This window comes from Podarcis melisellensis (genome assembly GCF_964234715.1).
Source record: "Podarcis melisellensis genome assembly, chromosome: 6".
NCBI classification, from domain to species: domain Eukaryota; kingdom Metazoa; phylum Chordata; class Lepidosauria; order Squamata; family Lacertidae; genus Podarcis; species Podarcis melisellensis.
The window spans coordinates 29,035,237-29,163,982 of record NC_138538.1 but is presented as its reverse complement, the minus strand read 5'-3'; the positions used below and the strand labels follow the sequence as shown (position 1 = coordinate 29,163,982).

Here is a 128,746-nt window from a genome sequence, read left to right as displayed (position 1 = left end):
AGGGATTGATGCCAATTTCCCTAGATCAAAGACATAATATATTTTCATGCTGTCCCATGGACAGGACAGAAGACATTTGCCCTGCGGCCCTGAAAACTACTTTTTCACAAGAATTACTGTTGACTTCAACTAAAAAGCAAAATCACGAGGGCGAAGGAGCTCTCCTATAGTGCTTTGACCATTTGTTTTATCAATTACAAATCACCATCAGTGGAGCTGCTTCCAAGTAATTGGCTTTGTTTCAAGGCTGCTGCTATAAATTGAGGAAGATGAAGATGAAACTGGGTAATTGCGCCACCACCTCCTGACACAAGAAACTGACTTATATTGAATGAAAGTACTGGTTTGTCTAGCATAGTATTGTCTACTGCAGGGATGCAGGAATCTGTGATCCTATAGAAGTTGTGGGACTCCAACAGCCACAGGCCAGCAAGCATATGGTCAATGGTCAGGGTAGATGTAGTTATTCTCCCAACAACATCTGGAGGGCCACAGGTTCCTTAGCCTTGTTCTATTGTGAGGAGCAACCTTCAGGGTGTCAGGCAAATTTGTACCTTAGATTATTTGAGCGTACATACCTAAAGATGTTTCATGGGGATAAAATTAGTGGTACTCAACTAAATTTTACTAAGAGGAATTAATTGACACAACTTAGTCATGTTCATTGATTTCTGTGGGTCTCCTTTGGAGTAAAACTTAATGGACTGACACCTAATCTATTTATTCATTCTCTCTCTGGTTTTTATATTGTTGGAATCCGCTGTGATATATTTTTTATGATGCAGCAGTGGATAAATGTTTTTATAAATAAATAAATATCTAGTCCAGCAGGCTGTTCTCACAGTGGCCAACCAGATGCCTGCGGGAAGCCCCAAAGCAGGGCATGAATGCAGCAATGGTTTCCTGCTCATGATTTGAAGTAACAGGTACTCAGAAGCACAACACTTCTGCTGCTGGTAGTAATATGGAGATAGCCTTTGTGACTAATAATCACTGGAGGCCTTCTCCTCACTTATGGCCATTTCAGACATCATGCACACCTGAGGTGGCTTTAGATGAACTCATGAAAGCAGGTGGCATGTATTTGGAGGGTTGCGTTTCATCTACATTGGCTGCAGCTCCTCTACCAAATCTATATTCAGTGGCGAAGTCATCGTTGAATAAGGTGTGAGTGACTGGCCCTTGTTTTGCCCAGACAGAAAGGACCTGTGCTCCTGTCACCTTTGAGGAAGAAGATGCAAGAGATGGCTGTCATGTTGCTCAGCACATTATTAGAAGGTACTGTTTGTCACCATAATGATAGGCGGGATGGGAAAGATGCATAATTACTAAATCCTCTTTCAGCTGCACATAGAAGCAGCTTTTATTTTTCTTTCTCTGATAGTTAAAAAGCTGGGCGAGAAAGAGGGGGAACTGGCTATGCTCGTGAAGCACATCTTGCTAACAGAAAGGCTCCCTTCTGCATCCTCGCTTCTGCTGTGTATCTTATATATCAAGCTAAAATATTGTTCAGGCACTTCAGCAGTGACATTTCATTAAGCTCCATTTCTCCATATTAACTCAGAGCTCTTTTGCCCTCTGATGCGATTGCGGTGACTCTGCTGAAGTGTTTGTCATAAGTTATTCGTATTATCCGCCCAACTCCCCTATCATGAAATTGCTCTGCCACGCTAATCCAGTGAAATGGATGCATATCTTTTTTAGGATGGGAGAGCATTTAAATGCCAAAGCTGGCTGACAGATTAGCGGAAAGCAAACATGGCAAAGAGTCTTGAGAATCTTACAGAGTAACAATATCTACTGAGGCATAAGACTTCATGGGCTAAAGACCACAGCATATCCCTCTTCCCTCCCATTCCCTCTTTCTTCATGAGTCATGTCTTTTCAGATAGTGAGCCTGAGGGTAGGGACCATCTCAGAAATGGTAAGCAGCTCTGAGAGTCTTTTTGGCCACAGGGTGGAATATAAATGCTGCAGATAGATGATAGATAGATGATAGATAGATGATAGATAGATGATAGATAGATAGATAGATAGATAGATAGATAGATAGATAGATAGATAGATAGATAGATAGATAGAGATGATAGATAGATAGATAGATAGATAGATAGATAGATAGATAGATAGATAGATAGATAGATGATAGAGATAGATGATAGATAGATTATCTGCAATGCATAGAACAAGTTACTTCTGTGGTTAAGCACAACTTAAAGAAGGAAAGAGGCTAGATCTATATTTGACATCTACAAGACCACCACTGTCAAGTTCAAGATTATTCCATGGGCTCTGTTCCCCACCTGCCAATGTTTTTTTGCTTGGAGCAAAACATCTTCTTTCAGGCTAGACTAGAGGTGACTAATCAGCAGCTCATAGCCCAGATCTGATCCTCAAACCACCTTTGGTTTTGGGTTTTATTGTATATTCTGAGAAGCCAAAGGATCACTACACATTGCCTCTTCTTGATGTACCCCTGCAATCATTCCTAGCCCCCACAAATTAATAACCTCTCAACATCTGAACATCTGCACTCCCTGCCTGAGTGTACTTTGCTTCTAGCTGACTGCCAACTTCATTACACAAACCTTGGTGCTCTGTGAGAGGGTTGGATTGTTTAGCCCCATAAACCAGTGGTGCCGTCAGAACAGGGCTTTAGGACAAAGGTCCAGGGCCCCGCTCAGCAGGGTGAGGTGGAGGGGTCCCCCAGTGCAACAGGGCTGGCTTCCCACATTTTGAAGCAAAAGCATTACAATCAAAAGATTGTTAGACCATTATGCTCAGAGTATAATGTTACCCAAGGGACGCGGGTGGCGCTGTGGTCTAAACTGCAGAGCCTAGGGCTTGCCGATCAGAAGGTCGGCGATTTGAATCCCCGTGGTGTGGTGAGCTCCTGTTGTTTGGTCCCAGCTTCTGCCAACCTAGCAGTTTGAAAGCACGGCAAAGTGCAAGTAGATAAATAGGTACTTCTCCGTCGGGAAGGTAAACAGAGTTTCCGTCCACTGCTCTGGTTCGCCAGAAGCGGCTTAGTCATGCTGGCCACATGACCCGGAAGCTGTCTAGGGACAAATGGCATCTCCCTTGGCCTATAGAGCGAGATGAGCGCGAACCCTAGAGTCGTCCGTGACTGGACCTAACGGTCAGGGGTAACTTTATCTTTACCTTATAATGTTACCCAACTGCAGAGTTGCCCCAAACTGGTGTCTGGAGCACTGTGTGGAACTATTGGAAAGTAGGCCACTAGGAAGATAGATGCGAGTCACTTTTGGGCTAGACTAATTAGAATCATAGAACTGTAGAATTGGAAGGGACCCCAAGAGTCATCTAGTCTAACCCTCTACAATGCAGGAATCTCAGCTAAAGCAACCATGACAGATGGCCATCCAACTTCTGCTTAAAAACCTCCAAGGAAGGAGAGTCCACAGCCTCCTGAGGGAGACTGTTCCACTTGAACAGCTCTTATTATCAGAAAGTGTTTCCTGATGTTTAGTTGGAATCTCCATTCTTGTAACTTGAAGCCATTTGTTCGAGTTGCACCCTCCAGAGCAAGAGAAAGCAAGCTTGCCCCATCTTCCATGTTATAGCCCTTGATATGTTTGAAGATGGCAATAATCTTTTGCTAACTTAGGAATGGGGGCCCTGGGGGGCTCCAGGTGTTGCTGGACTACAGTTCCCATCATTCCTGATCACTGGCTTGATGGGAGTCCAACAACAGCTGAAGGTTCATAAGCTCCCCAACACTGCACTAAGACCTCTTCCATCTAATACTCTCAGATTATACTCCACCCATGCAGGGGTGGAGGAAGGGAGGGTGTGGTGGGTGCTGCCTGCCCCAGGTGTCACCACTGGGGGGGGGTGACAAAATGCCGGGCAGCACTCACCACGGGACCTGCAGTTCACCCAAGACATGCATCTCTCCTGAGAGAGACACAGTGGCTTAGACACATACAGGTTCTGTGCTGCCCAAATGGTCCACCCACTGCCTCCCCCCAGCTGTAGGGTGGCTGAGTGGGAGGAGGCAGGCAGATTCCAGAGGCCCCGTGGTGCACCCTAACCCTATGGGCGGCTCACCCCGCCCCCAGCACCCAAGCGGCTTCCTCTGCCACTGGCTACATGTTGCTGCTCTGCTAGCAACTCTGCATTTATAATGCCTACATCATTTGTGCATGGTGTTCTCCCCAGTCATAAGTGGTTTCTGGCCATAATCTACTATCCCCATTTTTGATGGGAGAAAAGAACTGGTGTCCAGTTTCCTTTTGTTGTGTCTCCCAGCAGAACACTGTAATAATTCAGGAATTTCTTCTTGAGGCAAAACATTCCTAAGGCACCTGATGCAGCAATTTCCCTTATCCTATGTGGGGCTGTATTCAGATGTGGCACTTTATTCTGCCTTTCTGATGTTTCTTTGCCTGTTAATTTCCACGTTTTATGTGATCTTTCACATGATATCAAAGCAACTTCTGGAATTTAGCAGAAGTTTAGTGCTAATTTCCATGTTAATTGTTTACGGGGGAATCCATTTTCAGCCCCATTAAGATAGATAAACAGCAGCTTTGCCTTGTAATGTGACGTGACACAATTTGAGGCAGTATCTAGCATGTGGTTCTTTCCTGTTGTTCATCATTTAGTCCGACGTGGTGGTACGTATATTGATCACAAAGCCACAGTTCCAGTAGTAAACAGATACTGTGATGTAAAAGGAACATAAGATATTGAGACAGGGATACTAGCATTACATCCAGTAAAACTAACACAATACATTCCACTTCTGAATGCAGCCTGTGTTTGGCTATGGTCAGTTGCTGTGGTTGGATGGCACTGGGCTGCCTTAGAACCCTACAAACACCGCCTGGAGCTCCCTAGAGCAAGCACAATGCATAAAATGATAATCTTTAACTGCAGCCGTTAAGGCTGTGATACAGGTTTACAGAGCATTAGGCTATTTCCAAGTGAGTTAGGCCCACTGGAAATAATGGACCTAAGTTACTCATATCCGCTGATGTTGGAAGGTCTAGTCTGAAGATGATTAATGCTGCATACAACCCACGTCTTTCCTGGTTTATTTCTGCTCCAAGCATGTGCCTCTTAACAGCATCCACACAGGCCAATAAGAAATAAGGTCATATCAAAGACAGGCTTCACCTTCTGGCTAATTGTAGTACTTGTTACAAAGGCTGCAAGATTGCGGGGGGTTCCAGGCACACACCTGTCAGGGATTGGATTCAAGAGGGCGAGAGAGAGGAGGAATGGTGGAGATGACCCCCCCCCCTTTTCCTGATGCCGCTGGAGAAGGGGAATGCAGCATTGATTTACAGCAGGGGTTTGAGGGAAGTCACAGCTCAGAGATAGGCGAGGAGAAGAGTTGGGAAGTGTTAGAAGAAGGAGGGGTGGAAACTCTGGCAGAGCAGCCAGCTGACACGTTGTCACTGGAGAGTATTTCTGATCCCCCTTCTCCCGGAACTCTACGTTCGTTAAGAGTGCAGGAACAAAGGAATCAGAGACATTTGGCCATGAGGGGCCACCGTAAAGGGAGATGTTGTTGCTAGGAAGGAGGGAGGAGGAGCTCAGTTTGGAGCAACGCCATGATTAGGGTAGATGGGAGTTCTTTTGTCTCTTGCTGTTATGAATGAATAAACTCATTAAAAGGGCCTTTATCTTGTTTCTCTGCTTCTTGCTGCCAACAGGAAGGAGTGGAATTCCTGAAGCCCTGACAACACCCAGGGTTGTGTTTCCGTTGGGAAGTCAAGGCACAGTGGAGACCAAGGCTTTAAGAAATATTGTTGCACACGTGTTTACACCTGGGTCTTCTTTGGAGAGAGTTCAGAGCATCACATCTCAGGAGGGTTTTGTTCCCCACAGCAGGGCAGCATTGGAGTTCAAGGCATCCTGCACGCCAACTCTGTGCCTCTGTCCCACCCAGCCAGGATCGTGGTTCTGCCTCATGTGGCCTCTGTCCTGGCTCTACCCCTTCTTCCCAGAAACACTTGCTAGGAAAAAACCAAGCCTTGTGTAATGCAACCCTTTTTTTCCCTGTGGGCTCAGCCTGCCCCCTCCCCTGTTTTCCTAGACTTTGGAGCTGAAATCCTAAACCTTTCTCCTTCCACAGTAACCATGGGAACTCGCCCCTCTGTCCACAGCGAGAGAATTTCTTGCCCTCATCATAGTTTTCATTGATGTGTCAATGACTTGCTTCCAACACCTTTTGTCACTGTTAATGACAGGTAAGGCTCTGGCCAGACATTTTCCCTTCAAAACTCCAAATCTTATCTAAATTCTACCCTGCATTAATTTCTAACATTCACTAACGCTAGCAGTTATGAATGCCCTTGCACCCCTAAACTCTGCTACTCCCAGATCTGTTATAGCACCTTGCTTCTTTGCAAGACTCCAGGCATAGAGAAGGAGCTGTGTTCAAGACCTCATGTGTATTTATAGGAAAAGGGCTAGACATTTCCCCCTAGTAACATTAATTAAATTAACTGCTACTGACATGAAATGAAGAGCTTGTGATCAGAGAGTGGAAAAATGTTCCCACTGAGAAGAAATTCTCAAAAGTCACAAAACTTTCAAGGGAGTTTTGTGCATTCAGAGACCAAATATTCTTCCAGAGGTCAGGGGGTGGGGATTGCATTACTGTATTCTTATGCATCAGTAGTGATGTATGGAAGTGAGAGCTGGACCATAAAGAAGGCTGATCGCCGAAGAATTGATGCTTTTGAATTATGGTGCTGGAGGAGACTCTTGAGAGTCCCATGGACTGCAAGAAGATCAAACCGATCCATTCTGAAGGAAATCAGCCCTGAGTGCTCACTGGAAGGACAGATCCTGAAACTGAGGCGCCAATACTTTGGCCACCTCATGAGAAGAGAAGACTCCCTGGAAAAGACCCTGATGTTGGGAAGATGGAGGGCACAAGGAGAAGGGGACGACAGAGGACGAGATGGTTGGACAGTGTTATCGAAGCTACAAACATGAGTTTGACCAAACTGTGGGAGGCAGTGGAAGACAGGAGTGCCTGGCGTGCTCTGGTCCATGGGGTCACGAAGAGTCGGACACAACTAAACGACTAAACAACAACATTTTTATGCCTGGAGGGGTTGTCAATTCACATGATTATTTGTGTATAGCAACATCAGTTGCCATTATTTCTTGTGAATGCTCCAATGTGTGTCAAGATCATTAGCATAAGAAGATAAGAACATAAAAGGGCCTGCTGGATCAGGCTGTCGGGCAATGTAGCCCAGAATCCTGTTCTCACAATGGCCAACCAGTTACTTATGGGAAGCCTGCAAGCAGTATCTGGGTGCAGCAGCATGCTACCTCCGACAGGTGAGGGCAAACATGTGCCACCTCATCTCAAAGTCTGGATGTTTTCGCATTACTAGTGAGCAGTGATCTCAATGTATTTCCAGATGTACTGTATGTTGAAGTATTCACTGGGTCAGTATCTGAACCAAAACATGGCCACTTGTGCTGGTTTCAGATTCACAGTATCACCATTGGGAATATCCAAATTAGCTGTTAGCCAACATGCTTTTTCGATATCTGTGAGCTGAACATGATAGTAAAGCAAACTGATATTAATCAATGGACAGACGACTGGGACGGACACACAAAATTTGAGCAACGAAAACATTGTGTGAATTTCCTACTGGCACCCAGCTAGGCAGTTCTCATGACATTTTGTGTGATGAACCACTGATGATGATTTTATTATTTATACCCTGCCTATCTGGCTGGTTCTGTCTGGCTGGGTTACCCTGATGGCACCTGTAATAAGTGTGGGAGCATTTTTAAAGGGTATTGACATCATCTATAGAAAGACCATTGTTATCCAGATGCTTTATAAAGAGTGTCTGTGTATCAGGTGGAATGTCTCCATGCTCTGTTCTGGACAAAATATGTTCAGGATGATGTTCAGGTTTGGAAGCATTCAATAACCCATAAAGTTTCGCTGTAGCCTTTAGGCTCCCCCTGCTGGTCAAAAACACAATGTTTAACAGAGAAAGATAGGCTTGAGAAGAATGATTGATTACCCAGTATGATTTGGATATGATTCTTTCCCTATGTTGTTCATCATAATTGATACCGGTGGAAATCTGGGCAATTATAAAATATATACATCACATGCCTAATAGTTTAATAATCCATTGGGGTTTGTGCAGAACATCATGTTGTTTTCTTTGTAGGGACATGAAAACCCATTCCAAGTGTGTATTTAGTATTTTAAATAAAAGCCAGTGTGATTCAGTGGACAGAGTGATGGGGTTGAAACAAGGAGAACTAAGTTCAAATGTCACTCCATTACAAAGCTTATTGGGTGATTGTTCTGTTAGTATGTCCTGCCTAGCCTACCTCACAGGGTTGTAGTGGAAATAAAATGGGATTGTTTCATGTAAACCTCCTTAACGTCTTGGAGGAAGGGTATGATATATAAAAAAAACAGGCGGCATTTGTTACAAATAAAGAACCCAGACTAAAATTGAATTGTCCAAGAAACTTTGTGGCAGATGTGAAGTTTGCGTGGTTTCCCCTCATTGGCATTGTTTGTGCTGTGCTGCTGGGGAAGGAATGGCCACTCATCCAATAGGATGTAGGAAAGCAGTAGAACCAAACTAAATATTTGCAAATATTTGAAATCCCCTCTTATGCACAACCATTAAAGCACTGAGTCACAAAATGCATGCCAGAGCACAGAAGGGGGTGAGATATGATAAGTTTGTCCGGGATAATAATAATAATAATAATAATAATAATAATAATAATAATATATTATTTGTACCCCACCCATCTGGCTGGGTTTCCCCAGCCACTCTGGGCGGCTTCCATAGAAACCAAAAATACACTAAAATATCACAGATTAAAAACTTCCCTGAACAGGGCTGCCTTAAGATGTCTTCTGAATGCCATACTTTTGGCATGGGGAAGTCTTTTGCTCCATCACCTGCCAAAATATCAGGTATGAGCAGAGACATCTTCCCAAGAAACCAACTAATCCCATGGTGCAGCCTTAGTGTGGCTCCAAACCAGAATTCCCATGCCTGGCCTTGTGATTAACAGCCATGTGTGAGGAAGGGTGGGGCTGTACTATCACTGTTGCCCTGTCTTCTTCCATCCCCAACACTGCTATCCACACACTGGGTGAACTTCTGAAGAGAGGACTATGATTGTGTAGGGCAAGCTGTGTCAGTCTGGGAAGGACAGATTAGTTCTCAAAACTGCAAACAGAATCACATTTTTCCCCTTGTGTCTAGTTTGGTCCAGATAAATATCTCTCTCTCTCTCTCTCTCTCTCTCTCTCTCTCTGTAGGGTGAAGTATGTTTCCAATTTTAATCTTGGAGGGGAAAACCTTTAGGAATCATTTAGGGAATACTGTACAACACACACACACACACACACACACTTTGAGTTAACACACACAAAGAATAAGAAAAACTTCACAGTTGTTGGATTTCATAGGATAAAGAAGCAGGGCCTGTTGTTGACTTAACTCTGCATTGGATTGTGGCCTTTGCAAATGTTTCAGACATTTACACCAGAGTCTAATGGCCCAGTGACTTGGTAACTTTCTTTTTAGATTTATTTACACAGCTAATCATGCGTGTGTAACTGGCACTTCCTCTCTTCTTGTCTAGAGATGGCTGTTGGGCATAATTACCCTTTCGAGCTACCAGTCAGAATGCGAGGGATGTCATAACCCCTTGTGGGATAGGATTAATTTGACATTATCTAGATTATTAAATTAGAAGGCCTTCATCCCATTACTGGCATAAATACTGAGTGGGATCCATTTGCTGGTGTTCAGAATCAGTACCAGCTAATCCCTTCAGGGATCTCTAATGCTTCCTATGTTGAGGAAATAATCTTTTAACCACGTTTACCGTAAGAAAAAAATGGGAGTCCTTTCCATGTGTGTGTAAGAGAATAAAAGCAGGGAGGGAGACATTTAAAATTACGATTTTATGCCCTGACTTTTTCCATCATGGAAGTTAAGATGGCACACCTGGTGTTTGGAGAGCGAATCCTATCCAGATACTCACTAAAGCTAGACCTGCTTAGTTTCAAGAATATGCTTTCAGGCTATGGTCTGTGAATACGTAGAGTTATATACTATTGATGCTGCTACTACCTGTCATTTTTTTTGCACTCAAATTTTAATGAAATCGGTGGATAACTTCATTCTGCCTTTTTTCCTGCATGTTGTATTACATTTGATTTTTATTCTATTGTAATCAGGGCTTTTTTCAGGGGGAGCTCACAGTTTCAGCACCTCTCAAATGGGCACTATTGCCATTGTAAGAGAACAAGGGAGGTGTTCATGACAAGTTCCAGCACCTCTTTTTCTAGAAAATAGCACTAATAGTACTGATTGTATTGTTTTTATATTTTATTGATATAAAGCAGGCATCCTCAAACTCAGCCATCCGGATGTTTTTGGGACTACAATTCCCATCATCCCTGACCACTGGTCCTGTTAGCTAGGGATGATGGGAGTTGTAGTCCCAAAACATCTGGAGGGCTGAGTTTGGGGGTGCTTGATATAAAGCATGCGGGGACAGTATACGAAAAGGACATCAGGGGTCTAAGGTTGAATGAAAGTTCTAAAGATTTCTCAACAACTGGTCATGCCCCTCCTGCCAGCTTTTAAAGACAAGATAGGCACACTATGACTGGTGCTTTTCGTGGCATGGACTTCTGAGGAGTCCACAGCCAAGAGCAGAGGCAGACCCAGTTATTGGTGATGAAACAGGAGTCAGCTCCTCAGGGTCCTTCTCCAGCTTCCCATCCTCGCCTCCTAGCTGGTTGATGCCCTCACCCCATTGCTAGGGAATCTGTCTACTCTGTGGCTCTCTAAAGGTAAGGGGAGGAGGTGCTGTCCCCTCTCTTGGGCTGCTCCCCACCTATGTACTTCACACTTCCCTTCCCTTCTTTCTCATATGAGAGCAATTGCCACCCCTGCCCTGAGTCAGTCAGAATCCCAGGGCTCGCAGCAGCAAGCTAGAGAATTAAAGGGTGCTCTCACCAACCCTACATTAATGCTGTAGAATTTATTGGCAAGACTTATACATACTGTAATATGTCTTTGTGTGTGTGTACCTGCATGTGTTGCCTTGAAAGCAGAACTTTGAAGCAAAAGGGGATCGCTCTTAGAATTCAAACAACCGAATTACAATCCTGGGATGTTGCCAGATTTTGAATTTGTGTGAAATTTAATTTTGTCTCCAGTAATAACTGAGATTGTAGGACTCTTGGTATCTTGGGCTGTAAGTGATCCCTGGAGTGGTGGTGGTGGTAGTACCAGGTATTTGGAGAACATGAAGCGGTGTAAGAGGTTGTCTGCAGCCTACCCCTTTGCTGTGTTAAGATCCCAGAGAAAGAGCCCAGATAGGGCCAGGAAATCCCGTGGGCCTGGCTAGTGATGGCAGAGTAAGAGAGCTGAATTCTGCTGCATCTTCCCTTCCCTGGTTTGTTTATTTATTAATTTTCTATAGGTAAAGGTAAAGGGACCCCTGACCATTAGGTCCAGTCGTGACCGACTCTGGGGTTGCAGCGCTCATCTTAGGCCGAGGGAGCTGGTGTTTGTCCGCAGACAGCTTCCAGGTCATGTGGCCAGCATGACTAAGCCACTTCTGGCTAACCAGAGCAGCGCACGGAAACACCGTTTACCTTCCCGCCGGAGTGGTACCTATTTATCTACTTGCACTTTGATGTGCTTTCGAACTGCTAGGTTGGCAGGAGCAGGGACCGAGCAACGGGAGCTCACCCCGTTGCGGGGATTCGAACCGCCGACCTTCTGATCAGCAAATCCTAGGCTCTGTGGTTTAACCCACCCGCGTCCCTGATTTTTTCTTTCTATGCCACCCTTCATTTGAGGATCACAGGGCTGTTTGCAATATTAAAAGCAGGAAAACGTGCCACATAAGGACAAATGAAAACAATATCGTCCCCTGTGTCCCAGTTTAAAAGGCCATAGATCGTTCAATTAGCCAAAGGCCTGGGAGAAGAGGAATGTTTTTAGGAATGGCACCTAAAAACATGGAATGAAGGTACCAGCCGAGCATCCCTGGGGAGGGCATCCCACAAACAGGGAGCCACCGCAGAAAAGGCGCATCCTCTGTTGCCACACCCCAGGAGAAGACACACACAAAAGGGCCTCAGATGATGATCAAGGAATCATAGGATTGTAGAGCTGGGAGGGATCCTGAGGGTCATCTAGTCCAACCCCCTGCAATGCAGGATCACAGGGTCCTGGTTGAAATACATGGGGAGGTTAAGGAGACTAGAGGGACAATGATCTAAAACCTATGGGTGGTGCATAGGTATGGTTGGGTGCAGTAGAGTGGGATCGTACCATGGAACCAACCCATGTAAGATGCTTGCCAAAATGCATCGGTACAGTGAGAGGGAGGGAGGCAGGAAGAGAGAGATCGAGCGCACCATTTAAGGCTGCCAGCAGAGGTCGGCCAAGAGCTATTCTGTGAGTCAAGAGGGGAAAGCCTATGTGTTAGATTGGAGCCTATTCCTCTGGGAATAGTGATGTTTGTCATTGCTGGGCACTCTACTACAGAACAATGTGGGAAGAGTTCTCTGAGTGCACAACTCCTGAAGAGAGAGTACAGATTTAGAACAGACCTCCAAATAATCCAGAGGCTTTTTTTTAGCAAGGATGGGGAACATTAGCCTTCCAGATGTTGTGTTGGACTACACCGCCTCCCGCATCAGCCTTGACTATTGGCCATGAGGGTGGGAGGTGCAGTTCAACATCTGGAGGACCAAAGACCCCCACTCTCGTTTAACCACTTTAAGAACAATAGCTGACCTGTGCAATGATCAGCCCTGCAGCTTCTCAGGAAAGACCCGACTCCACCCAGAATGGCCATTGGCTCCTCCTGGGCTGGAAGGAATATAAGAGGTTTCTTGGCTCAGGTGCTTTGCTTGAGCAACAAGCTCTACCTGCACTCTAGGTGTCTCTAGCCTTGCTCTGATCCTGATTGCTCTTCAGTTCTTATGCTTGGCTTGTTCTGCTGGTTTGCCCTCTTTGGTTCCAACTCTTGATCCACTCCAGCCTGCTGTCATGGGACCAGGCCCTGAGAGACAAATACTACATTTATTGCTGGGGGAGAGAATTTATATCAAAATTATAGAGAAAAGGCTCAGCAGACTTCAGATGCTGAAACACCTGAGACTGAATGTTAATTACTGAACGTAAACTGATTACAACTTCTCAGGGTTCTTGAAAAGTGCTATTACCAAATGTGAAGGCACCTAGTAGCTGAAAACCCAAGTTTTTAAAAATATCTATCTATCTTATTGATTTTTGTTATATAGTTATATAAATGGAGAACAATAACTGAGAGAGAATAGTTCATCAAGCAGGCATAGGCAAACTCGGCCCTCCAGATGTTTTGGGACTACAGAACCCATCATCCCTGACCACTGGTCCTGTTAGCTAGGGATGATAGGTGTTGTAGTCCCAAAACATCTGGAGGGACAAGGTTGCTTATGCCTGCATTACAGCTTAGTACATAATCAGGTTCACAGATGCGGAAAAACCAAGTGACTCTTCTGAGGTTCTGCCTGAGTCTCACAGCTTCTAAGACTGACAACAAAGTTAAACCACTCAGATTGGCGTTGGTTCCAATCAAGTTATTTGGAAGCCCTTCAGATTTAGAGATGAGTGACTGATTACCTGAGCTACAGATGTTTCAACAGTGATGATTTATTTACCTGTTTTAAGCAAAAGATATTGGGTGGGTGTTGTCATTATATAGCTTAGTTATTAGGCTGCACTAGACTTAATTATATTGGAGTCAAATGTTTACTCCTGTCGTTCAGTTCTCGTTAGAAGGAGATAGTAATTAGGCCACTTGCACACTTTACACTTAAAGCATTATACCACTTTAGCAGCCATGGGGCCCCAAAGAATCCTAGGAATGGCAGTTCCCACAAATCGCATGGAAATATCACTGGTCCTTCCCCCCCCCCCAAATAAATTTTATTGAGGTTTGAAAGAAATTATACAAAGGTTAATATCAAATACCCAACTTATCTAAATAAAAACACAAACTGAAAGGAGGAAAAGAAAAACGAAAGAAAAAGAAAGAAGAAAGACAGAAGGGGATTAAAAAAGGGGGAAAAAGAGAACTTCCAATTCTTCACCTGTCAACTATATACATGCAGTGACCATTTTGGCGCATCCAAATGATGCATGATTGCTGATGCGCAGGTCCTTTTGGACCTGGAAGAAGGGAGAACAGGGCGTAATGGGGCGAGGCCTGCTTATACCTGGCCTGCTGAAGCGCATGGGGGCTGGGGATGGAACCCTCATGCAAAATGGTCACCGCCTGTGTAGAACATTATTCGAAACGTCCACTTCCAAGATAATGCCCAACAATTCCAGTTTCTATAGACCAAGGAAACACCAATAATCTTGAGGATCTCATTTACACGGGAGCATTTTAGTACATAAGAGGGTTGGTTGTTAAACTACTCCCAAAGTGTATTTCTGTGAGGGGAACAGAGGTTTCCAAACAACCCTTAACAAACTATAGTTCTGAGTATTCTTGGGGGGAATCTAGGACTGTAAGAGAGGCATCACAGTGCTTTAAATGGTTCTCCTCTAGCTTCCTAACTGGTGTGTCCTCCAAGCCCTGTCTGATGCATCCCTGCATTGTCCTTGACATGTCCTGTTTCTGTAGAGGAGCCTATGCAACAAGGCAGTGCAGTTGTCACAGCTCCAAAGAGATCTCCTAATGAGCAACTTGCTGCCCAGACATCTGGGATCTGGCTGGAGTCTTTTATGCCTTGACATCCAAATGCCCCTCTCAGCTTCTCTATGCCTTGAAAAGTGGAAGGCATGAAAGGTCTAGGCCTCTGGCCTAGCACTCTGTCTGTCATTACTCTGTCAGTCTCTCCTACCCTGGCTCCCTTCATATATATATATATTGGGACTACAACTCCCATCATGCCTCACCATTGGCTATGGTGGCAGGAGCTGATGGTATGGGAGTTGTAGGCTGAAACGCCTGAAGAGACCAAGGTTGGGAACAGTTACCTTATAAGGTTATGCTGCATGCACTGCCTGCTTTGGATCCTGCACCTGTGCTCCCAAACTCCCTCTCAAAGGTGTCTCTGACACCTCAGTTCAGGGTGGTGTCTGTCTTTTGGGGCTTAGGGGTGCCTAGTTCACTGGTGGCCCTTGGGCCTGTGGTGACTTCTGCATTAACACCACTCAGCCTCGGTGTCCAGGTCACTGCTGAACTCTGAGGTAATGACAGTCAGTTCCAGTCAGGTACTGAAGTACAAAAGGTTCAGCACCATTCCCCCTTCTTCAGCATGTGCCACTCTCCACAGAGATAATATCAGAGAGGTTGAATGTGTTATTCCTTTTAAAAAGGAAGAATGGAATTTGGGTGGGGTGGGGGAGCGAAAAGTCCCTCTTAAAATATTCTTTTGTTCCTTTGAAAACAGATGTTTTCATTTGCTGCTCGCTAGATTTCATCCAGAGCAATTCCCTAGTAATTTCTTCAAATCACAGTAATTACCTCATTACTTCGATATTAATAGAATTCATATGGCACAGAGCAGCTAATTGAAATTAGCCCACTGCTGTCTTTGCTAAGGAGAGATTTGCAGGCGCTGAAAATCAAGGCTTAGTCCAGATAATGAGGTGCTGTCTGCAAGCCTGCAGTCGACTCCTATTCACACAGCAAGGACTTGGAAAGGTTATGCCTGGGACTTGGAAGGTGATGTGTCTCCTGCTTCGTGAGGAGGAATTATTTTTAAAATGCTTTCTTCTTCAGGGAAAGCAAAGGGGTGGGCATGTGGGATTAGCACAGTTCGAGCCACCATTCTCAAAATAACGAGGCTGGCTTAAATAATGATATATATGAAAATAAAATATGTTTACTTTTGTTTAAGGGTGCCTTTTGAGTTTTCAACAATAACAGTTTTCCAGGCTAGGTTTAGTAGCGGGAGGTATAAAAGAATAAAGGCTGCAGTATGCACAATCAGCTAACATTGGAGAGTTTTTAAACTTTAATGTCTGTGTATTAAACAAGTAGAACAGAAACAGAACAGTGCTCTAATCCCCATTGCTGTTACCCACCCCATCCCATTTTCTATCAAGTGATTTACCATCTAAACATATTTTGGCCCTCCAGATGTTGCTGAACTATATTTCCCATCAGCCCTAACCAGCATGGCCAATAGTCAAGGCTGGTGGGAGTTCTAGTCCAACAACATATAGAGGGCCAAAGTTTCCCCATCCTAGGCATAGGTCTGTTTACACAAACAGACCCAAAATGGGATGGGAGGTTTAAGGTAATCCAATTACATGAAGATGAGGAACTTCTAGCCTAGCCCTAGAGTCCAAATGTGACCCTCGCCCAAGATTCTCTTTCTGGGTCCCCTCCCCAGGCCACAGTTAGCAATTATCACTTTGCTTTCTCCTTGAGTGTTTTTGCCTGGTTGTGTGGTGTCCTTGAACTTTGATTAAGCCTGTTGCTTGCTTCAATTGAGAATAGAGAGGGTTGTGTGAACCTGTGTAGCCAACTTTACAAAGGTAAGATTTACATTCGTTGCTGCTCCCAGTTTGCCTCTGCCCCCACCCTCTATTAGATTGTGGATGTGGTCCGTGAAAGGTTGCACAGAAGGGAATGCACTCCTTGAGCTGAAATGACCTTCCCATTTCAAGGTTACTATAATACTGAAGCAACAGAGTATTGCTCTAGGCTGGAATTTAAGAAGTATAAGAGAACTCAAAGGGTATACATCAGCCTTTCTCAACCTATGAGGTCCCCAGATGTTGCTGAACTACAACTCCCATCAGCAAGGCCAGAGCTCAGGGATGATGGGAGTTGTAGTCTAACAACATCTGGGGACCCACAGGTTGAGAACCACTGTTATAAATGAAGGCTTATGAGAAATTGTCCAGGCAAGGACAAAGAGAGAGGAGGAGAATCCCTGATATTTCTCTTTTCTTTTTCACTCAGTCCACAGCCAACTTAATCTAGGAGATGCTTCTAGAGAAGGCACAAACAGAAGGAACCCAAGGATGCTCAGTTTGGGATATCTCCAGACTAGGTGCAGGGCAGGGTGGTGTAGGGCTTGATTGCCCATTGCTTCAAGTTACCATAAGATGGACCAACCACCCCAGAAGGAGCATAATATGTTCCCCTAACACACCATAGATGACAACTCCATTATTGACCCTTGGCCATGCTGGCTAGGACTGATGGAATCCAACAACGTTTAGAGGCCTACAGGTTCTCCTTCCATGACTTGGGGCAATAGCTGTATTTTACACAGCTTGAAGCCTTCTCGGTTCAAGAACTGCCTGGGTTTGAGTGCCCACGGTAGTGCAGAGATCAATGGATGGCAGCAAGAAGGTGCCTACTTTCTCCCAATCCTCTCCTTCCCTAGCCATGGCATTTACTTGTATAAGTGACACTTGCATGTTAAGAGTGTCAAGGAGCATGCTTCATTTACTGGATTCAGGATCTTTTTGTCATTTGAGGAAGAGAGGTGCAAGATTCAGTTGCCCAAACATTCTCAAGCCTGTAGGGCAAGGGCAGGGAATTTTTAAACCTCCAGACTTTTTGGTATGCAGCTCCCACCAGCCTCAGGCAGCATAACTAATGTTCACAGGCTGTGAAAGTCACAGGTTCCACACCCTTGTTATAAGTTCTCAGCACCCAAGGCCTGCCACCCCACTACAGCCTGCAAATAGCCTCTTTGGTCACTTGCATCTGGGTGATGTGATTGCTATTAACATAAAGCTTCTCACACTGGGTTAACCGCAGAATAAAATAGCTATAGGGTAGAGCCCCAGTTAATCAGAGAGATTTCTCCTGCGGCTCAGACTATGGGCACCCAAGACAGATGTTTTAGACTTTCTGAATTTAATGCTACACGGATAATTAATAGTTATTTTCCAAGATGAAAGGGAAATAGAATTACAGTGTGGTGAGTGAGTGTAGTCAGATATACATAGGTACTATTATCATGCATCGTGTTATTTTTGTGGCTTTAAAACATCCATAGTAAAATGCTGACATGTTAATGAGATCCTAAACACTGGCAATGTTTCCACGTGCTTCCTTGCAAAGTTATAAACTAGCTCTCACTGTAACATCTCTAGAGGAAAGTCTTGTTTCCTTAAAAAACAACAACCCCAAAACCACCACCCTTTTTATTTCAGCCGTTGCAGCCAAAGATCTGCTTTATCTGGCATTGGCTGACATCTTTTATTTATTATCAGCTTGAAGAAGAGCACTGGCGCCTCATCGGAATAAAGAGTGTCCTCCTTCTCTCTCTCCTTACGGGCAGCTAAGTGAGAGCTCCATTCTTCACAGAAAAAGATTCATCTGGTGGTTATTGATTGCAATTGTGTGCGCTGCTTTTCCGCCCTCTGCCAGGGGCCCTGGGTTGATAAGAGCGCTCATGGCATTGCGAGCTGGATCAGGAAGAGGACACTGAGTGTGCATAATTGGGAGGATCCGGCTCCTTAACTCAAATTTATTCATTATCAGCCTGGGCAACAAAGGCAGCACATTCACCGAACATGATTGTCCAGACGTCCCCACCTCCCCGGAGACTGTCTGCTCCCCACCCCTTTACTTCCAGAGCCCTTGATTGAATCCTGCATTTCCCAAATCCCTGCCAAGCTCCAGCAGCTTCTAGGTATCTTCTGGAGTTAAAGAGGATCATGCTTGGAATAGGTTTCTCCCCACCTGCTCCTCTAGTCAGATGGCTAATGACCCTGGAGACAAAGGGTCTGGTCAGTCTGCCACCCTGCTTCCTCGGTGCTTTGCCCCAACACATGTCTCTTTAACCTCTTTCTCGGGGCCAGCTGCTAGGAAGGCACCCTCCTTTGTTGTGATTAATAGGGGCCTGAATCACATGATTAAACAGACACATCTCCCCATCTGGTCAATGGCCCCTTGTTTGTTTGAGACCCTGTGCCCTCTATGAAAATGATATTAACCCCCAGCAGTATAATGCAACCTCCCACCCCTCCTTCAATCTGCCTTGCTATTGAAGACTGCTTTCGGGAGCAGGAGACCCAAACAGCCGCCATTCAGATATCGACTCTGCCAAAGTTCATGGCTAACTTCACCCTGTCTAGCACTAGGCAGAGAGAGAGATTTATCATTGCCACTTGACACGGTCTCATTAGGTCGTCTTGAAAGCCTTGCATTCCCTTAGCTTGACTATCTGCGTGGTTACCCTCTGCGTTATTCACATTGCCTTGCAACTGGTTTCATCGGTTTTGTTCTGTGTGTCTGGAGTACCTGACAGGGGAGACCCAGGTTTGAATCCCTACTCAGCCATGAAGTTCGCTTGGTGGCTTTGGACCAGCCACTGTCTCTCAGGCCAACTTCGCAGGATTGTTGGGAGAATAAAATGGGTGTTGTTGTTATTGAGGGCGGGTATTGCTGCTTGGAAGAAAGCCGGGATATTGATGTAATAATGTAAATTGTTTTAACAAGTATCTGTACACATGTAAAACTGATACTTTCCTCCTAAATAGTTGTGATACTGTGTTAGTGAACTACTAAAGCCAGCTGTTCCCAACCTGGTGCCCACTAGATGCTTTTGGTGACAATTCCCAATGTGCCTGACCATTGGCCCTGCACCTGGCCCTGTTGGGAGTTGTTGGGGAAAGCTGAGAAAGACATTAACAAGAGATGTCACTGACCTATACATATTATCTTCAGGTGTTTGGAAATATGACACCAAATCAACAAATAAACGGGCATGTGAAAGGGTAGTAGCTTGTTTCAGTTAAGACAAACCTTCAGCTTTTAGAAGTCCACGAAAAAATATGATGACAAATATGAAGAAATAAACAGATAGTGATCATTTAGAAAAGGAGACTACCGTATTTTTTGCTCTATAGGACTCACTTTTTCCCTGCTAAAAAGTAAGGGGAAATGTGTGTGCGTCTTATGGGGTGAAGGCAGGCTGCGCAGCTATCCCAGAACACAGAACAGCAAGAGGGATTGCTGCTTTCACTGCACAGTGATCCCTCTTGCTGTTCTGGCTTCTGAGATTCAGAATATTTTTTTTCTTGTTTTCCTCCTCCAAAAACTAGGTGCGTCTTGTAGTCTGGTGCATCTTATAGAACGAAAAATACGGTAATTAAATTTCGTGTAGTGTTCCTTGAGTTTTGTTCCCCCTCGCCTCTTTTTCTCAGCCCTTTTTTAGTTTTTATTGTTACAAATTCAATTTGTAATTATTCTAGGAATAAACTGTACTTTTAGTATACCAGACATGACATTTCTATGGTATACTAAGTTATACATAATACATCTTATGTTTGTAAAATAGCTGAGTGACTGTCAATATGCACAAATACCAAAAAAAGAGAGTATTGCACCCACCCACCCAATATTTCCAACCCTCCACAAAAGCCCCATAGCTTCAAAATGTCCAGACATTTCCTGAAGGAACAAAGGGGCTTTGGATGCCATGGATACAAGACCACCTCTGGACCACCCCTGGAATGTTCTGTTTCATGGTGAAATACTGGCAAAGACTCCACTGGCAGTAGTTCTATTTCTGAGGAGGTTTTCATGGCCACATCAGGGTGCTCTCCATCTTCCACTTGATCCTCAGATTGGGATTGCATTCTTAGCCTATAAGTATGAATAACTAAAGTTGTATTCTTCCATTGTTTACCCTATCTCCATATCTCTTCCTAACCTTAGTCTACTGTAGACTGTAAGCTTCTCTCTCTCTCTTTTTGTAAAATGCTATAGTTATTGTTATTGTTGTGAAATTTATTATTATTATTATTATTATTATTATTATTATTATTATTATTATTACTACTACTACTACTCCTGCTACTAGTACACTGTGGTGATCTGGGACATTTGTTATTCATGAAAGCAAAGCCAAAGCGATCCCCCACAGTCTTCCGGAATCATCCGTCTCCAAGCTGCCAAGGCAGTCACATGGGAGACGTGTGAGTGTCCCATTGTCAGTCTGCAGAAGGGAGCCTGTCACTGAGGCCTGCTTTGTTTGGGCCTGGTGCAATGGCTCAGGAAGCAGAAGGACGGGAAGCTGCAGTGGGGTGAGCTCACAGTGAGAGCTTGAAGTGAAGTGGCGATGGATGGAGGTGGCAGCAGCTGCCATACCAGCAGATCTGCTCTTCCTAGCCAGGCACTTAAAAGGGAGCCTGCAGAGAATGGAAACATTTCCAGCAGGGGCAGCACCTGTAAAGACGACATCCTGAATACTGAGGGGAAGGGGAAACTAAGGCTCACACAATGAAGTCTGTCCCATGGACCTCATTGGGGTTAACTCCCTCATAAGAGTGTTTAGGACTGTAATCCAAGTTCATGAGGAAAGTTTCTAAAAGCTGGAGAACCTAACTGATTTAAGCTGATCAAGTCTGAAAGACAAGGAGAGTATCTTGACATCTAAGCTGCATACACACCTTTCAAGCACATATTTTTCCCCTCAAATAATTCCAGGCACTGCAGTTTGCTCCTCACAGAGTTATAATTCCCAGTACTCTCAAAGGAGAGTGCCTGGAATTCTTTGAGGGGAGAAATGTGCTTTGAATGTGCTTTAAATCTCTCTTGTTTTACAACCATTCTTAAACAGCCATCACGGAAGAGAGCTGCTCACAACAGCTAATCCTTCCTTGGTAATGGGATCCCTAAACTGGTATTTGTTCTTTGTGACTCGGAAACTTAAGAATGAGAATGGTTTCCTCACTATGATCGTAAATGGAGACATGCATTTTAACTCCCTGCCCTCCGCTCCACCCAACACACACACACACACACACACACACACACACACATGCCAAGCTTCATCCCTTCCACTATTCCATATTACCAAAGGCTCTACCTGCTGTATGCTATAGTAGCCATGTGTCAACTTGACTTGATTTAAAAGTCAAGAAGTGTTTTTGCTGATGGCACCCTAAGACCCATAATTGTCCTGCAATAAGTGATCAGCTCCTGCAAGTATGTGAAGTGGTAGTCTGTGTGCTGCATGGTGCTGTAGTGTTCATGTGCATCTATTTCCTTACATGTGCACTAGAGGAAGATACGTCTATCCATCTACTCCAGAGTTGGGCAATCTGTCGACCTACCAGATATTACTTGACTAAAGGTAAGGCAAGTGGCCCCTGGACTGTTAAGTCCAGTCAAAGGTGACTATGGGGTGCAACGCTCATCTTGCTTCAGGCTGAAGGAGCAGGCATTTGTCCACAGACAGCTTTCTGGGTCATGTGGCCAGCATGAGTAAACTGCTACCAGTGCCTGGAGGACCAGGACAAGTACCAGAGTGCATGGAAACACTATTTGGTCATGTAGTATGGATGCCTGATTATTGTCTTCCAAAACAACTATTCCGTTCCTAACTTTAAAATGGAAAGTGTAATACTGGTGGTCAACAAAAGTGGTTGAGAGACTCTCTCAAGGCAAATCTTTAAAAATGTAGTATAAACACTGACAATTGGGAAACACTGGCCTGCGAGTGCTCCAATTGGAGAACAGCCTTTATCATAGGTGTCATGGACTTTGAAGATGCTCAAACTCAGGACTAAAGGGAGAAACAAGAGGAAGGCACACTTGGCAAACCTCACCATGATCAACTCCCTCTAGGAAACCTATATCCCCACTGTGGAAGGACGTGTGGATTCAGAATTGGCCTCCACAGTCACTTACGGACTCAGTGTTAAGATCATGTTCATGAAAGACAATCTTACTTGATTATGAGTGATAGGAAAAGAAGAAGAGATAACCTGACTACAACCTCCATCATCTTTGGCTGAATCCAGCAACATTAGGAGGGGCAGAAATTGAACTTCTAGACATGAACACTGAATAATGACAATTCTAGTAAATTCACATTAACAAAACAAGGCACCCACAAAGGCAGCAATAGGGGCAAAATAGGGTCACTGATCATCTACCAAAGACATGGACCAGGGAATAGGGATCATCCCTGGAAATCAACTGCACCATGTGGAAATCCCTTGAAGATGTAGAAATCTTCCTGGAGACAGGCAGTCAGGTCATGTATCCTCAGCAGTGACGAGCGGAGGAATGACCACTGGAAGGAGCACAGAGAGAATAAATGCCATGGTACATCTGCAGCAGCACAACCAGACACCTTCATCTGCCCAAACTGCAACAAAACATGTCTCCTTATCAGCCTCTACAGCCACAGCAAGTGCTGTAACTCTGGCGGTTTGACGTCACCCCAAAAGGCACATTCCTTCATTGTCTCCTGAGACAGATGGGTGACAACAACTGGAGTCTATGCCTCTGTGAATTCTATTTCAAGAGATAATACCTGTAGCCTAATTGAATTGTATACATTACAATGATGCAAAGGTTGATGTGTTACTGATGAAAATGGAAGCTGGTTTATTTGGGTCAGTGGGGCATTGCCCAACCAATGTCCTTCTGCTCTTAACCAGGCCCCAACTCTCACACAAGGAGTCCAAGGGATGGCTCTGCCTGACAGCTTCCTCCTCCTTAAGCAGGGAGAAGGGTGAGGGTGAAACTAGAATTAGCTGACTCCGTCTTTCATTTACTGTAGCTCCACCTACCATCAGTGAATTCTGCCCTACCAGTCCCAAGGGCACCACCCACCACCGACTGATTATTTATTTTCATAGATTTGTTATCCCTACTGCCCTAATAGTTCACTGTTTGCCTATGAGTTCTGAATACTTTGGACATTATTTCATAACAATTCAGTTCCACAGCTGATAATGGAAAGATGTTCTCTTTTTTTTTCACCTGCTCTCCCACCCCCCAGGGCTAATGAACACCACCGAACTTCATTTGGACGCAGACTCCCTAGATCAAAAGTTGCCTTCATTTTTTCAAAAATACCCTTCATTTTTGACATTTTAATCATGCAACCCTGGTTCGGGAATAACAGCAGAAGAGAACGTTGTGCAAACATAGGCACATCTCTCTGGAAGAATTTCTTTGCTTTGTGGATTTCACCCTGCACACGTGCTTTTTAAGGAGAAAACAATCTAGGCTAGTGGCAGATTTAAGTGACAGCAGGGTCAGCTGGACCAATCTGTTCCCAACCTCCATCTTCCATCTGTCACAGGGCTCCAAACGCTCTCCAAATGCAGAGCAATCCTATACGTACTCCCGTTACGCTGTAGAGGGCTTTGCTGGAAGAGTGGATGCCGTAGCCAATGTGTGTACTGCTCAGGAGGGAAAAACACAATGCAGAAAATGCAGAAATGGCATAAAAATGATGCCCAGGGCTGCAATGCCCATAAAAATTCTGTGGCGCACCAATCAGGGCGTGTGCTGGTAACAACACACACATGTGACCACACATGAGCAAGCACAGCTGCACTTGCTGCAATGCCATTTTCTGTGCATCTCTGGTGCATACAAGAGGAGCCCTGCCCTCCTTTTGCTTCTGTCCACTTTAGCATCTTGCAAAATAAGTCTCTACAAGATGCATTATAGCCAGATGAGTCTCCCACCTTGCCGTGAAGACATCATAATTGCTTGCCTGGGGAAGTAATAGATTTAACTCTCCATTCATGCAAAGGCTTGTCCACTTTAAAGTAGGCAAGGAGTGGAGTCTGTGTTACTAGAATGACCTTCCTGGAGAGATCTGTCAGGCTCACTCTTTTTGGAATCTCTAAGTTGCTGTAATGAGAGGAATGACTTCTGATCCTACAACAGAAATTCCTCTACCTGTGTCAACCCCCTTCCCCTCGAAAACTGCTCTGAAGGGTCAGGAAAACCCCAGAGCAGATTTGGGAGGAGGGGTAAAGGGAGGGGACTTAGTTGGATACAACCCCTCCCGCTACATCTTTATAATTTTATAAATCTGTCATGGTCCTCCTTAGCCATATTTTCCATATATATATATATATATATATATATATATATATATATATATATATATGCAACTTTTAAAGTTTTTTTATTCATAAGAAAGGTGCTCCCTCAGATAATTTGAGTTGCTCTTTTCTACACTTCCTCCAGTGAATCCTTCCAAGAATAAAGTTGTGTCTTAACTGTTTGATGGCTGGCCTCCAAAAAAACATTCCTGACACAGGTTCTGAGGACCGTTACAGCCCAAATGCATCTGAAATCTACACAGTACTTGTGAATTACTCACATTTGCAGCCAGATTGATAGCAAAGGCATTTTTGCTAGACTATGGTGTGTGTGTGTCTTGAACTTCTGTTGCTTAGACAGAAGAGTCAACAGGGAAGTGTACAGAGGCCTATGGAATGTATAAACTGAACATTTTAGGCTCGTTTCAAAACTGTGGTTTGCCCACATTTGGGAGGAGACATTTTGAATGTGGGCAAGTTTCTAGGGGGTTGATTTGTTTCTCTAATTTTTATTATTGCCAGTGTCCTTTGTATGACATACATCATTCACCCTGTTTCTAAAGGCTTTATCTGATCTCACTTTCATCCAGGTTGGATAGCTAATCCATTGTGTGTGCCAACTTAATCATGCCTATAGCAGAAAACTGATGTCGCAGGCAAGGGACTGTGATTTCAGAAAAAGAAGTGTGATAGATGCCTGGGAAACCAAGAGACTGCTGCTGTTTTGTTTTGTTTTAAATTATTTTTAATAAAGATTTTCTTGGTTTACAAAAGTACATGCATTGTCTCTTTTTTCAGGTTGTAAAGTTTTTTCTTCTATATGCCAGTTAGATATGATGAGAGACATTAGTGTTGTATGCAGAATAAGGTTGGAGAAGGAGAAAAAGGAGGTGGGAGAAGTGTGTATGTGGGGGTTTTATGTCAGCGTCATTTGGGTAGGTTCTCTTTCTGTTTATTATATTTCCTTGGTAGTGAGAGAGGTTGAATTGGGGGTCCAGGGTGTGGTTGATTGTGTTTAGTTGGCTGCAGTGAGATTTTTGTGTGTGAGGAGGGGAGGAATTGTTTGGTCAAGTTAGCCAGACTGATTCGTGTGCTGTCGGTGGGTTCTTCTTGTTCTCTTGTTGGGCTGTATATGTGATAAAGGGGAGCCATACTGGGGTGAAGACATCCTCTTCTATTTGTTCCCATGTCATTTTCAGTCTGTTGGTTAGTTTGGTACCAGTTGTCCATGTTCACTCCTGTCAGGTCTCTCCAGTGTCTGGCTATGAGGCTTCTGGCTGCTGAGAGTAGGTGAGTCTTTATAATGTGAGTGGTCATTATGATCTTGGAAAATGTTCAGTAGGGCCAGTTCTGGGGTGAGTTCTAATACCTCTTTAGTTACTTTGCATATTTCTTGTAGGACTCCTGTCCAGAAGGGGTGGATTTGGGGGCATTCCCACCACACATGGAGGTATGTGCCTGTGGAGCTGCAGCCTCTCCAACATTTTGCTGAGGTTCCTGGGCGTATCATCGCCAGTTTCTGTGGAGTTAAGTACCATCTGTAGGTAAGTTTCAAAGTGAGTTCCCTTCTTTTGGCTGAGATGGATTTAAACAGAGGTTTAGACCACATTTTGGTCCATTGGGAAGGGTTTATTTCATAGCCTATGCCGTCTTCCCATTGCTTTTTGACTGTGTCAAGATGGTTTGTGGGATTCTGGAGCAGTATTTTGTATATTGGGGATACCACCCCTTTGCTGTGTCCCTCTGCTGTCAGGAGAAGATTTTTGAAGATGGTCAAGGGTCTAGGGGCTGCTGATTTTACTCCTGGTTTGTTTAAGGCGACATATACTTGGTGGTGTGCTAGCCAGGGTATTTGGGTGTCCCCTAGTTTGTCTTGTATTTCTTGTGTTGGTATGGGTTTGTTGTTTTTGTAAAAATCTTTTAGATTTAAACCTTTGGCTTGCCAGGTTTTTATTTGGAGGTTTTGTGCTGCGTGTTGGAATAGTGGGTGATAAGCCAGGGCCTTATTTTTCCTTCCATGCTTTAAGCATGGACTGTGTGAACCTGTTTAGTATTGTGGGGATTTTCTTTAGTTTGTTTTGGAGAAATGGATATGCTGTTGTAGGGGCGAGACTGCTGCTGTTACAAATGTTCTTGTGTATGATGAATGCAGAAACCAAGAATGTAGAACAAGCCCGATAAGGAAACAACCTGAGTTTGATATACAGTGCTTTTTGAACTTGCTTTGTGGCTGCACTTTGTCATGTACCACACAATTAGGAGAAGTGAATGTTTGAAAGCCTTGTTCATAGTAATCATAATCTTGCTTTTCGGCTAACAAAATAAGCATGACCCATGTGCCCCTGCATGCATATGTAAAACCTGACGAATGAACACACACAAGCTATGAGATAATTTAAACCCAGTTTAGAAAAATCAATAGCTGCACAGACACTACTCTTCTTCTCATGTATGGCCAGATATGGTAATGAATTGTACAAAGCAATCTTTTTTTTAAAAAAAAATAAAAATGTTTGTACATGGTAACAGCCAGCTGTGCATGCAAATACCCAGACTTCTTAAACCATACACTCCAAAGCCATATTAATATCATCTGTAAAGGTACACACAGGGACGCGGGTGGTGCTGTGGGTTAAACCACAGAGCCTAGGACTTGCCGATCAGAAGGTTGGTGGTTTGAATCACAGCAACGGAGTGAGCTCCCGTTGCTCGGTCCCTGCTCCTGCCAACCTAGCAGTTCGAAAGCACATCAAAAGTGCAAGTAGATAAATAGTTACTGCTCTGGCGGGAGGGTAAACGGCGTTTCCATGTGCTGCTCTGGTTCGCCAGAAGCGGCTTAGTCATGCTGGCAACATGACCCAGAAGCCGTACGCTGGCTCCCTCTGTCAATAAAGCGAGATGAGCGCTGCAGCCTCAGAGTCGGTCACCCAGCAGAACGCAGCCCTAGGAAAAACCGTTTTGTGAACCATTTGCTCATATATCTTTTATAGAACCCAACTTTGCAAATAGAGTGATCCCAAGTGAATGATCATATATCCACATATTAAGCTGAGCTTTACACAAGCCTTTTGATCCTGATTGGGTCCCTTCTAATTAACCATGGTTTCCCATTCTATCTGAGCCTGGTAGCCATGGTTACCAGCTCTGGAACAAGCCACAATATCTACCCAACTTCACACTATGGTTTACCCATGTCTGAAGCGGGTAACCATGATTTCCCAGTTGAGATGCAACAGGAAACTAATTACAGACTTCCAGGTTTAATTGCAACTCACAGCAAAGGCAATAGGCTTGTTCTTGTCATAGCTCGACAAATCAGTATATAATTGTCTGAAAATGGCCACTGACTCTACACGCAGTAGCAGGGGGTGGGGATCTCTTTCATCTTGTCTGATAGAACAATCTCCCTTCTCCTCCTCCTGCATGTTTTTTTTTTGGGGGGGGGTTATTCCACCCACCTTCCTGAGGCAATTTGTGGGTCCATGGAGAGAAAAGAGGAGAGGAGCCTTATTGTGCTAGTGGAAGTCACAAGCATTTGCTAGCAGGACGGGCCAAAGCTCTAGATACCTCAGTCATTTCAAATAGTATTTATCCAAAGTCTTCACAGGAATCTTAACAATCTCTGGAGAAAATAATAAAGCCTGTACCTGTACAAATGGCCATTGCTGCCATAGTTTTCCAGAGTGGTAAGGAACAACTTCTTACCAGAAGAACACTCTGCGAATAAATAAATTCAGCTTGAAGGCATCCTCCAAAGCCTGCTGTGCCTGCAGCTGGTATTTCTTCAACATCTCATTCTGAAACCTGTGCACCTGGCTCACCTTTTGATCTTTAGCAGGCCTGGGCTCATTAGCACCTGTTCAATTGTGAGTGCTTTCATTATCCCCCTGGCTTCCCCGCTTACACTCATAATTCTCACAAGGTTAGGCATGAAGACTCAGTTCCAAACACAGTTCCAGAATTCTGGCTGCTGATAGCCTAGACTCTGGGATTTCTTAGGCTCTGGACAAGAACCTTGTCTCCTTAGCCTTCCTCCCTCAAGCTTCAAACATTTTGCCTCCTATGCACACTGACCCAGCCCCACTTTTATCCATCCAGCTCAGCCCCAGCCCATTGGTTGTGCTGTTTCTGCTTGTCACAGCAGTTTTGCAACCAGGACAAATGGGCATTTTAAAGAGATTGGTTCAGGTGTAATGTCATAAGCAAGATTAGGCAAACAGGGGACAGAGGTTCTGCTTTGCTTCAGCAGGTCCCCAGGTAAGCTGCTGGCATTCCCAGACAAAGTAGGGATCCAAATGATGGGAAAGGTTGTTGCCCAAGTCTCTGGGGAGCTGCTGCCCACCTGTGTGGACCATGCTAGACTAGATGAACAAATAGGTTGACCTTGTAGGCAGCTTCCCATGATCCTATGCATGTTTCACATCTTAAGTCAGGCATCCCCAAACTTGGCCCTCCAGAGGTTTTGGGACTACAACTCCCATCATCCCTAGCTAACAGGACCAGTGGTCAGGGATGATGGGAGTTGTAGTCCCAAGACATCTGGAGGGCCGACTCTGCCTGTGCCTGTCTTAAGTAATGAAATGTGTACTAGCTAAAACAATGATTCAGGATGTCCCCTGTTCAAGTCTCACCCATGCCACCAGGTAGCCTTGGCAGGGGCAGATTTAAAGCTGTGTGAGCAGTGCTCATGCACTGGGGGCGCCTTCTCAGAGCCTGATAAATGAAGTGCTGGGTTTTTGGGAAGAAGGTGTGGGGCTCTGACAGGGTCCTAGAGTCCTCCTACATTCCTCCCAAAGCCTAGTTAGTACTTCACAGGGAATCAAATGTAGGCATCAGGCGTACCAAGTTGAATAAAATACAGTATTGGGGGACCCAAGATAAGCCCTGCCCTGCATAATTGATCACAAGATGCGGCACATGCACACCATTTGAATGGCAATGCTCATCAACTTGGGGGGGGGCTGCCCCCCCAAGTTTCTGCATGAGGGAATTCCACCTTGTGGAAGTCCGTTCTCTCTCTTTCTCTTTCTCTCAGTCCCCCATGTGCAATATGAGGGATAATAATAATAGCTTACCTTACAGCATTGTTTTACAACTAGGTGACATCAGACAATAGCAGAATGAGCTGCTGTCCGCCTGGTCCCAGTTTTTCTCACTAGGGTCAGGTGCACTGTTTTTCTATTTAAATTCTAGCAATTATTACTAAATTGGCATCTTTACATATAAATTACCATCTTCACATTTTATGTGAATTGGTATCCTCATTCATCCTCTTTTTTATTTATTAAAGAGATACATTTCCTCATTATTTTGGCGATCAGTAAGTGGTTAACTTAGCCCTAGCAAAAGAGTTTGGATTTGATACCCCGCTTTATCACTACCCGAAGGAGTCTCAAAGCGGCTAACATTCTCCTTTCCCTTCCTCCCCCACAACAAACACTCTGTGAGGTGAGTGGGGCTGAGACACTTCAGAGAAGTGTGACTAGCCCAAGGTCACCCAGCAGCTGCATGTGGAGGAGCAGAGACGCGAACCCGGTTCCCCAGATTACAAGTCTATCACTCTTAAGCACTACACCACACTGGCTGTGTTTTGTAGCTGCTGCAATTCCCAGGAAGGGAGCTTAGAAGATGGAGACCTGTTGCTGTTGTGCTACTTAGGTGAGAGCTGTGATTGATGATTTAACTGCCTTCGGTCATCAAGATGGGCATGGGGTCCAGATGGCAGGACAGACGACCAGACTTTTCCTAAAGCCCTTCCAGCTTCATATATGCTGCATTCCACCACAGGGATACCAGCTGTGCATCTCAAGGAAAAGAGAGAAAAAAGATGTGCTGCTCAGACATCTGGCAGCTGCATCCCACATGAAGCAAAGCTAAGGACTGGGCTAAACAGGATGCGTTGAACTTTGAGCTCCCACCCCCACAGGAAAGTGACATGAGCTGAAGTGACATTGCCCCATATGTGGGCACATCAGCAAGCGCCCTCTGCATCTGCAGATTTCCTGAGACCAGAACACAAGAGAGCTTCTTGGAGCAACGTGGATCTGCATCATCAAAAAACACAGCACCTGGAGTTGAAATGTTTTCAACATTGTAATGTTGTCTACAGCAATCCTACCCCTGCAGAAATGTCTTGCCTGGTGGGGCAGAGCCACCAAGCTCACTTCCCTGAAGGAGTGTCACTGGTGCTTACTAGAAGGGAGAGGGCGAAGCGTTAAGGAGGTTGCAGTGCTGCTCCTGCCAATGCACCTATTAACTTATTTTAAATTAATGTTGTTGTAGTTTTAGTGTTCCTTTTAGCTTCCTTGGTGCTAATACACTGAATGGAAATAAATAAAGTGTTCATTATTTTATCTAGAATAAAAAAATAATATATATTTTTTTAGAAAAGCAGAGTATACATTTAATATTAAAAGAAGGGGGAGGAAGCAGGTGTTCTCCATTTTTATCACTGCTAGTCCATATGAAGGGAAGCGGGTGGTGCTGTGGGTTAAACCACAGAGCCTAGGACTTGCCGATCAGAAGATTGGCGCTTCGAATCCCCGCAATGGGGTGAGCTATCGTTGCTTGGTCCCTGCTCCTGCCATCCTAGCAGTTCGAAAGCACACCAAAAGTGCAAGTAGATAAATAGGTACCGCTCCGGTAGGAAGGTAAACGGCATTTCTGTGCACTGCTCTGGTTCGCCAGAAGTGGCTTAGTCATGCTGGCCACATGACCTGGAAGCTGTACGCCTGCTCCCTCTGCCAATAAAGCGAGATGAGCGCCGCAACCCCAGAGTCGGTCACGACTGGACCTAATGGTCAAGGGGTCCCTTTACCTTTACTAGTCCATATGAACCAGCAGAATTGGGAAGGAACATCTATTGCACTTAAATGGCACCAGTAGCTCACCTTTCCTCTACCCTAGAACCTTTATCATTAGATAATTTCTGGGGGTTGCGGGGGGCCTTTCTTCCTAGCCCTGACTTTGGGAAGCACCCTAATAACAGATCTTTCAGCAGCATAGGAAGAACTTCTTTTAGCATCCATTTTAGAACTGGACATACATAAATTCTCCAAGTCAAGAAGCCTCTTCAGCTGTAGTTGCAGCCTCACAATAAGCTAGAAACTTCCCTCTGCCATTTTTAGACAGTTGATCTACAGCTGTAGAATAACCATCAGGTTGTGTGTGTGTGAGAGAGTGAGTGTGTGTGAATGAGTGAGTGAGTGAGAGAGAGAGCACTCAAACCAAATTTTCAGCTTGCATGAAAATAGGGTTTCCAAATTATATATTACAAAATCCCCAGAAGGAAATTGATTCAGAAATGTATAAAGCTGAGTGACAACCCAGCTCAGGAAACTCTCGTACCATATGGCAGCCCTGAATGGTTATTGCAGTGTTGAGATGGAGCTGACCAGCTGGGGAGTTAGTGGTTGTTTGCAATGGTAATAATGGATATCAGATGGTTGGTGTGGAGGAGTTTGTATATGAGAATAGACAATAAGCCACACTGTTTGTCAGGAAATCATTTTTGACTTGGTTGTTGCTGAATAAAAATAATTTTTTTTAAAAAAACCCTGCTCTCTTCATCTTTATTCACCCTCAATCTGTTGCTGTATTTCATACAGTAGGAAGCATGTTGCAATTAAAAGAGCTAAATGTTTTCAGTAAATCTGGTAAAATTGAACAGTGGAACAACTGTTAAGGATCATTTTTGTATAAAAGAATATCAAGAGACACTCAAAGCAGACTTGAGCCAAATTACCAGATTGGTATATGCATGAGCTTTATAGGATTAGGAATTAAACCAATTTGGGGCAGGGAATTTGTGGGTGAGGAGGGGAGAAAGGCTGAGTTGTTATTGTATCCCAGAGACTCTCTAGCTTCGTGTTGAAGGAAGGATGTTTAACCATTTCTCAGAATAGCAAGTAAATGTCAGATGCTTCTCTAAACCGTAAGCTTCTGCTGAGAATCTGGAGGCTCTCAAAACGCCAACTCTTAAAAAGTGAGGGATTTTTAGTAGTAGTAGCAGTAGTGGTAGTATTTGTAATCCACTGTGCAGCCGGAAGATCCCAGGGCAGTAAACAAGCAATTAGTGAAAATACAACACAGCAGTATTGCGTAAAACCCATAAAACCAACATCATAAAACAGCACTCCAAGCATGGCACATGGCAAATGCTTTAGACCGAATAAAGATGTGAATCATACAAGACTACTATCTGAATGGATACTGCTGCACCTTTTACACCTAAAGCCATATTTAGCCCATGGTCTCAAGTAGTACTACTCTGTGCCTTCTGCATAAAGCTACCAAATGCCTCTTATTTTAAGGGAACCTTTTATTGATGCTATTATTATTTCTCCTTTCCATGATACAGTGGTACCTCGGGTTACAGACGCTTCAGGTTAGAGATGCTTCAGGTTACAGACTCCGCTAACCCAGAAATAGTACCTCGGGTTAAGAACTTTGCTTCAGGATGAAAACAGAAATCGTGTGGCGGTGGCATAGCAGCAGCAGGAGGCCCCATTAGCTAAAGTGGTACCTCAGGTTAAGAACAGTTTCAGGTTAAGAACAGACCTCCAGAACAAATTAAGTTCTTAACCCAAGGTACCACTGTACCTCTCTGTGTGTAAACTCAGGGGCATACCTAGCTGCTCTGGCACTCAGAGCAGCGGGGGCGAGGCGATCCACCCACAGGGGTGGCGCAGCAATCCGTGCATGGGAGTGGCGATCCACCCAGGAGTGTGGCTCTTCAAGCTGCCCACAGAGTCCGCCTGGCAGACGCAAGCCCCATGCTGCAGTTTTGGGCAGCGCGGGGCCTGAGCCACCGCTTCACTCCCAGGAGAGATGTATAGTTCGGGCGCACCGCAGACCAGGCCCACGATAAGTGCCGCCCCCTGTGGTGTGCCATTTTGTCACACACCCCCTCTCAAGGATGACACCCGTGGCGGACCGCACCGCCTGCACCCCCTTTCCTACGCCCCTGTGTAAACTGCTTCACGGTAATAATCTTGGTCATAATTAGAGGAAATAGCCCTTATTTGAGGTCATATTCCCACAGGTCCTAAAGGATGTTCCTTATTTCGAAACTCTTCATCTCAGGTTCCCACTAATAACAGACTCCGAGCAGCCTATGTGCCAATTTGCAAAGTTAATACCAACGTTGTCTTTTAGGCCAGCCCTACTATTTGGCACACAGAGATAGGCAACTGATTTGGAGTGTCACGGAAGGGCAAATTGCTTGCCAGACAGAATGATCTCCCCCTCCTTGTGTACTATTCTGGGTGTTCTCTTGACCCTCCCAAGCACATTTGGGGAAGGTAGAGGAGCACATGGGGGAACAAGAGGTGGCAAAGTCCCACCTCTTGTGCGAGACAGACTCATTGTGCTGGCTTAGTTGTCTCAGACCCTATGATCTTACTTTTACTCCCAGGAAAGAGTCCTTGTGGGATTGTCTGGCTTGAGTGTGAAAATAACATGGCTGGCCTTGGGTACCTACAGATCCTGAACTAGGAGCAGTGCCATTTGCTGTTCTTCCTCCGACTTCAAAATGACTTGGGCTGATCCAAGTTCTTACTATGGAATCAGTTGAATGAGGTCTCAGATTAGAGCCCATATCACACAGATCTGCAGGGACATGGTGCAGTTTATTGCCTCCCCCAGAAACCAGCTGCAGAGAAAGTATGAGTGACTCACACCTGCTTTCCAAGGTACCAGGTAACCCCCTTCTTCAACCTTCCTACTTGAGGTCCTCTCCAGCTAGAGAAGGTTTCAACCTGGGACTTTCACTCTTCGTTTGGGCGTGAATCAAAAGGAGCATGCAGTGTTGGACAGCAATTTTATCAGATACATCAGTCTCCAAATACAAACCTAGTGTTTAATTGGTAGCGAATGATCTGAAGTGTTCTGCTGTCACACCTCGACTGCCCTAGTGTCCTCCATAAACATGAAATGGATCATTCTCCTATTGCTCTTGGTCCTGGCTCCTACATTTTCCAAACTGCTCTAATTCAGACTGCCATGCAGAGGGTGCTGTCAGCAGGAGAGCCGGTGAACTCTGCCGTCAGCCTGTCAGAAGCCAGATGGTACGTGAAGTAGTCATTTATCTCATTTGCTTGACTGCAGCCTGAAACACAGTTTGGAAGATGGTTAGATCACCAAGGTAATCAAGACTGTGTAGAAAAACAACACTCTTCAGGGCTTATTAAAAAAACTAGAAGGAAAATTTCTTTCTTTCTTTCTTTCTTTCTTTCTTTCTTTCTTTCTTTCTTTCTTTCTTTCTTGGGGTTGTAGCTGCCCCTTTCCAATAAAAGAGGATAATTTGAGGTTCAGTGATTAGAGTGCAGGGTTGGAATGTCTTCAGGCAGCCATAAAGTTCACTAGGTGGCCTTTGGAGAAGTAGCAGAGCATATAGGGCTGGAAAAATTACCGTAAATATCATTTTGTGGCTAAAATTATGTTGACCTGTTGGTATTCCTCAGAATCCTTGTGAAAGAGCAGGGAATAGATTTTTGAGCTTTACTTATCTCTGATAAATGATTCCAAATCTCATCTCTAATGAGAAATAATATTTTAGGGGTTAAACGAGAAACAAAGATTTGCATTTCAAGAATGTTTTCAAGTGAGTTGCCAAGGATTAAAATGGACCAGAAGTAGGAGTGTGTGGTAACAGACACTACCCAGTGAAACATCACCACACATGTAAAAAGAAAACTCTCTCACACAATGCACTTCAGCACATCCACAGTTAGATAACATGTGATTTTATATTGGACTTTCGTTTCCTTTGGGATTCTCAATGGATTGGGGACATCTGAATTTAGTGGTGTGCAGGGGCTGTCTGTCACCAGAAGAGGCTATTGTGTGGACTCTGCAAAATAAATAAATAGAGAAACAAGCAGATTCAAACCCCCATTAAGCTCCAGTGTGGATGGGCCCTCACTTTCTGTAAGTGAAAAGCAGTCATGAGGAGACCCAAATCAAATCAAAAGCTGCAGCACTGGGCTATGGGAGGGATGGTTTGTGTAACTCTTTTCCCGGTGCCAGATTCCCCAGCCTAAATTGCCCTCACCCCATGGAAGTTCTAAGAAATGAATAAAATTCAACTAAAGCCCAAGGTAAGAAAGGTAAAAGGTAAAGGACCCCTGGATGGTTAAGTCCAGTCCAGTCAAAGGCGACTATGGGGTTGCAGCACATCTCACTTTCAGACCGAGGGAGCCGGCGTTTGTCCACAGACAGCTTTCCATGTCATGTGGCCAGCATGACTAAACCACTTTTGGCTCGACGAAACACTGTGACAGAAACCAGAGCGCACGGAAACACTGTTTACCTTCCTAACGCAGTGGTACCTATTTATCTACTTGCACTGGCATGTTTTCTATTCTGCTAGGTTGGCAGGAGCTGGGACCGAGCAACGGGAGCTCACCCCATCGCGGGGATTCAAAACGCTGACCTTCTGATCAGCAAGCCCAAGAGGCTCAGTGGTTTAGACCACAGCCAGATTAACAGCATAGGGCCAGCCAATATGACAATTACAACGTGGCAGGATACTTAGATATGATCATCTCTTTGCTCCCAAATATTAATAATATTAGCTCACTTTGGGGGGCAAGTGACTGTCCAAAGTGACTTACAATCAGAATGATAAACTATCACTCAACGATGCTCCAGTTAACAATACATAGTTGTAAAAACATAATTTAGTGTGATCAACAGCATTTATGGAGAAGTTTTAGTTCGGGACAGCTGCCATACAGTGGAAGCTTCAAATGGCCAATTTATCACTTGGAACTTGCAGTCATCACACAAACGCACATAACAGCAGCCGTATGATTCCAACTCAATGTGTATTTTCAAGGAGGGGGCCTGCTACTAGAGTGAGTAGGTATATGTTTTATAGGTAGCATGCCTCACTGAAACAGGACAGGATATTTGTCTATAGGGTTAGCCCCCTTCCCCTTTAACTTAATTGAATTTGGACTAATTCCAACACACTATTCTCATCTGTGACTCCTTGAAGCACTGTTTGCATACAGGCACCACACCCCGGCACATATACTAACCAGCTGTTTTGCCCTGTTTGGTCTTTTCTTTCTGAGCGGCCAGAGGGGGTCCTAATGAGCGCTGTGTACACAGCAATGATGTCAAGAGATAGCCGGGTGCAGGAGCAACAATGGGTTTATTTTACAGCTCTGCATGATACGTTTTCCAGAAGGTTTTGTATTTCTTGGAATTACCTTGACCAAAAGCCATGTGCTTAGCCCTGTGTCTCAGGGCAACAATCCTCCACAGGAAATCAGAAAATGTGTGCAACTTCTGGGCAATTAAAAAGTGCTGAGAAACCCTGAATGTAAGTATTTGGAATGTATGTATGCATCTGTCACTGATCAGCTGTGTTGTTCCATAGTTATATTTCTTTCTTTCTTTTCAGCCCAGCTGATTTTCCATTTCCAAAATAGCATCATTTTTTGAATCTGAAGAAAGAAAACAATACATTTTTTGGCATTTATAATATTTCCCATTTAAAATGCAATGTAAAAGAGTTGGTGGTCTAAGGCTGCAGTTCTGTACTCACATCTGAGTAGATGTGTGTATAACATTACACTGCCATGCTACAGTGTGAAGCATACTGGTCAAGATCCAAAGACTCTGCAGATTGACAGAGGGGCTGGCATCCTTACCAGCCATCTGCAGCTCCTTCTGCCCATTGGAACCTGGACAGTCTCATCAACTGCCAGAGGGCAGGACTCTGCTAATCAGCAGAAGGGCTGCTGCTGTGTGCTGACATCTTCACTGTTGTGGAAGGCTTAAAAGACACACCATCAGGAAGTGAAACAAGAACTTTATTGTCTCTGTTCAACAAGAATTGAACAGGGACAGGAAACTGACCAGTGGCACCTAGTGGCTAAACCTTATAATGACAGTATCCACACATCTCTCCCTCCCCTTTATTCAGAGAAACAATTACAGAACAGCAACAGCAAACTGCTTACTCCACCCATGTACAACTAAAACAAATGCCATCCTGCGACCAAACAATTGAGATTTGCATCCACTTTGCACTACGCTTGAATACTGAACTGAAGCAGGATGATTTGGAGGTATTTTGACATCATTTAAAGCAAATAAATGGTCCAAGTTGAAGTAGAGTGGTCCAGAAACTTCAGACATGCTTCAGAGCAGCTCCCCAAAATAGAGAAATATAGACTGAAAATGGCTGGAAGGAGGGATTTTACCCCCACCAAGGACCTTACTGCCCCATGAATCCTTGACAAGAAGCTCCCCCACCCCAGCCATTTTGGGGGATGTCACCTTCATTTCCCCCCATGCAAGTCTATGAAGACGACATTGTCTGAAGTCCCTAGGTGAGGCAACTGTTAGGGTTTTAGACACAAAATTGTGGGCAATGTGCTGAGGTTTCCATGTGTGTCATGAGTCCAGGCTTTTTTTATATCTACAAAGTGCTCCCTGTTGTGTAAAGTGCTCATTCTCTATGGTTTCCCCTTGCACACAGTGTGTATGCAATGAAGATGCCAAGATATTGCCCCGTGTCATGTGCCCTGTCATCTGACTTGTGGTCTTCATATATGGGGTTTATATACTGTTGGCGATGTGCTGTGATCGGATGTTGAATCACACCATGTCCTATAGTATGTCCTGGCAATATGGGTGAGGTGGAAGACAGCGACAATGACTATTTTTTATTTCCCCTTCACATTGAAACCAAGAAGGAAATTCATTATACCATATCCAAGGGTGGTGCAAAGGCCTGCTCTCAATGTAGTCTGGAATATACAATATTTGGCTTGAGTGTGCTCTTCCTCCATGCTACCCATATTCTGCCCATGTCTCTACCCAGTTTTCGCTATTCCACTAGTGTAAGGAACAGCTCTGTCCATGGAGCTTGTTAGGGGATGACATGTTAGGGGAGTTTGGATGGAGTAATTATTTCCAGTTTTGCCTGCGCAGCAGGCATCTGCCACATTCCAGGACTCCCCAAACTGGTGGGTCTTTAGTACAGGATTGCACCCTTAAAATCTAAATCAGGAAAGATGGATTAGCCTAACAATAATGTACTGAAATATTCCTGGGAAAACTATTTGAAGGCTTAGAGGAAAGCTGTCAAAATATGCACATTATCTAATTCTATCCAATCTCATATGGAAAAAGCTTTTCAGGCATCTGAGTTATGAAGTAGCAACTGAAGAGATGAAAGGAAGAACTAATGTAATTATCCAACCATCAGAAACTAGCTCCACATGGGCTGATGATGCCCCCAGGAAGAGCGGGCTGGAAAATATTCCGAGGCTCCCAAGTTGTTAAAACAGTATTGATTTAACAAGGCTGCTTCTTGTTACACCATCTATTTGTGCTGATGCCTCTGACACCAGCTAATGTACTGCTTTGCGGTTTCAGTGTGATTTATGCCACCTTTTGAGCACCCAACAGCAAAGGAAATTGGATGCTTAACATCGCACCTTCCCACTACCAGCCTTTGTTACCTCTGAGTAACTGGGCAGCCTGATCAGATAGATCACTGCTACATTTTGTTTGCACCAGAATAACCTAGTCACACCAATGAAGCAGAATAAATGCTTTGCTGCTGCCTCCGCAAATGTATATGCAAGTTTTTTCAGACATTGCAGAAAACATAGTCTGTGTTCCTTCCGTGAAACACAAATTGTATTGAAGCAAGCTGTCTAAAAACAGCATGGTGAAGAAAGCATAGATCTGGTTGCCACTATGATTATCAATAATGAGATCCCAACCCAGTTTCTGCTCAGCAGACTACTGGCTAAAAGCAAAAGTAAATAAGCTTATAAGGATAAGATGTCCATTCTGAGTCAGACTGTTGGTGCATTTGCACCAGTATCATCTATTCAGATGACAAACAGCTCTCCTGGGACTTGGGTCAGTGGTCTCTTCAGGCCGCTAATGATCCTTTATTTGGAGATATCGGTGACTGAAAATGAAAAAATTCTACATACAAAGCAAGTGATATACCATAATGGAGATACAGCAACTCACACTTGGATTCCTGAACATTATTTGCATAGTACATTACAGGTGTCTTCCCACTAAGGTGCGACCACGTATATGCACTGTGGCGGAAATTAAATAAAATGATTTAAATTGCAAAAAGGCATGAAAATGGCAGCAGCAAGTGAATCTGATGGTGAGGGTCACATGACTCCTCAAGACCAGATGCTGCAATCAGAAAGCAAGGTATAAAAGGGAAGCAGAGTTGAGGTGCTGTGTCTGCTCAACTGCCCATGTTGGTGGACCTTGGCTTGGATGCTGCTGGACCTCCATGGGACTTTAGATGCATGTACTTTGACATACTGACTTGCCATCAGGTATGCCAGGGGTTCAGGACAGTCTCAGCCAAGGACCCAAACCAGCACTCCTTAGGAGCTCAATCAGCAACCAACCCTTATCAGAACCAATTGTCTCTTCTCTTGGATCTGTCCAGAGTACTGAACTATTTATCTCAGGCCATTCTTGTTTTCGGACTGTTGACGTTAAAGGGGATGCAACCACTGACAGGAACATGGTTGGAGTCTATAAGATTTGGCCTAATCTGCTCTTCCCCATCTCCCAACTTGAGAGAAAGGCGGGATAGAGTTTGCAATCACCATAATTTCCATCCTGCTTGGGTTGTTGCTGCATATTGCAGCAGTTGTATCAGTGCTACCAATATACTGGCATAGTGGTGTGCCAGCACATCCATGCAGTTGAATCAGTTTATTTTCAGTGTGTAGGCATAATTCAAGTTCTGCCAGTGGAGTGGGGCTTCTGCCACACCCAGAAATGGGGAATCTGTGGCCCTTCAGATGTTGCTGGACTCCAGCTCCCATCAGTCCAGGTCACCATGGGCAGTAGTCAGGGATGATGGGAGATGCAGTCCAGCAACATTCTGAGTACGTACAGGATTGTGTCTTATGTAAAACAGTCAGAATGACAGATGATGTGCAAGTATTACTCCCTCTGGCTTCTTAACTAATTGCTTATGTTGTAGTGATTCTGATAAATTATTCATTTTTCAGGCAGGCCTATCCTATTCAAAGCTTAACCTATTTTAGGAGATGTGCTAGCTGCCTACCTTTGAGGCTAGGAACCTAGTAAATTTTGGAAGGAGGATTTGCCAGCTAGAGTCTACCCATTTTGCAACAAGAACCAATTTGCAGTTCCAAGAGCTAAGTTTAGACCAGATCTTTAGCACAATCAATCTACCTCTTCCTCTGACAAGAGAGCAGAGGAGCTTAGTGCATTGCAAGGGAATTCCATTCCATTTCCAGTTGAAACAAGTCCCCTCATTTGTCTGGAATCCAAGGCAGCTTTTACATCATTTGGCTTGTTGGGCAAGAATGCATTCCGCACCACTGCCTTCCCTAGCGCCTTGTTGAGGCTTTCGCCATTAAAGTGCTTAAGGCAAGGAGCTGCACAAAGGATAGCTATTGTACCACATGCGAAGTTATCAGCAATTCATAATTCATATGGACTGCTCATAGTTCGAGAGCTTGAACATAGAGAAAGCTTTTTACTGATAGCAGCCTCTTAGTACTTGGGGAGAAAGCAGAATAATGAGTTTGAACAAACTTCAATAGCTTGTGCCTCCAGCTTTTTTATTATTTTAGTGACTTACTGGGAAAGGGGTTTGTTTGTTTGTTTATTATTACATTTATATCACACTTTTCCTTCAAGGAGCTCAAAGTGGTGTACGTAGTTTTCCCTCTCCTCATTTCATCCTTGCATTATCATCCCCCATGAAGTAGGTCAAGCCGAGAGACAGTGACTGACCCAAGGTCATCCAGTGAGCTCCATGGCTGACTGGGGACTTGAACCCTGGTCTCCCAGATTCTAGTTCAACTCTCTAACTACCTCACCACACCCACAGTTATGAAAAAACAGTAGTAAGTATGCTTTAAAAAGCAACTGTGTAGAACACAAATAAGTGCAAGAAGTTGCGCAGAAGTATAATGCATGGTGTCACTGTGTTGTTTGCCATCCCTGCTGGGAAGCCTGAAATAGCTGCATGGAATAATAAGTGGCTATTGTGGCTATTGGGGACGTGGGTGGCACTGTGGGTTAAACCACAGAGCCTAGGACTCGCTGATCAGAAGGTCAGCGGTTCGAATCCCCGCGATGGGGTGAGCTCCCGTTGCTCGGTCCCTGCTCCTGCCAAGCTAGCAGTTTGAAAGCACGTCAAAGTGCAAGTAGATAAATAGGTACCGCTCCGGCGGGAAGGTAAACGCCATTTCCATGCGCTGCTCGGTTCGCCAGAAGCGGCTTAGTCATGCTGGCTACATGTACGCCGGCTCCCTTGGCCAGTAAAGCAAGATGAGTGCCGCAACCCCAGAGTCGGCCACGACTGGACCTAATGCCCAGGGGTCCCTTTACCTTTACCTATCGTGGCTATTAAGCATTCGTTATCAGTTTTCCTGCTCTATATTTCACAATTAAAATAAATCAATGTTACTAAATGCACCCATGCTTGCATTTGGTTGCAATTAGGGTGTTTCTTCAATTTAAATGTCAACAAGAACCCATAAATTTGGGGGCAAAGCTCAGAGCAGGATTAGGGTGGAGCTGGGATGGGCCCCAGCAGGCTGGAACTCAGTGTGCACCCGTCTCTATTCATTTAGATGTATCACCCTCCAGGTCTGAAAGGGGGGTGGAGAAACCGGCCTTGTGCCCCATGCATTGTTGGCAATTGACCTGGAAGTGGGGGAAATAGCCAGGAAGCTTTATATCTCCTAGGCTGCTGGCGAGGCTCACTGCATTAACAGTGCCATCCTAACCCTAACCAAATCTAGTCATTTGCAAGTCCTATTAAATTCAATTGGGCTTACTCCCAAGTAACTGGGTTAGGATGGTAGCCTGAGTCTCTTGGTATCATACTTCACCTGCCCCACTGTTATGATGAATAGCTACACTGTTCATATGCGTAGCTTTCAGGAACATAGGAAGACTGCCAGTAGAGCTACCTAGTTCAAGAGTCCTTCCACATGGAACCCATGGGCTGCACACTGCCTTGTCTCGTCAGGGGTGGAGAGCGAGGACAAAATATTCTGCCCCCCCCCCCAGCCCTCATGCTGCTTTCCCAAAGCCAACTAAGCAAGGTGCTGGGTTTGGGGAAGGAGGCTCTGTTAGGACTCTGTCAGGGTCCTAGAGCCCTCCTACCTTCTTTTCAAAGATGGCAAAGTGCTAACTAGACTTTGGGAAGGCGTCCTCATGCCTCCTTCCCAAAGCCAGGCAGCTTGAGGGCTTGTGGGGGTGCCAAACGTTGGTGAGGGCCACCAAAACAGGTCTTGAGGGCCACATGTGGGGTTGGACTACCCTGCTCTAGGGTCTATGCTGTTTATGCCGACTGGTAGGAGTTTTCCAGGGTTCTGGGCAGGGTGTATTCTCAGTTCCACCCAGAGACCTGCCTTCACTTCAACAGGAACAGCCCCTCATTCCAAACAAAACTCTACCCATCCTCTTTTGAGTTAAACAGGGAGACATGCAGTTTAGTCCTATTTTCTTACGGATTTGTCTCTTTACTTTGTAGGCCTAGATAAACCACTTCCGGGTCCAGTGTTTATTTTATTTTATTACAGCTGGGCTAGCAAAATTGCCCACTTCTCGAAGGCTTGTATTTCCTCTCAGACTCCCAGCTGACACACTGTCCCAGGTTAATAGGTTTACTTTGTCATGCCTAGTAGGTAATGGTCTCTGCAAGTGGGTGTTAATTTGTTATTCTAAACCAGCAGCTGTGGGGTGGGATAGAGAGAGCAGGTGGCAGCCCAGCAGCCAAGGGCAAGGCACTGGAGGGGAGGCAGGACTAAGAGAGGAGGAGGAGGTTACTCATGAGTTCACTGTGTCCTGTATTGACGGATTAAACATCATGTGACACCAGACCTTGGATTCATGCCAAGTCTGTTTATTCTATTTAAGAGGCATGTTTTTCCAAGGAATTCCAGTAACTAATTTTTGCACCTAGTAAGTTGTTTAATGCTTAACTTGTTATTGAATCTTTTTGCTCCAGGTTTTGCTTTGCGCTCTCTCTCTCTCTCTTTTAAAAGAACAAGTGTTTGGGACTTCATTGAAGAATTGGAATTTGACAATTACATTCTGGAACCCCTACGTAAATCTTATAGTCGAAAGCCAACATCAGAAGGCTCCGACTGGCCAAAAAAAAAATGAGCCAAGGGTGAGAAGAGACAAAGAAGAAGAAGAAATGAGATTCACACAGAAGTCATGAATCAAATAACTACAGAACAAATGACAAAACTGCACAGACAGAAGTTTTCTGTTACTGGCTCAGTTTTTTACTCTTAAACAGGTCTAAATAAGCCTTTATACTCTCAGGCTGTCAGTCTTTTCCCCTTAACCTTTCCCATTGCTGGGCTGAGCAATAATGAAAATGAAAGCATTGACAGAGGTGCCAACTTTCTTGGATTATAAACTACAGTGAAATCCAGATTAGAGCAGGCCTAGAAAACCTGGAATAGTTTAGGCCAGTGGTTCCCAACTGGTGTTCCACAGACCCCAGGGGGTTTGTGTAACCCACTGAGGGGGTCCATGGCACCATTCACATAGCAAAAACTACCATAATCAAAATTTTCAAATAAGGGGGTTCATGACTTTGCAAAACAGGGGGTCTGCAGAATTTAGCTAATTGGGAACCACTGGCTTAGGCCGTGCACCAATTCCTAGAAGATAAAGAGATTTTAAAGGGAAAAATAAAGCCAACAATGGCATATTGGTGCTTTCATTTTTAATATTCTGACACTGATGAACAGATTCTTGACCTGCATATGGAATATACTCCACTTGTAAGAACAAAGCAAGTACAAATGATAATTACACCCATGGCCAGTCCTAAAAACATTGGTAACAAAGTAAAAACAAATAAACTCCCCCCCCCCAAAAAAACTAGCTGGATTGGCAGTTAAATATTATTTCAACATTGCTGATAAGATATATATGAATATTATTGTTCCTCTGCAACATCATGACCTGTGACATTGTGCCACCACTGCAAGTTGACAGAGGATGTTGGTGCCAGTGATAGCAGATCGGGATGGGATGGCCACGTTACAAAAGATAGCCTTCAGTACCCAGAATTCAAGGGTAGGGCACAACATAAAGTAGCGCAGAAATGGGGAAAGATGAGCCAGGGCAGGAGAAGGACAGTTGAACAATGACAGATCACAGGTTTGCCATGCGGGTCTCTGTTTAAATCTCTGATATCTCCACGTAGGGCTTTGAGAGGCCTCTGTAGGGAGAGCTGCTGTTAGTCAATTAATAGTATAGAACTAGATGAACCATTTGTCTGACTCAGTATATTCCTATTTTCTTGGATCATTCATTTATGGGCCATCCCAAATGGATTGGGACACTGCAAACTTAGCAACGATATGCAATATCTGGTAGTGACTTCTTTTAAAGGACCGTCACAACTATGCGGACCTTTAGGATTTGAGTGACAAGCAAGTGATTATAGCACCCACCTCTTGTAATGAGTGTGGGTGGTGAAGATACATTTATCTACCAATGTGTTGGCATAAATAAGTAGTCGCATTTCCATAATTTTTGGCTGGGTTAGAGTTTATCCCCTTTCACCATCAAGCAAGGAAAAACATTGCTGGGAAATAAAGAAATATACGTAAAATATAATGACCAGTGATCACCAAAAATAGAGAATACACTTGTGAATCAGGTTTATTGACTATAACCTTGCTCACTGAATTGCTGGCTTTTACTATTTTAACCTTTGCTCACTGGTTATTTAGCTTCACTGCCCATCACCCTTTGGAAGTCTCAGCCGGCAGGCAAAGAGGGCGAGGATATAAACTGATCAGCTGATTAATGAAACAAACTGTCTCTGGGCCCCAATCTGGAGAGCAGAGGGACTTCAGTTCCCCTCGGGTCATCAAGCAAATTTCCCCCCAGGAAAGAACTGTTGTTTCTACCATCTGCTAGGCAGAACACTCAGAATGTCTATTTACTTTTCAAAAAGCAAATACTAATTTCAGGATGCTGTTTATGTAACAAAGCCCATATAGCTTTAAGCCATTGCCTTCTTTTCTGGGTGTCACATGGCATTGCTGTGTATTTAACATTTAACTGTATGTTGTTTTGCTGCTGGCAGATGGCAAGCAGTCTGCTAGGCTAGGCACTGAGATAGGTTGCTGCCATTCTGAAAATGAGAGACTGGGATGCAGCCTGCTTTTGAACAAAACCGATAAACCTGTCTGTTTGCAAATGTGAAGATGGGTACCTGAAGGCTGCTGATTGTGGTAATGGAAGCCAAAGGCAGTTATCTTCGTGGTGCAGGGATGACCTCCAAGTCCAGGCAATTACTAAAAATCAGCAGGCTGTGCTAATAGGCTGGTTCAGGGACTCAGCAAGTGTCCAAAGCAAAACCACATGTCTGGTCTGAAGGGAGTCATCTTTCTAACAGTCCCTTAGCACCAATTAGGGTGGGCACGTGTGTTAAATAAAAAGTGGAAGTGCCTCACCAGAAAATGCATAAAATTGGCCTATACTCATTTATACATAGGGACACAGGTGGAGCTGTGGGTTAAACCACAGAGTCTAGGGCTTGCCGATCAGAAGGTTGGCAGTTCGAATCCCTGTGATGGGGTGAGCTCCCGTTGCTCGGTCCCTGCTCCTGCCAATCTAGCAGTTTAAAAGCACGTCAAAGTGCAAGTAGATAAATAGGTACTGCTCTGGCGGGAAGGTAAACGGTGTTTCCATGCACTGCTCTGGTTCGCCAGAAGCGGCTTAGTCATGCTGGCCACATGACTTGGAAGCTGTACGCCGGCTCCCTCGGCCAATAAAGCGAGATGATCGCTGCAACTCCAAAGTCGGCCACAACTGGACCTAATGGTCAAGGGTCCCTTTACCTTTAATTTATACATATTGATGCATATTTAGAGATAATTAATGTAATTCAAAATATAAATTATCTCACCGTAGTAAGGAAGACCTGGAAGGCTGTGTGTCTGCTCATGAACATCAGAACATAATGAGAGCCTGCTGGATCATGCTAGTGGCCCATCAAATCCAGCCTCTTGTTCTCACAGTGGCCAACCAGACACCAATGGGAAGCCCACAAGCAGGACCTGGGTAAAACATTGCTCTTCCCTCCTGTGGATTCCAGCAACTGGTATTCAGAAGCATACTGCCTCTTGGAATATTGATATATGCCGCCCTATCTCCAAGTGGTGTGAGATTCCAGGGATTGCAGGAGCTTATCCAGAGTTCATGTTTCCTTCAGAAATTAGGCACAGCAGAGACTGTGGTGTCTTTATGATCTATGGTTTTATTTGCACGTATATACAACCTGCACCTAGAAGGAGGGATTGCAGAGCATTCAGATCCTATGCAGGTCTGGCTTCCCCCTTAAGGGCAGCATTGGATTCAAAGGACACCAAAAAAACATCTCCTGTGTGTCTTAGTTCTAGCCTGTAATCCCCAGCTCCCACGAAGTTCTGCCCCTCCTTCGGTTTCTCACTGTTAACCGACTCCAAGGATGTCCCCCCCCCTCCCAGTCTCAATCATTCAGTGCTGAAACCCTAAACTTGGCCTTTGCCTCTGCCCACTAGCACCCAGGAAAAAAGGGGCCCCACTCCCCCTTGATGTCACATTGCATGCGTGCCGCTGGGCACCCATGGGCTGGGGCCCAATCGGCACCTTTGTCATCAGCTATATCAGAGATCCTGTTATATCATCTCAAGACATAATTTCATGCTCCAAGCTGTCTTGCCAAATGCAAGGTAGTTCTTTTAAAATGAGATTCAGAACCAATACAAAACACAGGTGAGTGAGAAGATTAAATATTTTAATGCCCTATTGGCCTGAATATGAGACGCACCTGCAAATAAGCCGTACCTTTAAAATGAAAGGCTTCTTTGCGGGTGCGGCCCACCTTCCGGCACTACGGCACTCCCTCCCCAAGCTGACACGGGGGGGGGGGCTTGGGAGAGCTGGGCGGACTGCGTGCCATTGCCCCACACTCCCGGGCTACTTCGGGGGTGGGGGGAGCCACGCCACTTTTTCGGCGGCCTCCCCCTTCCTTATGGCAGCTTGCATGCCACTGTCCCTCGCTCCCAGGCTGCTGGGGAGGGGGAGCTGCATTGCTTTGCTGGCAGCCTCCCCCCTACCTTAGGCTGCTGGGGGAGGCTTGGGAGCGGCAGGCAGGTGGGGTGCCGCTGCCCCGCACTCCTGGAATGCTTCCGGGGGGGGGGGGAGTCAAGCAGTAAGGTCATGATTATAAGCTATACTTTAACTTTCCATGGCCCGAATTTAGAGGAAAAAAGTGCGGCTTATATTCGGGGCAATACAGTACATACCAAGCAAGCACTTCAATCTGCCACTTGGAAGACCTCAAGAAGTGGCGAAGCAACTCCCCCAGGTAGCCTCAGTTTGCACGGCCCTGCGACCAATCAGTCCGTGCATGAGCTTCAAAGAAACTCTGCCCAAACCAGCCGATTTTATAGATAGCCTATGTGGCTTGCTAGGCTGGCTACGTGCGGATCATCCATTAGCCACCCCCTCCCAATGCCTCCCTTTCTCAAAGCAATGTCCAACATCAAAGAAGGTAGCCGGCACTATCCACAACTGATTAAGGCAGCTGTGTGTGGGGTTTCACCTTCTCCCAAGGTTCTCAGGACATTAAAGACTCTTCTCACACCATCAAAGAACTTAACAAGAGTGAGGGAGGGGGAAGGAACAGAGGCAGGAAGGGTGACTGTGTCAGATCACTAACTTCGCAATACATTTTTGTCTTCCAGGTACATTTCCCATACACAAGCTAATCACAGATATGGGCTTCTTCTGTTCAGCTAGTCTCTTGGAAGCCACCTCCTTGAATTCAGGAGGAATTCTAATCTCCACTCACTCAGATCATTGATTGAAGCCTTCTTATAAGTGCTCCTTTGGCAGAAATAAATCAAGCAAATCAAGATATCGTGCATAAGTAACATTTCGTAGTCATGCTTTATGTTGGCTGAGTGACATTTGTGCAGAACCTGGAACATTTAGAGAGCGCAGCGCAGCTTGAGGGAGAAGCATCTCAGTGGGTTATCCAGAAGGTGGGTCAGATAGGAAAACACATGAATAGAGATCATGTATAGGATCTAGAATCTAGACTGCATATTTCCTCCGTAAGATAATGACTCAGAAAGAGACACATATTTAGGATGCTTAGAATAAATTGTCAAAAATGCTTCTATTCAACCACGAGAGTAAGAAAGTTACAGTAATATATATACCACATCACCATGAAAATATTGGAGTCTACTCCACAGTGACTGTTCTCTTTGCTTCACATTGTTATTTTGATTATGTAGATTATTGACCAACTGAATATGGGTAAGATGCATCCAACCAAGCTGTGAAAAGCTGAATGTTATATTCTGGCTGCAGTCAGTGTTAAAAAAAAGTTAATAATATAGAGCACATGTGAGAGGGGTTTTTGTTTTTTTTGGTTTGTATTTTAAAGAGAGAGTTGGAAATGTTTCTATTCGGTTTTATTTTTATCCTCAATCTACCTTGCCTCCTCCTGGGTAATTCTGAACAGATGCACGCTTACAGAAATAAAAGAAGCCCCACTGTGGGTCTCCCACTCTCGGCAGGAACCTTCAGAACCTTTTCACCCCTATACTTAAGGGACATTAGTCTCAACAGAGATCGGCTCCTCCTCTTTGGTCGCTTGGCCTCATTTCGCTCCCTGGAGAGCAATCTTTGCCAAGATTAGCCTACTTACCTTCCCTGTTAAGATTATGAGTTATGAATTTTCACAAGCCCTATAATGAACCAGGTGTGCAGTTTCCAGAGCCAAGGCTGTAGTTGTGAAGTACTGCGGCTTGCGAATGTGCCATTACTGTTTTAGCAAACAGCAGTCACCCGAACTATTACTGATATTTTGGTGGTTGTGTTTTTTTTTTAAGTACCCTCATCCTATAGCTAGCACGATTGCTCACTAGCCAGAGAGAGAGCATCCAAGTCAGGGGTCAGCAACCTTTCTCAGCCGTGGGCCGGTCCACCCTCCCTCAGACCATGTGGTGGGGCGGACTATACAGTGGTACCTCGGGTTACATACGCTTCAGGTTACAGACTCCGCTAACCCAGAAATAGTACCTCGGGTTAAGAACTTTGCTTCAGGATGAGAACAGAAATCGTGCTATGGCGGCAGTGGGAGGCTCCATTAGCTAAAGTGGTGATTCAGGTTAAAAACAGTTTCAGGTTAAGAATGGACCTCCAGAACGAATTAAGTACTTAACCCGAGGTACCACTGTATTTTGGAAAAAAATAATGAACGAATTCCTATGCCCCACAAATAACCCAGAGATGCATTTTAAATAAAAGGACACATTCTACTCATGTAAAAACGTGCCGATTCCCGGACTGGATTGAGAAGGCGACTGGGCCGCATCCGGCCCCCAGGCCTTAGGTTGCCTACCCCTCATTCAAGTGGATGTCCTTAGACACGCTCTGCTCTCAATTTGCCTATGAAAGTAAAATACGGCATTGAAATGAGACACGCAACAAAAAAGTTGCAGCGTCAAGCGGTTCTGTTCATGGAACTCTCTTGCAGGATACACAATCAGCAAGATTCAGCATCCCATGCTCACCGCAAAAGCGGATTTAGGGGAGCACAATTGATTTGGTTACACTGAGCAGCAAGCCTTTGGAGTGCTGCAGGGGACGCCGCAATTATGATTTAGAATGGAGCAGGAGAAGCGGAGAGGGCACTCAATTTTGGTGTCCTAAGGGGGCTGCTGAAATTTGGGACTCACTCACTGAGCATGGGATCTGTCTGTCCCCTCTCCTGCCAATGGTTCCACCCTGAAGATTTGTCATAATTCTGCAAATTGTAGTTTGCCCTGAAGCCTGCTGATGTCTGGATGGTGCTTTTTTTGTCTACTGGAATTGAGATTTTCGGAAGCCTTTCACACAGATTATCTCAGTAATCTTTAGGACAACAATCTCGAGAGATAGCTAAGTATTATTAGCTCTATACTCCAGATAGGAGATAAGGACTTGCCCAAGGCCATCCTATAAGTTCGTCATGTGATGTTTGAAGCAGGTATTTCCTGGTTCACAGCTCTTAGACACCACAGTGCCCAACTCTTTAACCAAGCCTAATGAAAACTGTTTTACTCACTGCACTTCAGTCTGTGCCTCTACCTGAAACATGCAACTGCCATGACAAACGATTTGCATTAATATATTATTGGATTTCATCCCCAGCGGAGAGCATTACTTTCTGTCCAGTTTAATGCAGAGTTACAGTCACTGAAATAAATGGTTTTAGCAGCTGCAGGTACAAACAGGCTTATGACTCTCTTAAAGAAAACAAGGCTGCGATCCTATACCCACTTACCCAGGTGTAATGCCAGGGCTTAATTTTGAGTAGACACATACAGGAATTGCACTGTAAAACAGCCCAGTATTTACTGCTGATTGGTTACTGTGTTATGATAATTTCAAACAAACTTTGAGTGGAGGGAGATATCTCAGCTGGTTAGAGCGTGGTGCCAATAGCGCCAAGGTTGCAGGTTTGATTTCCGTATGGGACAGCTGCATATTCCTGCATTGAAGTGGGTTGGACTAAGTGATCCTCAGGGGCCCTTCCAATTCTCTGATTCTAAACCCCAATCAGAGACTATGCTTGAATAGCTGGCCAGAACTAAATATAATTATGGATCGGGCTAAATAAAAAGGTCAGTGCTTCTAGATGGGAGTTTGCTTTGGGATTGGTACTCCACCCCTCATGCTATTAAGAGTGTCCAGAAGAAATATGCAAATTACAGGCTGGTCTTCACTGGCCCTAATTCAATTCATTGACGCTATCCCTTGGATGTGTTTATTTATTTTAAAAATGCTATAAAACTATATTTTTATATAAAATATGGTAATGAAAATAAAAATATCCCTCAAGCTTTCTGTGGGTCAGCATTTCCTTGTTTAAACAGGCAAACATAGTTTCATTATCAAGCAAAGGAGCACAATTTAATGTGGCTGTTTCAATACAGCAAAATATCAGTTTAATAGCCAGCAGAAAATGTTTAGCTCTGTCCTATTATTATTATTTGTTTAAACATGTATACCTTGCTTACAATCTCATACTGAAATGACACTTTCTTTCTTCAAAATGCAATAAAACAGATGGTGAATATAATGTTACTTTTACTTCCAGCAACTGGCCAAATCGCCCCCTGCCCCCACCCAATAGTATCCTTTAAAGTGGTTTTATTTATTTATTTAAATTCCGTGTTTGTACTAGCAGAAAACTAGTGTTCTATTATATTTCTGAGAGCAGGGCTATCAGGTGTGGCTTGCCTGAGAGGACACTTGGCCAGTATCTAGGACTTGACAAAAGAGAGTTAACAGCACATCATATTCAATTGATATGTCTCTACAGAAGCTAATACAGTTGAAAGAGAGGAGGCCGACACCTTGACCCCATTCACCTGGTTAGAAGGGAAGGGGGGAAAGGTGTGGCCAAGCTTTCTGATAGTGAAAAAAAATAGGGATTGTTAAAGGTCACAGCCACACCATCTGTTTAAAGCACTATTTACTCCTTTAATAGTCATGGAGAATCTGAGGAATATAGCTTGTTGTTACTAATAATTATTAATTCCCCTCCCTGCGCTCTAAGATCTCAGGGCAGGTTAAAACAATTTAAACTCAATGTTAAAAACAGTTTAAAACAACCTACAATCAATATATATATTGATACACACACACACACATATATATATAATTTCAAGTGTCAAAAGCCACGGTAATGAGGTGACTTCAGCATTCTTAGAAAGCTGTATAAGGCCAGACACAACTCTCTGGTGAGGGCAACTCAGAGGTTGCCGCAGAGGATTCCCTCTCCTGGGTCAGACCCCACCCCAAAGCTTCTGAGGGCAGTGGAACAAGCCCAAAATCTACTTGGATAGACATCTTCACTGAGCTAGCCACTACAATGCTGTGACATTCTTCCTGGTCAGTCACTGCTGGTTCAGATCCCACAAGTATATATGTGATATTCCCCCCCCCCCAACATTCATGACTTTTCATTTGTTTAAACGGAATTGCATTTGCCATCTTACCACCCATTCACTCAGTTTGGGGGAGCTCCTTTTGGAGCAAACATTTCTGAGCAAACAGGCAAACGATTGTGCTATAAGACTGTAATCCTATGCGCAATCGCTTTCAGGTAAGCAAGATAAGGTTGGACTGCAAGGATGCCAGCTGTTTGCCTTAAGGAGTTAAATGTTACTCGCACATCAAACCTGGTGACCATAACAGCGACTTCTCCAGAACACACTTTTTACAAAGAAAATGAGCCCTGTGGCAGGCTTGGAGGGGGAAAGAGACAGGAATAACAAAAAAAGGAGTTAATGGTTATGACCAGTGCCGGATTTACATATAAGCTAAACAAGCTATAGCTTAGGGCCCTGCTCTCTTGGCCTCCCCCCAAATATACTTCTTCTTAATTGTATTTCAGTTTAACAATTACTTTGATAAAATACATATTTTGTTATGTCCAAATGGCTTTAGATACCTATTAGGTCCATAAATTACCATATAGCATATATTCAACACAAAAAATAGCAACAATTTGTTGTTGACAAAGGACAGCTGGAAATATAAAGGGCTCCATTACCTTCAGTAGCTTAGGGCCTCGTCAAACCTAAATCCGCCCCTGGTTAAGACTGCACATTTAAATAGAGTGGATGACACTGAACCTAAGAAGTGTTCTGCTGGAACAGACCATATACCCATGTAAACCACCATTCTGTCCTCGGCTTCACTACAGTGGCCAATGGGCTGCTTAGGGGAAGCCCCAAGCAGGACATGAGTGAATTAGCCCTCTCCTGCCATTTACCCTCTGCCCCAGCAGCTGGTGTTCAGCAGCATATGGCCTCTGATACTGGCGACAATATATATTCTTTACGACTAGTAGGTGTGGATAGCCTTATCTTTCTAATTCCCCTTTCAAGTTGTCAAAGCTGGTGGCTATCGCTACATATTGTGGTAGGAAGTTTCATAGTTTAACAAAGCGCCACATAACTAAGAAGTTTCACTTCGAGTTTCACTTCCTCCTCCTTCCCAATCATTTTTCCTTTTGTGTCACGTAACTCTTTGTATAAAGATATAGCGGTCTGAACAGACAAATGGTTTCCTTCCCCTGTAAAGATGTTAACTAACTCAGCCCTGCCATTTGTATTTTATCACTTAACACGGCTTCTGTGCTTATTTTCAATACATTGAAAATAATTGAATTGTCAATTCAATTGAATTGTCACTGTCCTCCCTGCATTTAATTTTCCTCTGATCCCAGTTGCTTACAATCCCCCTCCTTACAACCTTGTGTGCATGTGTGCATGAATGCTGGAAGAATCAAGACAGATAAAAGAAAGTACATTGCTGAAACTTGGCTACCAGGCATGATATGTTCTGCCTCCACAGTTGGGAGGCTGCGGTGCTTCTGAATACCAGGTTGCTGAAAAACTCAGGAGGGTAAGAGTGCTCTTCTGCGAGTCTTTCCTGAGGTGATGGTTCCCCACCAGCATCTGGTTGGCCTCTTTTGATGCTAGACTACATGTCACTGGCTTGATCCAAGAGGCTCTTACATTCTTCTGTACATACACAGATAACACTTGACGAAGTGGGCTTATGCTATAAGAAAACGTTAGGTCTTTAAGGTGCCACACAAGGCTCTTGGTAATTTTACCTGGACTAACAGGGCTGCTACCCACCACACATTAATATTATTTATCAATTATTATTATTTTCATCTGAGGATCACAGGGTGTTTTACAATGTAAAAACAAAAAAATACAGTCATACCTCAGGTTACAGACGCTTCAGTTTGCGTTTTTGGGGGATACGGACTGCCGAAACCTGGAAGTACCGGAATGGGTTACTTCCGGGTTTCGGCTGTTGCACATGTGCAAAGCACTAAATTGCTCTTTGCAAAAGCGCCAAAGCGCAACCTGAGTGCGCGCAGACACACCACTGCGGGTTGCGAACATGCATCCTGCACGGATCACATTCACAACCTGAGTGTCCACCGTACATACCATAGGAACAAACAAAACAACATTCTCCCTACAGTTTAATAGGCCATGGATTTAGCCAAAGTCCATGGAATTAGCCAAAGGCCTGGGACAAGAGGAACGCTTTTGCCTAGCGCCTAAATATATGCAAGGAAGGAGCTAGGTGAGCTTTCCTGGGGAGAGCCTTCCACAAGCGGTGAGCCAACGCAGAAAAGACCCCGTTCTCATGTTGCCCCCCTCTGGACCTCTCATGGAGCGGGCACAAGAAGAAGGGCCTCAGATGATGAAATGGTTTCTTTTATTTGGGATGCTTTTACTTAGCGATTGCCAACAGCAGCAGCACCGGCCGATTTCGTCTACGCAGCGGTACAACAAGTGGGGCTTACTTGCGAATAAGCATGCCTCGGATCGCGCTGTAAAACTCGGGCTGTTACTTGAGTGTATGCCCCAGTGAAAACTCCCCTAAAGAAGGGAAGGGTGGTGCCGACGCGGCGTCTGGCGCGCACATGGCCCGCCGTCTCAGGCCGCCCCCCCGCTCCTCCCTCCTCCAAGGCAGCCCTCCTCCCCTTCGGTTCCTACGGAGGGAGGAGCCGCGTGACGTCACGGCAGGGGCGGGGCCGAAGTGGAAGGGCCTAGCGCGGCGCTGGCCGCCCTCGCCGCCTCCCCGGCTGCGCTCCCGTCGTGGCCGCGCCGCCTTCGTCGCCCCGAGTATCGCGGAACAAAGGGAAGGAGCCGCTCCGCCTGCGCGATGGTGGGCATCCCGGGAACCTCCCAGTGTAAGGCGCGCCTCTTCTTCCCCATTCCGGGGGTTGGCGGGCCCCTCGGGCGAGCGAACGCCGTCCCGCCCGGGAGAGCTGCCCCCGGGGCCCCGGGCGGGGAGGGAAGGAGGACTTCGAGGGATGGGGCGCTTTCCTATTACAGTTCCGTTGTGTCTTTCCCCTTTCTGCTTCTCCCACACTGCCTTCTTGCAAGCGCTTCTTCTGCCTTCTCCCGTTCCCAAGTCAGATCCTCCTCGCCTTCCCCTTCTTTATCACGCTTTTCCAGGAGGCTTCTTGGCTTCCCATCTGTGGTTCCTCCTCCTCCCCATTTCTTACACTGTGGGCTTCTTATCTCCTGCAAGGTCTCGGGATGCTTTTTTTCTCCACCACTCCCGTTGTATTTAACCTGGGGCCTCTTACGCTTCTCTTATTCGCATTTCGCTTATTCTTCTTAATTTCATGTACGGTACTGATCATTTCATTGGGATTTAGAAGTGGCGCCTTCTGGAGGAGACCTTTAATTTCTTTCCATCTCCCTCTCTCTCTGTGTGTGCAGCTTTGTGTGTGTGTGGTATCCGTTCGTTCCATAATAGGGGTGGTGGTAAGGTTTGTCTTAAAATAAAAGTTATGTTTTTGAGAAATCTTAACCATTCCCCACGCCCCTGACTCTTAAAGACTAGTAAAGCTGCCCCTTAGTACTTTGTCTGCAATTTAAAGGATTGTTGCTTTGTTGTGATAAATAGCAGACATAATAAAAGATGAATTTTTCTTTTTTACTATGAGTGCATCCTAGAATTAGAAAACTGGCTTGTAGTGGTGTTCTATATAACTCTGTATTCAGTGGAACAATGTGTGCAGACCCAACCGATGCTAAGTAGTTAACTAAAGTTATCATGGTAGCATAATTGGGTAGAATCTGCATGTTTTTGCAAATGTATCCTTCGTGTACAGAAATTGCGTATGTGCTTTGGGGAAAGAAAAAGTATATCCATGACTGTACTGCCTGTCTTAATATAGACTGTAGAATGGCTTTGCAACAGAAGTCATTAGAAAAAAGTAAAGTGTTAGATGTTGGATGTGGGACACACACAAGAAATGTGTTCTGCTTACACTGCAATTTACACTGTAAACCTCACTATCTCATGTTATGGGTTAGGCCAAGGCTCTGATTTTTAAAGTTTGAATGTCAGGGATAGGGAACCTCTGGTCCTCCATCAGTTGATGGACTCCCAGTCCCATCAGCCCTAGCCAACTTGACCAATGGTCAGGGATGATGGGAGTTGTGTCTATGGGATGTCAGGGGTGCAGCTGACCCCCCTAGATAAAGTAAAACAGTAGAAATACTTAATTGACCAATTCACATCTGTTTTGCCCCCTCCAACAAAAATCCTGGCTACGCCCATAGTTGTGTCCCTTCAGGTGGTGATGGGCTACAGCTTCCCCATTGCTGATGTATATGGTTACATTAAATAGTTTTTAGTGGCTGTCTGTGTATATTGAGTGTGTATGTGTGAGTTTGCGCTACTGAGGAACTGAAGAAGGTCAGTGAATGTGCAGTTGTGAAGAACAGGCAGGTAGGAAGAATACTCCTTGGTTTGGAAGGAATACGCATGTTGTTCAATGTTTTAAGGCCCATGTGTAGAATTGGAGGATATACATCAATATGTTTTGGTCCTTCCTCTTGATCCTTCATCTTTGTCCCCTGCAGGAAATTGCTGAACTAGAATTTATCAGTAAACATGAAGCTATTTGCTTAGGTTTCAAGTCAAATTAGTGCTTTTATTTCTCCCACTACAGGTGCTAATAAGCATAACAAATCTAGGAAGATCACCTGTTATGACTTTGAAATAGTAGCTGTGCATATCTTGTATGCCAGGGTTAGAGTCCAGGCCAGACTTTCAGGATCTACTTTGGCTTATTTTTTTTTACCAGAACTGTAAGATCCACCAGGTAGACCAGCTGCAAAATAGTGGTTTGGGCAGGCAAACATGCTCATAGGAATGAAGGAATAGGGCAACTCTGAACACAAGCTCAGCCTGTGAATTCACTCCTGGTTTTCCTCAAGTGTTTTCTCTTTCAGCAATTTTTAAAATTTTTAAAAAAAGTTTTAGTTTGTTAGTTTTTGTTAGACCATTGGAGTCAGAAATCCTTGCCTGTCTACTGTAAATTGCCCAGAGATTTGCCAGTACATCGACCCCAGCTCTCCACGCACTCCTCTTGTATACATTTAAAGTTGCATAAAATTGTCATAAACCCTCATGCACACACACTATCTGACAGTTGATGGTAACACTTCACACATCTGAGGAATGAGCTCTAGTCCATGCAAGTTTATGCCACAGTAAATCTGTTTGCCTTTAAGGGTACTGCTAGACTCTTTTGTTTTTGCTACAGTAGACTTAACACAGCTACCCCTCTGGAACTTCTTAGACACATTCCTAAGCACTGCTTTCTGCAATGCATTTTCAGTTCAGTCAAGTCACATCTGTTTCTCACTACCTTGCCTGTTCTGTCCCAACATCCACAAAAACATTCCCATTTCTGTTGTGGCTTGCTTCACCATAGTGTTTTTCTTTGTCCAGTATTCTGATCCATATGGTTTAAAATAGTCCGCCCCCCCCCCCGCCCCCGTGCTATGCAGGAGAAATGTGTGCAAAGAGAATTCAGAGAATGGTAGGAAAAGATGAAGTGTGAGAGATCCAGCCATCTCTTTTTATCACCAAATTTTCTTTTCAGGTTTGTGGGTGCTCCTATTATCATCAGTATTATCAGTACTTTGATGTTACTCTGTAACTCTCTTGTCACTCTTTTTGCACCACGGCTGCGTTTTCTGTATTTGTGTGCTTTCCACATGAATTCTAACAGTTTTATTTCTTGTTAAAAAACGGTTCTCTCCCCTTTCATGAGTGAGTGGCTTGACGCTCTCAGAGGTCTGATTATGCGCCAGTTTCTCTGTGGCATAGAGGTCTGGCTATTCTCTGTTGTTTTGTTTCTGTTGGAAGCAAGATAGTGAACTTAAACTGTGGGTTTGATCCAGCCCTTCCTGTTGACTAGCAGATGGCTCCAAGTCTTCTTCGATAACCCCAGAAATATCTTCTACAAGGACCATAGTCTAGTTTACTTTCTTAACCATCATATTAAAAAGTGTATCTGCAAATGGTTCTAAGATGTTGGTGGTGGTGATGATTATAATAATGTTTAAAAATGCCGCAACCCCCTGAGTTGTTGCCAGTGTGGAGCTCTATTTCTCTGTGTCATCTGTGTTGGGTGAGGCTGTGCACATCCCGGATTAGTGCTTGGAAACATTGGTAGGCTGGATGAGGCCAATAAACCAATTCTGACAAGTCAGTGGTCCTGTGGTCAAGGGCTTCCTAAACCTGGCTAAAGGTTTTCAACCTTTTTGGGGTCCATGGCTCCCTTGACCCAACTACATTCTTTCTGCGGCACCCCTGTGGGACTCAGGAGCCCAATTATGTCACCCCTTGCCTGCAGAGCTGGCAACCTCTCACCCTTTTTCAAACACCCTTCCCTCAGCCTCCCCTCTTCTTGGGAGTCCTCTGGGCAGCCACAGCTGTCGTCCCTGGTCTCTGAGCTGCCTCCCCTGCCCCAAAGAGAGGTGCCTCCTGACACTGCCCCACAGGGGCCTGGGAAGCACCCCGTAGCCAGCCCATGAGGCACCATTCGCCTGGGGTGCAACAAACAGCTATGCAAGCCTTTGGGAGGCAGAGATGCGAGAGGGCATCAGAGGAGGGAGGGAAGGAAAGAGGGGCAGAGCACACTGGTTGAAAACCACTGACATAGGCTGTTCTAGATGAGGTTGCACTTCCTCTGAATTGGCAGGTACATAGTTTGGGAGTGTTCCTAGATTGAGCAGTATTACTGGAGGTTGAAGTGACCTCTGTGGCTAGAAATATCTTTTGGGATAACAGTTTTGCTAACCATGATCAGTAAAGGTACCCCTGACCATTAGGTCCAGTCGCAGACGACTCTGGGGTTGTGACGCTCAACTTGCTCTGTAGGCTGAGGGAGCTGGTGTTTGTCCGCAGACAGCTTCTGGGTCAAGTGGCCAACATGACTGAGCCGCTTCTTGCGAACCAGAGCAGCGCACAGAAACACCATTTACCTTCCTGCTGGAGCGGTACCTATTTATCTACTTGCACTTTGACATGCTTTCGAACTGCTAGGTGGGCAGGAGCTGGGACTGAACAACAGGAGCTCACCCCATTGCGGGGATTCGAACCACCGACCTTCTGATCGGTGTTGCCGTAGGCTCTGTGGTTTAGACCAGTGTTTCCCAACCGGTGTTCCGCGGCACACTAGTGTGCCGCGAGACGTTGCCTGGTGTGCCGTGGGAGGGAGGCGGGCGAGTCGGGCGGCGAGAGGCGAGAGGATCGGGCGCGGCAGAGGCCAGCCCCACGCTTGGAGAGGACGCAGCAGCCGTCGCCAAACCCGATCCTCCTCCTCCTGCTCCGCCGCCGTCCTCTGGCTCTCGGCCGGGAGGAGCCTGCGGCGACGGGGCGGGCGCCGAAGTTGGCAGAAGTTGGCGCGCCTCCTCGGCAGCGCCTTCGTCCTCCTCCTCCTGCCTCTGCTCTCCTCCGGCGGCGGGGGCGCGCCGCCGCCGGATCCGCGCGCAGCCTCTCGCCTCTGCCCCTCGCTGCGCCGGCCCAGCCAGTCAGCCAGCCGAGGGCGGGCGCGCTCTCGCTCCTCGCTCGCTCTATCCGTGGCCGCGCCCGGCGCCAGCCCCGCAGGACGACGCTGCGACGGGCGGCCCTGTGTCGCGAGGGGCGGAGCCCAGGGGAAAGGACCGCCCAGCAGGCGCGGCTGAGGCGCGCATGCGTGGCTGGGGGGGTGCGCGCCCTCTGCTCTCTGCCTCTCTCCCCCTCCCCCCTCTGGACCCCGCGCGCGAGGCTCTCCGGGGGTGGGAAAAGGGTTTCCCTCAGGCGGAAGGCCCCGTGGGAGCCGGGAGGGGGGCAGCCGCTGCTCTGGCTCCCCCCCGCCCCGAACCGGCTCTTCCTTTCGGTTCTGGCGGGGAGCGCGCTCTCCCCCCCCCTTGCGCTCCGCTTTCCCCTCAGAAGAGCCCCCTGCTCCCCGTAATCGAGGGTGATCCAGATCCCCCTCCGGCTGTCTCTTAGTCCCCACACGATCCCAGGAGCGTGATGTGGAAGTGTGTGGACACCCGCAAAGGTCAGGGATGCTTCTCAAACCGCCAAGAGGCAAAGCCAACGTCCCTCTCACCTGGCCCAGGAGTCCCAGATGCGCCAGTTCTCAACAACAAATGCATAGAACAGGGTGTGTAACCCAAGTGAATCACTATTTTAAGCCATTCCGGGGGGCGGGGAGATGCAACCCATTCTTAAATCTTTCCTACTGAAAATGACCTAAAAGTGTTACATTTGGACGGATCGCCCCCATAACTAATGTTGCATCATCTCACTATTTGCAGCAAGCATATACATTCTTTTCCACGGTTAACTTTTGTATACCTCAGAGCACCAAAGTTTATTTCCTAATTGCTTACTGATCTGCTGGTGAAGCAAGTTTTCTCTTGACTCCCCTTTGAACCATCAACATATCCTTTAACATCCTTTTGACACTAATCAATAAGTTACATTTTTTTATCTTTTTTATTTAGCTATAAATGCCAGGCCATCTCTTTTCTCTGCCTGGAGAGGAACAGATTGCTCTTGCCAGAGGTCAGATGTGATGGACTTGAGAGGATTCCCTGCTTTCCACCATTCTGTCTGTCTTGACTGCCCCCCCCGTTTCTTTTTCAACTTTCTCTCCAGACTTCCCCTATCAGCATAAAATTAGGCAGAAGAAGCTTGGTTCCCTACCCCTGATCCAGTGCAGTGGGGGGGGACGACAAGCAGTTGTAGACAACCTTATTTTAAAAGTTCTCTTCATGTAACTTTAGTACAATTACATCCTCTGTATATCATTTATATCAGAAGTGGGGAGATGATAAATTATGCTGTACCATGCAGCACTAGGGACGCGGGTGGCGCTGTGGGTAAAACCTCAGCACCTAGGGGTTGCCGATCGCATGGTTGGCGGTTCGAATCCCCGCGGCGGGGCAAGCTCCAGTCGTTCAGTCCCAGCTTCTGCCAACCTAGCAGTTCGAAAGCACCCTTATGTGCAAGTACATAAATAGGGACCGTTTCCGTGTGCTGCGCTGCTGCTGGCTCACCAGAGCAGCTTCGTCACGCTGGCCACGTGACTCGGCCGGGAGGAGCCTGCGGCGACGGGGCGGGCGCCGAAGTTGGCAGAAGTTGGCGCGCCTCCTCGGCAGCGCCTTCGTCCTCCTCCTCCTGCCTCTGCTCTCCTCCGGCGGTGGGGGCGCGCCGCCCTCCCCGGCCGGGGGGCTCGGCGGGGCCCGTGGGGAAGGAGGCCATGTTCGCGGCGCGTGGGATCGCGGCCCCCCTCGCCCGCCTCCGGCCCGCTCCCCTCCCCCTGCGCGCTGCCCTAGCCATGCGGGTCTCCTCCCCCTGCGCCGCCGTCCCCTTTCCACATCCTAGGAGCCGTGGTCCGCCTACCGCCCCCGGGCCGCGGCGCGGCTCCCAGCCCGGGCTGGCCTCCGCCTCCTGGGACGCGCGCCCACCCCCGCGGCCCCCCAAACTTCGGAGCAACTCTCCAGACGCTTCTCCCCCGCCTCGGTCTCCCTCCTTTCCACTTCTCTTCCCCCCTTCCTTCCCTCTTTCTTTCTCTTTCTCTCCCACCCGCCTTTCCTTCTATTAACTTTCCTTTCCCCTCCCTTCGTCCTTCCTACTTTTACTCCTGGGCTCCTCCCCCCTTTGCGCAGCCACAAATCAATCTCTCTCTCTTTTTCCCCCTCTCTCTCTTCTTTGCTCAGACGCAAAAAAGCGCCGCTTTTTGGAAATCCGGACTGCTGTCCCCGCTGAAACGATACTTTAAAAAAGGAAGAACCCACTGGCTCTTATTTCTGTTTAAAGCAGTAGATCCCAAACTCTTTTGGCCCACTGCCCCCTTGGTTCCACATCCCCCAGTGTCCCCTATGCTTACTCTATAGAAAGCATTACAGGGGTTAACGCGGCTCGCTAAGGAAGATATTAATAGAATTCTGCATTTGGGTGGAGACCCTAACAGTCATCTACCATTACCTTCTATGCTGTTACTATTTTTATTTTTTTTTACATAAGTAAAAAGTGACCTTTCCCCATCTGGCATGGTGGTGTGCCTCGAGATTTTTTTCATGAAACAAGTGTGCCTTTGCCCAAAAAAGGTTGGGAAACACTGGTTTAGACCACAGCGCCACCCGCTCCCCTTGATCAGTAAGGTACTGACATTGTATCTGTGCGGTGTCTTCCTGCCCCTTCCTCCTCCTCTTCAAATGGGCTGTGCTGCTTTGAGGAATGGGAAGTAGAAAAACCAGTGAATCTTACTGGACTGTAATGCAGCAAAGGACATCTTTTTTGTATTGTGTTTTCCTACTGAGGAAAAGGAAGCAATGTGTTATTTATTTATTTACATTTATATACCACCTTTATCTTCCAAGGATTCAAGGTGGTATACATGATTCTTCTCCCCATTTCATCCTCACAATAACCCTGTGAGGTAGGTTAGGCTAAGAGACTGTGACTGGCCTAAGGTCTCCCAGGTCAAAGTCCAGTACTCTAACCATTATGGCACACTGAAGCCTGAACTGAACAGAAGTTGGGAGGTAGGTTAAGCTAAGAGACAGTAAACTTACCCAAAGCTATCTAATGGGCTTCAAAGCAGTGTGGGAATTGGAAATTCGGTTTCCTATATCGAAACTCAACATTCTATCCTCTTCATCAGTCTGGCTTATTTATGAGCCTTTTTCTGATGAATTATTACATTGTATTTTGGAAGAGATATGGAAAAGTATTGTCCTCCCTTAAGAATGTGGGAGTAAGTTTGGAAGAACAAAGTAAATGACATTCTCTTAGGAGATCTACTTCTTGATTACAAGGAATCCTTATGCACTTGAAAAGATAATGCCTCTGGGCTCAGAATCCTGTCCTTTGTAAAATATTCAGAGGAATATAAAGGAAGTTGAAATGTGTCTCACTTTGTGATGGTTGTGCTGATTGTAGAAACAGAATCATAGACTTAAAGAGATGGAAGGGACTCTGAGGGTCATCTAGGTCAGACTCAACCCCCTACAATGCAGGAATCTCAAGGAACCTGTCTATCCCTTGAATAACAATTTGTGGTTTAGATGCAGGACCATCATTAGGATCTAACTGTGTTCTTTATTGAAGGAGATGGGCTACTTAAGCACAATAACTTTTTAAAAAGGTGTTGCAAGTTCCTTAAGTGGCATGCTGAGTTCAGGATTATACCTTTCTTGGGCGGGATGGAGTGGGGAGGGGGTGATGACTGTCTCCAGGGTTGGGAAACTGTGATGCTAATTGCGAAAAGCCCCTGGATTTCAGTGGGTCTACTCTGAGTAAACCTTAGTTGGATAGAATCCATATTGTTGAATTATTTATAAGAAAAGCCATTTGATTTATTCTGCTTTTTGGATGTCTTCTTTCAATCTGCACTCCAAAAACTGTGAAGGCTGTCAACTCTTTATAACAGAAGGTTTAAGTCCTATGAGTAACAAAGAGCTTTACCAAAAAATGTAACTTTTTCTGGAAGGACCTTTATTCCAAACTGCGATCATTTTGGTCAGTGCAATCTCCTTTTAAGTATATATAAGGTTTAGCCAAAGTTATAATTCTTAACTCCAGAAATGCAGTGAGTATACATTATAAGTAGGGATGTTACTTCAACTTTTAAGATCTAATAGAGTCAATACATTGAGTTCATGCAGTTCAGCTGCTTGACCTGCTGATATTGGTTCTGCACTAAGATAAACCTATTGACTTTAACATTTTGTTGGTATTGATGGGGGGGTGGAGAAGACTATTAAACCTGCTTACAGGTTCAAAGAGCCAAAATATCAATTTTGTACAAAGGTCTTGTCTTCTGTAGAAAGGAGCAACAATCTGTACTAGATTAATATTCTTTAGATCCAGGAATATTCTTCTTCTTGAAAGAACAGGATTCCCTGATCTAGCTATGATTCCCCAGTTATGACCACTCCTGGACAGAGAAGATCTGGCCACAAGTTAGTCATCCTCTTGTAACATCCCATCTGCATAGCTGGCAATGTTTCCCTTTTTTTAAGGGAAATTCCCTTATTCCGAATAGGATTCCTCACAAGAAAAGGGAAAAGTTGACTGCTATGCCCATCTGGGTTATTGCAATGTGTTATATATAAGGCTGCCTCTCAAAATGGGTTGGAAGCTTCAGTTAGTGCAGAATGCAGCCACCCAAGTTTTGACTGGCACTACATGCTTGGCTCACATCTTGCCTGTTTTCAAAGAATTTCACTGACTGCCCATTTGTTCCTGGTCCCAGTTCAAAGTCTGGTGCTTAACTATAAAGGCCTAAATGGCTTGGGACCGTAGTACAGTGGTACCTCAGGTTACAAATGCTTCAGGTTACAGACTCTGTAACCCAGAAATAGTACCTCGGGTTAAGAACTTTGCTTCAGGATGAGAACAGAAATTGTGCTCCGGCGGTGCAGCAGCAGCAGCAGTGGGAGGCCCCATTAGCCAAAGTCGTATCTCAGGTTAAGAACAGTTTCCTCTGTTCTGGAATGAATTAAGTTCTTAACCCGAGGTAATATTTCTGGGTTAGCGGAGTCTGTAACCTGAAGCATCTGTAACCTGAGGTACCACTGTACTTGAAGGAGCAATTCCTTCCGTACCAACCTGTCTGCATACTAAGGTCGTTACCAATAACTTTGGCCCCATCTGTACTATACATTTAAAGCAGGAACATACTAATTTCAACAGTTCTGGCTTCCTCGAAAGTATCATGGGAACTGTGCAGTTTGTTAAGGGTGCTGAGAGTTGTTAAGAGACCCCTCTTCCCCTCGCAGACCTAAAGTTTCCTGAAAAGAGGGATTGATTGATAAACCACTCTGGGAATTGTAGCTCTGTAAAGGAAATAAGAGTTTCCTACCAGCTGTCAACACCCTTAATAAACTACAGTTCCCAGGATTCTTGGGGGAGGGGAAGACATAACTGTTTTAAGTGATATGAATACTGATTTAAATGTATAGTATAGATGGGGCCTTTCTCTAGATAAACATCTCTGCTGGAGATGAGGCTTGCATAAAAAGGGGCTGTTTTGGTAGTGGTGTGTCCTCCATGGAATTAAGTATGTGCTATCTTTTAGGTGTTGGGTACCCACTTTTTATTATTCATGCAAACATTTAAAAACATTTCCACTATTTTATTTAATACTTTTGTAATAACCTCCCCCCTGCTACTTCTGGCAAACTGTCTTGAAATATGTAGCATTTCTTTTTATTTAGATTTATATACTGCCCTTTCTCTGGTAACATTTTCTTGTTCATTGCAATAACCCTGGTCGGTTGCCAGTATTCTCCTTGGAAATTGCAAACTGCATTGGGCAGGTTTGGGTTTTACAGTACTTCTAAAATACTTAATTGATTTCAAGCAGTATGAAATCATAGCAGATGCAAGGTGGTGGTGGTGGGAGATTATTTGCCTAGGCTTCCTACTAAAAGTTGATTCAGGGAGGTACAGAAAGGAGCAAGTGAATCTAGTCCAACCCCCTGCAATGCAGGAATCTCAACTAAGGCATCCATGATGATGAACAGTTGCTCTGACTTTGGATCTTGGCCCTCCACCTACTGCCATCATAATATTATCTTACTGGGTGTTGGATCTGAAATCTAACTGGCAGATTAAAATGTTAGTATTTTCCATTTCTCCGCTGATCCTTTAAGAAGTAGCTAGCTTGAGTAAATGTTTAGCATGCTTTACTAAGCCTAAATGTTTCATCTGAAAGACAGTGGAGAAATCCTCCTGGCACTCTAAATGCCAAGATACAATCTCAGCAGAGCCGTCTTAATGGACAATTGGACAATATATGTTCACTCGAACTGATCAGTGTGTTCTTCTGCTCCTTGCTTACTTCGTTTCTCTTTATGGTCTCTTAGGAGGAGGAGGCCTCCTCCTTCATTGCCCTGTGGATCACAGGAGCTCAATACACTTCACAGGAAACACTGACTTGGTTCACATGCCGTGCTAAGCTAAACTATGGCTTGCTGCAAACCTGAATGAATAGGCTCCCAGAGAGGAGGTGATGGGCACTTTGCTCCTCCCTGGTGATCCTGCTGCCCTGGACTAAGCCTTTTGGAACAAGCAGAACATGAGCTTAATCATCTTCTCCCAGTTTCAGCCCCCAGCAACTGGTATGCTGAGATGCAATGCTTAACAACCATGATACTGGAGGTAATATATAGCCACAAATGACAAGTGGCTATTGATAGACAAATTCATGGAGGATAAAGCTAATTCCTTTTGAAAACTGTCCAAGTTGGCAGCTATCACTGTATCTTCTGGTAGCAAATTCCACACTTTATTGAACCTCATCAAGGCTGTGGACTAGCTCCTGGCTGGCAGACTTTTCACAAACCCCATGAAAGCTGCATAAGGTTTGCCAAAGGAAGCGTGAGAGATAATTATTCTCCCCTTTCTCCTTTCTATTCTGTCACACTTGGAAAGGTAACGGTACCCATTTCTTCTCCCCTCTTAAGCCATTTCCATGTGTGTCTGGGCTCTGGGGCCTAAAGGGTCTTGCCTCAACTCTTTTAATCCTAAAGCAGACCATAATACTCTCCAGGGTGCAGAACTGAGCTTTATCTGGTGACATCACAGGCTTTTCTGGCATTCCAAAAACCGAAATAGTAACTTGTGCTAAGCTTGTTTTATCTCTGGCCATGTTTTTTTGATTAAAGACAAAGCTCAGTAAATATTTTTTAAATGATTGAATTTTGAAACTATGGAAAACACATGTTGGTAGTCGGACATGCTGAACGCCATGTGTGATCAGCCCCATGCCCTCTTTGTGAGCTTAGGAGTGTGAATGTAGATCTGAGAGCTGTGGGTGACAGGTTTATCTGGAATGATTGGCAAGGATTTATAAAGCAAGAGGGGATTTACTTACTTATGCACCCTCCCCTCCTTTCCTCTTCCCCTCCTTTCCTCTTATTCTCAGAAAAAGGAAATTGGGATCACATTAAAGGCCTAATTGGTTTGGCTCCAGCAAATAGCTCAGTGGCTGCCAAACAGTTAATTTATTGTGTGAGAGTTTGGCCATGTGTTGAACAGCAAATTTGTCCTGAGCAAAAAAGATCTTTGTACACTGTACATGTATTCATTCAACAGACCCCCTTTTTACAAGTGGACTGTTGCACAGGCCACAAGGGAAATGTAAAAGACAATATCTGGGCCTGTTTTACATAACACTTAGAATCTGACAAAACCCAGTCTTTCAATCTTCAGCGAGGCTTGTCTGAGAAAGCGGGCAAGTAGTCACGGTCTTCTTGAGCCCTGGGCTCCTTGGAAATACACCCTTTTCAAACAGGTCAAAGAGACTGCGATTCCATCCAGCTAGCTTAGAGAGAAGATTTATGCTGCTGAACCATTTGAAGCAAATTCTGATTCTGACATGGATTTTGATTGGGGGAAATAATACAGTATATCTCTGCTGAAAACAACAGGATTCTCCAGGCTGTCACCTCGTGGCAGAGCCAGGTGGAGAGATCCCCCACCCAGCTCCTGCTGGGCATTTTCTCTCTCTCAGTTATGAGGAAGGGGCGAATTGGAATGCACTTTTATCTGGCTGGCTTCCTGCATAACTTTGCTTTGTTCTTGCCAGCCATCCTGTACTTATGACTGGCTGTGGTGTTGGTGTGTGCTAATGTTAGGTTGCAAGTATGAGTTGTGTTCTGTTGGATCTATTCTCAGTGTCTGATGCCACAGAATTTTGGAAGAAAGGCTCAAAATTTTGCAATTGCTCTAATTCATGCAACCCCCCTATATACATAAAATGTATTTTTTTAGCTTAGTTTTCAGCATTAAAACACAGCCATCTGAAAATATATTTATTTCTTGTTTGCCTGTGGATTGGATATTGCGTTGTGGAAATATTTCCAAAGTGCTAAATCATGTCTGAAATGTAATTTATGGTTTTTCACTGGTGAACAGCTAACAACATTATGTTACAAGGCTGCTTCCAGAAAAACTGAAACGGTATCTTTGCTTCTGAGCTCTATAGCATTTGTGTGTCAATGGCCATTTACCCTTAACTTGGCACAACTTTTTAAAGATTAGTGATCTGAAAGTTCTCAGGATTATATGAGTTCTTTAAAGCCCACGAAAAAGGCACTTGTGGCAGTGGCGAATAGGAACTAGGATTTGGAACTGTGTGGCAGCATATTTGACAATCTATAGTTGCATCTACATCATAGCACTGCTAGAGTGTGTCATGAATTTGTTTGATACTCAGTCTCAGTGGGATTGCTTAGCAGATGTAGGTCTTCCTACTTTCAATGGAAATGGGGACTGCCCATTGTGTGTGGTGTGGCACTTCAGATTGGTTGGAGCAGCTTCTATGCGATTCCCAGATGGTCTCTGTCTTAGCAACTCTCAGAGCAAGGCTTGTATAGCATGGGTAGGCAAACTAAGGCCCGGGGGCCGGATGCGGCCCAATCGCCTTCTAAATCCAGCCCATGGATGGTCCTGGAAAGAGTGTTTTTACATCAGCGTGTTTGAACTCTTTTGTTGGAATTCTAGTCATCTTAAGTTGAGCCGCTGAGGCAAAATAAGCCCCTAAGACTTATATCTAATGAAGCCTTGATTATTAGTATTTTGTTCAAGTCTGCTGAATCTGGAAGTCCTAATGTTCTTACGAAATCATTAAAACGTTCCTCCCCTCCCCTGTTTCCTCTGGAGGTGCTGTTACATTAGCATTAATGTAGCTAAATGCTAATGTGGCTGGATGCTAACCATCTTTTGTGGGGAACTGTAGGGAGGAAGATGAGATCAAGCTGTTGAACTTCTTTGTAGGCAGGCAGATTTTGCTGAAGGCCACCTGGGGCTGCCACATGTTCTTCTGACACACAGGCTGACACACTCAGCATGCGCCAGTTTTTAAGTTTGCAGCAACGCCATGCAGAAGTCATTTCTTTGTCCAGAAAGGCTGAGAGTGTTGTGAGGCGGGCAAACTGATGATCAGCAGCATTCACACGTAGCAGTCCTTTCTGAGCTTCCTCTTTTGGTTCTGCTCCAGAGCTAAATGTAGTAAATTGCAATTAATTAAAAGGTTTTAATGTTCATGGCTGAAGAGGGGGAAAAACAACTTGTGCGGTCAGAGAGCAACCAGGTGTAATGCTTCTACACCTGTGAATCTTTGGGAGTTGTTTCTTAACTGGAGTTTTTACGGTGACAAGTTATATTCTCGAAAACAGGAATTTCTTCAGATTCTTTCCCCCATGCTCTTGAAAAGAAGGTGATGTATAACTCAGAAAAAACCCCAACATTGAACAGAAACAACTGCCTTGGTAAGTAATAAAATGAAATAAATAAAGTAAAAACAGGATTTTAAAAAAGATTCTAGAAACCTGTCTCCTCTTGCCAGTTGTGTTTTCTAGCCCAGATGTTAAGCATCCCAGTTGCTTAACTTTGGAGAAAGGAAGAGACATGCATCAAGCTTGTTAATGGCAATGCCAGCAGCATTAATGCCCCTGCTTCCCTTTCTACCAGAGCACTGTTGTAGATCTGGCTCCCTTTAGGGTACAATGCTTTTTAATTAGTGCTGTGCCTCTGTAATGCATTAATGAATCAATTGATAAGTTGTTGCAATTGATCGACTAATTCCTCCCCTACCCCCCAGCTGTATTTAAACTGCATTTTTGACAAGAAATGGAAAAAAAGCTTGACTAATTATTTGCAAACGCTAAATAGCTTATAGGAGATTAGGAATGGCATATGGAGCCTTTCACTTGGAGGTCACTGGATCAGCTGCAGCCCAGGTTGGCATTGATGAAGTTATTACCATCTGACAGCTGTTTACTGGCCTGTGTGAAATGAATGGCTGGTTTTAGTCTATTTCCTATCGGACAGGTGTCCCTGCCACAGTTGGTCCCCCTACTTGGCAGTCTCTGCAGTGATACCAGGGATGATTAGGCTGCTCAAGCTGGGCACTCCTTGGGCTCCTTGAGGCAGAACGCCTCAACTGTATTACTGGTACCATCTGAGGCGTCACAGTGCTAGACTGTGCTGTGCTCGGTTTTGTGCTGTCAGAGAGCAGTGTGGGCCTTGCACACTTTTGTAAAAGACTGAGGAAATGTTTACTGGAAATAGGCAGTGAAACTGCATGCCACGAGTGCAAAATCGCTTGGAAGTCAAGCAACTTTATCCTCCAAAAGCCTGTTGGTCACAGTGGGTCTTCGCATGCTCAAGAGGTTCCTCCTTCCAGTAATCTCCAGACCATCAGATGGCTGGCTAGTAGAGGATGCCATGTGAGCTGCAAGACAAGTCTTTTTTCACAGCCTCCACTGCCACATGGTAGGGACGATTGTATGTTCTTACCAGTGTTCAGAGTGAGACTTGTGCCTCTTGTGCTCCCGTCTTGACCCAGCCAAGGAGCTTCTCAGGCTCCAAAATGCCAGAGAGGACACTCAGGACCTCATGCAGAGTGCCATTGCCTGGTTGTTATCAGGGGCAGCAAGGTGGGGATCCTATTACCCTGATACTCCAATTTTTGCACTGGTTGGCTATGAGATACCTGGGTGGTGGCATGCAAAAGGGCATTTTTGGTACGGGCCACCAGATATGGAGCTCTCCCATTTTTTTTCCTTTGGTTGTCCCCACTTCAGCTGTTTTTACACTTATTGTAAACACTTCTTATTCTGCCATGATTTGGGGCTGCACAATTTCCCCATGCTCATTCTGCTGCTTGTTATGATTACTTTGCAAAGAAATGGATTTGATTGTTTTTGTAATTTGCATCGTTAGGTGGCCTGTGTTCCCATTGGGAGGATAGGAAGGATAAAAGTTTGTCAAAATAAATAGAAATAGCATTGATTAAGTCAACCTATCTCTCAGAAGCAGCTTACACAATATAATTAAAAGGCTGGTATGAATGAGGAAATGCTGCTGTAAACACTGAAGGTGAGAGAAGGTGCAGGAGCACTTTTTTTAAAAAAAGGCTATTTAGGACAGTGTTTCCCAACCGGTGTTCCGCGGCACACTACTGTGCCGTCAGACATTGGCTGGTGTGCCGTGGGAGGGAGGCGGGCGAGTCGGGCGGTGAGAGGCGGCGGCGGCGAGGATCCGCGTCGAGCCGGGGGCGGCTCCGCGGTGGTGGTGCCGAGCGGCGGGGCAGCGCGTGCAAAAGGGAGGAGCGCGAGACAGCGGAGGAGGAGGAGGCCGGCATGTCCGGGCAGCAGCAGCAACAACAGCAGCAGCAACTCCCGGCGACGGCTCCTCAAGCCCCGCCGCCGCCCCCTCCTCCGCCCGCTATCGCCGCCACCACCACAACAGCCGCCGCCGCCTCAGTTGCCGCCGTCCCTCAGTCCCTCGCTCTGCTGCCTCCTCCCACCCCCAAAGCTTGGAGGTTCCCCGGCAAGGGGGAGGGAAAAAACTTTCACTTTCGTGCGTCCCTCCCGGCGTGACGCTGCGCGCTGACGTCACGGGGCGGGGCTTTAATGGTGGTGTGCCATGAGATTTTTTTTCAGTAAACAGGTGTGCCGTTGCCCAAAAAAGTTTGGGAAACACTGATTTAGGAAATACTGCCACAAAGTTGCCTGGGTCACAAATGGTCTTCAAGTTGCCATGGGTCTGAGTTGTGGTTATATTGTATGGTTGCCCTACCTATACATTTTACATGCCATGGAGGCTTGTCATTTGAAAGTCGTTTTGTGCTAGAAATGCTAGTTTCTAGTTTGCTTGATATGTTTTTAGACCTGCTGTTTGTTTTAAAAATATAGAAGTACTGTAGTTTGTTTTGTAGGTATCTGCATCACTGCTGCAAGAGAACTGTTGTGTTCTGTCAACGGATAACATTCATTTATATATATATATTTAAAATAAATATATATATGAGAGAAAGATTGAAAGAGTTATTGGAACAGGATGGTGTAAGGAAGGTCAACATGCAGTTACTGACACCTACTTCCTATGGGGAAAGGAAAGAGAATGGCTGAAGAGCAAAAGCGAGACTGGAGACAAAAGTGGCTGTTCCCCAGATCTATAAACAGAAGGGAAAGGTGGAATAAGGGCAAAGAAGGAAGGACGAAATGCACATTAGTTTACATTGAACTAAGCTAATGGATGGTGATGGTGCCAAAACCTCCCAATAAATTGCACATTAATTAGTATCTCCTGTGCCAGCCACGCAGTCTGGAAGAGATCCTGTAATTCTCCTTTTGACCTCTGCTCCCTTCTCCCCTGGCCATTCTGGCTTTTGATTGGTTTCCTGTCTTAAGTGAAAACCACAACCTTTCAGGCCTCCTCTAAGGCAGAATGAAAGGCACATGGTGGTGGTGTAAGAGGAGCCCCTCGCAGTCGTCTGCGCTTGGGTGGGCGTGCTGGTCCTTCGTAAACTAATAGCTCCCAGCACTGTTGCTGAATCAGACTTCATGGAGCCACGAGTGGAGAGCTTGGAATGCCAGGCCAGGCACAAAAAGGTCTGTCTTTTTTTCCTCCCCTGGCCATAGTCATTCTCTCTCTCTCTCTCTCTCTCTATATATATATATGCACACTGATATTTGGAGATACTATACAAATTGGGAGGTTGTGGTCAGTGAAAGGATGAGAGGAAAGCATAGGAGGATCCCTATGTAAATGGTTGGAAGAGCCCCTTAAAACCGATACTAACACACTCATAGCATAACAGTTTAATCCTGTACTTAAAGTCCTTTAAAATTCAATGGGGCTTCATCCTGGGTAAGTCAGTATAGGGTTGCATCCTAAGTTGGTTTTTGTTTAAATATAAATACAGGATCTGCGTAACAAAAGCACTGATCAAGATGTAATTCAATAGCAGTCTTCTGGCACCTTAGAAATTAGCAAATTCATTATGGTGTAGTAAGCTTTCTTGAACAGCACTGCATGCATGAGGCCTTACCCTGAATACACAATTTGAGTTGTTTTTCCTAGTGGTGGGGGGAGAAGAGAGAGCTACCTTTATCTTTACTTTCCTTATTTCATTTTCTCTGGACTTTTTCTATCTATCATTCCCACCTCCTCACAACCATGCATACGTGTGCCTGCCACCAGATAACACTTCATGCCTCCAATGAAGTTGATTAAACGGTGGTACCTCTGGTTATGAACTTAATTTGTTCCAGAGGTCCGTTCTTAACCTGAGGTACCACTTTAGCTAATGGGGCCTCCTGCTGCCGCCATGCCACTGCCGCACAATTTCTGTTCTCATCCTGAGGTAAAGTTCTTAACCCGAGGTACTACTTCCGGGTTAGCAGAGTCTGTAACCCGAGGTGTTTGTAACCCGAGGTACCACTGTAGTCCACAAAAGCTTATGCCGCAATAAATTTGTAGGTCTCCTGGAGCCAAAACAGTAAAGACTAAACACATTTACTTATTTGTACCAGTGCACATTCTGATTCTCTTCTGCATTACAGCTCACATGAAGACAATCCGCACACCTCAAAAATAATGTAAGGGAACCTTAGGTGTTATTTTTAATGTGTGTGAAAAATGTATTTAGGTTTAAAGCTAAAAATCTGGAGATTCGCAACAAGGTTATTGTGTTGCTAGTAGTGAAGGCAGCTTGAAACTCGAATTTTATAATTTGTACATTCGAAACACCTACTTCAAGCCCTCCAGTTGTCATTGGACTCCAATTCTAGGAGTCCAGTGGTGAGAGTTCAGAGGGGATGTAGTGCCACCAACATCTGATTCTTCACTCCTCTCCTATCTTGTTCAGACAGCTATTCAGCCAAAGACTTTTTGTTGCCTTGTTTTGTAGTTCCACAAAGGTATGAACTCCCTGTTGTCATGCATAACAAATTGCTGCACTGGAGTAATTAACCACAGAAGCATCTTTCTCACTACTAACATCCTCTCCCAAGTAAGGTCTTATCTGTTCATCTGATCACTCCCTTGATTTAGGCAGAGGTGGGACTGAAGTTTGGAACTTAGTTACACAAAACTCTAATATTACATTTCCCTGTTATTTTTGTTTGTTTAACAAAATTTACACACCACTTCATTGTAGCAAAACTTCTCAACAGTTTACAAGATATTTATAAATTACGATTCTATCATCGTAGTTAAAAATATTTATAAATAATTAAAAGTAACAGCAGAAAAGGGCAAAATATGTCAATGTTTGCATATTGCATGTTTATTTAAAGTTAGGCAACAAAATATAAGGTTGCTTAAAAAAAGAGTGTTTTAAGCTTACACTGAAAAGGGTTGTAGAAGATAGGTTATTCATATATCTACATGAATATGCATACAGGTCTGATGAAATGAACTTTTTTCCTGTGAGCTCATCCAAAGAGGCCCTGTTTTATCTCTCTTGGATTATCTGAAATAGATTAAATGTCCTTGGAAGTTGAGGCCTTTTTGATAGTGGCACCTAGGCTCTGCAAAGCCTCCCTTTGTGGAGCCGTTTGGTTCCCTCTGTGCTAAGTTTTAGACATTACTGCTATTTCAGAGGATGTTTAGGATCAGTGATTTATATTCAGTTTCAGCCATGTTTGCGTGTGACAAGATAGGTCTATCAATTTCAGTCGGTTTACTCTGAGTAAAACTTAGTTGGATACAACCCAATACTGTATTTATTTAATATGTGGTTAGTTTTACAGGTCATCAGTTTTTTTATTTTTGCTTTTTCTGCTGTTGTATTGTTGGCTGGCTTATTTATTTTTTAATTGGTGACAATATTTTTTCCTTGGGGATCCTTATTGGACAGAAGAGTAGAACATAAATATCTAATTCAGGTTGCAATTTTTAATATTTCTCCTTTTCAAATAATAGTTCAGGAGGTGGCTGCTTTCTTCCCCCATATCCTGCAGCTGACACGATTCCCTGGCAGGATCGAGGTTTGAGAGTAATTAATTTGTTTGCTGAAACTGCAAGTGTAAACTGATCCCAGTTTAATTGATGGTATCCAATATCCTAAGCAGTATGACAGACCATTTCCAAATTAAAACTGTTCAAATGTTGAACCAATGCCTGGAGGTGTGAGACAGACATGTTGGAGATAGTCAGATTCTAGAATAGGGTTCCAAACTGCTTCTTTCAAGGGAGCACTTTGTTCTTTTCTATTATTATTATTATTATTATTATTATTATTATTATTATTATTATTATTATTATATTCCCATTTCACAGTTCTGATTGCAGCGAGAGAGGGTCAGTTGGCATTTATTCATTAGACCTTATTTGGCCTTCGGTAGCTGATATAAGTAAAAAAACTGCTCCTTTTCCCATATGGGGTACCCAAGAGCCCATATAGAGTCCTTTTGTAGGTTCTCTATCGGTAGGAAAAAATAACGGAGACCAACCAGAGAATATTGAGAAGCAAAGCAGCTAGTGAGCCTGATCTTTATTAACTGTTGCAGCAGGGTGCTCCCCCACATGCAGGAGAGAGGAGGAGGACCCAGAGCCATGTGTGCAAGCCCTTATATAAATTGCCCGCCCTGGAGTCCAAGACCACCCCCAGAACCATCATACATCACAGAAGGGATGTAGCCCAAGAACACTCCCCAGATACATCATACCTACATCACAGAAAAGGCGGTCTACAACAGAAATCTGAGTGTGTTGTTTATCTCCTGTCTGGCAGGTTACCTGATTGCATTACAGTGGTACCTTGGGTTAAGTACTTAATTCGTTCCGGAGGTCTGTACTTAACCTGAAACTGTTCTTAACTTGAAGCACCACCATAGCTAATGGGGCCTCCTGCTGCCACCACGCCGCCGGAGCATGATTTCTGTTCTCACCCTGAAGCAAAGTTCTTAACCTGAAGCACTATTTCTGGGTTAGCGGAGTCTATAACCTGAAGCGTATGTAACCTGAGGTACCACTGTATCTTGGTTTTGGCCACTCTTTTGTTATTATAACTACTTAATTCCTGAATCTAGGTCACAGGCTCACACCCTGTTCATATCTTGCCCTTAAGACAGGATTTGTGAGGAAAGAGGCAATGGGGAGGTTTCCCACTTTGACCTTGCAGAGAAATATTTGAGGTCAATTTGTTCAGGACCTAATCGGTGGGATTTCAGACATGTGGTTTATATATACAGTTATGAACATTTCATTTTTTTTATATATGACCTTAAAATTCTTATAACAGTAGCCCTACCAAATCTTAACTGAAATGCAGTGTGGGGTGGCAATTCAGGAGTTTTGTTCAGAAGCGGTGAAATTGCTGTCTGAGCACATTTGTAGATCCCTTACTGCAAGATGGCCCCAGCTATTGCACAGAGCAGGAGTCTTTCTGAAGAGGTCAGTTTGTGTAGCAAATTATTCTTTAGGTGCTGGATCAAAGTCAGAAGTGTAAAAATGCCCCCTCAGCATTGATTTATGTTGTTTAAATACTCACAAAAGTTATAAAGGAGAGACCTACTTGAGCTTATGCTATGAGGAGAGGAGTAGCTATCTTACCACAGCAAAATTGACCCTGCATCCCTAAATCAGATTTCTTAAGAAACAGTCTGACAGCAGCTTGTTGTAAAAGTGTCGAGAGTATTCAGTTACATTGCACACTGTCTGAGTCCGTTAAAATCAATGGGGCATGGATTTCATTGCATGCTTACTTGAACTTAGGATATACCGTACTCTCCAGTAATTGCATAGGGTTGCAGCCTTTTTTCCTCTTAGCTGCTGCTGTGCTGGTATTAACATATTAATAGCATGCTGACTCATGCATACTGAGTAATTATACCTGTACAGGTCTTCTAATCTGAGGCATTCGTCCTGAATAGAAGTTATTTCCCCAGGCAGAAAATACTTCTGGTCTTTCACAGCGAACCATTTGTGGGCAATGTTTTCTATTTGTGGGCAGAAAGTGAGGAGAAGCTATCCCTTACATGACCTTACACCAGACCTTCCTGTGTTTGGGGGGTTTCACTATCACAAGGAGGCTTCTAAACATGTTTACCCAGTGCTCTTAAAACCCTCCTTCACACACCCTCTCTCAACACAGGAAGGTCTGAAGTGCAACTAGAATGGCCAGGGTCTCTGGACATGGGGTTTGCATGCTTGCCCCATTGTGTTTGCCCGAAGAGGACTAATGATTCTTGCATTCCAAAGAAAGAGGGCAATAAAGGTGTATTTAAAGCTCATCGGCCAGGAAGGTGGTCTCTATCACTTTAGTGGTATGGATCCTAATAAATGTTGTAAGTACATCAATGGTACACCAATGTTGCCTCTGCACTGGATCATCTTATGCTTTAGCTTTAAAAAAAAGTGAGGGGGAGAAGTGACAGGGAGGGGTGAAAGGAAGTGGGTACCATTTATCTCATGATATGGAAAGTCCTGTAGACCCCACAGCCTGTTTATAGTATGGGAGGGCAAAGGACAAGCCCATGCTAGGCAAAGTGCTGGGAAGAGGTCCAATGAGTGTTTGCTATTGCATTCCTAAATAATCTCCATGCCAGTGGCAGCATTTTGATAAATGCTAATAGTTACAGACCTCTTTCCAGGGTAAAAGCTAGCAGCAAAAGTGGAAGGGTTGTATGACAACATCACAATTAACAAAAGCCAGCACAAGTTCAACTTCTGTGGAAATTGTGGAAATGGCCTGTGACAGGTACAGAAATTCTGGCTTAAAACTCGGAAACCACATCGAGAATGCAGATATTAATAGTCTTCTGTGCTCAAAACTTTGGTTTTCCTAGTTTGTTGCATGGAAATTTCTTACATGAAGAAAATAAAACAGCTTCAAAGCATTTTCCCGGTCATTGCAGGCAGTATTATTTCTTTCCACTGAGCCGTTGCTGTCTGGGTTGCAAAATCCTGGCATTGGCTGCTCCTCCTCCAAGTTGGTTTGCTGCCTTGTTTTTTTCCCTGTCAAAAGCTTGCTGTGTTAGAAAGTTCATATGCAGAATGCCCTAAATCTGTTTCCTCTGTGGGAGGTTTGCTGATGAGGATAACCGTTTAGGACTGAATTGGACCAACCTCAAGCTTGTAGGATCTACCTTTTGTTTTTCAAACTAGAACTCTAGGATCAGCCAATTGGAACTGGTACCAAAAATGGCAGCTGAAGAGGGGAGGGAGAACTGATTACAATGGATTCCTGTACCTTATAAACCATAAATTGGGGAAACCTTGCTGTAACAAGTACAAATTGATTTCTGAGTTGCTGCAGAACTCTTAACATCAGACCTAAAAGGGCACCAGGAGAACATAAAGATGTGATCACAGGTAAGCAACCAAGTAATAATTACTATTTTATAGATGAGGAACATTGACGCTAGTGCAGCTAAGCAATGCCATACACCAGCGCTCCAGAAAACTGCTAGACTCCAACCCCCACCAGTCCCAACAAGCAAGGCAAGTGCCCAGGGCTGATAGGAATTATAGTCCAACAACATCTGAAGGAGCCCTAGGCTCCCCATTCTTGCCATACACTAAGGACATTTATTCACGAAAAGGGCCTGTGGTAATCAAGTAAGTGTGAATCTTTGAAGGGAAGGGTAAACTCATATAATTGTTTTTGAAGGCTGTTTCAGATGTTACTCAGGTATGCCACCTTCACAACTTGGAGCTGTGGCCACTACCAGCTGCACTATGAGTGTACCAGCAAGACACATGTATTTGCCAGTGTGTGCATGTGTGTGCTCAAATTAAAACGTCTAGTAATTTATAGGTTCGTTTGAAAAAAGGAGTATGTGAAGCAGCCCAAAGAATCAGCTATCATGAAGGAGATGAGCCCATCACATTTCGACGGGCACATGAACAGTGCTCATGAACCTTCAACAGCTGCCTGACAGGCAGAAATTCAACAGATGCAAGTTTCTTTATTTCACCTCTATTCTGATGGAAGCAACTGTTGGATGCTGTTTAATAAGGAGCAATATACTTCCCAGTTGGCTTGAATAATCCAACTAATAGATTCTTAGTGTGTTGCAGCTTCATATTTTTTCGTATATGTGTAAGAATATAATGCTTGTGTCAGAAAAAGAGTGCATCTTTATTCTGGTATGAGCAGTTTTCCTGAAAAAATGTATTTATTAAATATTCACATGCAGTTCACGACAGCAATAACTAATGTCTGCTTTTTGACTTAGAATATGCTCTTAATCATTTTTCTCGCACAGTATTCTTAACAGCACTGAAAGTAATTTATCAGGGAATACTATTTCTCTCATCCAAGATCTTTTAAAAAAAAGGCCTGTGATACAGAGTGCTAGTGCCCATGTCTCCTATGAAGCCTCATTGATTACACTGGTGTGTGAATGCAGATAACAAGAATGTAGGATTTCAGCCCCATGCCATGTATATTGTGATCTCTAGAAATCTGGAGAACTTGGGGATATTGCTACCTTGTTGGGAGCTTTTCACTTCCTTCTTGTCCACAGGGTTTTTAAGCACTCTGGTTTAGCTTTTGAAAATCTCTTCAGCACCCAGTAGAATGATTTTGACTCTGGGAATTTTAAACACCTACTTTTTAAGCATTGGCATACATCTTTAAAAATATGGAGGCCAAATCATTCTCATTCATGACACATTTTCCGCAACAGTTCAAGAACCACAGCAATATGTACTAGGCAACTAATTGAAGGCTTTTCTGAGGCTGCCATCTGAAGCACACTTGCATAACTTAAAAAGCCATGTGACTTCTTACTGGCTTTCCCCCTCCTTTGATCATTTCTTCCATCTTGTGAGAATGCTTGCCTTATAAACATGCACTTCCTGTGTTGGGGATTCGAGATCTAGTTTAGCACTCCTGTAACATCAGAAACCTATTTCTCTCTCTCTCTCTCTCTCTCTCTCTCTCTCTCTCTCTCTCTCTCTCTCTCTCTCCCCCCCCCCCCCGCTGCTGCTTTCTAATTGCTAACACATGCCACATTTTGTATTGTTGCAGACCCTGTGGCCAAGATATGAGAGACAGTTTACAGGGAAGTTTTACATGCTGTTGGAAAGCTTCAGAAAATTAATGTGCGAATTTATCAAACAATTTCTCCAAATTCAGTTTAAAAATAAATCAAAACTGAAAGTTAAGATGAAGCTTTTGATGAACACTTCAGTAGTCCGGTGAGAGGTTTGGAGGATAACCAGACTGGTCTATATTACAACAATGGCAACAACCGCAACAAGTCTTGTGGGAGCTTTAGAGATTTAGCATAAGACGATGGCATAAGCTTTCAACAGACAGGGCCTATTTTGTCAGATTCCTGAAATAATTGCCCAAGTTAGAAGCCTCCTTTGTACTCCACCTATACTAAACACATTCAGTTGAATGATGGGGAACTGTGATTAATGCAGATTTCTTGATGTGTGGGGAGGACTGTATGGACTCTCAGAATACACTTATAACTGTCCTTTATATATTCCCACTCAGAAAGTCATACCTTCCCACTATGCTGTCCACAGATTGTTTAAGGAACACCCGAGGGGGGTAAAATTAATACGGTTCTGATTACTTAAGGCTGGGCAGCATTCTGTGCCAGTTGAAATTTCAGAATACTTTATGGAGTAGCCCCATGTAGAGTACATTATGATAATCAAGTGCAGAGTTAACCAGGGCATGAAAGGAGGAGGCAAGGTCTGATTTATTCAGAAAAGGGTATATTTGGCAAAATTAAGGGGGAAGGCCTTTTAATTTTTTTAATTGGAATTTGCACAATGTAGAAATTGGGAGTGGCTGCTGCACTGCTAAAAGGTATTGTCCCTCTCTAGATGTTTGATTACACTATCTCATGGCCATTAATCACAAGTGGCCTCTGCTGGGTGCAGGTGATACAAGCGCAGTGATGGGGTTCCATGTTCACTTGATTGGTTTTTTGTATTCGTTTGTGCTCTGCATAGCAACGTGGCGTAAATCCTACCCCTTGCATTCATTGGAACCCACTTAGCAAAAACAACCACCTTGTGCTCTCTTGCCACCCATTGAGATGACCAGTCCATTTGTCCCAAGGAAGCTTGTGACATAGTATATTAGTCTCCAGTGTGCATGTTTCATAAAAGGCAAGAAGAGCTGGAGGAGGATAAAGATGGAGGCTTTTGACATGGTCAGTCTCACTGGACATGCAGTGCCATCGCCGTTGCCGTTACTCACCAGGGTTGATCTTGGATACTTTTAGCACGGCGCTGTCTCTCTCTCCCTCCCCCCCCCCCATTTGGCTATAAACAAATTACAAGTCTTTAACATATTAATGTCAGACTTAATGTGAAAGCCACCAGTAGGTGTGGACTTAGTGACATCAGCTGGCAGAGAGTCCTGGTAACAGAGAGCAAGTGACAGGGAGGAGGAGGGGGGGGAGAACTAGAGAGAGAGAGAGACGTGTGAGAGCAAGAGCGAGAGAGCGCATATCTGGGTATTCTGGCAAGGTAAAGAGCTGGTCTGTTTGGCAGGACCTTCCCATCTGGGATCCATCTGTGTTTCTCTGGAATCAGACAGGCGGCTCCAGTCAGTGAGAAATCGCAGATGTGAGGAAGCTGACACATGTCCAGCTAATGAAAAGAGAAGGAAGGTTTGTCACAGACTCCGCTTGAAGATTCGGAGCTGCAAAAGAAGACCCATTTTTATTTATATTTTAAAGAAATCGGGTGTCTTTTGGACAGCAGCCTGGTTGTTGTTGTTGTTTGGCATTTGGGTGCATACGGTAAGTGAGCTCCTCTAAATAATGCTCCTCTTAAAGAAGGCTGTTCTGATTTCAGTTTTACTGGGATTTTTTTTTTAAAAGCTGTTTTGTGGCCTAAATTGCACCAGAAGCACAATTTTATTCATTAGGTTGGTGCCTGTGTGTGTGCATGCAAGAGAAAATGTTAACAGATGCAGTACTTTGCTACAGCTCCCTCCCTGCTCCCTAACCAACCCTCAGTTTGACTGCAGTGCCTCTGCTGTGTCAAAACTTCATTAGATGAGCAGATTTGCTACATGGATTTTCGTAGCTGAGAGAAAAAGCAATGCAAATGCCGTATCTTTCTTTTATCATGAGGAAACATTATTTCTTAGGAAGGATGCTAGCTTTCAGTAATCCATAGTGTAATGGGATGTTTTTTTAAATAAATATATATGATGCCATAGACTTTACACTACAATATTTTTTTTTTAATATTTGCATAAAAATGACAGTCATGCAGTAATGGGATAAACTCAAGCACTGAATTCCAGTTTCCATTTCAAATAATTTTTAATGCTGTTTTTTTTAAATGCATATTGTTCTGTTTGCATTCCTGTCAGGCTTGCGTACACTTAACATGCTCCCTCTCCTGGAAAAAGCAGCAGTTAATGCTGCCGGTGTTTAACTCTTTGGTGCAGTTTATGGTGCAGCAGTGTGCACTCATTATAAAAATCTTCATTGTCAAGGTATATTTGTGTGTAATGGGTCAATACAGGACCTTGGATTCTGTTTTGCACACCCAGGAAGTGCCAAATCATTGTTTGCCCCAAATTATTGTTTTGTTTTTTGTGTACAGGATTCAAACTCTTGACCCACTATCATTTTTTATTTTTCTGTGTTTCCATTAAATGCTTCACCCAGTTACTTAAGAGATCAGACTGGAAAGGTTTAAAGATGTGCATTCGTCCTTTGGGACACCTAGACCAAGGCAGGTTTATTCCCTAATTCCCACTTGCTTTTGTTTGGTTCATGCAAAATGGTGGGGCTTCCCTTTTTAGCAAAGTGATAAATAGTACTATGCATGTGTTCACTGCTAACAGCCAAATCCCCCAGTCTGACATACTGCATTATAACAATGCCTATGCTCGCATCCCAAACAACATTTGCTTTCCTAAACCTGAAAACATAGGGACTTGAGCAAGCTTTCTCTTCTGCTTAGTTGTGGTTATTCAGAGCTGAAAGAAATGACTGCAACTGTGAGCTTACCCTTTGCTCCCACCTCATTTTTGGTCCTTTCTTTCAATTTATGTTAGTGTGCTGCTAAGAAATAGTTTACAGAAGTAGGCAGTGTTGCTTTTTTTCTCATCAGTAATGCACATACAAAAAACATAGTGGGTGTTGCTTCATGACATAAAATGTCTTGTGGGTGATCATCTTCAATGTGTGTCTAGCTTGATTTCCTCAAAGGCTCATGCAGTGGTCAGTGTTGCTAATGAGCTCCTTGGAAGTGTGAGGCTATATGGAGAAACCAGCAGTAGTTTGTTGCGTGTGTCTCTGTGTGTGGTGTACTATTTCTAATCTAGCACCAGGAGTTTGATAAGTGTGTCGTCTTGAGGAGATACAATTAGAGTTAGGGGTTCGATGAATATAATTTACTAGAAAGTCCTTGTAGAAAGCCATTTGACTGAAGCATGTTGGTCTACCCATAGATATTTATCAGTATCTTCAGATATGAATACTCGAGGTGAGGTCCTTCAGTAAGTTTTTGCCCATAGGACTGGGGGTCTCATTCTTACGTGAAAATCATAAAGCTACTTTTAGAATTTCCGGACACTCAAGCTATTGACAGATAGCTTTTCAGTAGCTTTGAGAAGAATTTCCGTAACTTGAAAGGCTAGACTTCGGAGAAGAAAGACCTCAAACTCTGTTTTGAATAACATAAGAAGAGAGATGTGGTCCTTCTGGTCTCTCTAGGCCACATCTCTCATTGGCCCTGCTTTCACCCTTCTTGGTGTTTTTGCATGGCGGGAATGTGTCTATGAACTCTGATAACACTTCGTGGTTGCTTGGATGCGTGAGGGTGTATCAAAACTAGCATAACATTCACATTCATTTCTCTCTGCACTTTTGCCTCTGGCCCCGCTAACCACTGGCATATCGCCCCCCAGAAGGTTGTGAAGAAGGAAATGTGTTCTTCAAGCTGAAAAGCGTTCCCCATCCCTGGATTAAAGTAAGCCAAGAACTGTTGCTCAATTGAGAGAATGCAGTTCAACAAAGAGATCTGAGTATTTTCCTTACTGTAAAAGCTGCAGCATGAATACTTCCCATTGTAAAGAACTTACCAATGTGGCTTTTGTTGTTCTAATGCCCCCTTTCCCTCTGCAGATCTAATTGTTTGACAAATATCATTTAATAACCCAAAGTCCACTGATCATAAACACCATATTATTGTATGCTATTAGCTCTGTACAGTTGAATATCAAAAGACTAAAAGTTGAATTTTGTTCCTATTCATTTTCAAGTTGTTTGTAGCCTAATTCAAGTTTGCATTGGTGTGAATCTGCTGTAAATGCAAGAAGTGCCATGTCTGTTGGTTTAAAGATATTTTGCCACCTGCTTGTGGGGTGGGGGTGGGGATGAGAGGTTAAATATGGAGGAATTGGTTGAATTCTGAATGGATACTGTTAAAGCTGTCAAACAAAATTTTTGAAATTACGCAGCCCAGTAACTGTAACGTTTCCAACTTCCTGATGACTTAGGGTGGTATTCAGCTAAATCCTATGCAGAGTAGGCCCATTGAAAATAATGAACCTAACTTAGTCATGCTCATTAACTTCAGTGGGTCTTCTCTGAGTAGTATTGAAGACTACCCCAGTTGCCTAAAAATGTTGATGTTGGTACTCAATAATTTGAATCCAATGCTAATTCATTTCTTGCAAGTGCAATCATATTAAGCACATCCTACAGAAATATTAGCGCTGTTTCTTTTATAAGATGGTATAGCTTCTGGTTGTGTTCATTAGAAAGGGGCTGTGCCAGTTTGGGGTACTTCTGTACCTGAAGTCAAGCTTAAAGAGTGCCCTCCCCTTGATTGAAATTTTAATGTTAAAATAAATAAATCCAGGTGTAATTTTGATGGAGAGCAATGGCAGCTTCTAAGATGTGCTGATTGAAATACATTGCTTCATGCTAAATTTCAATTTGTATATGGTAAGTAAAGGTACCCCTGCCCGTACGGGCCAGTCTTGACAGACTCTAGGGTTGTGAGCTCATCTCACTCTAGAGGCCGGGAGCCAGCGCTGTCTGCAGACACTTCCGGGTCACGTGGCCAGCGTGACGAAGCTGCTCTGGCAAGCCAGCACCAGCGCAGCACACGGAAACGCCGTTTACCTTCCTGCTATAAAGTGGTACCTCTTTATCTACTTGCACTTAAGGGTGCTTTCGAACTGCTAGGTGGGCAGGAGCTGGGACCGAACGAAGGGAGCTCACCCCGCCGCGGGGATTCGAACCGCCGACCATGCGATCGGCAAGTCCTAGGCGCCGAGGTTTTACCCACAGCGCCACCCGCGTCCCTGTATATGGTATATATTGTATATTGTACCATATTGTACATGGTAGCCTTCTCTAATTTTGTACTCTCCAGATGTTTGGCCTACAACAACCCAGATGTGAGTTGTGGTTCAAAACTTCTAGAGAGCATCAAGGTGGGGAAGGCTGTCCTTGGATAAGAAAGGTGGTTTCTTTTGACTGGATCACTTTTCTGGGCCATTCTGGGCAGCTACATTTTTCACTCGTTCAACAGTGGAAGGTATGATCCATTCAGAAACTACCGTTGAGACTAGGAAAAAATGACTTAGCCAGCTGTACTGATTCAGGCACCCTAGAAGTTGAATGTAAGGCAACAAGAAAAAAGGAACTGCTAGGAACTAGTTTTTCTCAGTCACTCCAAATATTTTAACTTTACCACAAGTTAAATATTAACATATTTCATGTTTCTCAAAGTCGAGATGTGGCAGTGACTTCTCCCTCTCAAATCTCCATACTGTATGAAGGGAATTGGATAAAGCTGTGATGGTCTGTCCACAGAATAAGTTTTCTGCTATTCTGAGATGAAGTGGATTTAAATATAGGCTATGGGTTTGGGTTTCTGAGCTGAATCTTGAAACATTCCCACTTCTGCTTTTAACGATAGTATGCTCCCAAGATCTCATAGCCTCCTGACTGTAGCATAGACCTACCAGGAAAGAGGTTTCTGAAGGGACCTTTTGTGGACTTTCCCTTGCTGTGTGCATTTTCGGCTCTTGCTCCGAGTGGCATATTTGCAGTATGAAGCTTAACATATTCTTTTATATTCAGTCCAGTTGCACTGCCAAGTCCTTTTGCAAGTTAACGATAGCTCAGTAGGCGATTGTCTTCCCAAATATGAAGCGAGTCTTTTAGAAATGGCACATATTGGGCAGATTTCTGCTGTGTCGCTCTGTTGGTTGGCCAATGGCACAGATTTGGGTGGGGTGGGGTGGAGAGACAAAACCTGTGAGATCCTGAAAAAACCCCACGCATCCTGCATACCATGGAAGCGACTTGATTCACAGACTTTTGGGCTTTCCATTTGACTTCCTCTCGCTTTTTCAACGGGTCTCTGCCCTGTTCTGTGAAGTGAATTGTGATCGCCTTCTGTCATTCGGCGCACTCTGGTAGGCTAGACGGAGAAGGGACCACTGGAGCCTTTGAAAGAACTCAAACTTGTTGCTTGTACGGCAAGCTGTGAATATTTAAAGGCCTCATATGGCTTTCGCAGGCTGGTGGAGAAGGAGGGGGATGGGCTACTTTGTGAGGGTAACAGATGTGCCCTGTGCTGTTGACGCGTGCCAGCTCTGTTCCTCTGCTCCTAACACCAGGTGCAGCTATTGTTCCAGCCGGTCTCTATTCATCCCATCTCGTCTGTTACTTTGCTCTTTCTAGCTCATTGTTTTGGAGGGGAAATTAGCATTAAAAACCGATCCCCAAGCCCCTCATGTCCCTCAACTGCAGGTGACTGTTATTGGCCCCAGCTGCCACCCTTGCGCTTGATTACATCCATATGGGCTTGTGGTGGGAAGTAGTATCCACTTACCAATTTCTCCACCCTGAAACACACACACTTTATTATCTGCAAGGAACAATGTCCTGAAATCTATTAGGCTCCCCCCATAGGCTTCCCATCAGTCAGCATTACAACTATGGCAAACATTTTACAAGTGAAGCTAATTACACCCTCTCCTCTCCTCCCCTCTTCCTTCAATGCTTCCCAACTGCGCAATAAGTGTTGGCTAGCGAGGGAGTGCTCTGAAATAGCCAAATGTGTGAGGATTTTTCACTAGCTGGAAGGACCCTGCCAGCGGTTAGATGATCATCAATGGAAAGTATTTAGCCAGTGAACTTTTTTGTCCAGTTGAACCACTCCTATAAATGACATGAGGGAAGTGCTGCCTCAAGAGGAAAGTAGTAACGTTTACATACGGCTTGTTAGTTTGCTAAAAATAAGTCTGTGGAGCCTGAAAGAAAATTTGTATTCTTCCCCATATCAAATTCCACCTTCATCTAAAGGCACAATTTACTTGGATGTTTGCCAGCACAGGCACCATTGAAACAAATGACTGATGGGTTTCAGCTGAGATCTTGAAGGAAAACCCTGTAGGTTTGCCTGAGCTCCTCTCAAGATAAGTTATTAACATTTAATCAAAAGTGTTGTGTGTGTCCCCTCACCCACCCCACCCTTAGATATGTTTCTGTTTTGCAAAGTTGAGCCTAGCTAAAATGCACGGTTAAACAAACAAAAAAACAAAAACAAATAAGAGGATTTCTGTTTTCTTTAGAAAGATCTAGAGGGCAGCCTATAATTTGAACAAGGAAATGATGTGGTATCAGGATTTGCTAGTGATAGTGAAATCATTTTGTTTGGTTCCTAGCCAACTTGTTTTTCTGGATAGCTGGTCCACTAGATATTATGCAGCTTGACATCTTAAGTTTCTTCCCACCCCTCAATTTTATGTGTGCGTGTGAGCACTGTGCAATCACAATATAGGAGGCAAGTATTTAAAAGGGGGGGGGGAATCTGTAGTTTCTGTGTTCAGATGAAACAGGAAACAATACCTGGTTTCTTTGCAAACTCCTGCAACGAGAGTAGCAAAGCTGCAGATGGTGTAGCCACCAAGTTCATTTATATCTCTGCTTATTAAGCTAAGATATGATCATCTTGATGACAGCCATTGTTTTCATGCAGGAAGAAGACTGAAACAACCATATCACTGATAATGTGCACTATCCCTCACATGACTAGCTAACAGTTTTGTGGATTAGTAAGAGGTGGATATTCTTTTCTTGAAGGAAGTAAAATATGTACCCTTTGCCAAAACAGAACTTACAATTTTGTTGTGTCACATATGTTTTAGGAGTTTCAAAGGGAAATAGTTTGCTCAGTGTTCTTGGAAAGGTTGGCTTTAGCTATTGCTTTGTTTGGGGTTTGGTTCTTCGATGCAGACAAGAGGGTGTGTGAGGGGTGCATCTGTCTGTCTTGCATTCAAACTGTACCTTGAGATCCTGTGGAGAAAATGGACATCAATTACTGAGAGGTTTAAACACACGAGTATTTTGCACGCAGAGCAGGTGGAAGAAGGAAGCTGATTAGGCTCATGTAAATGGGAGCCATTATGTTCAAGGCTAATTCTTCAAAATGAGCATCTTAAATCACACATACAGATCCTCAATATTATCGCGCACTGTAGCACTTAGCAACCTACTTCCTGTGTACTGTGCTTAAGTGCATATTATAAAGCATAGTGGCCACTTAGAAAAACTAGGTAGCTTTGTGTTTTGAACACATAGCAACATTATATTAATATAATAGTTTTGCCTGGTGGTTAATCCGGCTGTGAGCTAAATTGTAGGCATTCTATTCTTGCAGATGGGCTTGTAACTTTCGGTAATCCTGTAATTCCTCTGTTTAGCCAACCCATGAAATACTGCTAATTCCTGTCTCTAACTTTCAGGGGTGTGGACAATTAATACTGTACTTTGGTTTTCCACCAATGTCTAGCAGATGTTTTGATTTTTCTCTTTCTTGGAGAGAAACTCCTCTGGATAGCGTGTATAGGTCCCAAACCTCAGGACTCCGCTTGTCCAATTTTGTAACGTGTTTTAGAAAAACATTGAGACCCTTTAAGCTCTAATTTTTGTTTCTTCTGGGTGTTAAACTTACAGTCACTTCAAAGTTCTCTCCCCCCACCCACCCCCGGTCACTTCCCTGTCAAATCGAGAAGTAGCTTCATTGCACTGATATCTTGGTGAGAAAAAAATTCAATGTTCTGGCTTCTGTTGTTGAATGTGTGGGTGGGTGGGAGGGACAGAATTGATTTTTCCTGCTGTGTTTACAAATTAATGGGACAAACCTCCCAGCTGGTAGTGATCAGGAAAGTTGTTTCCTTCCAGCTGCTGACATAATCATTTAGCTAATGTGGGCTGTAGAAGAGTAGAACTTGTTTCATTTTGGAGTTAGCACACAGTGGATTAGGACATTACAAACAAGCATAGAAAGAAGACGCTCTAGTTTTGTGTTTTTGTTTTGGTGGTGCTTATGTAAGGTGTAAGTGAGCTGGAACTCTTGCATCTTACTGCATAGGAGACACGAGAATTTTCTGACTTTTATATTACAGTGGTACTTCGGGTTACATACGCTTCAGGTTAAAGACTCCGCTAACCCAGAAATAGTGCTTCAGGTTAAGAACTTTGCTTCAGGATGAGAACAGAAATCGTGTTCCGGCAGCGCGGTGGCAGCAGGAGGCCCCATTAAGCTAAAGTGGTGCTTCAGGTTAAGAACAGTTTCAGGTTAAGAATGGACCTCCAGAACGAATTAAGTACTTAATCTGAGGTACCACTGTACACAGGAAGTGCAAGTCATTTGCTCATTCTGTTATGCACTTTATTTGTAGCATCCAAAGTTGCCTACCATCAATCTCTGCAATTGCTAGTGATCTTGTAACAGGGGAAAGTGTTCTCAAAATAGCTTCCACCTGGGGTCTCTGATTTCTCCAGTGGGCATTGTAGACTATGTGACTTTGAGCTTATGGTTTCAAGTCGTAATGCTGGGAATATCTTAAAGCACAGCAGCAACACTGAAACCTTCAAGTAGTTATTCAACAACAGGAACAGCACAAACCTGGTTCCCAGTATTATAGAAGAAGTGATGCTAATACAGTGGCACCTCGGTTTACAAACTTAATCCATTCCAGAAGTCCATTCTTAAACCGAAACCGTTCTTAAACAGAGGCGCGCTTTCCCTAATGAGACCTCCCGCCGCCAGTGCCCTTCCACTGTTTGGATTCCGTTCTTAGACCGAGGTAAAGTTCTCAAACCAGGACACTATTTCTGGTTTTACAGAGTTTGTAAACCGAATCGTTCTTAAACAGGACTGTTCTTACCAAGGTACCACTGTATTGTCATGAAGGCAAAGCTGAAAAGCTTGTATTGCAGTCAATTAAGTAGGGTGCACCACATTGGAAACCAAGTTTCAGGTAGGTACCTACCATACTATTTTGGCTTGTGGTGAAAACACTATCAGATTGGGACATGCAACAGCTAATCCCAAATAGGGGGCGGGCCTAGACTGCAATCCGTAAAATTAGATAATAAAATTAATGTAGGAGGACCCTCTGGCCAAATGCTGCCTGACCCAAGGCAATTTTTTCCACATTCATGTAGTGTCTGATGGTGACACTTAAGTAGCCACTTCAGCACAATGCAAATCTGCATTCCGGATAGGGACCAGCTGTACTTGTTCCACCCACTTTCTCCATGCCATGCAGAAGCTTACATATTTCTATCATGTCACCTCTTACTTGCCTTTTCTCCAAACTAAAAACCTAACTAGAAAAACCCCCTAATGGTAATGCCCCTACTGGGGGTCAGCAATGGCTTTCAGCAAAGCATGCTCCTCTTGAACCTCTATCTCCCTAGCAATTCCCCCCCCCCAAAAAAATGACACTTGTTCGTCCATGGCAACTGAGAATGCTGCCACAGAATTGTAGAATTGGAAGCGACCCCAAGGATCATCTAGTCACACCATGCAATGCAGGAATTGCAGCTAAAGCATCCCCGACAGATGGCTATCCACCCTCTACTTAGGAACCTCCACCACTTTCCTCCATTGGGCTGTTTGGGCTTTTTCTTTTTGGTGGGGGAATGTGTTCTTTCCCCCTCTGTCCAAGCATGCTGATATATCCCGCTTGTTTCTCTGTGTTTCCATTTTGCCTCCATTTCATTAGAGCGTTTTCCATAAGCATAAAGGTAAAGGGACCCCTGACCATTAGGTCCAGTCGTGGCCGACTCTGGGGTTGCAGCGCTCATCTCACTTTATTGGCCAAGGGAGCCGGCATACAGCTTCCAGATCATGTGGCCAGCATGACTAAGCCGCTTCTGGCGAACCAGAGCAGCGCATGGAAACGCCGTTTACATTCCCGCCGGAGCGGTACCTATTTATCTACTTGCACTTTTGACGTGCTTTTGAACTGCTAGGTTGGCAGGAGCAGGGACCGAGCAACAGGAGCTCACCCCATCGCAGCATATTCCTTTTTTTATATATCTTCCATCATTTTGCTTGTTGCTTGCTGCATGAGGCCACCACCAAAAATAACTTTTGGTGAAGAAGCTCCCCTGGTGGACCAGCCTGCATTTTGGAGACAGACTTGCTTGCAGCACTTTGCTTCACATCTGGGATTTTCAAAGAGCACAACTTTTCCTTGATGTTTAGTGACTCTCTGCTGGTTCTCATCAAGGAAAGTTGACCTTGTAGTGCAACTTTTTTCTCATCCCAGGTCAATACCTTTGCCTGTAATTTTCTTGACTGTGTGTTCTCTGGTTAATTAAACCTGACTTTCTAAATAGTTGTACATTTAAAAGCTGTGTTGTGCTTTTTCTCTCTCCATTTTTTAAAAATAATACATTCTCTGTGGGCATGTGCTACTTCTCAGCTTTTCATACCAGCTTGAATCTTCAAAGAATAAATACCACCTAGACCAGCGTTTCACAAAATGGTTGTTATCGACCCCCTTGAGTCAATGGGACTGGGCATGGGGTGAATAAAGGCCTAGACCAGAGCTTTCCCAGCTGTGTGTCACAACACGTTAGTGTGTAGGTGTGTTGCACGAACGCTACCTGTATTCCTCCTGGGGCTGGAAGGGTGGTAGTTTAACCTCCATTTTGCTAGGTAAAGGTAAAGGTAAAGGTACTCCTGCCCTTATGGGCCAGTCTTGCCAGACTCTAGGGTTGTGCGCTCATCTCACTCTATAGGCCGGGAGCCAGCGTTGTCCGCAGACACTTCCGGGTCACGTGGCCAGCGTGACAAGCTGCATCTGGTGAGCCAGCACAGCACACGGAACACCGTTTACCTTCCCGCTGGTAAGTGGTCCCTATTTATCTACTTGCACCCAGAGGTGCTTTCGAACTGCTAGGTTGGCAGGCGCTGGGACCGAACGACGGGAGCGCATCCTGCCGCGGGGATTCGAACATACGATTGGCAAGTCCTAGGCGCTGAGGTTTTACCCACAGCGCCACCTGTGTCCCTTTTTGCTAGTGTCCCATTTTGCTAGTAAGGGATGCATGTCTAAAAAGTGTGTCATCAACATGAAAATTTGGGAAAGCTGTTGCCTAGAGGCTGAACGGGGGTAAAAAAGGTAGTAGAAATGAAGTTTACAAGATACAGGGCAAAGCATTTAATTAGGAACCATGAGGCTCAGAATAAGGGACACGAGCATGTTCAGAGCATACCTCTTTTGCCAGTGAACAATTTCTGTACTTAATAAGGGGATCCCACAATACAACAGTATTATCAGACCATATTGTTTTATTGTTTTACTTTTTTTTTTTACATTTTATCATTCCTAGTAATGGTGACTGCAGATCAATAAATGCTGATTATATATTGGTATTTATTGATTTTTTTCATTTACAACCCTAAGAATCTGGGTTGGGATTGATGACAAGTTTATAAGCTCATTGAGGGGTCAAATAATTCAGAAGTTTGGCAAATCCTGATCTATATGCTATTACCCTCATTTTCTGAATAGTATCTATAGTGTTCTCTTTCCGTCTCAGTCTTTTTTTTTAATTCTAAAGCGAGGGGGAGACTGGGATGAGACTTGCCATATTGAATATGAGTCACACAGGCTTTCTGACCTTGAGGACATCAGTGCTCTATTGAGAGATCCTCTGCAACGACTTCTTTCATGAGTCTCCTAGTTATTAGATTATAGTTAATTGGGTAAGTACCTCTTCTAGCTACTAAATGAGGACCTTGTCCCCAACATTTTTGAACTTGGAGAGGTCATTTTCTATTGGATAACATCCAAATTTGGTATCTATAATCGCTTTTACTGCAATTGCACCAAATGGTAGCATCTTTTCTCCTGGCTTCACTGAAGTTTCCGATATCCTGTGTCTGTCTTGTCTTAAAACGTTTGTGTGGGTTGCCAATGTTCTGCTGTTTCCCACCCTCCCTAGGTCCCCAGCAAGCTAGCCATTATGAAATAATATTTTATTGACTGCTAATTTTGCTAGCTTTCTGTAGTCTTGAGGAGGCCTGAGAACATAAATAAACAATTTTTGTTAGTTTCAGTTTACTTTTCCATATAGTGTTTCTCAACTTTGAATACAGGTTCTCTAGGGCAAGCTACTGCAAACCACCCAAAGATCTACCTGTAGATTCCATTTTCACTTCTGACCATCCTTTTTTTTAGAGGAATTGATCTAGGGTGAAAAGGGACAGATGACTGAGTTAAATAGAAAACGTGGTTTTGTCAAGCGTGAGAGGTAGTGGCCTTGGCTAAGTTTGGAGGCTAAAGCCTTATTTGTGGTGGCTGGCACCCTGTTTATGGAATGCCTTCCTTTTACATGCATGTCTGGTAGTGACGTCATTGTTCTTCCAGTTCCAGGTTAAGGCATATCTGCTTTACTTAGCGCATTTTACGTCTTTGTATGAATGACTATTTTTAGCTTTCTCAGCTGTGTTAAATAACTATTAGTTGCCTCTGTTCGCTGATGTCTTTAAGGTTATGATTATTTTTATTGATTGGGTTGTTTATAATTTTATGTTGTACTCTGCCCTGGAATTGGTATTGATCAATAGCAGACTGATAATCATTTAATAAATAAAAACTATTATTGTGGGTTTCATAGAATACCAAAGAATCTGTGTTCATCTGTTAACAGTCATACTTGGAGATACATCTTTGAAAATATGATTGGAATAATTAGCAAGATTCAGAAATAAGGAGCTATGTGGGGGAAAATACAAATTCCTTCCTTTTCATTTTGGGATTTCTCAGGCAATTTTGATTCAGTATATTCAAGGTGGTGTTTTGTAAATTGAGAATAGTGAGAATGTGCACCTTGGTTCCACTTCTACATGTATAAGGCATCGTCTAAATTTGTTAAATGGGCTGTAACCAATGCTAATCCTACTCAAAGTAGACCCATTTAAATTAATGAATCTAAGTTAGTAATGTCCATTAGCTCCAATGAATCTACTCTGAGTAGGATTAGCATTGGAAACAACCCAACGTTTTCAGTATTACTAGAATGTGCAAATTAAATTTGACCCTTTTGGTTCATTATCACTTCCCTTGTTTGCCCAGATTCTCAACAAGTACTTATCCTTCTTTTACATCTGGTTCCCAGTTGGCTGTGATTGAAATTCAGGATATTAATGCCATCTTCTGAAAACCTAAATGGATCCTGGCTGCCTAAGCGATGTGGTGTCGTTGGGAGTTTTAGATTTTGACAGTGTATACTGTGTCTAATCCCAGAGATCTATGCCGTTTCAGATAGATCTCTTGTAATCATAGGGCTTCATATTTATTTCAGTGGAGGGAGCCAGTCTATGTGTGCAATCTTTAGCAGGCTCTTGGGGGGGGCGTGTTGTGTGTGTGTAGGAAATAGAGAGGCTGTTGTGAGAGCTTTCTGAGTATCACCACTTCCGCACATGGAAAAGATTTCTGGATTTGGGTGTCTGTCTGTGGCTAGAGACATGACCTTGCCTAGGGGAGGACCACCTACATATCTGGGAAAATGTTATAAAGTGCTTTATAAATGTGTTTTAATTAAGCCTCTTGGGCATGCTTGTAACATACATGTGAGTGAAGAGCTTTATTAAACTCGGCATAAAGATGGGGAAATAGTTCTGGACCCCCTCCCATGATCTTGCAACCTGACACTACAACTTACATTCATTTGTAGCTGAATTTAAACACTTTAGCTCTCCTCTTTTCTGGCCCTTTCTCTTCTGCTTGGTCAGATCCGCCTGGAGATGGCAGGCAATTCTCAAGGGCACTGAGAGTTGGGATGAGAGAAGCAAGCAAACCAGTGTTTTGGTGCCTAGTGAGGCAGGAAAGCCTGTTTTTCAAATTTTTGGCTTAGTCTCAAAGTCATTAAATTTGGGAAGATCACTGTTTCTCAGCTCTTTCCACTTCCTCATCTGTAAAATGTAAATAATGATGTCATCATGGTACTGTGAGGCAATATACAAACGTCACTGATTAGGAACTATTTTATTAAATGTTTGTCCCATTCTTCCTCCAGGGAGCTCAGTCTTCCCCTCCCAGTTTTATCCTCTCAAAACATGGTTTAGGATAAGCAGTGGTGTCTGGTCCAAGATTTGACATGGCACTTCATGTGCACTTCTGTTTCCCTTTGCATTTGGTTATATCCTACAATCTGCAATGTAAGCTGAAGTAAATTGGTTGGTCGTGGGACGGGAGCCTGATTATAGAACCATGGTAGTTAAGAAATTGAGAAGGAAAAACTGGACATCATCCAAAATCAAATTTGACAGTCACCTTGATCTAACCCCCCCTTTTTTGAGACTCACATTCTGAGATTTGAGGGAGAAAACACTTTAAAATGTCAATGTGAAAGCTGCCTATAAATATATAGAGAGTACAAAAAGACGTGGCTTGTTTTTTGGTTGTTTTTTTTAATCATGCATGGAATTGTCATCAAGACCAACATGTGTTCAACATTAAATATGCAAGTAAATCATCCATGTGTCTAGAGTTCAGCATTAAATATATACAAAGGGTTCAATTTTACTGTAATCTTCAGGTAAATTTTATAGGTGTAATAGGTTTTTTTTTTTAAAGTTAGCATTTGATAGAATCTGCATTCTTAATAATTTGGGAACACATGAACAGTTGCCACTACAGTGGTACCTCGGTTTATGAACTTAATCTGTACCTGAAGTCTGTTCTTAAACCAAATCTGTTCTTAAACTGAGGCACGCTTTCCCTAATGAGGCCTCCCGCCGCCGGTGCCCTTCCACTGTTCAGCTTCTGTTCGTTGACCGAGGCAAAGTTCGCAAACCGGAACACTACTTCTGCTTTTGCGGAGTTCGTAAACCGAATAGTTGGCAATTTCTTCAAAATCATAGGCACACAAGTCCTCCCACACATTGGTTTAAGTTAATACTAATCATGTTCCATTTGTTTATCTTAATACCATTACTGGGCAATGGAAGGGAAATCTTTCAGACAACGTGGTCCAGACTTATTTAGAGCTTTGTATTTAAGTAACAATGCATTTAAACTGGATTTGTGGGTAGTAGGGAGCCAGTGCAGATTCCTTAGCATTGGTGTGATACGTACCCACTAAGGCCCCCTCACCACCACCCAGGCTATTGCATTCTGCATCAGTTGCAGCCTCTATACTAGCTGCAAGGGAAGTCCCACATAGAGCACATTGTAGTAGTCTAAACATGAAATTACCAGTGCATAAACCACAGTGAGCAGGCTATGTTTGTCCAGGAAATGTCACAGTCAAATGTCATACCAGCTTAAGCTCGTGATAGGCAGGCACTCTTTTACACAAAGGCTCATGTACTGTTCAAAGATGGTTACCAAATCCCTCCTAAATTGCATACCTATTCCTTCAGAGGGACTGCAACCCCACTGAGAACAGGCAAAGTCCTCAGTTCTTGAACCTGGATACCATTCACTTGCAGTGTCTTTATCTTAGCAAGCTTCAGCCTGATGACCCACATCCAGTCCACCAGTGTGTCCCGGTACTGTTTCAGCTTGTGCATATCCTCTCTTGACTCAGATTTAATGGTGAAATAAAGGCCCAAACCTTCTGATGACTTCTCCCAAAGGCTTCATATAGAAGTTAAACAACACTGGGTTTAAAATGGTGCCTTACAAGACTTTGCATCTACAACACTGTGCCTAAGTTGTCGGGGGATAAACACAGAGTCCCCAAATGCTACCCTCTGAAACCTGGTGTGAATGTAGGAATAGAATCACCATAGAACAATACTTACAGCTCCCAATTCACAAGAGCTTGGAGACCATGGTCAATCGTGTCAAAAGCTACTGAGAGATTCAGCAGGAACAACAGGGTTCCATGTTCCCTGGAAAGGGTCATTCATCAGGGTGACCAAGGCCTGAGGAATCATTGGTGAGCACACTTTGGGTTAATTGAAGGTGAACAATTTTGTCCCCCGTTTGCCCAGCAAACTTATCACAGTTGGTGCTAGCAACTTTTTTTTACTGCATGAAAGAGCTCTGCTAGGCAAGGCACGATGGAGGCTTTTTCACTACCTTCATCACCATATGACATGACACGGTTAAACACTCTTAACTGCTGTTTGGTCAGCTTGATATTGGGCCTTCAGCCATTTCCACTTCCTCTCTCGCCATGCAGCCTGCTTCTTTGCTCATAGCTCCAAGGAAAACCAATGTCCACAAGGAGCTTCACAGTGTTGGAGCAGGCACTCCTGAGCAATCTTGTCCTAATCTTGCTGTTGCACAACGAGGAATAAAGCATATGGACAAACCGAACTTGCATTCTGGAAATATATTTATCATTGTTACTGGAAATTCCCCCAATTCTGATTCAAGTGTGTGAAGGGACCAGTGAACTCTACATGTTCCTGTTTATGGCTTGGCTTATTCAGTGCAGGAGCAGTAAGTTAAATTATGAGGTACGTAAGCATCATGTCCTGTAGCTTTAATTGTTGGTTGTAAAAGAATTGATTCACAAGCATTTCCTAGGATTGTGGGACTGTATGTGACCAGATCCTAGCTTTCTAGCTAGTATGAAAGCATCTTTACTATTTTGGAGCTCTGCTCATGTCCCATGTCCCCCTCCCACGCAGAGTGTTTTAGGGGGAAAGATGTATAGATATCGGCCTTTCATTTGTTTCTTGTAATCATGAAATTTTGGTCTACAGGTGTACCAAATTTTAGATTTCTGTGTAGCAGGGTAGTGTCCCAGCAATACTAACCACCCTTGTCCTTCGGTCAAAAACATAGTTCTATAATAGAAACTGTGATCTTTGCATTCTGTTGCACTGAATTTCATGTTAGGTGTACCTGGATTCCGTGTGTGTGTGTGTGTGTGTGTGTGTGTGTGTGTGTGCCACTTCTGTGCTTGAGGGACTTGGCAGAATATCACCTTTTGAGGGTTTGTGAGCAACTATCGCTCCAGAGTATTCTTAGGTTTTACTTGTTATGTCTGGGTACTGCTGGGCTTGGAGTCGTTAATCTTCCTCATGTTTTCTTGGCTGAAGAAAATGAGAAACAGATGTTCACATCTGGAAACTTCGTTCTAGGCTTCATTGTTGCAGTGAAATAGTTTAAATTGTAACGGGAACATTTAGAGTACTGAAGCAAAAGGCTACCCTTGAACACCCACCCACCCTTCCAGCTTCCTTTTTTGCATGAAACCTAACACTGCTGCATGTTTTGATCTTGTCAGTTTTAACTTCACTTAACACTTTCGTAGCCTAGAGGATGAATATTAATAGACCTCTTGAAATACTAAGCAGACTTCTGGAAAAGTTTGTGTATGTAGTGTTAACAAGCTAAAGCTATATAGTCCTAAGCATGCCTGCTCATTCTTCTTAGTAAACATGATTAGAACTGGGGAACTGGACAGTTTGATTGGCTCCAAAACTCTTTCCTGCACTAGGCGTGGATTTGTTTTGTGTGTTTTCCAGGAGGCATATTCAAGTCATACTATCAAGTCTAATTATACTAGAGAGGTGGCCTGCTTTGGAACTTAGCGGTGAGCAAGAAATCCCTGTTATACCTCACCTTGACTATGAGTTCATTGTGGCTTTTTAGGCAAGCCACTGTTTCCTCTACTCATCTCTTGCAACTACCCTTAATATGGGTAATACTTGGTTGTTTATAAGAGTTAATGAGATAATATATGTCAAGGAATTTATGCACACTGGGAAAGCACTTTATAAACACTCCCTGTGTTCACACTAAATGGTGGTTTAGTGCGTTGTGCAGGAGCCAGGAGTGAACTACAGTGAACCATAGGCTTGCACAGTCTCCCCCTACTTTCCTCTTTCTGGAAGAGTTTGGAGTATCCACTTCTGCTTTTAGATAATCACACAATTCTGTGTAGTTTGGTCCTAGAACTACAGCTAACATTAACTATGGCTAGCTTAAAATAAGGCTAGGTGTGGGGTGCAGAGGACTTTAATCTTTTGCACCCCATTGTGGTCCTGATCCAGACTGAGCTCCCCACATTTGTAATTTGTATCGGGGGGGGGATTTCCATTTGCTCCGGGAAGGTTTTTTTTAATTGAATTCCGACCCAGTCAAAATACAGTCTGCAGAGTCATAGAACAGTGTGGACTTGATCCAAGCTTTGGGAGGCAGCTTTTCGTTTGTTTTTACATTGGGGCCTGTTTTCTTCAACACTCCCCACACTGTTCCTCTTTGTTGATTAAGGGTTCTCCCTTTTCTGAAGTTAAAAGTAGGAAGAGCTGGCTTACTGGGGGCATCAAAGGCCTGCACTTCTCAACACCCCAACTCAGGTGGGGCTTTTGGTGTTAGAGCCCATCAAAAAGAAGCATTCCTGCCATGTGGATCCATTCTACTTTTGCAGAGAGACTCACTAAACTGAATTCACAGTGAACTACAGTTTGAACTGGGGAAGTTGCTTAATGACAAGCTTCGCTGTGCCTGGGCTCATTGTGAGACTGAAATGCTACTCGGGATGGCCACTCAGATATTGCACCATGCTCTTCGCAGAAAAAACAGGCAGAAGCTGACAATGCATCATAATTCTGATAGAAGGCAACCCATCATAATGTTCAGACTGTGAATTTTCAGCGTATTTTAATGGTGGATGCAGTGCTATGCTTGGATCACCTTCAAACAAGAGCTATGCATTTGCAGCAAGAAAAAGCTTTGTATTCAATTTTCCCTGCATTAAATGCTTTTTCAAACTGGCTTTGAATGGTAAAATACGCTGTTATATCAAATTTGTGCTTATTTTTGCTGCTAAATTGAAGATAAAATGAAACAGCTGTGTGTGGGAGAAGCATGTATTTATTTTTGAATTATCTAGTATCTGGCCCATGTTTCGGGGGTTCAATCCTACAAGCTGCTGAGAGCTCAGAAGAGGTGTTAAATCCCTTCCACTCCCACTGCATTCTGCAGAATCAAAACTCCAAAGGACAGGTTTTCATCAGTACTCTTAACTTCCATTTATCTAAATGTTGGTGTCATTTACATCTATCCTTGAGTGTTTTGTACGCCCAGGCAAAGCATTCAAGGAAATGGGAGTGTGTCTTTTCGACATGATCTTTTTGTTTCAACATGAATGCTTGATTCAGAGAAGGGAGCTGTTTCCAGAATGCTTCACAAGTGTCCCATTTTCCCCCCATGTTAATAACCCAGATGTGGCTCAGTGGCTTCCACTTTCTGATAAAGCATATACCAGTGCTGCTCTTTCCCCCACCAGAGTTGCCGAAGAATGGAGTTCCCCAAGGGCAGAACTAGTCAAGAGTATAGCATCATAGAATTGTGGTGTTGGAAGGGACCCCAAGGGTCATCTAGTCCAGCCCCCTGCAATGCCGGAATCTCAGCTAGATCACATATGACAGGTGGCCTCCTGACCTCTGCTTAAAAACCTCCAAGGAAGGAGAGTCCACCACCTCTTGTGGGAGTCTGTTTTACTGTCACACAGCTCTTACTGTCAGAAAGTTCTTCCTGATGTTTAATCGGACTCTCCTTTCTTGTAACTTGAATCCATTGGTTCAGGTCCTACCCTCTAGAGCAGGAGAAAACAAGCTTGTTCCAGCCTCCACGTGGCAGCCCTCGACTATGGCTATCATATCATTCTCCTCTTAACCAGGCTAGGCCAGTTCTGTTGTTGGGGAACTCTCTCCACATTGGCTTGTCTGTTGTGAAGGCTTGCATGTATTATTTCCACTGTCAGTTGAGGATCTTAGTGCATATGGGCAAAGACGAATAGGTTTGCACATTTTAAAAAAACCACAAAAACCTCGTCAGGCAGAGAAGGGGTTCAGGCAGGATGACCTCAAATTGAAATAGTTCTGTTAATTATAAAACAAGAGAGATAATCTCCCCACCACCACCTTTTCTGGTTCCCAATGTGAAAAATATTAGCTTTGTGGAGACTGAAACAGATGGCGAGCAGCTGAAGTAGATAAGCATGTTGTTGAAAATAAGCATTTACTCAGGCTGGGGAGGTGACAAAGCCATGTTTACAATATCTCATCCATTTACAGCGATGCTACTTTTAGCTGTATTGAAATAATTAATTCACAGGATACCTGGAAAACACAAGCTGATTGATGTATGTGGGAAGGACTCTTTACAATTTTGGGCAAAATGGATCTAGTCTGTCGTCTGCTTTAGGGACTTTAAAGGGTTAAATGCCCCCCCATCTTGATGTTTGCTGCTCCCCAAATGTTTATTTTGATCCTTCATTTTAAGAGAAGTACCTCCCAAAGCAGCTCATGTCAATTAAAAACAAGCAAGAAACTAGCCCTTCCATCAAGAATACCAACTACATAGGTAAGACAGATAAGGGGAAGGCATGTGGAAGAAGGGAGAGAAGGGACACCAGTTTTTCAAGGCCAGAATAAAGTAGTGCCAGTGTGGTGTAGTGGTTAAGAGCGGTTAAGAGACAGAATTACTTGAACCTAAGACGAAAGTGCTCTCAAGAATGTTTAACTTGCTGCTTAGATGGAACACACAAGACGAGCTAGTTAAATCAGCTATGATTAAATGGGCTCAAGACATTGGTTACAACATCATGTTTGAAGACTGGGAAAGGTTATGGAACACCGGTATGAAATTCACGGCATGTAGTGCCTTGAAAGAAAACATTATGAAAATGATATATAGGTGGTACATGACCCCAGTCAAACTTGCAAAGATCTATCATTTGTCTGATAAAAGGTGTTGGAAATGTAAGGAAGCTGAAGGAACATTCTTCCACCTCTGGTGGACATGCCCGAAGGTGAAGGCATTCTGGGAAATGGTTTATAACGAGTTGAAAAAGGTATTTAAGTATACCTTCTATAAGAAACCAGAGGCCTTCCTCCTGGGCATTGTGGGCCAGAGAGTGACAAAGAAGGATAGAACTTTCTTTTTATATGCAACTACAGCAGCAAGAATCCTTTTAGCTAAATATTGGAAGGTACAGGAGCTACCCACGCTGGAAGAGTGGCACACGCAGCTGATGGACTATATGGAACTGGCTGAAATGACTGGCAGAATCCGAGACCTGGGAGAAGAGGCAGTGGAAGAGGACTGGAAAAAATTTAAGGGCTATTTACAAAAACATTATAAGTTATGTGAATGTTGAGAATTTGTTAAGTTTTTAGACAACAAGCTTCAGATATCAAATTTTGATTTTGTTGGAATTTAAGTTTTGATTGTGAAATGACTAAAGTCTAGGGTAAAGTCTCTATTCTGAAGACCGTTGGAATCGTGAACTAACAATATTTCCCCTAAACCTAATATACAATTGAGGAAAGTATAAAAACACAGGAAACAAGGTATTAATTTGCTGTAAACTTTATTTTATTGAAAAAGATGCAGGGGATGGAAGATGTGGGGAAGTCCAGTAGATCATGAAAAATTGTTTGCAAAGTATGTTTTCTTTCTTGCTTATAACTTTCTTTCTTTCTTTTCTGTAAAATCGCTTTTGTTGAATAGCTGATGATGTATTTGGCCTTGGAAAAAAGCAAATAAAAAATATTATTAAAAAAAAAAAAAGAGCGGTAGTCTCGTAATCTGGAGAACCAGGTTCGAGTCTCCGCTCCTCCACATGCAGCTGCTGGGTGACCTTGGGCCAGTCACACTTCTGTGAAGTCTCTCAGCCCCACTCACCTCACAGAGTGCTTGTTGTGGGGGAGGAAGGGAAAGGAGATTGTTAGCCGCTTTGAGACTCCTTAAAGGGAGTGAAAGGCGGGATATCAAATCCAAACTCTTCTTAGTGAGCTTTATGTTGTCATTAATGTCTAGCTCAGTCTATGCTGACCCTTCTTTGCTAGCGGTTTTTGCTTGAATAGCAATTGGTGGATCCATTATTTTGGCTGATGGATGGGGCCAGAGTGCCCCTTCTCCCCTGCATATCTAGTACAGTGGTACCTTGGGTTAATTCATTCTGGAGGTCCGTTCTTAACCTGAAACTGTTCTTAACCTGAATCACCACTTTAGCTAATGGGGCCTCCTGCTGCCGCCGCGCCGCCACCGCCCGATTTCTGTTCTCATCCTGAAGCAAAGTTCTTAACCCGAGGTACTATTTCTGGGTTAGCGGAGTCTGTAACCTGAAGCGCATGTAACCCGAGGTACCACTGTACCATGGCACCTGGTAGTTGGATCAGAGTGTCTTGAATTTGTCATTTGGTTTGTAGTGGCTTCGGATAGGAGGCATTAGGATGTTTTTCAAAGGAGATTTCTGTTCTTGATGCACCTTCTTAATAAAGGTGTGGTACTATTAGCAAGGTACGCGGGTGGACTTGCCGATTGCATGGTCGGCGGTTCGAATCCCCGCGGCGGGGTGCACTCCCATCGTTCGGTCCCAGCGCCTGCCAACCTAGCAGTTCGAAAGCACCTTCGGGTGCAAGCAGATAAATAGGGACCACTTACCAGCGGGAAGGTAAACGGCGTTCCGTGTGCTGCGCTGGCTCGCCAGTTGCAGCTCCGTCACGCTGGCCACGTGACCTGGAAGTGTCTTCAGACGGCGCCGGCTCCCGGCCTATAGAGTAAGATGAGTGCACAACCCTAGAGTCTGGCAAGACTGGCCCATATGGGCAGGGGTACCTTTACCTTTACCTTTACTATTAGCAAAGTGGGTTAGAATAGGAACATTGGTTTTAAAAATTCAAATTACAATATCTACAAAAGAGGCAGTTTTCCTTTACCTTGAAACAGGATCATACTAATGGAAATGAGTCACCCACCACCATAAGTGAAACTGTAGGATCCATGTGTTCCTTTATGGAGGCATGGCCTCTTCCTGCTAGAGGTTGGGATGCTGGTATAGCAACGTAGCAAGGAACCTCTTCATAAACATGCCTAGAATACAAGACGATTTGAGACGATCACACGTGTTCCTTCTTTCAATATTGTTTGCACATGCAAACGTTTCGGGGCAGTCACGCTGCTTCATTTCCATTCTGTGCATATCCCACATCTTCCTGCTGAAATCCTGTAGCTTTTTATACCACAAATGTTCTGATTTATTTTTGTTCCATTGGTTTCACTATAGTCCCTCTGGAGAGCAACAATGAGGTGGGATTGGGGAAGCATTGCAGGACAAACTAAAGCAGAATCAATCCACCACCAATGCACACACTATTATAGAGGCAAGAACATATGGCAGAATGGTCTGTTATTTAAGGTAGCATCGCTGACTGTTTCTGCTTCCCTTGCTACTGGAAAAAATACAGTTCCGGTGGCAATAACCTAAGAACAAATCCTGAAAAAAGCAGATGGTAGTCTTACTAGGTGATAGGGTGTTGAATGGTATCTTTCACAAAGAGTAGAATTTCTTAAGATAGAGGACAGCTTTGAAAAGCAACAACACACATTTAGCTAGGTCAGTGTTTTCCTTGATAGTGTTATGTAAAAGGGGTGTGAATGTGTCACTGTGGTTTGTAGCAGTGAAACCTCTGTCACCGATCAGATAAGTTGATGTTGATAGCTCAGTGTTTAAAAGACATCTTCTAAACCCTCTCACAGTCCTGTCTCTGAGGGAAAAGAAAATCGTCAGAGGGCTCTGAAGAGACCCTTCAGTCCTTTACAACCTTTGGTGTTTTTGGGTGGAGGGGGAGGAAAAGAGTGCTAGGGAGACTGGTCAGGAGACAAAGGAAGTGGAGGAAAGTTGATAGTGATCTGGAAAAGAGGAACAGGAACAGACAATGCTGGGGGTGAAGATATGAGGTAGAAGAACAGAGGTGCAAAGGAGAAAGTGCTACTGGGACAAAGTATGTACAGGGCCTAGAGTCGGGAGCAGTGGAGATCCTGAGAAGGGAATCCTTCCCACTGTTGCTTCACTGCAGCGGTTCAGCCTGGTAGCCCCAAGGAAGGAGTAAGGCTGAGGAATAAGGGCACACTAACTTCCCTTTGCCCTCTCCGTCTCCCTCCCTCCCTCCCTTCCTTCCTTCCTTCCTTCCTTCCTTCCTTCCGTCCGTCTGAAAGAGGCAAGGATTTGTCTCTTTACACTACAGTATGGGGTTAAATCTATAAGGAGGTCTTAGGTAGGAGGGTCCTAATGCCAGCTATCAAGTGTGGGAAACAGTGGAGGCTGGTCTAAATTAGGTTTCAGAGCAAGTTAAGAAAAAATAAACAGTGTCACTGCTCTTGGATAGCTCCAACTTGCTTAAGGATTAGTGAGGCGGAAAAATAGAGTAGAAAAGAGAATGGAGGCTACTGGGGAGGGGCATTTGTGGGTTGTTTTAGATGGCACGTCCCCTGAACTGCTTGAGTGGGCTGTGATGGGGCTGCTGGGGGCTAATGGAGCCCTTTAGGCCCCTGAAGCTTTGAGTGGCACAGGGCTTCCTGAGAAAGGCTTGAAGGGGAAACACGGGGCAGTGTGTGTTCTCTTTAATAATGCTAATGTGCATTATTTGCTAAGCCCTTTGAGTATTGCAAGAAAGGATGTACTTTCTCCTCATGGTCAAATGTGCAATGTGTCCCTGCGTTGGCAGCTTGCACATCTGACTTCAGAGGGACACCGAGACCTTGCCCTTTAAATATCACAAACCAGTGCAAAGAACAGGAGGGATGGGAAGAGTCATAGCTCAATGGTAGTTCAATCTCCAGCTGTCTTGCACAGCACTTGGCATAGGACTTTGCAGGCACTGCCAAACAGCTGATGGCAGTGTCTGCAATCCCCTACCTGCTTTGGGTGAATCAGGTTTTTACCTGCCCGGCACTTGACAACATATATGACACTAGGGGTAGGGCAGGTGCAGGTGGCTTTGCCAGAATGGGAGGCCTAGAATAGGCCCTTACCTCTGGTCTAGACAATACTGAGCTATATGAACCATTTGGTCTGACTTGATATAAGGCAGCTTCATATTTATGTTCTTACTTTCCTTTGAAATGAATCATTCATGTTTCCATTTCCACTGCCGGGAGGCATTGCTGTCAGATTTCATATATTAAATTAGTGGTTATGCAGGTAAATAAATGTTCTGCATGCTGCAATGTGTACAGAAATATGCAGCTCATAACATAGTAAAGGCACCCCATATACCATGCTAAGCCCCTGATGGTACAGCTGATGCTGTTAGATCTGGAAATAGTGTTTTCAGAATGCATTGAAGAGATGGAGAAACTAACTGGTTTGATTTCTTGAATAGCGTTTCTCTTGGGTAGTCTGCAGTTGTAAGCAAGCAGCTACTTTCGGTTAGGGAACTATCTATATAGTTTGAGAGTGCCATCACTATGTATTTGTGTCTTAAGGCATCAAAGGGATTTACAAATTCATCATTTTCTTTCCAGTGTCCGTTCATGCAAGTACATTAGTTTGCTAGCCACTTTCTTAAAGAACCATGTTGCAGGAAGGCCAGAGGCAATTAATTAAAGGAATAAATGCTGGATTTTTATTTTTTAAAAATAACTGCATAGGGTTTACTGTTTGTTGTTGTTGTTGTTGTTGTTGGTTTTTTTTTTTGCATCTTTTGATTTCTGTAAACTACCTTGTGATCTGCTTGCTGTATTAATGCAGCCAGTGTGCTGTTGATATGGGATGCCCTCCTTTGTTTGTGCTTTTGTAAATAACTGGTTTCCCCCATATGTGTGTGTGGCATCTGTTATATGACACAACCTTAATGAGATACTGTTGTCGCAAATACTGTCATTGGAGAGAACCCAAAACAAGTTTTCTTGCCTTGTTATCCATGGAAATGGAGTCAGCCAACTCTGGCACAGTGTGTCTGAAAAAACAGGTGCTTCAGATTTCCACGGGGGATTTCAGGTGAAGGACGGCAGAGCTCGGCTCAGCACTGTGTGCAGAAGGGTTCCTGTGCTAGTTCAGATTTTCACATGTTTTAACACACTAACACCTCCCCCCTTGGGTGAACAGATTGCCAACAGAAGTGGCTTTTGGGGGGTGGGGGGGACATGTCATTGTAATTCAGCGAAAACCTGAAGTTCCTTTTTATTTGGCTTGGGGCCTTCTGTTCTGCTCACTTAACAGACTTCAGAGCTCTCTCCCCGCCCCCGCCCCCCGCCCCAGATTGTAACGTGTGGCGATCTCAGGAGTGCTGTAGATGCTAGCCTTGACCTTTATTCAAAGCGATACAACACTCTTAGCTGCATTGCCCATTTGTTCATGTTGCTAGCTCATAGATTCTCAGGCCAGGTCCTACTGTAGACATTTTTGCCCTCTGAAGCTTTGTTTATAAAGAAGAGTTGTTTTCTTGTTTCATTTCTTGCGGTCCACTGAGTTAGTTCTATTGGAGCCTTGTTATTTGGGGGATTATATGGAAGCCTTTAGATAATGTTGTCTTTTTCAGGATGTGTTTGAGATTTGATATACAGTTGTATCATTAGTTTTGGATCCCTGCTTCCATGGCTATTTTAGTTATTATTTTGTGGTTTTATGTTGCAAATTGTGCTCAGGGCTCCCAAGTACGCTAAGAGTCTGTTTCCTTCTAACATAAAAGTAAACATGTCCATTGAATATGTTGTCAGTGATGCACAGAATTGCAGAAAGAAGCATATTGAGACAGTGGCCAGCTATCCATGCACCTGCTTTTCCAGAGAGCGCATTTGCTCTCAGCACGTAGTGTGAACGATATACACGTGTGTACCTACATCCTAAAACACAAATGGGCACGTATCTGTCCACAAAAAAGGAAAAACTCCCCAAAATTATGAGTAGAAGGGAAATGAAATCCCATCAATGAGAGCTGAATTACTGGAATGAAACTGCATTCATATGCACACTTGCCAGATATTAGCAAGTATACATGCATAGGATTGTGGCACAAGTTTGTTCATTCCTAAAATCCCAGGGTACTGTACATTGAAAATTTTATTACTCAGAATAAGAAAGTATTATGAGAATATATAGTTGTATCTATAAGATCACTTGGCACTTCTGGAGACTGAACACAGAATTACCCTACATAAGCAAGGTGTGTCTGTGTTCATTTTATTAATAAATATTACAGAATGAACTTTTTCTTGCTACATTAATTTTTCCCTTTAACCACCGATAGATAAGAATGGCCTTAGTGAAACTAATCAAATACGATGGAATCACCATATTTGCCTCCTTCCATCTAGTAATCCTAGAGACACTGGGTTGGAGCCAGATTTAGCAATGCTTAGAGTATGCCCATTGAAATCAATGGACTTATATTAGTCATTGCTAACTAATTGATTTTCAGAAGGTCTATGACTCTGTGCCAAACACGACTAACCCTGGATCCCCAACACATTGTCTTTTATAATCATGGATTTTTTGTTTAGCCACTGATAGACCTAATCTCCATGAATTTATCTAACTCCTTTTGGAAAAAATGTTACTCTAGTTTATAGTTACCACATCTTACAGCAGTGAAGTCTTAACATTAATTATGGGAGTATTTGAATGAATACATCTGGGACTTAATAAGCCAAGCTATGAATGAGTCTTATGTTGCGCATGCAGCCCCTTTGTGCTTCTGTTCACATGAGCACCCACGCAGGCAAGGAGGTCTTCTACTGTGAATTCCCATTCTGATAATAACTTTGGAACAAACCAGGAGATTAAGCTAACTTCTTGCTTGTTCTGGATCTGTGAATCATAGTTTCCCAATTTGAATGAAACAAGAACCTTTTGTTAATGGAATACTTCTTGGTTTGCTTGTTCATGCAAAGCAATGGCCCAAAGGGGCTGTGCGCATAGCCAAAAGACACACTCATATTTCTGCTTATTAAACCGATATATGATCATCCAAACATGGTCTACTCATTAATGATGCTCATGGAATCCCAAATTGAATGTTAGCAGTCATGAAGCAGCATCCAGTGTGCTGGGTTGGAGAATATTGAGAAAGTAACAGCTTATTTGTACTAACAGGACCTGCAGTTTATTCTACTACTGTGTCCAATTTTGGGTTCTTCTCAACGTCTCTTATTGTTCTTAGCTCCTAAAGCCTTGCACGGAAGCTTATTTCAGTGGTTATGGAAGCATAGGAACTGCTAATTCTCAACAAGAGGGAGAATCTGAGAGTTTTCTGTTTAAACTTTTGAGTAGGCATTTCAACATGCCTGCTGGTAAGCTGTACTGAATTCCAGCATTATGCCAAGTCCTGAAGGTTGCAACGTGTCTAACTGCTAAGATCTCTTCCAGGCCTCTTGGCGCCCATCACTGAAAAAGCAGGTGGTCTGAAGTGAGGGCTCCCTTTGGGCTTTCACACTCTGTGCACAACATACAAACGTGAAAGACAACTGTCAGTTCCTTCCCTTCCTAGTTGTCTCCCCCTTAACAAAAGGAGAGGTTGGGAGGCGAGCGGAGATGGGACACAGATGGATGTGTTGGAAACCTGTCAATATGTTTATGGAGACATGCTACAGTGTAGTCCCAGATTGCTTGTGAAATAATCAAATAAGACAGGCACCCCTTTATTTAGGAACTAATAAGTGGTCCGTATGTTGTTCAACGAGATGGAGAACATATATCTTGTACCACAACATTTATAAAAATATATATGCTTGCAACAGGTTGTTTTGCACCGCAGAGGGTTGTTTTATACACAGATGAAAGCAAATTATTTAAAGCTCCTTTTTATTTTTAGTAAAATATTTACTAAATATTTTATTTAGTATTTTAAATATTATTAAAATATTATACTGGTGGTTAAAAATCCCATTGGGCACCTGCACAGTTTTGTGACTCTTGTGTAATCTGTTCATTTTATTATCTACATTGGAAGTATTTCCTTCTCTGTCCTTCACTGTTGCAAAGGGAATCATAGAATCATAGTTGGGAATTATTCAGCATTTTTACACCCCACCTGCAAGGTAGCTTCTTTCCCTTCCCCATTTATCCTGTACTGCAGCTCACCACCTTGATCTGGAGATGCTCCAGACCACGTTGTCAAGCATTGCAAATCGTTCCACCCATTTTTTAAAAAGACTTCTTAATAGACCTCCGTATCACTACTTAACTATATTGGTAATTTCTGAACTAAAACCTTTTTTGTAAAGTGATCTTTGTGGCCATGCAGGATCCCCCCCTGCCGCCGTCCCCAGCTCACTCATCCGTGTGCTCCTTTGGTCTCCTAGCCATGATGTCCCCACAGGGCTCATGACATCTGAGGCCACAAGGATAAAGAATTACAGAACGTTTAGAAGACATCTGAAGGCAGTCCTATATCGGGAGATTTTTATGTTTTTAGATATGCTATAAGCCGCCCAGAGTGGCTGGGGAAACCCAGCCAGATGGGCAGGGAATATTAATAATAATAATAATAATAATAATAATAATATGCAACTTGCCATGTTATCCAATCCCAGGCATACTACAATTGATGGAACAAGCCAAGAACCTTCTGGTCCCCTCCTCGTACCCTCACTGGGCAGGAGAGGGGAGTGGGAGCATGCAAACTAGGTTGTGGAGGGAGGAATAAGGATAAGCTCATTCTCATAATGCAAAACCATGTTTAAGTGTTATGTTTGAATGTAGCCAACTAGCAGATGATCTTGAATAGAGCCAAACCATAGTTTAGTGTGACATAAACAAGGTGGGACAGGCCTTAGGTTTGCACAGTCCCCCGTCCCTGGCATGGCTGCAAGTAGGAGCTGCCACTTTCTCTTGACCAGAGCTTGTCATGTCATCGGAGACTGACAAACTCTAGTTAATATTTGAAACAAATGAGCTTGAAATGATGTTTCAAGAGCCACCCATAAGCCAGGACATCCCTCTACCCTTTAGATCTCATCTTTGCCACTGAATTGCTAATTGGATTTTAGGCCAAACTTCGCTATCATCCCCCCATGGAGAGAATACTGACATTCCTTGTATGGATTACTCAGATACTGACTATGACGTGGTTTGAACACTTAAGCACCGTGTAATTCCTAAGTTCCATTGGATTGTTAACATTCTTTCTTCTACTTTCCTTTTCAGTTGCGAGTGAGAAGAGGGTGCCAGTAATGCCAGGATCCCCTGTGGAAGTGAAGATACAGTCAAGATCCTCACCATCCAGCATGCCACCATTGCCGCCTGTCAACCCTGGTGGACCTCGGCCTGTCTCATTTACCCCAGCAGCATGTAAGGCTGTGGCTTGTTCAGCTTTCCGGGAAAAACAAAAAGCCACCACAAGTTCTTTCTTTCTAATGCAGACATTACAGAAGTGAGGGACTGTTGTTTCAGTCCAGGGGAGGTGAATTGCTGGGATAGCGCCTAATTACCTTGACACTTTTGTGGCTTTATTAGCAGGCAGGTTTCCTGAGATGCAGATTTTAAAAATGCATACCATATTTTTTGCTCTATAAGATGCACCAGACCACAAGACGCACCTAGTTTTTGGAGGAGGAAAACAACGAAAAAAATATTCTGAATCCCAGAAGCCAGAACAGCAAGAGGGATCGCTGCACAGTGAAAGCAGCAATCCCTCTTGCTGTTCTGGCTTCTGGGATAACCGCGCAGCCTGCATTTGCTCCATAAGACGCACAGATTTTCCCTTACTTTTTAGGAGGGAAAAAGTGAGTCTTATAGAGCCAAAAATACGGTATATTAAGCTGGGTTTTAATTTAGGAAGCGGTTTTTTAAAAATGATTACTGGTAATTTCTCGAGAACATCAAGTTCTTTGCATCTGTGTTTTCTGTTCTCATTAATAAGAGGTGTGTTTGTCAGCACATCTGGTGTGTTAACTTTTTATTTATTCTCAGATTCTGGAGTGCTAGGGTTTTCTTAGGTCTCTTAAATATTATTGTGTACTGTACAGGGTGGTACAGAATGCAGGCAAACTTCAAGGAACAGAAAAAGAGCACCTTGGTCCCGGGAATGTAAGCTGCCTTATGCTGGTCAGGCTGAATGCTCATCTGGCCCAGTAATGCTTCCTCTGGCTGGCTTTCCAGGGCTGTGGATGGAAGTCTTTCCCACCACCAGCTCCCCTACCCTCCTCCCTTTAAAAAACAGAAACCAGAGGGGTCAGGATATTAACAAGGGATCTTCAACCTGCAAAGCTTATACAGTACTCCACTACTCAACCCCACTAGATGTTATTTCCTAAAATATTAAATAGTTTTTAACACCACCACCCAGTATCAAAAGTAAATATATCGACTCCTGAATTGTGTTCTCAGCAATTCTGCCTACATTTCAATATTTCCTATTTTGTGTTAACTTCCTTCCGGTTGAAATCAGACAGGCCCCCTCCCTGTTGAATTTCTGGCATGTACTGAAAATTTTTAAATCCCAGCTTTTAACTTACTTTATAGCAGCCTTTCTCAATCTGTGCATCCCCAGAAGTTGCTGAACTACAACTCCCATCATCCCCTAGCTAGCAAGGCCAGAACTTAGGGATGATGGGAGCTGTAGTCCAACAACATCTGGGGACCCACAGGTTGAGAACCGCTGCTTTATAGCATTAACTGGTTTTTACTTTTTCTGTATTTTATTTATTGTACAACACCTGGAGACTATTTGTAGTTAAGAGGTATATAATTTTATGTAAAAAGAAGCATTTTGGGGCTAAACCTCAAAATACAAAGCTAACATATTCATTGCTTTTTGCCTTCCCCCTCCCCACCGTAGTACCCAATGGAATGAACCATTCTCCCCCGACACTGAATGGAGCACCGTCACCCCCTCAGAGGTTCAGTAATGGCCCTGCCTCATCATCTTCATCTTCACTGACCAACCAGCAGCTTCCAGCTACCTGTGGGGCCCGTCAGCTCAGCAAACTCAAACGCTTCCTGACCACCCTCCAGCAGTTTGGCAACGACATTTCACCAGAGATAGGGGAGAAAGTCCGCACCCTTGTTCTGGCATTAGTGGTGAGTATTAGTAAGTCAAATACAGCAAAGAAATGAAAAGCAGAAGCTTTGGCGTTTCGTTATGGAATCATAGTCATAGACCTGGAAAGGGAGCAAGCATGAGGGGCATCTAGTCCCACACTCTGCAATGCAGGAATCTCAACTCAGGTGCCCATGACAGATGGCCATACAACCCTTGCTTAGAAACTTCCACTGAAGAAGAGTCCACCACCTTCTGAGGGAATTCATTTCACTGTCAAGCAGCTCTTACTGTCAGAAAGTTCTTCCTGATGTTGAGTCAGAGTCTCCTTTCTTGTAACTTAAATCCATTGGGTTGGGTCCTAGCCTCCGGAGCAGGAGAAAACAAGCTTGCTCCATCTTCCATGTGACAGCCCTTTATATATATGAAGAAGGCTATCATATCTCCTCTTTTCCAGGCCAAACATACCCAAATTCTTCAACCGTTCCTCATGAGGCTTGGTTTCCAGATCCTTCTGATCCTGCTCAGACTTTGCCAGTAGGCTTTCTGTAAATGGCGAAACCTCTTACAATATTTGCCCCCCCCCCCCGTCTAGGATTAGTGTGCTCCCTCCCAAACCTTCATTGCATAACTTTTCAGAAATTGGGGTGTCCATTTTGTCATAATTAATTACAGCATGGTGAATTAATAATTTTCTGTTGCTGTTGATTTGAGTTCAAACCAGTTTATAAAAGGAGAAATATTTGTGTTTGTGTGTAACATACATATCACACTCATACACACAACTGGGGTACACTTTCATCTAATTCTGTCTCAGCGTAATCTCGAGAATTCTGTTTTCACATTGCAAGGCTTTTCATAAAACTATACCCTGATTATACATGGTCAACAAAAATGATTAATTGCTAGGAACTGACATGTGACATTTCACCCATTTTTCCAGTTTCAGATTTTTATTTATTCACTTTATGTTTTGGAGGTTGTCTAGCTAGCATTAGCACTCTACGATTCCAGATAACTTCTAATGACTGTGGTCACACTTTGAAATGGTGCAGAAGCAGCTTATGAAACCGGAGTAGCTATTTTCTTAAGTAATCACAATGCAGTGTGGTCGGTGGATGTCAGCCCCCCACCCCTGCTTCTTGTATCTCTTTGTAACCCACCTTAAGACTGCATGGTGAAAGGGGCCTATAAATGCATATAAATTAAATGAATAAATTCTTAATGTATAAATTATGCATTGAGTGTGAGAATTTGTAGCTCATGGTTCTTAGTCAAATGTGAGATGAGGCAGAGCAGATAGGACTTGACACTAAGAAATATTAGTTCTTTCCACACAGTACATGCAAATCCAGATTCTCAGAGAGAAAAGGCCTTGTAGAATTTCTGTTTAATTAGAATCAATAACCACGTCAATCCCCTTTCTCTTTACAGAATTCTACTGTGACAATAGAGGAATTTCACTGCAAACTCCAGGAGGCTACCAATTTTCCTCTTCGTCCATTTGTGATTCCATTCTTGAAGGTGATTGCTTAATACTGTGCATTGGCTGGTGAGCCACACTAGAGAAAGACTCACCAAGCAATGATTTTTGAAAGGAGGAGGATTCTGACTATTTGAGAGAAAGTCTTGGTCGTGTGTAGCCAAAAGTAGTTGCCAAGGAATGTTCAAGAGCCCCCTTTCTCTACCACTGCATAACCTCTGACCATTAAGTGGGCTATGTACCTGCTCCTGGCCTGTGGCATTGCAGCTGATGTGATGGAAGCAACTGAATATATATATTTTTACAAACTTGCTTTCTCTGAAGGGTGTTCTGTACAGCATGCCCCAGTCATTACAGCATGCCCCAGGCCCATGCACTCCTTTTCTCTTTTTTGGATACTTCTACACAGGGAGGCAGGAGGGGGAGCCGAGTTGAATTCTGGCAAGAATAGGAAAGAATCAGCCCTTTCCCCACCTTCTGTTTGAAGGGACTGAATCTCCTATTTATTCATAGTAGAGCTGCATGACAGCTCATCCCACCAGAAGACATTTATGTCTGGGACATGGGTATAATAAATAATAATAATAATAATAATAATAATAATAATAATAATAATAATAATAATAAATAATTTATTATTTATACCCTGCCCATCTGGCTGGGTTTTCCCAGCCACTCTGGACAGCCTCCAACAAAATACTAAAAACACGATAAAAGATCAAACATCAAGTACTGCAAGCTATAGCCCAGCCTATCACAAATATAGGCACTGCTAGCAAATTCTACTTTCTTTTGTCTTATTTGCTCTTCAGGAGGCTCATAGTGATTCTTGGGGGGGGGGTGTCTCTGTATCTTGCTCCTATGGCTCATTAGATGGTCAGCAGCAAGAGGTATCCCAGCAGCTGAATAAATCTAAATGGCAACCCTAACTTTGTTTTGCAGGCCAACCTTCCCCTTCTGCAGAGGGAGCTGCTGCATTGTGCTCGGGCAGCCAAACAGACCCCTTCCCAATACCTGGCCCAGCATGAGCACATCTTGCTGAACACAAACACTGCGTCCCCAGCTGACTCTTCAGAGCTGCTGATGGAAGTGAATGGAAATGGGAAAAGGCACAGCCCAGACAGGTAGCATGAACTGGTTTCAAAACAGACAAATTTGTCATTTAAAAAAACTAACAACCTGGCACCTTATAAGCTGCTTTCTATTGAAATTCCCTTTTGTTGTGACCTCTTCAGGCATCTGGTAGTTCAAGACTTGCCTACATGTGGCTTTTTTAGGTTGGCTCTGCAAATGTTTGACTTGTGGCTTTCAGTATAGCCGGCATGATTTAGAAAAAGAGTTTTGGAATTGGTGCATCTGTCGTTTGCCACACTTTTCAGCTTAATGTTTCTCCCTTCACTACAGACCCAACAATGGGAGAGGGAAATTGCCCTCATCTTTTGTTTTTGGATCACCATACCTGCTATTTGAAAACCTTGACCTGGTTTTGAATGTCATGTTCCGTATCACATCTCGTTTCTCCCTGTGTGAAAAGAATACTGGACTATAGGCCATTGGATTGATCCAGAAGCATGATTCTTGTGTTCCATCTGTATGTGTGAATTGTTTTCTACTTGATCTCTTTTCCAGAGTTCACTTCTTTTATCTCTTTCCCCATTAATTACTGGTTTCACTGCTAGCACAACACAAACTTACTCTCTTTTTCTGCATTTTGTTTCTTAGTACTAATGCAAAATTTCCTTTCTTGACTTGCTCACAGGAGGGAAGAAAACAGCTTCGAGAGAGAGCCTCTCCCATCAGAGCCTCCTGCCAAGAGGGTGTGCACCATTAGTCCAGCCCCTCGCCACAGCCCGGCTCTGATGTTGCCCGTCATAAATCCAGCGGGACAGTTCCATCCTACTCCACCCCCACTCCAGCATTACACCCTGGAAGACATTGCAACGTCCCATTTGTACAGAGACCCAAGCAAGGCATTGGAGCATAGAGAATTGCGAGATAGACATGGTATAGGTAAGGAGCCCCATGTAGTTTTCAAATGCATTTCCCTTAGCCATTAAAGCTGCAAATTCAACGCTTTTTGAATCTCCGTAGATTCAGTTCTTGCATAGCAAAATCATAGGTGCACAAACCCACACAGCTCCTTTGTTGATCTGGTATACCTCTGGGGTTTTAGAAGCCTGGGCTGTGTTTTTTGGAGCAGGAGTGGGGCACCTTTTTGGCCTGGCGGTCCAGATCTTTTATTTCTTCCTCACCCCTGTGGGCCCACTTTGATAGGCAAGTGGTGGTGAGAGGAGATAGTGACCAAGCAGGATTGAGCTGGATTGGTAGATGGCTGGGGGGGGGGGTTGGAGGGGGGAAGAGTCTTACAGACTAAATTTGACTCCCAGGCAGGGGATTTTTTCCATGGGCCACTGTTATAGAATACAGTGGTACCTTGGGTTACGTTACCTTTGGGTAACATAATTTCGAGTTACAAATGCAGCGAAACCAGAAATTTCACTGCGCGCCTCCAGATACAGACTTTTTGGGGTAAGTATGGACCCCTGGGACGAATTAAGTTCGTATCTGGAGGGTCCACTGTAATAGCTTTTCTCTCCCCCACCCCATATCTGTATTGCATCAAACTTTTAAGGCTCTTTTTCTGACGTAGCATTTTCCTTGCCATGCATTACAGGGTTAAACGGAGGCTATCAGGATGAACTCGTGGACCATCGCCTAACAGAGAGAGAATGGGCTGATGAATGGAAGCATCTTGATCATGTGAGAGACTTGGCATGGGGGGGGGGAAACCCCAAATAAACCTGGACTGCATAAAACCTAATTACCAGGGCAGGCTGTTTATCCACCTAGCTCAGTATTGTGTATTGTGGCTGGAGCAGGGTCTCAAGAGTCTCCAGCTGAGATTCTTCTCATTTCCTGCTGCCTGTTCCTTGGAACTAGAGATGCTATGGATTGTACCTGGGCCTTTCTGCGTGTAAAGTGTGTGCTCTGTCATGGAGCAGTGGAAATGTAACAACATGTGTGCAAGCAGCAAGTGTGTGTGTGTGTGTGTGTGTGTGTGTGTGAGAGAGAGAGAGAGAGAGAGAGAGAGAGAGAGAGAGAGAGAATGTAATTGTTTAGCCTAGATGGGCCATAATGCAGTAATCGGGCACATGCTTTTTACATACAGGAAGTCCCAGATTCAGTTCCTGGTGTCTCCAGTAGAATTTGATACAAATAAATGTACAGATTGAGAGTCATGCAAAAGAGTGTCCTGCAGCTAATTAAGAGTCAGGCTATGTGACCAGCATCATAATGTGATGAATTGCATATTTAAATGTTTCCTTTTTAAAAAAATAAATCTCAGTTATGTAAAAAACTAGCACATCAATGACTGTACTAAACCAGCCCCCTTTCCCATAATGCTTGCATTTATATATATATATAGGAGTTTGGGTTTGATTTCTTTTTTAAAAAAGAGGGTCGCTACAACATGCAACGCCACAGCTTGAAACCATTTACTGCAGCAAAACCAAAAAACCTTCACCCTGTTAATTTTGATACTGTAGTTTTGCCCCTGAGTTTCTTTTTCTTAAAGTTGCAGGAGGAAATAGATTTTCTAACAGCTTCTTCAAACGCTGTTCTTTCCTCTCTCTGGAAGGCATTGAACTGCATCATGGAAATGGTCGAGAAGACCAGGCGCTCTATGGCTGTTCTCCGCCGTTGTCAGGAGGCTGATAGAGAAGAGCTCAACTATTGGAAGAGGCGATGCAGTGAAACCACAGAGCCACGGAAAGGGGGGAATGACTTAATCACGAGGCAACATAGCCCAGGGAGTTCAGACTCCATTAACAGTGGTAAGCTATGGAACTCTGCATGTTCCATATGTGCTATGAAGTGGAATAACATTTAACAACCATTTTCAGAAAGTGGCTGTGTATTATTAGTGTGCCAGAAGACCAAAGTATTAGATTGTTCCTATACTTTTCAGCAGGCTCCTTTGCTTTTGCAGCTTAGTCTGTAATCTTCAACACACAAATTACTTATACACAAATTAATTAAGATCAATGCACCTTACTTCTGAGTTAACCTCTGCACAAAAATAGAACTATCTGAAACTGAGCAAGCTGTGCCTTCCCTGCCTCTGTTTGCCTTCGGTATTCAGAAGTTTGAACCTGAATGGATGTCAAGTAGAGTTGTATGCAAAAGAAACAAAAAAGGAATAAATAGAAATCATGTAGTATTTCTTTTATTTGTGAAATCCTTGCCTTTTGCTGCTGCTTCTAGCATTTTAAGTGTAAAAATGCAATGCAGTCTTTCTCATTGAATCTGTCTCCCCCCCCCACTACATTCCAATGAAATCAATTAAGACTCCCATTATACTGTTAGTGACTTTCCTTATTAGAAATTCACATGTAAAATGGGGACAGGATGGGACAGGATGCTTACCACACATTAATATTTAACCTGTGGCGTGCATCTAGGTTATGGGTAGTAGGCAAACTAAGGCCCGGGGGCCGGATCTGGCCCAATCGCCTTCTAAATCCAGCCCACGGACGGTCTGGGAATCAGCATGTTTTTACATGAGTAGAATGTGTGCTTTTATTTAAAGTGCATCTCTGGGTTATTAGTGGGGCCTTTCTGGTGTTTTTACATGAGTAGAAAGTGTGCTTTTATTTAAAATGTACCTCTGGGTTATTTGTGGGGCATAGGAATTCGTTCATTCCTCCTCCCTCCCCCCCCAAAAAATAGTCTGGCCTCTCACAAGGTCTGAGGGACAGTGGACCAGCCCCCTCCTGAAAAAGTTTGCTGACCCCTGATCTAGGTGGAGGATTTGTCTTGATAACTATCTCCTGAAATTCTGGGGTGGATAGGATAGTGTCAAAAACAAGTCTATTTCAGGGAGACAGGATTAATAAATCAATTGATACAAGTTACGAATAAATACAGACCATGTAAATTCTTTCTCCTCGACACACTTCCCCAGTCAATATCTCTCAGTCTCCTGGCTCTCACTCAAGGCCCAAACAAACTCACAAACCTCCCCAGAATCTCACAACAAAGAAGGTTTCTGGTACCAGCTGGCACCACCCTAGTCTCTCACCTCTAGGCTTGCTTTCATGGGCAGAAGCAAGGTGGACAGAGCTTCCTCAGGCTGTTCACAGCTGTGTCCCATTCAGATGTCAATCAGTTGGGCTGCACACACCCAGTTCCATTTGTCAGCAGATTTATTTTGGTGATTTTCCCAAGGAGTTCCAAAGATGGCAACCCCTCCATTTGCAGTTCTTTCTCTGTGACCTCTGCCTACCTCTTTCCTACCAGCTGCTTTCATGATGCTACAGCTTGTACAAAACCAGCTACATAATGCTTCTAAATCCTTACTGATGCAGCAACCATTGGCTTTAATTTCAAAACAATGGCGCCAGATGGAAATGAAAGTGCCGTACTTTTTTGCTACAAGTTCTAAGTCCTTTTTTTCTTTGCATGTCCTGTCTTTTTTGGATTGTGAACCTGTGGGCAGGGAACAGTAAAAAAATTTTGGTAATGATTTTTGTATTCCACCATATCCTGGTGATATGACAGGGGAGGCATTTCTATATCTCTTCCTCATAACGAAGTATATGAATGTTACTTTGTAGTAGAAGGTGCATGCAAAACCATGCATTAAACAGAACGTTGGGCCCGGGGATTTTTATCTGCCACCTCAAATGCTTTAATTATGGATTGGGGGCTGGAGAAGTTGACAACTGGAACAAGGAAGTGTGCTTGCAAAATAACCAACCTCTTACATAACCCATCAAAACTTGGCTTAGTGGAGGTAGGCTGTTCAGATATAGATAGAAGATTCCAAGTATGGAATAGCACTCTTGAGAGTGGTGAATGCTGGAGGAAGGGGGGAGCCCCAAAAACCTAATGTCGTGCCTTAGACTTTTACATAGATGATTGCAACTGGAGATACTGGCTTGTAACCTTGACTCAAGCACGAGGGACACTTGGACATAATTTGGCTGAGCTCATGCACAAAGGATGCAGCATAACAAAATAAACCACTGAAGAAGGCTTGTAAGCCGAACATGTATGGTATTGATATTGCAGTCATCCAGAAAATCTGGTTGATGGACATTAAGAACATCCTGTGATAAAGAATAGCATTTTTAAATCATCATCATCATACATACATACATACATACATACATACCCACCCTGCCCATCTGGCTGGGTTTCCCCAGCCACTCTGGGTGGCTTCCAACAAAATATTAAAATACAATAGTCTGTCAAACATTAAAAGCTTCCCTAAACAGGGCTGCCTTCAGATGAAGTATAACCCATGCAATGTAGAAAGAGTTTCTTGTATGGTTATGTTTTGGAGATATAGGTTTTGTTTATAGATTTTTCTTTTTTAGTTATTGTAGCACATAGCTTTTATATTTGGTATTTCTAAATTCAGTTTTCTAAATTTGTGTATTTGTATATGCCTTTTTAGTTCAGGGTTATACTCCATTTTTTTGTAATAAAATGTTAGGCAACACATCTATTAGATTTTGTGCTTATATAGACTGATTATTAAGTTCATTTACGTTGGTTACCCTCTATTTTTTATTTTACATTGACATGACTCACTTAGGTTCATTAATTTCATTTACGTCTACTTTGAGTAAAAAGTAAGTTGAATTCAACAAAGGCGCACTCTGTAATGAATACTGCTGTACGTCTGTAAGTGAGCTATATTTATGGGGAGGGGGCAAGATGAGAATGGAGACTTACTTCTGGGTTGAGAAATGCTGTATCCTCTGGTTTTCCCATCTGGCGCATAAGGTTACCCTTACATCAGGGTGTCAGAAATGCACTGCTTTCAATCTGAAGGTATGCAGCATCTCATCTAACCATGCAACCGAAGACAGTGAGAATGTAATGTATGTGAGAAAAAATTTCACTGTTAATCTTCCTTGATTTCTGTGTAGCACTGTGTATCTTTGAGTTCCTGTTCTCAAAGGACTCCTTAAAATATAGTGTGTGCTCCAGTGGCCTGAAATCCTTGGGAATACGAGGCGCGCTGTAAAAACGTGAGACGCCATTAGCAAGGATTAATGCTCATTACAGTAGGGCAAAGCAGATGCTTGACAAGACATATTAATAAGTGTGTAGCCTGTGATGACAGAGTATTAAAAGATGGAAATTGGCTTCACTGTCCAATAAATTATGCAGGACACTAAATTAAAAGTGGCCATTTATCATTTTGCCTTTTGGTGAACACTGTTAAACTGCAGAAGTCTCTTGGCTTGGTTTTTAGCAATTAATCCTACCCTGTTCTCTTCATGCTACTTCTTGCTGAACAGATGCAGCCTATCAATTCTTAGAGTTTGGGTGGGAGAATATTTCTGTGTCTAATACTGTCGACACCACCCTTCCTTCTACAGATTCTCAGCGGGAGTTCAGCGGCAGGTCAGGAGCAGCCGGTTATGTCACCGAAGAGATATGGAAAAAGGCTGGTAAGTAAGGAGGCCCCCTTCAGAGAAGTGCCACACAGAGAAGCTGTGGAATGTTACAAGAGATTCTTGAGAAGATGGAAAGCCTTACGCACCACAGGTTGGCTGGGGAAAGGCCTCATAAATATGCTGCTGTCTCACTGCCTAGAGAGTGATAATGGCCAGAGCCAACCAGGGCCTCCAGCAGATGGACCCATCTGGACCCATCACTGCTTGTCCGTTTGACCTAGGGATTTGAGCCAGCCAGCCAGGCCGCGCTGGCACCTTCCCCAGACAGAGTGGGGGGAGAGGGGGTGCCTGAGCCTCTTTTCCTTGGAGGTAGCTGATAGAGAGTCCCACATGGGCCACTGTTCCTTGCATGTTTGATCTGGGGGTTGTCTGTTTGATCTGGCGGTAATGACAATGTTCACTTGGTTTTTCAGTTTGCCTTTCTGGCAGAAGCTGGAAGAGGGCATAGTAGAACGAAAGGAAGGGGATTTTGCCCTGCTCCTTGAGACAAAATAGGGCAAAGGAGAAGGCACAGGGAAAGGAATCCCATTTTATGTTAAGGGAATACTTTTCTATATCCCTTTTTAAAAAAAATCATAGGAGTGTTTCTGTTAACAACACACCACAACTGCAAGCAAATGTTTCAAGAATACTTTAAAAAACAGTTTCCAAAGCAGTCTGCTAATTATGAAAAGATGGTGATTTTCAAATTCTTTTTAGCATTACAAACTGTTTTAAAACTGGCAAGATCAAATAAGAAAGCTAAAAGAGATGTCGTCCCTCTTTTTATGTAGAGTTTGGCTTCTAAGGTAGACAACCTTCCACTTCCTCTTCTCTGGGGAAAAATATTGAAAAGTGTCTCTGTGTTAGTATGTTTTTAATAGTTAAAAAGATAGTTCCATAGGGAAAACACTATGGAAATATAGGTTCTACACATAGGTCACACTGTAAATTCATGGGCATAAGCATACCTAGCTCCATTGGACTTTGGCCAATGTCTTTCATTATCAATTTTAAAAGGATAACACTACTAAAAATGGGGTTCATCTTGGGGTTCTGAACAATGTTTGAAGGTTTGCTTTAGGTAGAGGCTGGATGAAACAATGTGCTTCATTCTGTGTTAATTTTTGTGCATGTTGAAAAGTATCTGTGACCTTCTGAGTCTCCTACAAATTTGCATTGTTTGATACTGTTCTTTTTAGTGCTTTCCTTTCGTGCCCCCTCCCTTCTTTCATTGGCTTCTGCTTCATTTGCTGACACTGCCATTTAATCCAATTCTCTGTTGATGATGCTGATGCAGCAAAACCACCCTTAATGTGGTGTCATGGGTGCTCGTAAACAAAACACAAGGGTCTCTGTAGCCAGTAGAATTAAACTGCTGGATGGGCCAACAAGCGAGGTCAAGGACAGTAAAAGAGTGAAATGGCACCAGGAAAAGAGACTGCATTAATTTTCAAGGCTAGAGTTTCTACTGTCTTGCTTACTCAAATAGCATCCCTAATTTTCTGTATGGACTGCCAGTTTTGTTAAAAGGGTAACTATCTCAATGCATTTAGTTAGGTTTGTAGTTTACTCAGTTCCAGAGGCTCAAGGTAACCCAAAGCATGCTGAATTCTTTGGATACAAAAAGTTTGTTGCTGCTCCTATGTGATGCAGTAGAGGGCATAAGAAATCAGAGTATGACCATAATTTCAATAGTATTGCCATAAGTTAGGCTAAAGTGCTATGCAAAAGCTTCACTTTCTTAACTCCTATGACCACTGGGTACTTCCATGCTATATACTTTGCCTTCCAATGTGAAGCCGTTTGATGAGGCTTTTGTTTCCCTTCAGAAGAAGCTGTGAATGAAGTGAAGCGCCAGGCCATGTCTGAAGTCCAGAAAGCTGTAGCAGAGGCCGAGCAGAAGGCATTTGAAATGATTGCATCTGAGAGAGCCCGCATGGAGCAGACCATTGCCGATGCAAAACGCCAGGCTACAGAAGACGCTTTCCTAGTCATCAATGAGCAGGAGGAGTCTACAGAGGTGAGAAGCCAAGGGAGTATCTCTGGCAATCATGGAAAAAGTCCCAAGGCAAGAACTTTAAAGATGACATGCAATCCTTCCAGATTCATCCTTGTTTTTCATTCTGATTAATCTGATTGGAGCAAAAAATCCAAATCCAATTAGAGTTTTGAGAAACTTCTGTCCAACAAGCAACTAATTCAGATTCATTGGTGCTGCCATTGAATCTCCACTGTCATTTTCAGTGACTGCATGAGGCTTTGAGATTTGCTCCCTGCCCCGCCGCCCCCCGCACACCTTGCTGGCCCCCATTGTTGGGGAACAGTTGCAGTGAGGACAATGTCAGCAATTATATTGGAGAGGCCATCTGTTGGATTTGCAGGGTGTTGGCAGTCAGTGAAATGCAGGTGAATGAAAGCAAATTTAGGAGATGCTTTTGTCACGGCAGAATTCCCTTCTCCCCCGTTGCTTTTCTGCCATGTTGCTTAGTTGTGGCAGGCAAAGTTATTGTTTGGCTCTGCTCAACTTCCAGGTTGGAACCCCCATGCCTTGGGAAGATCTTCCACATGCTGGATGGGCTTTCAGAAAAACCTTGCTTCTTACAATTAACCCATTTGAACCTATTGTGCGGCTAATTTTTTGTAGGCTTCTTACGACGTGGTGCTGTTCCCTTAATGGTATGAGTGGTAGTACTTGAATGGATTGCTATGAATCCCTGCATTATAGAAATGTTGACCAATAGCACTTTTTTTGGGGGGGGGGTACCGTTTGTTACCTTCCTGTGATGGCTTCAGTTGGGATGGGCAATAGCCAGCCTTTTTCGGAGCTGTGCTTAAGAGAAATGCTTGTTCTTTGGTTTTCCAGAGCTGCTGGAACTGTGGGCGCAAAGCCAGCGAGACCTGTAGCGGCTGCAACATTGCCCGCTACTGTGGCTCCTTCTGCCAGCACAAAGATTGGGAGAGGCACCACCGAATCTGTGGGCAGGGCTTACACAGCCAAGTCAAACCAGCCCCTATACCAGCAGGCCGATCCACAGCTGCCGCCGCCACCCTCAAAGCAGTCGATGCGGTAGCAAGTCCGGCTCTAGAGAAAACGTCGGCTGCCACTTCTCGATCCTCCACCCCAGCCTCCGTGACAGCAATAGACAGTAACACACTCTAAAAAAGAGAAGATTGCGCTCAACACAGTTTATTAGTTTTCTACATTGAAAAACAGATGCCTCAAAATGTTGATGAAGGTTTGTACTCCAGCACATTGGCGCTCAGGCTTACGTTGTTTTGGGGCATTTTCCATACCATTATAATGTCATTTTTAGGAGTCCATGTTAGCCTTCCTTAGTGGGATCTCAGAACGGTCTGCCTGGGACCCTGAGGACTTTGGCCTGTTGTTTCATTTTATCCGAACTTTCTCAAAATGGTAGTCTCACCCGAGGTTTTAACAAGATGGTTGTTCTTTTTACTACAAAGCAGAGCTTGCCTGAGCATCCTCTTCTCTCATCTTTGGTATGCAATCTGACCATTATTTGAAAATTTCTTCCTCAGGCAAAAGAGAATCAGGTGAAATGAGATGTAAGTAAGCTTGATTCTTAGTTCTAGCTATTTCTGCTCCTCCCATTATCTAAGACTATATTTATTGGTTCCCCCGCCCCCTTTCCATTTCCCCCACCTCTCTCTCAAGTTGGACACATGGAAAAAAAGGGGGGAGGTACAAGGATGCTATTTTTGTTTGCTGAAAGGAGGATTTAAAACTACTTCATATAATGACTCAGCAGCCATCCCACTTGTTGATCCATTTTAATTCCTTACAGTTATGGGCAAGCTGCTTAAGAATCTGTCTATGGGCCGCAACAGATTGAAATGTTTCATCCAAAGATTTTTACAAAAGGGATTGGTGGTCATTCCCTCAGATCTAATTGCTTTATCTCGTAACACCAATATATTATTTACTTACACACACACACACACACACACACACAGAGAGAGAGAGAGAGAGAGAGAGAGAGAGAGAAGTTGTTGGCTTTTAATGTTTGAGATTCATTGATACATAAATTTTGTAAACTGCTTTGATGTGGTATATACATTAAATAAATAAAATAACAGGACCCCCACTAGACATGGTTTATTCCAACAGGTTTTCTATCACCTGGTCTCTCAGTGCCTGTGAACTAAGTTAAATAAAGTTCAAGTTTCAAATAACAGATTTCACGAACATCCAATGGGATCTTTTTGCTTCTCTAAACAGTATATATCTTTAAACTGATGCCTCCAGTTAGGGATCCTGTGCATTGAAAACCAAGGAATGTGACTATACCAAGACATTTGGCTACGTTCTTAAGCTGTGAGGCCTCCCTGTTGCATCTTTAGCAGCCTGCCTGTTCACTTCAGGGCATTTGAAAGCATGTCACTGGGAGGACACTTGAAAAGAATTCAAATCCACTAAGAACTTAAATCCATTAAGTTGTGATGCTAAATCTTGAGCATGCCAAATTAACTATTAAATTATATGATTGGACTAGACTGAAGTTAACTTGATGGTTGAATTAGATTAAAAAGTAAATTAAAGTTAATAGATAAATGCAGCCACATGGAAAGCCTTACTTGTTTTCCTGGGGTGCAAGGGGGTAAGGATTTGGATTGGGGAAAGACTTAAACACACCCACCCCCCAAAATTGGGGTTGTAGATATACCCAAAGCTGCATTCTGCTAGCAAAGCAGCTATGTAGGCTTTTGTGTTTGAAAGGTTATCATTCTGATATGGTTGAGATTGGATTAATTCAGATGTATACCATGTGAAGCAACTCTGTGCTCTAAATTGCCTAACTCACTTGTGGTTTAGCAGCAGAAGCATACTTTGCCTCATCTGAAGGTTATATTTTGCTACTATTATTGTTGTGGGAGATGAAATTGTGAGTGCAGAAGATGAAGGAGCACATGAGAAACAAGGCTTGTTCATTTGGTGCCCAAATGTGATTTAGCATTATTTCTAATGGCTATCCCGTAGTAGCCAATTTTTTAAGGTAATATTTGATCTTCTAGAACACTGCTTGGGAGCTGCTTTGGTTTTGCTCATGAGACACATCTCCATGCATTCACATTCTCAGATACTAAACTGCCTGAAGAAAAAAAAATCCAAAAATTCCACATGCGACCCATCACTTAATGATGCAGTGCCAAAGAGGGAAGTCTTCAGTTTTATTGATGAGTGAAGAGGATCAAGGTTTTAAAATTATCAAAAATGGCCACTTCTGTTGGATGCAGACCTTTCTCTGCCACATGCAAAAAAGAAAAAGGAAAAAAGCAGTAAAAGAAGCAGCCCTGTTAATCTCAAACTTTTCTCGTACTGCAAGGAATACTAATTCGGTTTTGCAGAAAAATATGGAATTTATAATTAAAGTTGTGGTATTGGAATTACTTATTGGATTGTAAACCCCCAATTGCCATGTTATTTTCTGCAGAGAAGTGAAAAGAAAGTTTGCTCCAAAGAGTTAAGGGGTGGGGGTGGAGGGGGGTGTCTGCGTGTGTGTGTGTGTGAGAGAGAGAGAGAAAGCGAGATGGCATTCTGAAATTGTGTATAAATAGGCAGTCTTCCATAACTTTCCATGCAACTACAATGGCTTGCTATCTATTAAGAGGAAAACACACTAACTCCAATGTACATAAATGAATGCTACCATTCATGATTTTAAAACAATTTTTGAAAATGTATGTGGAATTCTACTACGGGAAGACTCCTTGGATTCTGTTTTCTATCTAATTTTTGCCATTCGATTCTATACTAGGCGTTTTTGTTACCTATTTTATGTGCATAACTTATTTAATGTACTGTATAAAGGAACCCAAACTGTTACAGATGTATTTAGTTTGTTCTACTCACAGTAGTCAATAAAAAGACTATATTCACCTTACCACGCCAGACTTTGCTTTGTTATGTAGAATACGATTCTGCTTAAACTGACAGCTAATCTATAGAATGCACAAAATGTCCGCAAGTGATTGGAATTCTAGGGCAGCTGAGCCATATGCCCATTTCAAGAGTTGAGTCACCATGACACATGTGAACCCTCCGTGTGGTCTTCAGCTGGTGGGTCACAGCCTGACCTAAGGTGGGTTGCAAGAGGAGCACAGTCACCATTGCAATGCATGGTATAAGATTAAGAAATGGGTCCCCAAATAGCTGTTTGTGTTAAAAGTGGGTCCTGCATCTGAAAAGGCTGAAGACCACTTGCTGATCTAGCAAATTTCATAGGGCCCAAAGTGAAACACAACTGCCTGAT

At 43.8% G+C, this 128,746-nt stretch overlaps 1 protein-coding gene across 4 annotated transcripts; it reads left to right on the top strand.

Moving 5' to 3' along the window:
* The first annotated feature begins 55,513 nt into the window (after positions 1-55,513).
* Positions 55,514-128,377, top strand: CBFA2T2 (CBFA2/RUNX1 partner transcriptional co-repressor 2). Of its 4 annotated transcripts, none has more exons than XM_081916909.1 (11): positions 55,514-55,668; positions 111,701-111,844; positions 113,334-113,575; positions 114,969-115,058; positions 115,960-116,141; positions 116,777-117,027; positions 117,692-117,777; positions 118,658-118,853; positions 122,415-122,486; positions 124,307-124,494; positions 125,338-128,377. In XM_081916909.1, exons 1-11 carry the CDS (start codon positions 55,641-55,643, stop codon positions 125,632-125,634), a joined length of 1,776 nt encoding a protein of 591 aa, XP_081773035.1. In that variant the 5' UTR covers positions 55,514-55,640; the 3' UTR covers positions 125,635-128,377. The 4 variants fall into 4 exon arrangements, with proteins under 4 accessions (XP_081773035.1, XP_081773036.1, XP_081773038.1 ...); XM_081916910.1 differs by having other exon boundaries at positions 55,518-55,643; positions 124,304-124,494; XM_081916912.1 differs by having other exon boundaries at positions 55,518-55,668; positions 124,304-124,494.
* Positions 128,378-128,746: the final 369 nt, after the last annotated feature.

Excerpts from the sequence above, each read along its gene's own strand:
- CBFA2T2 (XM_081916912.1), top strand. The coding sequence starts at position 55,641 with ATGGTGGGCATCCCGGGAACCTCCCAGT. Across the intron at positions 55,669-111,700 it reads CATCCCGGGAACCTCCCAGT|TTGCGAGTGAGAAGAGGGTG; the intron begins GTAAGGCGCGCC and ends TTTCCTTTTCAG. Across the intron at positions 122,487-124,303 it reads AGAGATATGGAAAAAGGCTG|AAGAAGCTGTGAATGAAGTG; the intron begins GTAAGTAAGGAG and ends GTTTCCCTTCAG.